At 43.5% G+C, this 144179-nt stretch overlaps 1 protein-coding gene, 1 long non-coding RNA gene, 1 other non-coding gene and 2 pseudogenes across 3 annotated transcripts; 2 read left to right on the top strand and 3 right to left on the bottom strand.

Annotated features, from left to right (window-relative positions):
* Nucleotides 1–36612: 36612 nt before the first annotated feature.
* On the bottom strand, nucleotides 36613–37135 carry LOC136479871 (acetylserotonin O-methyltransferase 3-like). Its single transcript, XM_066477598.1, has 2 exons — nucleotides 37097–37135; nucleotides 36613–36915 (listed from the first exon to the last, which is right to left on the bottom strand). The coding sequence occupies exons 1-2, from the start codon at nucleotides 37133–37135 to the stop codon at nucleotides 36613–36615; spliced, it is 342 nt and encodes a 113-aa protein (XP_066333695.1).
* A 579-nt stretch (nucleotides 37136–37714) lies between these two features.
* Nucleotides 37715–40063, top strand: LOC136481905 (uncharacterized). Its single transcript, XR_010764904.1, has 3 exons — nucleotides 37715–38124; nucleotides 38532–38597; nucleotides 39929–40063. It is a non-coding gene; the product is annotated as an uncharacterized lncRNA (long non-coding RNA).
* A 159-nt stretch (nucleotides 40064–40222) lies between these two features.
* Nucleotides 40223–43061, bottom strand: LOC136479870 (uncharacterized; annotated as a pseudogene).
* Nucleotides 43062–54144: 11083 nt separating this feature from the next.
* LOC136481904 (uncharacterized) lies at nucleotides 54145–125583 on the top strand (annotated as a pseudogene).
* Nucleotides 74355–74462, bottom strand: LOC136484637 (small nucleolar RNA R71). The gene has a single exon (XR_010766140.1). It is a non-coding gene; the product is annotated as a small nucleolar RNA R71 (small nucleolar RNA).
* Nucleotides 125584–144179: the final 18596 nt, after the last annotated feature.

Genomic DNA, 144179 nt, shown 5'->3' with positions numbered 1-144179 from the left:
CCATTGGACTTCTCGCTTTCCCTTCGGGATCCAAACCTTCTTGGTGATCTTCATGTTGAAAATGATCTCCTTTGGCACCCAAAAGCGTTTAACCCCATTGTTGGCTTGCTTGTTCACCTTGATGGCCACCACCTTGTCGTCATTTTTCTTCTTCTTCAAGAGATAAGGTGTGGAGACCTTCTTGTCCACCTTGTTGGTGTAGGTGTTGGAGAGATTGCTTGTTTGCCTTTTATTTTTCTCTTTCTTCTTTGCTCCTCCCCAATTCTTCACTTGGAACTCATATGACTTGTGGTCTTCCTTGTGGCACACATAACAAGCCACAGCTTGTCCCTCACTCCCTTGACAGTGTTATCTCGATGAGGTTGGGTTTTCTCTGTATTGCCTTGCACTTGAGTCAAGTCCTTGGTGAGGCGAGCCACTTCTTGCTTGAGTCCATCCCAAATTATAAGTCATTCCAACTTTCTCCTTATGAGCTACTACATCCCAAATTATAAGTCATTCCAATAGCTTTCTCAGAGAGTCAAAGCATATCAAGTTTGACCAAATTTATATAATAAAGTAATAACAATTAAGATACTAAATAAGTATTATTAGATTCTTCATTAATTATATTTTTATAGTATACCTATTTGATGTCATAAATCTTTATAATTTTCTCCGTAATTTTGGTCCAACTTGTGATTCTTTGACTCTCTAAGAAAGTTGGAATGACTTATTATTTTGAATGGAGGGAGTACTATTCAACACGTACATAGGGTGATTAGGTGATATTGATGGCACATGGTTTTCCCGTCAAATTTTTAAAGATGATGCTATTGGACATAGATATCTCTTTTTTTAATTTTCTTTTTGAGTCTATCAAGTATAGCCATCTGAACGTATGTAAGTGTATCTAGCCCTTTGGTGTATTTTGGTGAATTGAATGACAACACCATTAAAGGTCTAACAAGTTTGCTATGCATTGAATAGGGAATTGAGTTTATTGCATACACTTGTGGATTATGGAATGAGAAGAGTATATAGGTTCAACAAGAAGGCAAACATGATGATATTTCACATAATGTTCAAATCAAAGCCAAAATTATGTATTGATGTGTTGGAAGATCATGGAAAGAACATAGTTCAATAAAAAGACAACAATGCAAATGGAGTTGATGAAATGACTTCAATGTTGTGGGATATCATAGTATCATGAGAAAGCAAGCATATTTGGCAATGACAAGAGACATGAGTTGATGATTTTGGATTGGTCTCAATAATGGCTTGCTTTTCATGAGCAAGAAGAGTTTGCTAGTGAATTAGCTTTGATGAAGCTAGAAGTATGAAGATATATATTGAAATGAGTTTAGGAGTGTCAAGACAAAATGAAGAGGATATAAGGAATCGTGAATTGGCTTGACCATATTAATGTTGATTTATATATGTCTCTATGTGAATCAAACTAAAGCTTGATTGATCTCAACATTCATATCTAGAAGATATTCAAGCAAGGATCACAATATTGAAGAAATAGTTTTTCAATAGATGCTTAATATGATATGACTTGAGTATGGCTCGATAGGGTGAAGATATCAAGGAAATGGCTTCAAGGGACTAAGCGAAGGTGAAGGGCAAGCGATGGCTTGAGGACCGAAGTACCATGGCTATGGTGAAGAAGAGAGTACTTGCATTGAGTCAAGGAACTAATCGAGTTATGAGGAGTCATATTGTGTTGAGGATCAAATCATTAGTGGAAGTGACTTGAAGCCATGGATTGAACTTATATGTGTGGAAATGGGGTTCAAGTCACATACTCAAGGTGTGTTTGCTCAAAGAGAGGATACAAAGTTGATTGCAACGCCTTATGAAGTGATATTGAGAAGAAATGGTATATGAAGAAATTGAAGACTCAAGTGATTGAAATGTTTATATTCTCGTGATCTTGAGTAAGGTATGTCGTACTATCAAAGGGGATGCAATACGAACCATATATAGACAAGTCTCAAGTGCTCAAACTAATCGAACCCAAGTGCTAACATGAGAGAAACACATTAGAACAACACTTTCACTTATTGATCTTGGGGCTTGTTCTTCATTGGGATGGATAGCCCTCAAAACAAGGTTTTCAAAAAGTCCAAGATCACTAAAAATGGAGTTCGAAGTAAAAAGATATGGCGTTTTTTGTGAGGTGACCTGTGTTGTTTTCTAAGGACTACAAAAGTGCCATGAATTTTCATAGTAGTGCTACATCACGACAGTGCTGCGAGTAGGTCTGGTAGTGTCACACGTATATAGGTCATAACAGCTAGTTTTTGACTTCTAACGGCTAGTTTTTGTGGGGTGGGTATAAATACCCATCCCACGCCTCCTAGTGAGGCTGCTGGCTCTCATTTCACTCCCAACCCATTCCAAGCCATTTGTGAGCTCTCTCTAACCCCTCTTTTTGTGAGAGTGAGTAAAGTGTGTGATTAAGAGTTAGAGAGCAAAAGAGAGCAAGCAACACTTGAGCACTTGTTGGGCTTCGTCAAGCATTTGTTGTGCATTTATTACTCTTGGAGGTGAAGCCTCCTAGATGGCTAGGCATTGCCCGATGAGCTCCCGTGCTTGTGGTGAGTCACGAGAAAGTTTGTATTAACCAGAGATCTTAGTGGAAACCTCAAGCTCAACATCGTTGTTGAACTTGAGAAGAGGATACGGTTGGAAGAGACCCAAAGCCTTGTGGCTTCGTCAACAACGTGGACATAGGCAAGCCTTGGTGGCGAGCTAAACCATGGGATAAATCATTGTGTCACTCATGTTTTTGCTTTGGTATTGTTCTCTATTTGTTTGTATGATGATTCTAGGGTTTGGTCCCGATCTACTTGCCTGAGCTTCATCGACAACATCCAATGGGTGATCTAGGCTCTACTCTACCTCAGGAACCTCAATAATTCCACCGATCTATTTTCCCTTTGGTAGATTTTGAATTATAGTTCAAGCTTGTCTGCAGGTGCAGCAGTGCTGCATTTTAGTGAGGCAGTGCTGCACATTGGTGCGGCAGTGTGTTGCACTTGGAATTTAACTTCTGCTTGAGTTTATTTTAAACAGCCCTATTCACCCCCTCTAGGCTGCATCAAGGTCTTTTCAACGTACGACTCCATGACCAAAATGTATTAGGAGGAATAAATAAGATCATCTCCAACATTTTCTAATAATTCTCCAAAAATATAGAAGACAATTTTACATTAGGCATTCTATACAATTTCAAAATTCTCCTAACCACTTTTATATATTCTTTTTCTCTTGTACATTTGCATCAGGAACCCTTCCCTACTCTTTATTCTTTTCTCGCCCTTCCACCTTTAGATTGGCCGAAGGATATGGGTGCTTGCATCTCCGTGGAGGGGATATGCGGAAATATTCACGCATTTGGTGATTTTTCCAAGTGTCAAAAGATTGAGAGGTGGGATTGGGAACTTTTGGAGATGGGTTTTTCCATTCTTGCCAAAAATCCTAGATTGGGAGGCTTTATTGGGATCTCTTGGAGATGCTCTAACTACTACTTCCCAGTCCACATGAACTCCTGTGCATTTACCATAGATTTTTTCTCTAGCCTCCCACACGATAAAGTGTCACTACCGCCTATCTAAACTGGCTCTATCAACATCATCTAAGATTCTGCATAGCTGAAGGAAAGTAAGGGCCTGTTTGGGATAGCTTCACCATTAAAAAGTGAATCTAGATTTGGAATTCACCATGGAGTAGATCTATTAGTGGATCAGAGATCCATTGTGGATCAACCAAGGAACCACTTAGGTACACAGTAACTCCAAATCCATGCAAGGGCATTTTGGTTGAAATGGACAGATTTGCCCTTGAGATAGCCACCACGTGGCATAGTCTGTTTCGCTGTTTTCATGTCTTCTTCCTCCTCGGGCCTACTTGGGTGCGCGTGGGTGCTGTTCGGGAGGGGCGGCCAAGAGCGGCCAGGCTCATGGTGGCGTACATTCAGGCATGGTCTAGCTCATGACCACAGTGTAGCCATGCCTCATAGTGGCCCATGCGCGGCCGGGCTCATGTCTAGCGTGTAACACCCTAGAGTCCCAACGGCTCAGATCCACTCTACACGCTGAGTGAACCACACCTACCACAAGTCTATTTATGCTTTCGTCCTTGCTTCTTGTATGTGATGGACTCTAGAAGCCTTATATGTTGGTCAACCAATCTTTAATAACCAAGGTGGGACTAAACCCCCACAATATCTAATTAACAAGCACATGGGCCAAATTCTAAACTGGACCGGGTGTCACATACACACCCTCTTCACAGGGCCCAATATCCTCATTGTCCCAACACACCCACAAATTGAGCAAACGATGACCTAGAATGTTCCCTTTTAGCACACGCGACCGTGCGTCCAGTGTCGGCACATGGCCATGTTGTGCACCCCATAGGGCCTACACATGCAATGAGCCCATGTCTGTGCCCTTGACCTGCACGCAACCATGGCAATGAAGGTCGGCTTTGATACCATTTGTAACGCCCTAGAGTCCAAATGGCTCAGATACACTCTACACGCTGAGTGAACCACACCTACCACTAGCCCACTTACGGTTTCATCCTTGCTTCGCGTAAAAGGATTAACCCGAGGATGTTGTGATGGAATCCCTTAGTTGGAGGACCTGTTGTAGGTAATTTTCAATAGTTCTCCCCTTCTTGTGACTTATCATGTTTGTCTAAAACAAAACTAGAGGAACTCGATATGACAAAATTAGTTCTACCGCTGCCCTCTAGTTAATCATATTGTTGCACAGAAAAAAAGAAATTACAGAGATTTGAACAAATATAAATTCCATGAACCATGTACCCTCTTTTACAATTATATTCGCAAATAAAAAGTGGTATGTATGCCTAGACAATTGTGGCAATTCAGCACTGAAAGGATCAAGATGCCCAAGAGGGGGGGTGAATTGGGCTAATTCTAAATTCTCTTGCAATAATCAAATCCTATGGATAGCCCAATTAACCCCTTGTGCCTAGAAAAGTGTTTATATCAAACTAATGCACAACAACCTCTCAACCTATGTTCCAAACTTACTCTAGCAAACAATTCTATGGATGTAAAACAAGTATTGAATTGCTCAAAGTAAATACTCAAAGTAAGTGCTCAAAGTAAGTAGAGAGAGAAAGGAACGCGGCGATGTTTTGCCGAGGTATCGGAGAGTCGCCACTCCCCACTAGTCCTCGTTGGAGCACCCGCGCAAGGGTGTAGCTCCCCCTTGATCCGCGCAAGGATCAAGTGCTCTCTACGGGTTGATTCTTCGACACTCCGTCGTGGCGAATCACCCAAAACCGCTCACAACTTGAGTTGGGTCACCCACAAGCTCCGCCGGATGAACACCAAACTCCCAATCACCACCAAGCCGTCTAGGTGATGGCGATCACCAAGAGTAACAAGCACGAACTCTCACTTGACCACGTGAAGCCTAATGAGAAGATGGATGCACACTTTGCTACTCTTGATTTGCTAGTGAGGCTACTCTCTTGGATTCTCAAATCACAAACACCTCACTAGGATCTTGCTCTTCTTGGCACTCACAAACGTGTTTCTCAGCTGTTGGAATGAGCAAAGGATGCTCCACTCACGAGTGGAGCTTCTATTTATAAGCCAGCCTGAAAAACTAACCGTTATGAGCTTCTGCGGGATGACCGGACGCTCCGGTCGTGATGACCGGACGCTCCGGTCAGTTCAACTCGTGAACCAGCATTCAAGTGATGACCGGACGCTGTCAGGGTCCGGTCAGTACCAACCGGACGCGTCTGGTCGCTCTTGGATGCTTACTGTAAACGACCGGATGCTGGATACTCAGGGTCCGGTCACACTGACCGGACGCGTTCGGTCACACTTTTCCAAGTCTAGACCCTTACTGGAGTTGACCGGACGCTGGCCCTCAGCGTCCGGTCACATGACCTACCAGCGTCCGGTCACACCTGACTTGATCTTCTCAGTCAAATGAACTGACCGGACCCTGCGGCCAGCGTTCGGTCGCACCGGAGCCAGCGTCCGGTCAGTATTTGACCCTCCATTCACTTCCAACACCCGAACATATGTGAATGAAGTTTGCTCCAAAGGATCTTAGGCATTCATAGGAGCTACCTAGAGCTAGTTTTAACAAGTGTGCACCACACCTAACTCACTAGACTCAACTAGGTCAAGCTACCCGTTCATACCCCCCTTCATAGTACGGCCAAAGGAAAAACAAAGTCCTAAACTACTCTAAGTGTCTCTCCAACTCCAATCGACACTTAGAACTAGTCATCCTTAACCTTGTCGTCCATCCTTTGAAAACCGAAACGATTTCCATCGTAGGGGCATGACAACCTCGATTGCCCAATCGATCTCCATTACCATGACCTAACTTACTTGTCTCTGCAAAACACACGTTAGTCATAGTAATCTTTGTATTGACATTAATCACCGAAATCCAACTAGGGGCCTAGATGCTTTCAATCTCCCCCTTTTTGGTGATTGATGACAATACCACCTCGAGTATGTTATGGAGTGAGGTTTTTGACGGGCTCGGTTCATATAAGCTTTTGTCAATAAGAACAAAAGAGTTAGTCAAGCTTATATGACCCAAGCCAACACAATGTACTCAAAGGATATGAATTAAGCATGAGTACAAATAACAAAGGCTCATTTACTTTGAAGTAAAAACGTGGAAGCAAAAGCAAATGAGCATTCCACAAGTGATATGACATGTAGATAAAGCAAAGTAGAAATCACACATGTCAAATATCACAATCAAGTAGATAGCACTATCACATGTATATATAATAGTATGCATGAAAGAAAACAACCGAATGCATGAGAAATAGTGTATCACACAAATAAAACTCCAAATGTATATAATAAGCTAATACTAGATAACTAGCTCCCCCTAAAACTCGCTCCCCCTAAGTCTACATACTCAAACCCTCTCCCCCTTTGGCGTCAAACACCAAAACCTAAGGGTCGGTCGGCGGGGCTGCAGCGGACGAGTCGGGCGCTGAAGTACGTGGAGCAAGGTGGAACTGGGCGCCATCATCATCTGACCCTGAGCTCTGAACTGACTGACCCTCTGAAGCAGGAAGTGTCGCTGAAGCGGTCTGGGTCTGAGCTGGGGTTGGTGCTGCCTGTGAAGCTACAAGTATGTCTGTCGTAGGATCTGACGAGGCGATAGACGAGGGGAGCCTCTGAGTAGTCATGATAGCTGGAGCTGCTGTAGACGGACCGGCAGTATGCATGTGAGGCGGAGTAGGCATGCCGGTCAACTCGCTGAATGATGCTCCAAGACTCCTGGAGACTGACGACTCAGGCACGAATAGTGAGGAAGTCTGCTCTGGTGAGAAACCCGTGTGATAAGGAGTGAACTGCGGGGCTACACCAGGTGAAGCTAACCACTGGGACACCTGTACAGGAGGTGAAGTAAACTGAGCTGGAGGCTGTCCCTGACTCTGAAGCCCGATGGGCTGTACTGCTGGAGTCGTCGAAGTGGTAGGAGGCTGTGCAAGCTGGGGCGAAGTCTGTGGCAGTGGAATCCCAATGGCTGTCACTACATGCTGCATGAATCCCATGAGCTGCTGCTGCATAAGTAACTGCTGGTGCTGAAGGAGCTGCTGCTGCCGCTGAAACTCGTCCTGACGAGCCTGAAACTGAGCGAAGTTTGTAGCTGTCTCCTGTGCCTGTCGTGTCTGATCCTGCTGCATCCGCTCAAGAATAGCAATGAGAGCGAGGTCTGTCTGTGGAGCAGGTGGAGCAGAACTGGAGCTACCGGCCTCTGCATCGTGTCTACGTGGAGGCATCTGTTTGTACAGGGCGCCGGTGGAGTTTTGAACCTTTCTCGCCTTTGTTCCATCACCGAGTTGATCCACGTCAACTCCAACTTCATATCCTTTATAAATGTGCCAACACCACCAAGTGTACACCACCATGTGTATGTGTGTTAGTATTTTCACAATCATTTTCCAAAGGATTAGCCACTCAACTTGCCACTCCACTCAATCCTAGCAACGATGCAAAGTTAGATCACTCGAGTGGCACTAGATGACCGATATGCAAACAAGTTTGCCCCTCTTAATAGTACGGCCATCTATCCTAAACCCGGTCATAAACTTCTCTACACACCTATGACCGGTGAAATGAAATGCCCTAGGTTATACCTTTGCCTTGCGCATTCCATTCCATCTCCTCCAATGTCGATGCAACACATGCACCAACACAATCAACAATGATATGATCCACTTCATATCATCACATGATCATATTGGTTCATCGATCTTGACTTCACTTGCTTTTCACCATTGCCTTCGTCCATCAGCACCAAGTCTTGCTTAAGCTTCACCGCCACGCGGTCCATCGCTCCAAAGCCTTCAACTTGCCCTTCACGCTTGCAACCGGTCCATCAAGCCAAGTTATGTCTTGATCTTCTCCACCTTGATCACATGACTCAATGTCATGTCTCATGTGCAATGAGCTCCTTCATCATCACATGTGTGAGCTTTGTAACATCTCCACGCCATTTTCACCTTCATGGCATATGTTGCTCACACATATATAACTGTGGACTAATCACCTATGTATCTCACATAAACATAATTAGTCCACCTAGGTTGTCACTCAATTACCAAAACCACACAAGGACCTTTCAATGTTGCGTATGTTTTACAATGGTTTTCAAGTATTTTTAGGTGTTTTTGCAAGTGTTTCAGATGCATGTTTCAAGTATTTTATCTGCCTTCAGAATTATGTTGCAAGTGTTGCATCTGGTTGTTTCAAAAGTGATAGGACGTTGCATCTCTGTCCTCGCTTTTTGCTACCTTGCCTTGGTGTCTCCTCCTTCTCCCATCACTGGCTGGGCATCCGTCACCCCCTCCCCATCTTCTCAATGGTGCTGATGTTCGGGACGGTGCAGGCCCCACGTGGACGCGTGAAACGACGCGAGAAACAGACGGTAGGCGTAGGCATGCGGATGCCCGTCTGTCCGAATGCCCGAGTGCTAGCAAGCACGATTTGGATATCTTGAATTGGGATGAATTAAAATCATGGTTTTTAGGCAGTCTAATTGGAGACTATGGGCCTATTTAGAACACATGAATTTTACAACAACGATATAGAAAATTCACATGGATCGGTTCACTTTCACAGGAAAACGTAGGAATAGAAAAAAAATCGACCATTCCAAACATGCGTACATTTGTGTAACTTGTTTAATAAAACTATGAGACTACTTATATTTTAGAATAATCCATTATATATATGAATTACGGGACTAAATAGAAAACATGCAAAAAAATTATTGATGGTTTCTTACTGACCGCACATATTAACACAAAGAATACTATATTGCTGGACGTAGGGCTCAGAAGCCCGAGCTAGGATAGATCGCCGTGTCCCTCTAATGTTTTTGAGTGTCCAAGCCACCAGAGACCCACACATTAACTTCCAACGAACAACGCTCATTACTATGCTCACCGCAATTACGAACCCACGACAACCCCTATTGTACAAAAGGTTTCATGTGAAGACACAATGAGCTCTGAATTTTGTTAGGTTAGTTAAGCAATTTAATGTACTTTTGTAGTTTGATTTGTTTGCTTGCCTATTGTAATTCTATTGGATGATAGGACATGCTACAAGCCTACAACCTGCAACTCTTCAAACACTTTGTTTTTTCATGTGTCTATATCATCGATGGATAAAATAGTTAATGATTTGGAGTCAAATTTGATTCTTTAGAATACCATATTGCCATTCTAGTCCATGTTTTGCTCTCCTGAGACATCTTGTGTTATACTTGGTTCTTTCCGAGTAGGGTTGTAATTTTGAATTTTTTAAATTAACTGAACCGTGTTTACTGGAAGCACAAGTAAAATGTTGTCTCTCTCATCAGCATTTTATTTGTTTGTTGTTCTTTGTCTACATGTTCTTTTAGTTATCATGTTAACTATGTGTATGTTAAGTTATCATTTGAACTGCTATCCTGTATATTGTTTGCTGGTACCTACAACTTTTTTATATATGGGAACATTGAATCAAATGGCAGTTCACCATTGTGAAACTGGTAACCTAGATTGAAACGGACCAATATATATCTAAAGGAAGTAAAAGCTTACTTGATAGAAGTTCCCATGTATCAGTTTGTTTCTGTTAATTGATGGTAGACAATTATGTGCCAACAATCAGTTATATGTGACGAATGCAATGTCATTATCAATAATAAGTTATAATTAGTATTTGTGATATGAACTTTTTAAAGTGACGATATATAACTATTGTGCCCCTCTCTCACATAGTTTTTTTGGATTTTGTGTTATTTTTGTATGCTATCGTCCAAGTTTTACATTATTGATTTATGAGAAGGAAGATATCTTTGAGAGGATATTTTCACCGTCTTTTAAGTTCAACTCTTATATTTACACAATATCGGACCATATGGAGTCATTTTGTTTTTGGACTTTTATCCCATTGCCCATGGAGCCTTTATTCTTTTTTTTCGATATATATTTGCTAAAACTTACATAAACTCAGGGTTCCTAAAAGCTGAGTAAACTTGTAGCATTGATACAATAAGATGAACTCACCGATTAATCTATAAACTTTTGTAATTGTATAATGCAATTTTATTTTTCAGACTTTACTTTCACATTTCATCTCTGTTTTTATGTGTGTACTTCAGCCTTGTTTAAAGTTCTGGATCTTTTTATCTCAATTCTTCAACACAAAATCGGGGTGGGGTGTCATGCACTGTAGAACAGTTGGGTCTCAAGCTTTTTACCCTAAAGGAATTGTCATTAGCCACATCCGCTTTCAACAAAAGGACTCATGCCATAACATGGGAACTCCATTTACGAAGGAAAAGATAGAAATAGAAAGGTGAGCTATCTTTTTTTACTATACAATATTGCAGCTACATTAGCATTAATTGTTTCTACTCAGTATCTTATTGCTGTGTATACTGGAGCTTCTGATAAAATCGTATGACAAATTGCATATCCTAGAGAGGAAGGAGGCACTTCTGAGGTATATATCTGCCCCCTATAGGGTACACTTGCCCTAGCAAGACTTCTTGGAGCGTCATTCAAAGAGGGGCCAAACTTGTGGTTGGTTTTTTTAAAAACAAAGACTTGTAGCTTTAGTACGTTTCAGGTGGATGATGAAGATCACAAACCGCTAAAGAAATTACAAACTATGAGATGGGATCAACCCAAACATAGGATTGATCCGGGTCCCATAACAAACCATAGTAAGCTAACTCATGTGCACAGACACTGTAAGAACGTGGAACATAATTTACATCAAAAGAAATGAACTAAGTGTCTAGAAGAAATTTAGCTTCTCTAAATAGAGTATCTCGAGCGGAAAGATCATATTGAGAAGATGTAAGGGCCATTACCATGCATTGTGGTTGGTTTTTGACTTCAACTATGAAAACAATCTGAAGGACTGTTGGTGTAGCCAACAAAAATGAGAGAGCAAAGGAGAGAACAAGGGAGAGAGCCAAACAATGATTGGCCAAAGGTGCCTCTACCCCTTTTATAGGGAAGGTAGGAAGGAATGTTTTCATTATTCGCCTGGTGAGGTTTGTATTTACAAGAAAACCACTAGAGGCTACAAATGGGCCCCAATTATTATTACTGCTAGTGCCCGAACATCCAGACGGACGAGGCGTCTGGACGCCCGTGTCTACAGTCCGCTTCTCACGCCATTTCATGCACCCACGTGGGGCCCACGCCACTCGGAGGCACCGTCCGAGAGCTACCTCAAGCCGTCGATGACCACCGCGATAGGGGCGTGGTATGCCTACCGCCACTAACTGCCATGGAGGTGAGAAACACCGCCGAAAAACTGATCCACACCAACCAGATGGAGATCCGCTGCACTCGCCCGATCTACTTTTGAAACATCCAGATGCAACACTTGCAACATACAAAATTAAGAAGATAGATGAAACACTTGAAATATGCTTTTAAAACACTTACGAAACACCTGAAAAGCACTTGAAAACCATTGCAAGGATACGTAATATCGAAATGCAACACTTGCAACATATTTGCAAAACGTATACAACATCTAGGAAAACACATTTGCAACAATATGTCCAAAAACACAGGTGAAACATTGGGAGCAGACCTTTGCAACATATGGTACAACCATTGCAACATATGCAACATCCATCTAAAACACTTGCAACATACCTCTGAAACATCTAAAACACTTGAAACATGCGTTTTCAACACATCACAACATCTCCTTGTTGCTTGGGAGAATGGGGAATTTGTCGGCATGTGGAGTTCGCCAGAGGCAGCAGCCCAGCGACGCTTGTAGGCCATGGCTTGGTAGCTACGTAGCACGGCAGGGAGGCAATGGCCACACGCCACGCCTAGAAGGGCCGACAGCCAAGCGCCATGACTCATAGGCGGCTATGTGCCCCGCTTGGCAAGACTAGTGCGCCGAGACTGGGAGAGGGCAGCCACGCGCCGCGTGTGGTGGTGGAGCAGAGCGAGGCATGCGGGAGTGATTTTTTAGAAATGGATGAGCGGATAATAGAGAGGGTTGTTGGGTGACCGGCGTGTGCGGGAGTGAGCAGAGCGAAGCATCCGTATGGACGAATGTCTTAATTGTATCATTATCATATTGCAAGCCCCAAGTTACGTGGAATCAATTTGTAACATGGCTTAGGTGTGATTTTGGAGATCCAACGATGCAAAACCTCCTTACCTTATATATAAAGGGTCAATGAAAATTGAACACACTAGATTTATGTCTTTACGCTTACGAACCAAGTTCATTTGGCGTATGGTACTTTTATTTTAAGTATTTGTGTCCTATAATGATTTTGGTCTGATTCCTCGCTTGTGGGGATGAAGCCAGAGATGTTCTTGCATAGGAAAATTGAATACACCAAATTAAATCAAATCGATCTACTTTATTTTTACCTACTTTTTCTGTAATCTCTTCTAGACCCCATATTGTTATTGATCACTTATCTCCATGACCTTATATGGTGTGAGACCTGCTAGCTGACCTAGGACTTACTACCGACATCTACGTTCTGACATGTGATCCTTCGTGAATTGTAAACTAGTTATTCTTCATCACATTAGCATGATGTATGTCTTCTGCTTATTCACTTGTAAACCTAGTTGTTGACGGCAGTTAACAACTATTATAAACTATCAATATAACTTGTATAAGGGCATAAAATAATCACCAACAAAGGTTTAGGGTATAAACTAACAAATTCCATGAGTTTTGGTGAATTTGTGTTTTCAGCAGGGTTTATCCAGAAAACCATCAAGGTGGACCCAAACGTCAGAATTAATCACGCTTATCCACGACAAGAACAACTCCAAAAGGTTCTAGAGGACACCAGAGGGTGAACCACCAAAGCAGAGAGGAGGTGGCCACCAAGTGGGGCTGGTAGGTTAGCCGGCCCCTGGGCCCACCTATCAGCCTTTATTTTGCTACATTGGTTCTCCACCGCCTTAGGGTTTGCATCTACGCTATTCTTTCAAGTCAGTTTGATCTGAGGGCTTAGGATTGATGCTTCTCCCTATATATACTAGCCTCTGCCACCCTCCTAGCATCAATAACCCTGATCAAGTCATTCAAGAAGTCAGAAACCATGATCATCCTCAGAGCTCCACCATATTCTAGGGCATAGCTAGCTAGATTAGATCTAAAGGGAGGCAAGCTTCGCTTGGATTCTTAATCTTGTCAAGAGCGTGGCTTGGTATAGCTCCTTGTATCCTCCTTTGTATATTTCATTATTCATATGTTTGCTACAATTGATTTGATATTGTTCTTAATATTATTCAAGTTCCTAGTTATCATGTTCATCGTCTACTTTGATTATATACTTAGTATAGTTAGATTATCATCATGTTCAAGCATAAGTTCGTATAGCGCTCGCTCCAAAGTGCAAGGGGTGAGTGGTCGATATTGTGTAAACATGGTGCTTATACGTTATTTACCTGCGGATGCACCCTATATTCTAGGCCATGTGGTAGATCATGGGTGTGACACTCCTGTTGAGTCCTTTGTAGTCCACTCCCCGAATATAGGTCAAGTGGGATCTAGTTACGAAGGAAGTCATGCTTTGTTCTTGATCTTCCTTAGTAATATCCCTTATGTGTAGATATAAAGTTGATCTTAGCAATGACTACTATGTGTAATTGCACTAATCATAGTATGCTTTGACTTGTAATTAAGAATGACTTAGGAATTATTTCTCTAATATCTACTTAGCCATGGTAATGCCATAGAAAGGAGTACTCTGAGTGATCAATGCTCAGTTATCATTTATCATTACTTAGGTTTATCTCTCCATCATATGTATAAGTTATCAATATATTCTATATGCCCATCCTTCCCTGTGGTAAAAATATAAATAATGATACATGGAATACTCTCGGATGAAGTGCTATAATGGTATATTATCTGTGCGCTTGTAGATCCCTTTCATATATATATATATATATATATATATATATATATATATATATATATATATATATATATATATATATATATATATTCTTTCTAGTCACATAAAATACTAAAGTACTTCTTAGTGTCATTCTAGAAGTGGCACTAGGTAGTACCAACAAACAATTCTGGCATCATAGCTAGGGATGACAACTTAGCAAAAGTGATATTAAGAAATGTCAACAACATTAGGTGGCTACTTAAACAAGTGACAAGTTAATAAATACCAACACTAGTCATTCATCCCCATGTAATGGTGAGATCTATCCCTTGTAGGGATCAAACTGAGAAAACTGAGTTATCCGGTTTCAAAAACATCTTGTTTGGTAAATTTCACTGTAATGTTGTATGTGTAATGACCGTGACGCCTAAGAGGGGAGGGGGTGAATTAGGCAACTTAAAAATCTACTTCTAACTATGACCTCTAATTCCACCTAGTCAACTCCTATGCAAGAAAGTAATCTATCTAAATGTGCAACTAAGTTTTTGCTAGGTATGTTGCTATCTCTACCGCAAAAGAGTTATGCACCCTAGGTTCCAATCCTATCAAATAGCCAATCAAACTAAGCTAGGAAAGTAAGCACACAACCAAGGTACATAATATAAATGCGGAAGGTAAGAGAGCGATAGAGATGCAAACTCCCATCATCGACTCTGGTATTTTTACCGATGTATAGAGAAGCGCTCAAGCTTCCCCCTATTCCTCGTTGGAGCCCTCACAAAGAATCCCTCACAAGGGCCAAACTCCTAGTCAGGTAACTCCATGGATAGCCTCGGGCCTTTCCCGCAAGCAAGTGGGTCTCCGGTGTGTCTTTCGGCAAGCCTCTCCTAGACCACTCCCCATCGTCTTCACTATCAAGCTTTTGGCTGAAATATCGTGGGCCTTGTTTCCTTTGGTACACAATGGAGGCCACACCATAAGCACAATTGGTGTGGTACGTCTTGCAAGACTACAAGCTCTGCCAAGTACAAGCACAGTGCACATAAGCACCTTTGGTTTAGAGGTATGCAAACCTCACTTAGCAACTAGACCTAAGTCTAGAGCAAGTGCATATGTGCATGGTCTAACTAACCTAAGCACTTCATAAAGCACCTACAATAATCACGAAGTGATCTTTAAGCCCTATGCATGTGGAGAGCACAAATGTGGTGTAGCAACACCCTTCCTATCCTTTCCTTACTCCCTCACACCTTATTTGGCCAGTTGCAACTCATATTTATAGCCTCCATTGCAAATAGAGCCATTGGAGACCAATTTGCCGCTTTCTGTAGAGCATCAGACGCTACAGTGCTAGCATCGGACACATCCAACCGTTGGGAAATTAGCTGTTACACTTCTTTTCTGTGAGCATCAGGTGTTCCTATGGGCATCAGACGCTTAGCACCGGACTCGACGCTGCCACTATACACTTCAGGGCTTATTTTGTGAGCATCAGATGCTCCTATGGTCATCGGACGCTCAACATCGAACGTGCCCGCTGCTGCATTTTTAGCATGTTAGGCTTTCGTATTTTGGGCATAACTTTTAGCTCCGAGCTTCGATTTTGATGATCTTTGACTTTTTGGAAAGCTAACAAAAAGATCTACAGCTTTGAGCTGGTGTCATGTCAATTTGAGCAGATCCAAGATCATGAGAAAATTCCCATTCATCCATCTCTTTGTCTTGGCTTGAGCTGCTTCAACTTTGTTTGTGTCTTCGAGTCTGGGCTTCTACTTATTGTGTCTTGGACTTTGCTTGATCTTTGTAGGTCTTCAACACATCTTCTAAGGTATTGCTTGAGGTGTTGATCATTCAGATCATCACATCATCTATGTCCAAGTCCACTTTGCATCCTTTGAACTATATCCACAAATACCAGCAAACATTGTTAGTCTAACTTGGTTATGTTGATCATGAAACACCAAAATCTAAACTCAATGGGCCAAGATCCATTTTTCCTTACAATCTTCCCCTTTTTAGTGCCTGATGACAACACGACCAAAGTAAGCAAATAATAATAAATACAGAAATAAAAATCTATCTACTTGTTAGGATGCAATGCAAAGGGGCCAAGTTTATTTGATGCTAAAAGATAACACTTGTATGAATCTTTGTAAACTTATCTTACCCTTGCAAATGTCCCCAAGTGGCATTATGGACTTAAGCCTCCCCCTAACTCCATAATCCACTATCCTCATTTTCTCAGACCATTTCCAAAAAGAGTTCTCCCCTTTGATCTATGTATTGGGATTGCTTTTGGTTCTATAATTTCTCCCCCTTTGGAATCAAACACCGAAAAGGAAGACATTAGTAGCACAAGGGATGGTCAAATTTTGTGATCCTTTATATGTGGAGTGGAATTGATCACAAAACTTGACTCTCAAATTACATAGACTAAGCTCCCCTTAAATATATGCATACATATGGTGGATAGGAAAAGCATATGCATAATTGGTAAATTAGTGCACAAGGGAGTTTAATCTATATAATGCATGGAGAAAGCATATAGATACCAAAATAAAATCAGCATTATGATATCGGTTTAGGAATACCACATGCAGAAACCAATCGGATTATCGCCACTCGTAATGGGTAGTGGATTTTGAAAACATGATGCTTATCTCTTGGGACTCCATTTTCCTTGCAATGAGACTACTACACATATGATAAGCTTGAAAAGGGTGTTAGTCTCAAAGCATCCAATTTGCAGAATAACCTCCCCCTAAATTTGTGCATACAAGCATAGAATACTTATAAGATACATGCACATTGATTTTTAAAATCAAAATGTCACTTTGAAAGATGCCATTCAGGGAAAGTTATCTACAATTTGGACTTTGGCACATATTAGGTACACACTTGTAAAACGAGCTATGTGCCATGCTCCTAAACAATTAAAACCATGTAGGTATGCTCCAAGGGTAAGATTGATACCGAGCAACTCTACCATATGGTATACCTAGTGTATGCATGACAAAAGATTAAACGTGCAAATGCGAACCTAGGCATGAAAGGAAACTAGATGCTAATTGAAATTTCAAGAATTTAAATCTAGTTACCTAACATGGGAAGGGGAATTTGTGACCATAATATTCACTAACCCACTTGGTAATTACCTTGTCCATCATGATGCACCCATACTTTGCCAAGTCTCCAAATTCCCTGAAGTCCATTGGACTTCTCGCTTTCCCTTCGGGATCCAAACCTTCTTGGTGATCTTCATGTTGAAAATGATCTCCTTTGGCACCCAAAAGCGTTTAACCCCATTGTTGGCTTGCTTGTTCACCTTGATGGCCACCACCTTGTCGTCATTTTTCTTCTTCTTCAAGAGATAAGGTGTGGAGACCTTCTTGTCCACCTTGTTGGTGTAGGTGTTGGAGAGATTGCTTGTTTGCCTTTTATTTTTCTCTTTCTTCTTTGCTCCTCCCCAATTCTTCACTTGGAACTCATATGACTTGTGGTCTTCCTTGTGGCACACATAACAAGCCACAGCTTGTCCCTCACTCCCTTGACAGTGTTATCTCGATGAGGTTGGGTTTTCTCTGTATTGCCTTGCACTTGAGTCAAGTCCTTGGTGAGGCGAGCCACTTCTTGCTTGAGTCCATCCCAAATTATAAGTCATTCCAACTTTCTCCTTATGAGCTACTACATCCCAAATTATAAGTCATTCCAATAGCTTTCTCAGAGAGTCAAAGCATATCAAGTTTGACCAAATTTATATAATAAAGTAATAACAATTAAGATACTAAATAAGTATTATTAGATTCTTCATTAATTATATTTTTATAGTATACCTATTTGATGTCATAAATCTTTATAATTTTCTCCGTAATTTTGGTCCAACTTGTGATTCTTTGACTCTCTAAGAAAGTTGGAATGACTTATTATTTTGAATGGAGGGAGTACTATTCAACACGTACATAGGGTGATTAGGTGATATTGATGGCACATGGTTTTCCCGTCAAATTTTTAAAGATGATGCTATTGGACATAGATATCTCTTTTTTTAATTTTCTTTTTGAGTCTATCAAGTATAGCCATCTGAACGTATGTAAGTGTATCTAGCCCTTTGGTGTATTTTGGTGAATTGAATGACAACACCATTAAAGGTCTAACAAGTTTGCTATGCATTGAATAGGGAATTGAGTTTATTGCATACACTTGTGGATTATGGAATGAGAAGAGTATATAGGTTCAACAAGAAGGCAAACATGATGATATTTCACATAATGTTCAAATCAAAGCCAAAATTATGTATTGATGTGTTGGAAGATCATGGAAAGAACATAGTTCAATAAAAAGACAACAATGCAAATGGAGTTGATGAAATGACTTCAATGTTGTGGGATATCATAGTATCATGAGAAAGCAAGCATATTTGGCAATGACAAGAGACATGAGTTGATGATTTTGGATTGGTCTCAATAATGGCTTGCTTTTCATGAGCAAGAAGAGTTTGCTAGTGAATTAGCTTTGATGAAGCTAGAAGTATGAAGATATATATTGAAATGAGTTTAGGAGTGTCAAGACAAAATGAAGAGGATATAAGGAATCGTGAATTGGCTTGACCATATTAATGTTGATTTATATATGTCTCTATGTGAATCAAACTAAAGCTTGATTGATCTCAACATTCATATCTAGAAGATATTCAAGCAAGGATCACAATATTGAAGAAATAGTTTTTCAATAGATGCTTAATATGATATGACTTGAGTATGGCTCGATAGGGTGAAGATATCAAGGAAATGGCTTCAAGGGACTAAGCGAAGGTGAAGGGCAAGCGATGGCTTGAGGACCGAAGTACCATGGCTATGGTGAAGAAGAGAGTACTTGCATTGAGTCAAGGAACTAATCGAGTTATGAGGAGTCATATTGTGTTGAGGATCAAATCATTAGTGGAAGTGACTTGAAGCCATGGATTGAACTTATATGTGTGGAAATGGGGTTCAAGTCACATACTCAAGGTGTGTTTGCTCAAAGAGAGGATACAAAGTTGATTGCAACGCCTTATGAAGTGATATTGAGAAGAAATGGTATATGAAGAAATTGAAGACTCAAGTGATTGAAATGTTTATATTCTCGTGATCTTGAGTAAGGTATGTCGTACTATCAAAGGGGATGCAATACGAACCATATATAGACAAGTCTCAAGTGCTCAAACTAATCGAACCCAAGTGCTAACATGAGAGAAACACATTAGAACAACACTTTCACTTATTGATCTTGGGGCTTGTTCTTCATTGGGATGGATAGCCCTCAAAACAAGGTTTTCAAAAAGTCCAAGATCACTAAAAATGGAGTTCGAAGTAAAAAGATATGGCGTTTTTTGTGAGGTGACCTGTGTTGTTTTCTAAGGACTACAAAAGTGCCATGAATTTTCATAGTAGTGCTACATCACGACAGTGCTGCGAGTAGGTCTGGTAGTGTCACACGTATATAGGTCATAACAGCTAGTTTTTGACTTCTAACGGCTAGTTTTTGTGGGGTGGGTATAAATACCCATCCCACGCCTCCTAGTGAGGCTGCTGGCTCTCATTTCACTCCCAACCCATTCCAAGCCATTTGTGAGCTCTCTCTAACCCCTCTTTTTGTGAGAGTGAGTAAAGTGTGTGATTAAGAGTTAGAGAGCAAAAGAGAGCAAGCAACACTTGAGCACTTGTTGGGCTTCGTCAAGCATTTGTTGTGCATTTATTACTCTTGGAGGTGAAGCCTCCTAGATGGCTAGGCATTGCCCGATGAGCTCCCGTGCTTGTGGTGAGTCACGAGAAAGTTTGTATTAACCAGAGATCTTAGTGGAAACCTCAAGCTCAACATCGTTGTTGAACTTGAGAAGAGGATACGGTTGGAAGAGACCCAAAGCCTTGTGGCTTCGTCAACAACGTGGACATAGGCAAGCCTTGGTGGCGAGCTAAACCATGGGATAAATCATTGTGTCACTCATGTTTTTGCTTTGGTATTGTTCTCTATTTGTTTGTATGATGATTCTAGGGTTTGGTCCCGATCTACTTGCCTGAGCTTCATCGACAACATCCAATGGGTGATCTAGGCTCTACTCTACCTCAGGAACCTCAATAATTCCACCGATCTATTTTCCCTTTGGTAGATTTTGAATTATAGTTCAAGCTTGTCTGCAGGTGCAGCAGTGCTGCATTTTAGTGAGGCAGTGCTGCACATTGGTGCGGCAGTGTGTTGCACTTGGAATTTAACTTCTGCTTGAGTTTATTTTAAACAGCCCTATTCACCCCCTCTAGGCTGCATCAAGGTCTTTTCAACGTACGACTCCATGACCAAAATGTATTAGGAGGAATAAATAAGATCATCTCCAACATTTTCTAATAATTCTCCAAAAATATAGAAGACAATTTTACATTAGGCATTCTATACAATTTCAAAATTCTCCTAACCACTTTTATATATTCTTTTTCTCTTGTACATTTGCATCAGGAACCCTTCCCTACTCTTTATTCTTTTCTCGCCCTTCCACCTTTAGATTGGCCGAAGGATATGGGTGCTTGCATCTCCGTGGAGGGGATATGCGGAAATATTCACGCATTTGGTGATTTTTCCAAGTGTCAAAAGATTGAGAGGTGGGATTGGGAACTTTTGGAGATGGGTTTTTCCATTCTTGCCAAAAATCCTAGATTGGGAGGCTTTATTGGGATCTCTTGGAGATGCTCTAACTACTACTTCCCAGTCCACATGAACTCCTGTGCATTTACCATAGATTTTTTCTCTAGCCTCCCACACGATAAAGTGTCACTACCGCCTATCTAAACTGGCTCTATCAACATCATCTAAGATTCTGCATAGCTGAAGGAAAGTAAGGGCCTGTTTGGGATAGCTTCACCATTAAAAAGTGAATCTAGATTTGGAATTCACCATGGAGTAGATCTATTAGTGGATCAGAGATCCATTGTGGATCAACCAAGGAACCACTTAGGTACACAGTAACTCCAAATCCATGCAAGGGCATTTTGGTTGAAATGGACAGATTTGCCCTTGAGATAGCCACCACGTGGCATAGTCTGTTTCGCTGTTTTCATGTCTTCTTCCTCCTCGGGCCTACTTGGGTGCGCGTGGGTGCTGTTCGGGAGGGGCGGCCAAGAGCGGCCAGGCTCATGGTGGCGTACATTCAGGCATGGTCTAGCTCATGACCACAGTGTAGCCATGCCTCATAGTGGCCCATGCGCGGCCGGGCTCATGTCTAGCGTGTAACACCCTAGAGTCCCAACGGCTCAGATCCACTCTACACGCTGAGTGAACCACACCTACCACAAGTCTATTTATGCTTTCGTCCTTGCTTCTTGTATGTGATGGACTCTAGAAGCCTTATATGTTGGTCAACCAATCTTTAATAACCAAGGTGGGACTAAACCCCCACAATATCTAATTAACAAGCACATGGGCCAAATTCTAAACTGGACCGGGTGTCACATACACACCCTCTTCACAGGGCCCAATATCCTCATTGTCCCAACACACCCACAAATTGAGCAAACGATGACCTAGAATGTTCCCTTTTAGCACACGCGACCGTGCGTCCAGTGTCGGCACATGGCCATGTTGTGCACCCCATAGGGCCTACACATGCAATGAGCCCATGTCTGTGCCCTTGACCTGCACGCAACCATGGCAATGAAGGTCGGCTTTGATACCATTTGTAACGCCCTAGAGTCCAAATGGCTCAGATACACTCTACACGCTGAGTGAACCACACCTACCACTAGCCCACTTACGGTTTCATCCTTGCTTCGCGTAAAAGGATTAACCCGAGGATGTTGTGATGGAATCCCTTAGTTGGAGGACCTGTTGTAGGTAATTTTCAATAGTTCTCCCCTTCTTGTGACTTATCATGTTTGTCTAAAACAAAACTAGAGGAACTCGATATGACAAAATTAGTTCTACCGCTGCCCTCTAGTTAATCATATTGTTGCACAGAAAAAAAGAAATTACAGAGATTTGAACAAATATAAATTCCATGAACCATGTACCCTCTTTTACAATTATATTCGCAAATAAAAAGTGGTATGTATGCCTAGACAATTGTGGCAATTCAGCACTGAAAGGATCAAGATGCCCAAGAGGGGGGGTGAATTGGGCTAATTCTAAATTCTCTTGCAATAATCAAATCCTATGGATAGCCCAATTAACCCCTTGTGCCTAGAAAAGTGTTTATATCAAACTAATGCACAACAACCTCTCAACCTATGTTCCAAACTTACTCTAGCAAACAATTCTATGGATGTAAAACAAGTATTGAATTGCTCAAAGTAAATACTCAAAGTAAGTGCTCAAAGTAAGTAGAGAGAGAAAGGAACGCGGCGATGTTTTGCCGAGGTATCGGAGAGTCGCCACTCCCCACTAGTCCTCGTTGGAGCACCCGCGCAAGGGTGTAGCTCCCCCTTGATCCGCGCAAGGATCAAGTGCTCTCTACGGGTTGATTCTTCGACACTCCGTCGTGGCGAATCACCCAAAACCGCTCACAACTTGAGTTGGGTCACCCACAAGCTCCGCCGGATGAACACCAAACTCCCAATCACCACCAAGCCGTCTAGGTGATGGCGATCACCAAGAGTAACAAGCACGAACTCTCACTTGACCACGTGAAGCCTAATGAGAAGATGGATGCACACTTTGCTACTCTTGATTTGCTAGTGAGGCTACTCTCTTGGATTCTCAAATCACAAACACCTCACTAGGATCTTGCTCTTCTTGGCACTCACAAACGTGTTTCTCAGCTGTTGGAATGAGCAAAGGATGCTCCACTCACGAGTGGAGCTTCTATTTATAAGCCAGCCTGAAAAACTAACCGTTATGAGCTTCTGCGGGATGACCGGACGCTCCGGTCGTGATGACCGGACGCTCCGGTCAGTTCAACTCGTGAACCAGCATTCAAGTGATGACCGGACGCTGTCAGGGTCCGGTCAGTACCAACCGGACGCGTCTGGTCGCTCTTGGATGCTTACTGTAAACGACCGGATGCTGGATACTCAGGGTCCGGTCACACTGACCGGACGCGTTCGGTCACACTTTTCCAAGTCTAGACCCTTACTGGAGTTGACCGGACGCTGGCCCTCAGCGTCCGGTCACATGACCTACCAGCGTCCGGTCACACCTGACTTGATCTTCTCAGTCAAATGAACTGACCGGACCCTGCGGCCAGCGTTCGGTCGCACCGGAGCCAGCGTCCGGTCAGTATTTGACCCTCCATTCACTTCCAACACCCGAACATATGTGAATGAAGTTTGCTCCAAAGGATCTTAGGCATTCATAGGAGCTACCTAGAGCTAGTTTTAACAAGTGTGCACCACACCTAACTCACTAGACTCAACTAGGTCAAGCTACCCGTTCATACCCCCCTTCATAGTACGGCCAAAGGAAAAACAAAGTCCTAAACTACTCTAAGTGTCTCTCCAACTCCAATCGACACTTAGAACTAGTCATCCTTAACCTTGTCGTCCATCCTTTGAAAACCGAAACGATTTCCATCGTAGGGGCATGACAACCTCGATTGCCCAATCGATCTCCATTACCATGACCTAACTTACTTGTCTCTGCAAAACACACGTTAGTCATAGTAATCTTTGTATTGACATTAATCACCGAAATCCAACTAGGGGCCTAGATGCTTTCAATCTCCCCCTTTTTGGTGATTGATGACAATACCACCTCGAGTATGTTATGGAGTGAGGTTTTTGACGGGCTCGGTTCATATAAGCTTTTGTCAATAAGAACAAAAGAGTTAGTCAAGCTTATATGACCCAAGCCAACACAATGTACTCAAAGGATATGAATTAAGCATGAGTACAAATAACAAAGGCTCATTTACTTTGAAGTAAAAACGTGGAAGCAAAAGCAAATGAGCATTCCACAAGTGATATGACATGTAGATAAAGCAAAGTAGAAATCACACATGTCAAATATCACAATCAAGTAGATAGCACTATCACATGTATATATAATAGTATGCATGAAAGAAAACAACCGAATGCATGAGAAATAGTGTATCACACAAATAAAACTCCAAATGTATATAATAAGCTAATACTAGATAACTAGCTCCCCCTAAAACTCGCTCCCCCTAAGTCTACATACTCAAACCCTCTCCCCCTTTGGCGTCAAACACCAAAACCTAAGGGTCGGTCGGCGGGGCTGCAGCGGACGAGTCGGGCGCTGAAGTACGTGGAGCAAGGTGGAACTGGGCGCCATCATCATCTGACCCTGAGCTCTGAACTGACTGACCCTCTGAAGCAGGAAGTGTCGCTGAAGCGGTCTGGGTCTGAGCTGGGGTTGGTGCTGCCTGTGAAGCTACAAGTATGTCTGTCGTAGGATCTGACGAGGCGATAGACGAGGGGAGCCTCTGAGTAGTCATGATAGCTGGAGCTGCTGTAGACGGACCGGCAGTATGCATGTGAGGCGGAGTAGGCATGCCGGTCAACTCGCTGAATGATGCTCCAAGACTCCTGGAGACTGACGACTCAGGCACGAATAGTGAGGAAGTCTGCTCTGGTGAGAAACCCGTGTGATAAGGAGTGAACTGCGGGGCTACACCAGGTGAAGCTAACCACTGGGACACCTGTACAGGAGGTGAAGTAAACTGAGCTGGAGGCTGTCCCTGACTCTGAAGCCCGATGGGCTGTACTGCTGGAGTCGTCGAAGTGGTAGGAGGCTGTGCAAGCTGGGGCGAAGTCTGTGGCAGTGGAATCCCAATGGCTGTCACTACATGCTGCATGAATCCCATGAGCTGCTGCTGCATAAGTAACTGCTGGTGCTGAAGGAGCTGCTGCTGCCGCTGAAACTCGTCCTGACGAGCCTGAAACTGAGCGAAGTTTGTAGCTGTCTCCTGTGCCTGTCGTGTCTGATCCTGCTGCATCCGCTCAAGAATAGCAATGAGAGCGAGGTCTGTCTGTGGAGCAGGTGGAGCAGAACTGGAGCTACCGGCCTCTGCATCGTGTCTACGTGGAGGCATCTGAGGTATAGGCTGGTAGTCGTCGTCGGAGCTGTCACTGTACTCACTCACCTCCTGCTGTGCCTCTAGCTCCGCCTCCTCAGTGGCTGCAATCCCTCTGATGATCTCGTCCTGCTGAGCTATAGACTCTGGCACATCGGGGCGACGGCTAGGCTGACTGGGTGCCTGAGGAGTGGCGTGTCTGATCCTCTGTGACAGGTTATAAGCTGGGAACTCTGTAGTGGCACCTGTATACTCATCCATCATGCCAGGGGGCTTATCAATCACAACTCTGCGGATGAGGAACGTGATCCAGTGAGCATAGGGAAGCTGTCTGCGACCCTTGAATCCCTCAGCTATAGTATCCTCCATCTCTGAAAGAAGGAGGTCCCAGATGTCAAACACTGTCATCTACATGATGGCATTGAGAAGCCAGAGCTGTAAGCGAGTCAGGCCCTCCCTGTATCCCAACCTGGGAAGCAATGTCCTCCTGATGATGGCCTCTAGTATCCTCGCTGTAGGAGTCAAGTCACTGGGGTTCCTGCTCGACCCCTCACCAAACGGCTCCTTGAAACAATGGCGCACTAAGTCTGTAGGGGGCACCAACCCTCCATGAGGACGCCTGGGAGGCTCCTGATGTCCATAGCAAACCTCATGCATCCTTACAGGCTGCTCCTGTAGTCTCAGTATCTCTCTGGCCCTGCTACTCGTCACTCTATAGTCTTTGCCGTTGAAGGCAAAGTGAATGAATCTGTGATGAGGATCGATGTAGAGCGAGGCATAAAACTAACGAACCCAAGAAGGTACATATATCCCTGTCCGTCCAATCAGATCTGATAGTCCTGGCAAATATGACAAGTATTGCCGAATGCCCTCTCCGGCTACTGCCACTATGGACTCTATCGAACAGACCCTCTGTGATCTGAACACTGCCCCACTGTTTAGATATGCATTGTAGAAATCCTCCTGCAGTGGCGTGTAGAACCCCTCAGCTGCTCTCTCATCCCTCCTCGGAGGGAACCAAACTTCAAACTCAACAAACCGCAGCTGCTGAACCTGCCTGGCTGTAGCGGCCCTCAAGTCGAGGTGAACCACTGGAGGTGGACCCTGTGGTCTGGGCAGAGGGCGTGAACCCCTGCGCCGTGTAGCTGGCCTCGGTGGAACTACAGCACTGGTACGACTCGAGCGGCGTAGCTGAGGTGCCGGCTCGGTCTCCTGACTCTCCTGAGTCTCCTGGGCTAGCTGAGGCTCTGCTGGTGGAGGCTGCTACTATGCTGACAGACCCTCCTCAATGGCAACCCGTTGTCCTGCAAACGTGGCAGTCCTAGCTGGACTACCATGACGACGCTCAACCTCCTCAATCGCAGCTCTGACTGCGGGTGAAACTGGCTGATCTGCAATGACAATTCCGCTGCGGGTGCCACCTCTCTCGGCACGCTCTGCGGCCTCTGCAACAGCTGCTGCTCTGGCTGTCTCTGCGTCGGGGTACTTTCGCTTCTTGGATGTTACTTGCTTGGTTGATTTGCCCTTGGATCCGGCTGGCTGACGAGGCGGGGGCCTCCGATCATCTTCACCTGGGCCACCACCAACATTCTTGGTGCGAGCCATCTGAACTGACAAGATGGTGAACTGTTGCTGATGAAGATCAACTGTCAAACTGCTGCTTTCGAGGCTTGGCCTCGATCCTTACTCGCGAGCTTGGCTCCGAGTTTACTGCCAACTGCCAGACGAAACACAACGGAACCGACTCGCTGCACGATAGAATAGATGGAAATACAAATAAATACCATATGTCTAATAGATGCGAAAACCTAGCAGAGAAAGCAATGTAGATGCGAAATTGAATCGAATGGCTTTCTACCTGACGATCAGCGAACCGAGAATAGATAAGACGTCACGTGGGGGATCTCGGAACCGGTTAGGGATAGGTCAAACGCCCTGAATGCAATGGGGAATCAATGTAGTTAGAATTTGATCTAGGTCACAATTGGAGATCACGATTGAACCACAAGATTTGCCTTACCAAACAATGGGAGGATAGGGCAAGACGAGCAGCCTGGCAACGGTGGATCGATGAGCTTGGGCGCGAGAAGGCCGGCGAGGAGCTGAGCAGGCGGTGGCGCGAGGGATGAGCCGCGAGGTTTGGTGGCGCGCTAGGCCGGGGCGCGAGGCTCGGCTGCGGGCACGGGAGGCTGCGGCGGCGTGGCTGGACAGGGGTACGGAGGCGCGGGCGCGAGGTGAGGCGCGAGGAGGCGGCGGCGCAACAGTACAGCGACGACTTGGGCGCGGGTCACGGTGGCGATGCGGCGGCGGCTCGGGCTAGGGTTGATGAGAGACAGGGGTTGCAGTCAGTTAAGTAATCCCCCTACACGTGACAGAAAAGGAAACGGGAAAAGAGTCCTTAAGATGCGCGAGATCTACTGACCGGACGCTCCGGTGGTAGCGACCGGACGCTACCACCCAGCGTCCGGTCGATTCCAGAGAGGTCCGAATCCTCTGAAATCGCGACCGGACGCGTCCGGTGGTCCATGACCGGATGCAGGCAGGGTCCGGTCAGTACTGCTTGTCCTTCCTTCGATCGACCGGACGCAGACCCCTTCCTGACCGGACGCACAGACGCAGCATCCGGTCACTCCTTCATCAGTAGTTCACCTCCTGTGAACTGACCGGACGCTGGACAGCAGCGTCCGGTGCACCTTTTACAGCAATCCTTCAACATTCCTTCGCGCTACCTGTTCCCAATCAAGTCCCAACTTGAATAAGATCCAAATAAACACCAATTGGGACTGATGTGAGTGACCTCTCTCAAACCCTCATATTTTTCAAAATATTTTGCCTTAGGCTATAATTCTTTTTAAGAAAATAGGTAACAAGAGGGCAAATGGAACAAAACGACAAAACAACATTCATGCATATGTAATACTTGTAAGTAAATCTAGTTGCTTGTCAAGTTTGACCCAAGGTTAAGCTTCTTCACACGCTTTTCGGCGGTTATCTTAACCATGTTAGACAAGCCCTATATGCATTGCCACAAATTAAACATGTTGTATATTACAATGAATGCAAGGGACAACACAAGCTCAATTTTTAGTGAAGTTGCTAAAATCAAGTACATTGAGCTCGTTCCGCAATCTACAAAATGTAGCTTCATCTAACGGTTTAGTAAAGATATCCGCTAATTGATCTTCGGATCTTACACCCTCTAGTGATATATCATTTTTGGCTACATGATCTCTTAGAAAGTGATGGCGGATATCTATATGCTTGGTGCGAGAATGTTGAACCGGATTATTTGCAAGTTTTACCGCACTTTCATTGTCGCACAAAAGAGGTACTTTCTCTAGAACTACTCCATAGTCTAGTAAAGTTTGTTTCATGTATAATATTTGTGCACAACAAGCACCCACGGCAATGTATTCCGCTTCGGCGGTGGACAAAGCCACACTATTTTGTTTCTTGGAGGACCAAGACACAAGTGATCTACCAAGCAAATGGCACCCTCCGGATGTGCTCTTTCTATCAACTTTGCATCCGGCGTAGTCCGAATCGGAATAGCCAATTAATTCAAATAAAGCTCCTTTGGGATACCAAAGGCCAATGCTTGGTGTGTGCTTAAGATACCTAAGGATTCTTTTTACGGCAATTAAATGAGTTTCCTTAGGACTAGCTTGAAATCTAGCACACATACACACACTAAACATAATGTCGGGCCTAGATGCGGTTAAATATAACAAGCTACCAATCATGGAACGGTAGAGAGTTTGATCAACTGAGTTACCTCCCTCATCTAGGTCGAGATGTCCATTGGTAGGCATTGGGGTCTTGATTGGCTTACATTCATCCATCTTGAATCTCTTGAGAAGATCTTTTGTATATTTCTCTTGAGAGATGAAGATGCCTTCTTTCATTTGCTTGACTTGAAAACCAAGAAAGAATGTAATCTCACCAATCATTGACATCTCGAACTCCTTAGACATCAATTCACCAAATTCTTTGCATGAGTCTTCATTTGATGATCCAAAGATGATATCATCAACATACACTTAACAAATGAAGATATGCCCATCAAGCTTCTTGGTAAATAGTGTGGTGTCGACCTTCCCAATGGTGAAGCCCTTCTCAATAAGGAAGTCCCGAAGGCGCTCATACCAAGCTCTTGGGGCTTGCTTAAGCCCATATAGTGCCTTGGACAACCTATAAACATGATTAGGATATCTAGGGTCTTCAAACCCGGGAGGTTGATCAACATAGACTAGTTCATTAATAAAGCCATTTAAGAATGCACTTTTCACATCCATTTGATATAGTTTCATTTCATGATGTGATGCATATGCAAGAAGGATACGGATGACTTCTAGTCTTGCAACCGGTGCAAAGGTTTCTCCAAAATCTAAACCTTCAACTTGAGAGAACCCCTTTGCCACTAGTCTTGCCTTGTTCCTCACAACAACACCTTGATCATCTTGTTTGTTGCGGAACACCCACTTTGTTCCAATGACTCTTGCATCTTTTGGTCGCTCTTCAAGATTCCAAACTTCATTGCGAGTGAAGTTGTTCAACTCTTCATGCATGGCATTGATCCAATCCGGATCTTTTAGAGCATCTTCTACCTTGGTAGGCTCATAGCAAGAGACAAAAGAGTGATGAGCAATAAATGAAGTAAGCTTTTGAGATCGAGTCATCACCCCCTTTATTGGACTCCCTATGATGAGATCTTGTGGATGATCTTGTAGGAGAGGTGTATTTCTTCTATTGACCACTTGAGAAGGAGGTTGTGGAGCATCAACATCTTGTGCTTGTACCACCATTTGCTCATGGGAGATATGAGTATCTTCATTTTCTACTCTCCCAACTTTTTCACCATCTTGTGGTACATTTGATGAAGAAGGTTGGTTAATGACTTGTACATCATCTTCATCATCTTTTGGCTTGATGTCTCCCACCGGAATATTCTTCATAGCCTCCCTCAATGGTTCATCACCTATATCATCAAGATTCTCATGTGCTCCTTGGGAGCCGTTAGATTTATCAAATTCCACATCATATGTTTCTTCAACCAAGCCGGTGGCATGATTAAATACTCTATATGCTTTGGACTTCAATGAGTAACCAACAAGAAAACCTATATCACAACGCCTTTGAAACTTCCCTAGGTGTTGCCGCTTCTTGTAGATGTAGCACTTGCAACCAAACACCCTAAAGAAGGAGACGTCCGGCTTCTTCCCATTGAGCAACTCATATGGAGTCTTGACAAGGAACTTTTGAAGAAATAGGCGATTGGATGCATAACATGCGGTGTTGATTGCTTCCGCCCATAGAGCTTCGGGGGTGTTGTACTCATCTAGCATTGTCCTTGCAAGAGTTATCAAAGTCCAGTTCTTCCTCTCAACTACACCATTTTGTTGAGGAGTATAGGTTGCGGAGACTTCATGTTTGATTCCAACTTCATCACAATAAGCTTCTATATTTGTGTTGTCAAACTCTTTGCCATTATCACTTCTTATCTTCTTGAGCTTCACTTCAAATTCATTTTGAGCTCTCTTGGCAAACTTCTTGAAACAAGATGCAACTTCGGATTTGTCATGAAGGAAGAACACCCATGTATATCTTGAATAGTCATCCACAATCACAAGACAATAGAGATTTCCTCCCAAACTCTTGTATGTTGTTGGTCCAAATAAATCCATGTGTAGGAGTTCTAGCACTCTTGTGGTTGACATGAAAGCTTTGGTTGGATGAGTGTTTGCAACTTGCTTGCCGGCTTGACATGCACTACAAAGCTTGTCCTTCTCAAACTTCACATCCTTCAACCCTCTCACCAAATCATTCTTCATAAGCTTCTTGAGTGAACTCATCCCAACATGAGCAAGTCTTCTATGCCATAGCCACCCAAATGTTGTTTTGGTGAATAGGCAAGTCTTCAAGTTTGCATCTTCAGAGGTGAAGTCAACTAGATATAAGTTGTTGTATCTAAATCCATTGAATATCACTTGATTGTCATCTACCTTGGACACAACCACCTCCTTCTCGGTGAATAAGCATTGAAAGCCAAGATCACACAATTGCCCAACGGATAGCAAGTTGAAGCTCAATGAAGCAACATAGAGTACATTGGAGATGGAATGATCATTTGATATTGCCACTTTGTCCAATCCTTTAACCTTGCCCTTTGAATTATCTCCAAATGTTATTTTCTCTTGTCCATCTACCTCTTCATCTAGTGAGGTGAACATACGAGGGTCACCGGTCATATGTTGAGTGCAACCACTATCAATAACCCAATGACTTCCACCGGTCTTGTAGTTCACCTACACACAAGAGATTCAAGCTTTAGGGATCCAAGCTTGTTGAGGGCCCTTCACCTTCTCAACAAGTGACTTAGCCACCCAAATTTTCTTAGGCCTACTCTTGTTGGGGGGACCCAAGAACATGACTTTCATCTTTCCACTCGAATCTTTTCTAAGCATGTAGTGAGCATTGAAAGCAAAGGGTCTAGCATGCTTGGGCAAGGGTTGTGGCGGTGGAGTTTGACACTCATGAGCAAAGTGGCCTTCTTGTCCACATTCAAAACATCTCTTTGGCTTTGGCTTTGGCTTTGATTGTTGGTGTTGTGCTTGAGCCTTCTTCTTCTCTACACTTGCCATATATCCAATGCCACTTCTATCCATCTTCATGATGGTATTCATGAGTAGCTCACTTTGGAGATGCTTGCCTCTAGCAAACTTGCTCAATCCCACCTTGAGATGCTCTTTCTCCATCTTAAGCTTCTTGTTCTCTTCCTTGAGAAGATCATTGTTCTTCTCCTCCTTGAGTTTCTTCACTTCTTCTTTTAACTTCTCATTTTCAAGGATCACCTCTTTGTCATGATCAAGAGTTTCTAGCACAATGGTGTTGTGACTTTTCATTTCTTCAAGATCTTTCATGAGCTTCTCATTGTTACTCTTGAGCTTGACATACTCATCATAGTTATTGCACTCAACCACTTGCTTGCCCTTGCTACTAGATCCATGCTCAATGCTTTCATCAATTAAATCATCACATGAGGTAGCTATATCAATCTTAACAACATGGTTAGTAGCATCATGTGGCTCATTTGGTAAGAATTCTTGTGCAATAATAAGGGCATCATAATTGATCTTTAGAGTTGTATATTCATCTTTTAGCTTATGGTGACTAGTGACAAGCTCATTGTGCACCCACTCAAGTTTATCATTTTTATCTTTAAGCTCTTTCTTAGAAGATTTGAGCTCCTTGAGTTTGGATGATATAGAATCATTTGTTTCTTTGAGCTCATCATTAGCCTTTTCTAATGTATCACACTTAGCTAAAAGTGAATCATTTTTAGCATCAAGTTTTTCATTTGTAGCTCTACTCTTTCTAATGATCTTAGTATATTTTCTAAGTATTTTGACAAGATCATCATAAGTGGGTGAGTCATCATTATCGCTATCACTATCATCATCACTAGCATGTTCATCATCACTACTATCATCACTCTTAGTTACCTTGCGTTCACCTTTGGCCATAAGGCATAGGTGTGTAGAGGATGATGGCGATGGTGGCGGTGAAGATGCAAGATCAATAGCAATGGCGGCCACCTTTTCATCGTCACTATCATCATCGGATGATCCACTTGATGAATCAATGTCCGTGAGCCAATCACCGACAATGTAGGCCTTGCCACTCTTCTTCTTCTTGTAGAAGTCCCTCTTTTTGCCATCTCTCTTCTTGTATGGCTTGTTCTTTTTCTTTTCATCTTCATCACTTGAATCATCTTTCTTGCCCTTGTTCTTGAACTTGTCTTTCTTGGGCTTTGTGCATTGATGAGCTAAGTGACCAAGTTTGCCACAATTGTAGCAATCCATCTCGGAGATTGGCTTTCTTCTTGAGCTAGTGAAGAACTTCTTCTTCTTGCCATCAAACTTGATGCCACTCTTGTTTAGCCTTTTTAGCATCTTGGTGGTCTTCTTCACCATGAGGGCAAGGCTTTCTTCATCATCTTCATCACTTGAGCTCTCATACTCAAGTCTTGCTTTGCCCTTGTCTTGGCTAGTTTTGAATGCTAGGTCCTTCTCTTTCTTCTTTGTAGAGGATGAGCCATCTTGTGGTGTGATGTGCATGTACATCTCATGCGCATTGATCTTTCCCAAGATTTGTGTCGGTGTAGCGGTGGAAAGATCACCTTGATGTAGCACGGTCACAATGTGCCCATATTTATCAATGGGGAGGACACTCAAGATCTTTCTCACAACATCGGATGGTGACATTTGAGTAAGTCCAAGCCCATTGACTTCCTCTACAAGAACATTTAATCGAGAATACATCTCATTAGCACTTTCTTTGGGAAACATCTCAAAAGAATTTAGCTTTTTAATCACAAGATGATAGCGTTCCTCACGCTCACTCTTGGTTCCCTCATGGAGCGCACAAACGTCCGACCATAGAGCATGGGCGTCTTTGTGGTTCCTTACACGATTGAACACCTCTTTGCAAAGGCCTCTAAAAATGGTGTTGCGAGCCTTTGCATTCCATTTCTCATAATTCACTTCATCGCCTTGAAGTTGTGCGGCATTCCTAGGTGCGGGGAACCCTTGAGAGGCGGCTCTAAGAATTCCAACATCTAGAGCTTCTAAGTATGCCTCCATGCGGATTTTCCAATATGGAAAATCATCTCCCTCAAAGATAGGAGGAGGTCCATCCCCGTGAGACATCTTGCTCTAAGCGATTAAGCTTAAAAACGTGAGCACGAGGCTCTGATACCAATTGAAAGGATCAAGATGCCCAAGAGGGGGGGGTGAATTGGGCTAATTCTAAATTCTCTTGCAATAATCAAATCCTATGGATAGCCCAATTAACCCCTTGTGCCTAGAAAAGTGTTTATATCAAACTAATGCACAACAACCTCTCAACCTATGTTCCAAACTTACTCTAGCAAACAATTCTATGGATGTAAAACAAGTATTGAATTGCTCAAAGTAAATACTCAAAGTAAGTGCTCAAAGTAAGTAGAGAGAGAAAGGAACGCGGCGATGTTTTGCCGAGGTATCGGAGAGTCGCCACTCCCCACTAGTCCTCGTTGGAGCACCCGCGCAAGGGTGTAGCTCCCCCTTGATCCGCGCAAGGATCAAGTGCTCTCTACGGGTTGATTCTTCGACACTCCGTCGCGGCGAATCACCCAAAACCGCTCACAACTTGAGTTGGGTCACCCACAAGCTCCGTCGGATGAACACCAAACTCCCAATCACCACCAAGCCGTCTAGGTGATGGCGATCACCAAGAGTAACAAGCACGAACTCTCACTTGACCACGCGAAGCCTAATGAGAAGATGGATGCACACTTTGCTACTCTTGATTTGCTAGTGAGGCTACTCTCTTGGATTCTCAAATCACAAACACCTCACTAGGATCTTGCTCTTCTTGGCACTCACAAACGTGTTTCTCAGCTGTTGGAATGAGCAAAGGATGCTCCACTCACGAGTGGAGCTTCTATTTATAAGCCAGCCTGAAAAACTAACCGTTATGAGCTTCTGCGGGATGACCGGACGCTCCGGTCGTGATGACCGGATGCTCCGGTCAGTTCAACCCGCGAACCAGCATTCAAGTGATGACCGGACGCTGTCAGGGTCCGGTCAGTACCGACCGGACGCGTCCGGTCGCTCTTGGATGCTTACTGTAAACGACCGGACGCTGGATACTCAGGGTCCGGTCACACTGACCGGACGCGTCCGGTCACACTTTTCCAAGTCTAGACCCTTACTGGAGTTGACCGGACGCTGGCCCTCAGCGTCCGGTCACATGACCTACCAGCGTCCGGTCACACCTGACTTGATCTTCTCGGTCAAATGAACTGACCGGACCCTGCGGCCAGCGTCCGGTCGCACCGGAGCCAGCGTCCGGTCAGTATTTGACCCTCCATTCACTTCCAACACCCGAACATATGTGAATGAAGTTTGCTCCAAAGGATCTTAGGCATTCATAGGAGCTACCTAGAGCTAGTTTTAACAAGTGTGCACCACACCTAACTCACTAGACTCAACTAGGTCAAGCTACCCGTTCATACCCCCCTTCATAGTACGGCCAAAGGAAAAACAAAGTCCTAAACTACTCTAAGTGTCTCTCCAACTCCAATCGACACTTAGAACTAGTCATCCTTAACCTTGTCGTCCATCCTTTGAAAACCGAAACGATTTCCATCGTAGGGGCATGACAACCTCGATTGCCCAATCGATCTCCATTACCATGACCTAACTTACTTGTCTCTGCAAAACACACGTTAGTCATAGTAATCTTTGTATTGACATTAATCACCGAAATCCAACTAGGGGCCTAGATGCTTTCAAGCACATACAAATTTCTCCTCCAAATTACTTAGATCACATATAGTATCAAAATCAATATAACTCAAAGTAGTTAGAGAAGACAACAACTTTATTTGATCATTTTTAGTAGCAATGGGAAGAAATTTTTTATGTTTAGCACAAGTATTTGGCTCCAAAACAAAAGAATCAAGTTCCTTCACAAGTTCTGGCACATGAATAATCATAGCACTATCACACAATAATTCTTTGTCACAAGGAACAACATGAGAATCACTTTGTGACAAAGTTAAATCATCATTATTTTTCACTAAATGTTGCTCTAATTTAGGCCTTGTTTGTTTGTTTGTTATCAAAATCCAAGATTGAAGAGAGTTGAGGAGGATTTTGGCTCGCAGAGAATGTAACCCCTCTCAATTCCTTTGGTTTTGGGACTAAACGAACAGGCTCTTATTGGGATTTGCTACATATGGGCCAATAATACACGGATAGGATACGGTCTAGTCCAGAAGTTTGCATCTAGCGAGCCTGCACATGCCATTTATACACATTGCCAATGTGATGGGAATAAGCGTGCCCATATATATATGATGGTATAGAACACACAAGAGTTTAGTATATTTAAAATAAAAGTTGCCATATGCATAGTTCATTATTGTTAGGTCTTGCTCTGGATGGCCTACTAATCATGCCCCACAACTCTATGAAACACATTAAGGCTCTGTTCGCTTATCTTATAATTTGTCTTTTTCAGCTTGTTTTTTTCAGCCAGAACAATGTTTCTCTCTCACTATTATGTTGGTTCATGATAATTATTCAGAGCACACAACATGAAAATGGCCATGACAATGGCAGCCTGTTCACGGATGCATGTCATTCACGGATAAACCTCGATAACTGAGTGAATTCCAACCAATGAAACAAGTTTGTAGGCACGGAATCCAGCTTCCAGGATGATCTTTTCCCACCCACGCTCGTCCCGTTCGACCCCGTCAATGTGCATCATGTGGACATCGTACAAGACCTGTGTCTCCTTGTTGGATGCAGATGCAGGACCAGCTCCCATCACAGCGTCAATGATTATCACCTTTCCTCCAGCCCCTCCTCCTGCAGGGATAGCTTCCTTGCACTTTCGCAGCACCTTGACGCAGTTATCGTCGCCCCAGCAATGTAAAACCCACTGCAACATACATATATACAGATATACACTCAAATTCTTCTATTATTCACTGGTCACTATTGAATCAAATACTATATATGTACTACTGATGTAAGTATGAAATATGTACAAGTACTCAACAAGTATCTACAAATTAGCATCTTGAGGAAGTCCCATCGTACAAGAAATAAATAAAGAGTACCTTGAGTAAGACCGCATCCACTACAGGAAGCCAGAGCATTAGTGATAAAATAATGTGGCGAAATTTGTCTTTGCTACTAATGTCCATACTATTTGTGACAAAACTAGTTTTCATCACTATTATGTTGGTTATTAGTGACAAAATACTAATTCGCCATAGAAAACATCTTTAGTGGCAAACGGGGTGGTGAAACGTTGTTTGGCCACTATTTAACAAGATATTTGTGGCAAAAAATATTTACATCACTGATATGACATTTATTAGTGGCAAAATAAATTATCGTCACAGGACACACAATTAGTGAGAAAATATTGTGGCGAAATTTAAATTTGCCACTACTTACCATACTATATGTGAAAAAAACTAGTTTTCGCCACTCTTGTGTAGGTTATAAGTGACAAAATATTAATTCGCCACATAAAACATCTTTAGTGGCCTATTTAACAAGATATCTGTGGCAAATAAAATATTTACCTCACTAATATGCTATTTATTAGTGAAAAAATTATCACCACAGGACACACAATTAGTGAGAAAATACTATGGCAAATCATAGTTACGACTAAAGAAGACTCTTAGTTTAATCATAGTACGATTTGCTGCCTCTTATCCATTCGTATGAGTATTATCCATCCCCTTCGGCCCTTCCTTCCTCTGTGCCCGGCGACGAGTGGTTGACCGGCGATTCGACGTCTCGGCGAAGGCGGAGCACATCTAGGCGGAGAGGTGCACGAGTGGAGTAGTCGCGGCAGCCAGGCCCCCGCAGCCCGACCCTCCTCGCGCGGCCGCTCACCGGCGAGCCTGTGCCCCGGCGACTCCGCGTCCCCGCCCCAGCGCTCCCCGGCTCTGCTGCGGCCTGCAGCGCGCCGTCGCCGGCCACCCCGGCCCTGCTCGGCCTGCTCTGCTGCCGTGCTGCCCCCGCAGCCTGACTCAACCCCTCTCTGGAGCATACGAGCAGCCTGCAGTTTCAGCAGTGCAGGCGTGCAGAACAAGAGCAAGCCTGAAGGGGAGCTGCAGGTGACTTCAAGGTAGTAGGATGAACACAGGCTGGTCCTTCAATTATTTCTAATTATACTGTATTTTTGAACTTTTGTTACCTCAGTTTGATTAGGGATTCTATATGAAAAGAAGTTGTCATGTGTGCCTATCAATTTCTAGTTTTTTGAGATTAATGAATGAATCTATAGATGCCTTGGCTGAATCATGTCAGGCTAATTATTCATATAGAGTTACATGCATGCTTTGGTCTGTTACTATGCAAATATGAGATTGCTGGCATTATTCTGTGTACTGAAAATAGACCAAGAATCAGGACATATGGAACTCTGAGCTCGATTACAAATTAATAACTAGTCATCATCTATTTCTTCTTCCGATTCACTGTCTTCGTCTTCTAAATCCATGTACTCACCACCTTCGCTGTCATCACTTTCAGATTCTTGTTGCTCATCTTCATCTTCAACGTCACCCTCGTAATGGAGTATCGCCGCTTCAACTTGAGGTGTGTCCAATATACTTGTGTCATCATCTTCTATTGTATTTGGATTCGGCACAGTTATTACTTCATTTTCTTCGCAAGCTTCAGGACTGGATTTACTTGATTTAGTACTAGCATCTTCTTCGTCAGTGGGAGGAGTGTCAAAATAATCACGAGGTTTAGTCTTTACCATGACATACCATTTTGGATCTTGAGTATCATTCACATAATATGCTTGCTCTGCTTGTGTAGCCAAAACATATGACTCATCTGTTGACAGCCTGCCAGTAGTATTTATCATTATGAACCCATACTTATCTTCTTTAACTCCCCTTGTTGTATGTACATCCCACCATTCACATTTAAAAAGAACAACTTTATGAGTCCCATATAAAAGCTCCACAATATCTGTCAAGACACCAAAGTAATCTTTGTTTCTAGTTCCTTCATCGCCCTTGACATATACTCCACTGTTTTGTGCTCGAAATAAGGCGTCTCTGTCCCTTGTGTTAAATCTCCATCCATTGACCATATAACTTGAGAAATGTGTCACTCTAGTATCGGGTCCTCTTGCTAGATCAAATAGTTCATCGGAAACAGAAGGATCTCCTTTGGAATACATAGCTGATATCTACATGAAACACAGTAGTTAATTAAGCTACCCTAAAGAAATAATGTAATGAATACATCCTTATACTTACATGGTTCTTGAACCACTGAAAGAACTCTTTCTCATGCCGCTTGTCTACATAGTGTCCTTAAATATTCCTTGTGAATGCTATGACATAGGAGAATAGATATTACAAAATTGGAGGTCCATAGTTCAATGAACATCTTAGGAGTGGCTTACCCTGTATATGGAGAAGCCTCTTCACAGTACTTTAGAACGTACACTTGTGCTTTATTTAATTCATTCATCTCCATCTCACAATATCTATTCCCAATAAGCCGTCTTCCAATTTTAGCAAAAATCTAGAGCTGTGTGTTGCTATTGTTATCATCACTGTCATCATTACGGCTTGGCCTGTTGATTCTTGTCTCAATTCCATGCAAGTACATAGAACAAAGAGTCACACATTCCTGTAACACTACAGCCTCAGCAATTGCTCCCTCTAGACGAGCTTTGTTTTTTACAAATGACTTTAGTCTGCACAAGAATCTCTCGATGGGATACATCCATCGATATTGCACAGGACATTGCTTGTTGAGCTAAATGGATTGGTAGATGCATCATTACATCAAACATGGATGGAGGAAATATCTTTTCTAATTTGCAAAGAGTAATAGCAATCGAAGAATCAAGCCTTTTAAGGATCTCCACATCTAACACTTTTGAGCAAATTTCTCAAAAAAAGTTGCATAGCTCAATTATTGGAAGACAAATATCAGCTGGATGCATGCCGCGAATAGATAGTGGAAGGTATCTATGCAGAAACACATGGTAATCATGGCACTTCATCCCTAATATTTTAACATTTATTAAAAAGGGCGTACTCAGTGCAGAGAGCTCCCACTATATGCGGGGTCTGGGGAAGGGTGTCAGTGGCAAGCCTTACCCTCGCCTGTGCAATGCGAGGAGACCGCAACTCGAACCTAGGACCGTCCGATCACAGGCGGTAAGACTCTACCGCTTGAACCAGGCCCACCCTTCATATTTTAACATTTATTGCATCTACATAATTAGATACCTTTGCAGAATAACCATTTGGGACTTTGATTTTTGTCAAGAACTCACAAAATGCCTTCCTTTTAGGTCCAAAAAGTGTATAAGGTGCATTGTGAAATAAATATTTTCCATCATCTGTGGGAATCGCATGAAGTTCTGGTTGTATTCCCATGATTTCCATATCGAATCAAGAATTAATGTTATCCTTTGTCTTCCCCTCCTGTCCAAGCAAGGTACCCGCCAAACTTTCACCAACATTTTTTTTCAATGTGCATGATATCTAGGTTATGTCTTAGTGTCAATTACTCCAATAAGGGAGTTGAAAAAATATGCTCTTTTTCTTCCAAACACCATACACTGTGCTGGAGCATTTCCTTTTCTTGCCAGATTCCCCAAATATAACCTAAATGGCAGCATAATGATAGCAATGTTACACCTTTGAAATTACATCAAAATATCATAACTTGTATCATATTTATTTACAAAAGGAAAGCTGCATAGACTTAAATATTTTTTGTATGTGTACCTGAGTAAACTTTTCATATTGTGAAAGAACTTCAGCGCCTGATAATGGTTTCGGAGCACATCTCCTTTCCCTTTGGCCATTAAAAGAAGTAGTATTGTTCCTCCAACTATGTCTTGCTGGTAGGAATCTCCTGTGTCCCATGTAGCAACCTTTTCTTCCATTAGCTAGCCATTGGTAGCAAGTGTCAGTATGACAGGACGGACATGCATATTTTCCCTTTGTGGACATTCCTGATAAATTCCCTCAAGCAGAAAAATCATTAATTGTCTAGAGCAATGCAGCTTTTAGTGTGAATTTACGCTTTGTCGAAGCATCATAGGCCTCCACCCCACCCCACAACTCAATCATCTCATCAATTAATGGCTGTAGATATACATCAATGTCGTTGTTAGGTGCTTTAGGGCCAGGAATGAGCATTAAAGTTATATCATATAAGGATCTTTCATGCACATCCAAGGAGGTAGGTTATACATCACAATAACAACGGGCCATATGCTGTATGATGTGCTCATATGTCCAAACGGATTGAATCCGTCACTAGCAAGCCCAAGCCTAACACTGCCCGCATCTGATGCAAATGATGGGAAATTTTTGTCAAAATCCTTCCATTCCTTTGAATCTGCCGGGTGTCTCATATATCCATCATCAACTAGCTCCTCTTTGTGCCAACACATATTAGTTGCAGTTTTGGAACACATGTACATCCTTTTCAATCTTGGTATCAGTGGGAAATAGCGCAGCACCTTCTGTGTAACCTTTCAAACTCTTGGCCTTTGTGATTTGGATGCATTGTTCTAGTCATCACTTTTCCACCTAGAAAGCTTGCACACTGGACATGACTCAGCTTTAGCATAATCACCTCTGTACAGAATGCAATCATTTGGGCATGCGTCTATGCGCTTGTAATCCAATCCCAAATCTAACATGACTTTCTTAGCATCGTTGAATGACTTTGGAGCCTTATTCTTGGTAGGAAGTACCTTCCAAAACAGAGTAAATAGAGCATCCATTGCATTTCCACTCAAATCATATAGGTACTTGATGTTCATCATTTGCACAATGAATGATAGTGTAGAGAAGGTACTGTATTCTGGGTACAGCTCATGGTCTGGCTCTTCAAGAAGTCTATAAAATTTGCTAGCTTCTTTAGTAGGACCTGTAGATGTGGTCATGTCATCCTGCAAGCCAGGTGATGAACCATCAAATGATCCCAAGTTGGCATTCACAGCATTTCCAAAATCATTCACCATCTCATGCAGACCATATTCATCATGATCTTCCATATCGTCGTCACTGTCTTCTGAATCTGACACACTCTCTCCATGATGATCCCATACTCTGTACTATTTCCATATTCCATTCAGCATAAGATGCTCCATTATAGATATCTGATCAGCAAAGTAATTGTTTTTGCAGATTCTACAAGGACATCGGAGGAGCTTGTCTGCACTACAGCCAGAAAAAGCAAACTCAATATATTTTTTAGCTCCGTCGTTGTATCGGGGAAGCCTCCTATTGGATATGTCCATCCAACTTTTGTCCACAACCATCCTATCATCGAGGAATGAATTGTTTACAAAACTACAGTTTGTCAAGTTATTGAAAAACTTATAAAAATGACAGATAAATATAGGTTGTGTATACAGAACAAAAGACCTAGGAAATATTCAATGGGCTATTGGTATTTGGTATGCATAATAGGTACAGGCCTATGGGTGTTCTATGGATATGGCAATGACAATCAGGATGGAACAATCGAGCTACACAGAGGTCATGCATCTGGCTGCTTCAAGAACAAACACGTAGGGCTACACAGATTACTTGAAGTATAGAGAAGAAAAACCTTCACAGTTCAGAGTTCACTCTTTCTCTGCTCGGCTACTCTGCTCGGTGACGCAGGGCTCCAGCAGGCGCAGGCACCGCACGAAAGCCTAGGAGCGGCGACGGCGCTACGGTGGGCTGGGGCCGGCAGCCGAGGATCGAGCCTCGGCCTCGCGAGGGCGATGGCGGCAGCCGGTAGGCGTGGGCCGTGGGGGGTGAGTAGGCTGTGCCGCTGCGCCGGCGACGGTGAATGCGAGATGTGAGAGGTAGGTGGGAGCGACGCCGCGTGATGCGAGCGGGAAGAAGAGGCGCGAGCTGATTCGTGGGCTAACTGATCTGGGTCCAAAAACGTAGGAGATTTTTGCTCTATTTTCTTTTTCTTTCTATTTTTGTGGTGAACATTAATGCCGATGAATACGGCAGGCAGTCTTGGTTACTTGTTAAGGACCCGATTTTGTATTTTACAAAGATTTAACGCACCATAATTTGCTTTATTAGTGATTGAATATGAGTGAGTTATTTGCAAACAAAATAATTGCCAAAACAAAACTTATATGGTTCGAATGTTGATTCTTATCAGTAGAAAACTTTGATATTCTATATTATTTTTTTATAAATATTTAATCTATGATTTAAATAATCATTTGTTTATGATTTTTATATTTAATTATTAGTTTAACACTTTATTTGTTATATATTCATACTTTAATCCTGACTTGTTTAATGATATTGTTCTTACAAAACTACTACATATAAAAAGGTAGATACATGATAATAACATGGGTGGCAGATGCTTACATGCATACACGCACACTAATCCAAATTAATCACTACACTGGAATAAATTCAGAAAAATAGGAGCAACTATGTCGTGACTAACACGGCTAGCCAGGTTATACCACAAGAACCTAAACAGATGAGTCTCAATTCACATATACGGCGTGTTTGGTCGGGTCCTCAACTCCTATGCAAGCTCTAGTTAGCCATTTTTCACCCAGCTGGGCTCGTTAGCCAGGCCTGCTGAAGCCACCGGTTTATATACTCATACTTTAATCATGACTTCTTTAATGATATTGTTCTTACAAAACTACGTATAAAAAGGTAGATACATGATAATAACACAGGTGACAGATGCTTACATGCATACACGCACATTTGTCCAAATTAATCACCACACTAGAATAAATTCAGAAAATAGGAGTAACTACATCGTAACTAACACGGCTGACCAAGTTCCACCATAAGAACCTAAACAGATGAGTCTCAATTCACAAATATGGTGTGTTTGGTTGGGTCCCCAACTCCTATATATGCAGGCTCCAGTTAACAATTTTTGACCTGTTTGATCGTCCGGTTGGGCTCGTTAGACAGGCCTGCTGAAGCCCACCGACCACCTATTAGTCAAGCCAGCCGGGAACGAGGTGGGCGGCCATTTTTGAAGCAGGCCCGAGCTAGCCCTTTTATCCGCTCACCTCACCTCCCGCTATAAGGCAAAGCAACCAACCAAACGTAACATTTCTTATACTAACTAAGCTAGGTCATGCAACCAAATAGGTGCATCTTGTATTGTTGAAGTTGGGCCTGAGCTAACAAGGCTTAATTGGCTAACCAAACACACCCATATTGAATATCTTTGACTCACCCCCTCTATGTATAATTTCTAGCTCCCCCAAGGTTTCGAGGATACACTGGCTACAGTCCTTGGCTATGTTATAACGCTATGAGGAGCTCAAGGACCATTTAGTACACTCTTTCCAGCTTTTGCAGCCAAGGTCCATGGAGTTCTTTGCCTCACACCTATGTATTTTTATTTGGATGAAAATTAGTTATATGGCATTCAAAGAACCTTATTTTTTTGAAAATACCATCAAAGTGACCACCGCTGCCATCGTCGCCGCCACCACATCTCTTCACCACAAGAAGATGTGATACCTTGTCACACCCTTGGCCGCCGGCTAGTCACCATCGATGTGAGCACGAGAAGAAGTATGGAACGAGGACACCGGTAGGGCAAGCACTCTGCCTTGGCAACACAGTTTTACTATATCGAGAGTTGCCACCGGATGCGGCACAGAGTCGGGCACTTATGTGCCATTATAGACGCTGACCACCTGGGCCCACATGATAGAAGTTTAATTACATAGAAAACGTAAATGATAACTACGCCATCTCTTGACGCTAACATCTTCCAGCCGTCGGCCTTCTTCTTCACGGAGCGTCTTAAGGCGCGACACCTCCCCCCTTGAGTTGCAGCTTGTCCCGAAGCTAGAGCCGTCGGGAAGCGTTGCTTGAGTACATTGTAATCTTCCCAGGTCGTTGTCGAGGATGGAAGCCCAGTCCATGTGACCTTAACCTGAGGAACTGTTGTGTTACCTTTCTTGACTAAACGGCGATCCAAGATAGCCAGGGGTGCTGTTTCAGTGGCTTCCAAATCAGTGGTCACTGGCAGTGAGTCATACACTGGAGAGTAATCTGCAATAAAAGGTTTTAGTTGGGAAATGTGAAAACCATTGTGAATGAGAGTTCCCTCTGGTAATTCCAACCTGTAAGCAACATTGCCAATCCTTTCGAGCACTTTATAAGGGCCAAAATACTTCTTGGCGAGCTTGGAAAATGGTCTGTTGGCCACTGACGATTATGTATAAGGCTGGAGCATGAGCAGTATTGTGTCACTGACAACAAACTAAAAATCCTTCCTTTTCTAATCTACAAACATCTTCATCCTGTTTTGTGCCTGAGCCAAGTTGTGCTTCAGTGCTTGAAGGTGCAATTCTCTGTTCTCAATGATCTCTGCAACTGATGTAGATGTAGCAGATGGCACTGATGGAACGTCGCCCACATTGGGCTCATACCCATAGAGAGCTTTGAAAGGAGAAGAACCCAATGATTTGTGAAAGGAGGAATTGTACCAAAGTTCAGCCAAGGAGAGCCAAGATTTCCAAGTTTTTGGGGAATCCTACACAGCACATCTGAGATACATTTCAACACACTGGTTTACTCTCTTAGTTGGACCATAACTCTGTGGGTGATATGCAGTAGTCAGACGAAGATTGACTCTGTACAGCTTGAACAACTCCTTCCAAAATTTACTGAGGAAGTTGGTATCCCTATCAAAAACAATTGTACTAGGTAAACCATGAAGTTTAACCACATTGTCTAGGAAGAGCTATGCAATAGAATTGGCAGTGTATGGGTGTTTCATTGGGATAAAATGTGCAAATTTGGTGAGTCTGTCGACCACCACCAGTATGACACTGAACCCTTTAGATTTGGGTAAGCCTTCTATAAAATCCATGGAAAGGTCTTGCCAAACTCCCTTTGGAATAGGAAGAGGTTGCAGGAGACCCATTGGGTGAGTATTGTCATGTTTAGATTGCTGACAGCTTGTACATTGTTTCACAAATGATTCCACATCTTGTTTCATTCTCTTCCATGCAAAGTGTTTCTTCAACCTGAAGTATGTTGCAGCTACACCTGAATGGCCTCCTAAGGCACTAGAGTGGCATGCAACAATGATCTTTGTTTGTAAAGCTGAGTTTTGGCCAATTCATACCTTATCTTGGTGCCATATCAGTCCTTTGTTCAAGCTATAGCCTTGGGAATCTAGACTTGTAATTGCCAAACTTCTTAGGAGCTACTGAGCTTTAGAGTCTGTTGTGTATGAGTTCAGAACCTCCTAGATCTAGGCTAGCTGTACCGATGATACTGCTTGTAATGCCATCAAGTGACCAACCCTAGATAAAGCATCTACAACAACATTCTCTTTACCTTTTCTATATATGATCTTAAATTGTAGGCCCATCAACCGAGTCATTGCCTTCCTTTGCATCTCTGAATGGAGGTTTTGTTCATTGAGGTAAGCAAGGGATTTGTGGTCAGTGACTATCAGAAATTCTTGCCTTTTTAAATAGTGTCTCCACCTTTCCACAACCATGATGAGAGCTAAGAACTCTTTCTCATAAATTGATAGTATATTCTTATCTAGTGATTTGCTGAGGTAAGCCATAGGTTGACCTCTTTGCATAAGAACAACCCCAATATCATCCGATGCATCTGTTTCTATAGTGAAGGTATCTTTAAAATTTGGTAAAGCCAACATAGGTGTCTGTGTCATGGCCACCTTGATATTATCAAATTCTTCTTGTGCTGCTGGTGTCCAGGTAAACTACTTGAGTGTTAGCAAACTAGTGAGGGGTATATTCATGACACCATACCCTTTGACAAATCTTCTATAGTACCATGTGAGTCCTAGAAACGCTCTGAGCTCTGTGAAATTGGTGGGCACTGGCCAATGTAATATTGCAGAGATTTTGTTGGAGTCTATGGACACCCCTTGAGCAGATATGATATGCCCCAGGTATTCCAAGCTTGTTTGGGCAAAAGAGCATTTACTCTCTTTGAGGAAGAACTGATGCTTTCTTAGCTGATCTAGCACTTGCTTGAGGTGATCAATGTGATCCTCTATTGTTGCACTATATATGAGGATATCATCCAAAAAGACAAGAACAAATTTCCTGAGGAAGGGTTGTAAGATATGATTCATGATACATTGGAAAGTGGCATGAGCATTGGTAAGCCCAAAGGGCATGACTTTGAATTGATAGTGCCCTTGGTGTGTTTTGAATGTAGTCTTGTCTTCATCTGCTGGGTGCATTCTCACTTGGTGGTACCCTACCCTCATATCCAGCTTTGTGAAAAATTGTGCTCCAGCCAATTCATCAAGAATCTCCTCTATAATAGGCATATGAAACCTATTCTTGATAGTAATGTCATTCAGCTTCCTATAGTCCACACAAAACCTCTAGGAGCCATCTTTTTTCTTCACTAACAAGACTAGTGATGCAAATGGACTATGACTGTGTGCTATGAGTCCTGCCTGCAATAGCTCTTGGACCTGTCTTTCTATCTCAGTTATATGTTGTGGTGAGTAGTGGTATGGTTTGGAATTGATGGGTAGGGAACCATGTAGAAGGGGAACTGCATGGTCATAAGTTCTTTGTGGGGGTAAGGTTTTAGGATCAGAGAACACATCTTTGTAAGTTGCCAGGATGTGTTAGAACGGGGGTGGTGTTTTAGGGGACTCTTTGGGTGGAATGTATAGAGTGTCTATAACATAATCTACCTACAAATGCCCACACATCATTCCCTTTTGTGGAGTTACATACCTTAGTTGCTAAAATGGCTGACAGCTGCAAGGGAGGGTCTTGTTGCAAGCCCTGAAGCTTTATCTATTTCCCTCCTTTAGTGAACTTCAAGGTTTTATGTTCCTAGTCACATTGCATAGGACTATGTGCCTGTAGCTAGTCAAAACCCAAAATGGCATCATAATGCATGTCCATTACCACCATATCTGTTGACATAGTATGCCCCTGACAGTACCACTGAAGTTGAGAGACTGTCTGATCTATCACTAGCCACTCCCCATTTGCTAATTTGACTTTTCTAGCTTTGGTGGGCACAATAGTGTAACACCTTTGGTGTTATACTATACAATTTTTGCTAAAACATTGCATATGCATCATGTTTATATGATAGTGTATGAAATATAATGTGTAAATAAATTACTGTGACTTGAAACGTTTATCGGAAACGCGAAATGAATCTTATATTTCATGTCGTGTTTTATCGCTTAGAGTTTTAGACGAATTTTTAGTGAAAGAAAATGCTATAGAACACATAGACAAAACTTTAATAAAGTTTGTAGTACAAACTTCGTAGGTGGCGATGAAATACTCATGGTCGAGAGTGGCATTCGCTAGCTAGCTTATTTGGTAGCCTGGAAATCGAAGTTGACTCAAAACCGATTGAAACTTAGTCACTTTTTGTAAGTCTGAAAATGGGTCGACGAAGCTAAGTTCAACAATGTTTATAGGAAGATCGGGTTAAGTAGTGGCATGGTTTGAGGGTTTGTTTTAGTAGCTTGACACACCATCTTGAACGTAAAATAGTGGGTGTAGCAACTAGATCATCGAGTTGGAGTTTTGAGCAGCTTTTAAAAAGCATGCAGGGCACTTTTCCCGGCCGAGTGCAGCGTTTGGCCGTGGTCACCAGGTTCCATTCAGCTTGGCGCATGGCACTGGCCTACCCCTAGTGCACACACATATGCTATCGCGCTCATGCACGTGCTCGCACACCCGCACCGCTGTTGCCACGCACGCGCATGCCACATCGGCATCCTGGTTGCTCAGCCAGCACCGCTGTCGTCACGGGCCTGTTGCCTGGCTCAGACACTGGTGCCATTTCACCATGTCGCTGACCCCGTGCATCATGCCACTGCGCTGTTGCTGGCCATGGTTGCTTGTGCGAGGTCGCTTGCGCGCGCTCTGCCACGCCATCGCGTTCGCCTGCCGCCCTGCCAACTCGCGCTCGTCGGTGCGGTGCCATGAGAGCGTGGCCATGATTGGCCCTATCCACACATCATCTTGTCGTGCATGACCTTGCCCCATCTGTATTGCCAGCGCATTTGCCTCGATGCGACGCTTGCGCTGACCAGCGCCATGCCACTACGGCGCAGGATGGATCCGCCGTCGTCGGTTGCGATTTATGGCCGTGCGGCCCACCGTCCTAAGTGCGTTTGGATGATTCCCCATCGTCCTATAGTCGTACTTGTTTGTACACCAATTGACAGTCATGTCACACCACGACAACAATGAGCCAAGTCTCGCCTGTCCTCCCCTATCTTCGCTGTTGCCATGGCCGACGGACCCGCGTTTTCAAATTTGCCCTGGTGGAGCCACCTCAATCCAATTAGCTTGGTCCATGGCTCCGTTGCGTAGTCCACTAGCCACCCGACCCCATTGCGCTGTGAGCCTTGCCACGTCGTGCTCCAATTTGGAGTTTTCCTCTCGCTAGGTCGTTAAGACCGCCATGGCCCGCGTCGTCGGCAAAGTCTCTATTTTCAGTGTTGCTCAAGTTCAATTAGTTACACTACCAGCTTCACCTCCACCCACTCATTCCCTTGCGCACCTTTGCCTAATCGCTACCGCCTCCTAGCCATCCCTGATGCCGCCTTGCCACCGTTGTGCGCCACCGCACCGTCCGTGCGCATGCGGCCCGCTCGGCTCAGTCTGCCTCCAGTCAATCCGCCATGTCTGGTTGGTTCTAGGTGAGTCGTTGATGCCCATTCTAGAGCTCATTTACGTTGTCTGTGCATTAGCTCACGGGAACGTGGTTGCCGCCGCAGGGAGGAGTCCGCCATCATGGAGGGAGCTTAGGATAGCAACTCCATTCGCCACTTTGCCGCCCATTGCTTTGGGTTTACACCTAGGTGAGCATCGGCTCAAGTTTGGGGGTGGGGAGGTGCTAGTCTGGCTGGCGTAACCGCTCGCCGCCAGCGCCACGGGTGCGTGCGCGGGTGGCCGAGGGTGTTGCCATTGCGAAGATGGATTATTCCGAGGGCTTGTCTGCGAAGTAGCTGTCTATAGAAATAGTGTCGTGGGTCTCAGGGTGGTTTGTCGGTAGGTGAGGGGCGTTTTCGCAAAACGGTCATCACGCGTGGGCCGGCGTCGCTCGGCTGGGCCATGCCCCCACGTGGGCCATGTCGGTGGAGCGCGAGCATGCATGTGTCGCACGGACGTGGGCCGTGTCGCGAGCAGTGGGCCGTGTTTTGAAGTTTGGTTTTCTATTTTCCAGCGAATTAATAAATGCTTATTCAATTTAGTTTTGGGCTAAACTTTGATAAATTGTAGTAAATCTTGTAGATGTCCAAAAATAGTGAAACCAAGTTCATGAGAGTCACAAAAATGTCATCTATCTGTTAGTGTAGTTAGAGTACAATTAGCTGTGATAATGGTAGGTTCATAAATTCAAATTAGAGTGCTTAGTATTACATAGATTAATATTTGTAGGAAATTTTGTGGTAAATTGATGATAGCTTTAGCCATAAATTTTTTATAGTAAGACCATTAGATTATTATGTACTCACTATAATTTTTGTAGCCCTAGAATAAGTTGATAAATAGAGTAGCTAGTACCCCTCATTTTATCATATATAAAATAAATCGGTATTAGGAGTAGGAATGCGTTAGTTGCTAAGATAATATATGGCATGCTTCATACTTGTTAATGGTAACAATAGGTAACTTAGCACCTTAGTTGATAGGACTCACTTAGTAGCTTGATAGATGTATTTTATTTTAGGAGCTGCTGTGTCGTATTACTAAGTGTTGTATCATCATTTCATGCATGTAGATCACGAGTTGGTAGAGTTCGTGCCCATGGACGAACAAGATTACGAAGAGGTCATTGAGGAGTATGAGGAGGATATCCTCGTGCAGGAGGGAGCCTCGGAGTCTTTTGGTGCTGACTTTGCTGACCCGTCGCCTGCCCAAGGCAAGCCCCGGTGCATAACCCCTATTTTATGATCACTAAATATATATATGATGTGCATTTAAGTTACAGGCATTTTATGAAAACTACATGCATAAATATATCTACCCACGAGTCCTACTTGTATAGGTCGAGTAGTTGCTATGCTCAGGATATCGGTAGTGTGAGTAACCTGCCGTTACTCGCAAATAGGTGATAAATATGACCACTCATGATAAAATGATAGAAAGGAAAATGGTGACCGGGCAGGGATATGATTTGGGTACTAGTGGGTGTAAAGGGTTATGTCCTGCAGCCAATAGGGCATAGCTCGGTTACACTTTTTCCCTGTTTGTATCAATTAAGGATCGGTCATTGCATATGGCTCTAGGCAAGTCATAGACTTATTATCCCAATCACATACTTGGGTATGGGCGCAGGGAAGACTCGTTGCTCTCTTGTCATGGATCTGGCTCTTTCCAGACCGACTGATTAGAGGTGGGGATGGTGGAGGTCCTTGCATCGCACTGAGTCCGGGACTCAGGAGTGGGGGATTGGATTCCAAGTTTGGATGGGGACCTGGACACCTAGGATAGGAGGGTGATGGGTTAGTCTTGCTTGTGCCTAGGGTACAAGGGGGGCATGTGTTTTCGGGGAACCCAGCTAGGGGCATTGATTCATGAATCGCCGGCCGATCTGGTATGGCTTGTCTATGGTTTAGCACCGTAGTAAGAACTAAAAGATGAAAGATGATGAAATGGAACTGATTGCTTAACTCTTGCTTGAAAGTAGAATAGGTTCTTATATAGATGGGATAGATAATAACTTAATACAGTTGATAATAATAACATAAATAAGGACTCACTATTAGTATTGCTTTCTGCAAAAAGAAAACAAGCAAACCATAAAGTTTCTCATATTCCTTGGAGTCTTAAAATTATTCCCACTAGTCGAATAAGTCTTGCGAGTACATTATGTACTCAAGGTTTATTTACCCCCTATTGCAGGTGATGCTTGAGAAGTACCATTGTGTGGAGGATTCTTCTAGTGGGCTCAGATGGATCCTCATTCTTATCGTTAGATGCTTATTTTAAATTCTGCTGTTTATCCTTTCACACTCTGACATTTGGTATTGTAATAATGTAATTTTTAAGAAACTCTGATGTATGAAATGGACAAGTATTGTAACTCGTTCTCATTATTGGATCCTTGGGAAAAATGTGGATCTTTCAGGTTCTCCCTTGGGGTGTGCCCGACGGATACCGTCCGCTGTAGCTCGCTTTCGGGGTGTTTAGTGTCTAGCGGAAGACAAGCACCTTCGTAAGCGTGTTATTTTGAGTGGTTCTACCACAAGTGGGCAGCTGAGCCAAGTTCACAAAATGAGAGCTAATAAAATTGTGGGAACTACCACTGTCAATTAGAATGAGCATGACTTTATCCTTTACTCTTGTTTTCAACTTGATGCAATTGCTGTTGTCAGCACTGGATATTGCATTGAGAGATAACTGGCCAAATTCTTCTTGGAGAACATCTTCTGCTGCCATTGCATTCAGAACCTCATCTGACAACTCTCTATCTAGATCATTAATGATGAGAGCATTAGCTTGAGGCTTGTTCCTCTTAGTGCAGACCTCTACAGTAATCCACATTCCCTCTGGTAGCTGGTATAGCTCAAAGTAACTCTTGTAGTTATCTTTCCATATCTTGGGATCTGTACCATCAAATTTGGGGAATTGCATCTTTGGCATGGCCTAGCTAGGCAATGTGTCTTTTCTTTCCATTTTTGGTGGTGGTCTCCTAGTCTTGGAAGTTTTTGGTTTAACAGCTCCTTTATCCTTGGAAAAAACATTATGAAATAATTCTTTCTCATCAAACACTAAGGGGACTTCATCATCATCATATACAACTTCATTATCGAATTGTCTCATGGTCAGTTGTGCCACTACTGCCCCATTGGCTCTGACTTGCTGAGCTATCAGGTGTTGTTCAACAGAGTAGTTATCCATGGCTGCTCCTCTAATATCCATCTGGGCTTTCATCTCCTATTGAACCTCACTGATATCATTTACTCTGATGAACAACAGATCGAAGTGCTCCATGACTTGGTCCATGAACTGCTTCTCTTCGTCAGCACTCTTGGACATGGTGTCCAATAGACTGAGTCTACTTTGAGGGTTTAAGTGGAGCCATGATGACTGATGGATAGAATCCAAACCAGTAAGGTGAATCAAACAACTAGTTTAGGTTGCCCTACCCCAAATGTTGCTTGTCACCTGCTCCACTGCCTGGGAGTGAGGCGAAACCGAGGGATTTTGCATGAAAATAGAGTCTCGCAAACCAAGTTCACGGACACTCCCCCGCCAATGCCAACACACACAATTCAGCGAAACAACGATGGAATTTAACACAAGGACTAGTGCCTCACAACCCTCGTTCACCTAATTTTGCCATATGTAGAAGAAAGAGCAAAATTGAGGTTGCTCATTGCGGTTAACGCCGCCGAACTCACGATTGCCAAAGTAGTCCCCCAGTCATTTGTCGAGCCATAGTTGAAGTATGTGGGTGAAATCGGATGAAGGATTAGGGTTTGGTGGAGGTGATTTGGGACGATAGAATTGTGTAGATGGTGGATATCAAGGTATGATACGCCGAAGCCATCACTAACCTAGCTCAACCCAAAGGAGGGAACTCTAGGACCTCGCATCGAACACCTCAAGGATGTGGATGGAGATTGACCTGCCCACTGGAATTACGAGCTATAGATCAAAGTGATGAAATTGAGATGACACCTGAGAAGGAGCGGAAGGTTGCGATGATGGTTGTGGTGGTGCATCGGACCCCTGGATCCGCCGCTAAAGTCGTTGGAGTGCCGGGTAGCGGGCGATGAGGAAGAGCGTCACACTCATCACCCACACCGAGGATAGGTCATCTCCGATACCACTTGTTACACCCTTGGCCGTCGGCTAGTCACCGTCGACCTGAGCATGAGAAGAAGTACAGAATGAGGACGCCGGCAGGGCAAGCCCTCTGCCTTGGCGACACAATTTTACTGAATCGAGAGTTGTTGCTGGATGCAGCACAGAGTCGGGCACTTATGTGCCATTATGGATGCTGACCTCCTAGGTCCACATGACAAAAGTTCAATTACATAGAAAGTGTAAATGATAACTATGCCATCTCTTGACGCTAATGTCTTTCACCCGTTGGCCTTCTTCTTCACGGCGCGTCTTCAGGTGTGACATACCTCCAATTCCATATTGATATCCTGATTTTCGATCTATGAATATGTATCACATCCATGCCATATTTCGACACCAACCAACGACATCCATGCCTGCAGCCCAGTCCAACTTTATATTTCTCAAATTATCTTTTTGACATATTGTTTGCAACCATTGTATGTCTCAAATTATTTTTTCTTAATATTGTTTCTTTTGGTAAAACATCCATTAATTTGATGGCTATGTTTCTCCATGAATTCCATTGCTGTTTCGCAGGGAAAATGGCTCCACAAGTGCCTCCATGGGTGCCTCGACGAACAATTACTGAAATGGATACAAAATTTGATGAACTTGGCTCTGCTTTATCCAAAGATCGAAGGGACCAATTGACCTCTGGTATAGGTTTGTTTTATATATTCAGCACCACCAAATATTTCTCTTCGTAAAAAATCTGATGTATTGTAGCATGTTGCATCAAAGGAAATTAGGAAAGCTACAATTTTCTGCAGCCGCATGTTGGTCAGACAATGTTTCTATATTGCTTCTAGTGTATAAGAAAACTTACATGATCTTTTGTTAAGTTCATATGGTGTGTCTTCTAGTTATCAATAACTCGACATATTAGTACTAATAGCATTTCCATTAATAATCTCCACGAGAACATGCAAGTTCTTGACTTCTTGTTTAATTGAATGCACCACTATCTGTTCATAGATCTGAACTAGAGCTACTATGAAAAAACACATGGGGTTTGTGTTCTTGCCGATGTAAAAAAATATAGTTACTTGCAATTATTTTCACTAGCATTGGTTGTGTGCTGATGGTACAATAAAAGAAAGCCATTTCTATTGTGTTTAGTTATGTAAAATTTACAAAATGACTATTTTGTTTCTATAGGTGAAATAACAATAAGATTACATACACGTCGCTCTTGAATTGACAATGCATGATCAATTGGATTTAGATGTGGCCATGGATGAAAATAATCAAATAAATGCTGCAACATACAACACTGAAGGTATTTTGCTAATCTAAAACCTGCTTCTTTACACCATTGTTTATTTTGCTGATTTAGCTAGGCTCTGTTATGCTGATCTACATTTATTTCATTATAGGACATAATAACAAGTGCTACATTTAGCATGTCACAACCTGTTATACTAATCTAAAATTTGATTATTGACACTATACATTACATTTAATTACCATTGTTCTTTTCCCTAAATTAACTAGGCCCTGCTAAGAGTGGAAGAAAAGTTACAATTAACAATCAACTTCGCAAGAGGAGAGCAAAATGAAAGCATATTGATATAAAGTTCCCTAAAGAATTTGCAAAAGTGTTTGGAGAACATGCTAGTTTATTTAAAAGTGAGATAACAGTTCTTGTAAGAACTGTACCACTCCAAGTGAAGAAGTGGAGGGACATGGATAAGTTTCATCCTGGTACTACTACATCTATTTGGAGAAAACTAAAGGTTACCTACTTTTCATATGAAATGAATATATTTGGCATGTATAGGTTATCATTGCATTCAGTGTCTGCTTATTACAATATATCTTTGCTGTACAACAAAAGTTTCCAGAGCTTTCAGAAAGCAGATAAAGATTGTGCCATGAGACAAGTAGAGAGTCAATATAATAATTGGCGTTACTGTCTACTTCAAGCTTACCGAAACAACAATCCAAGGCCACAACATGTGTCACCAGAAGGTTGGCAATGTTTGGTAAGGAATTTGTGGACGGATGATGATTTTTAGGTACATACAACTTGTCGGGTTCATAAACCCGGGGTCCCTCATAGACCTGCTTCCCAGCTTCCAACTCACAACTCCTGGGCCAGCCCAAATACCTAGCTACTGGCCATAAGGGTGATTCAATCTCTGACCGGAAGGCCTGGCCAAGGAGGAACGACGCCCGCTTCCGACTCCAGCCCGCCTCTCTGACCGAAAGGCCTGGCCAAGGAGGAACGGTGCCCGCTTCTGACTCCAGCCCGCTTCTCCGACCGGAAGGCTTGGCCAAACGCCGCTTCCAACTCTGACCCGCGTCTCCGACCGGGGATGCACCAAACCTTTGCTTATAGCTTTTTTCCGACTGGCGCAGGCAGAGCCAACTAGGACCAACCGACCGGGGACGCCCGCTTGGTGGGGACCTAGGAAACAAGCAAAGCAAGTAAGGCAGGGCGCTCAAGTCAACTACAATACCAAGGACATACACTATACACCTGCAGCACAGTACCGACAGGGCATGTCATAAGGGTGCCCTGCCATCTTCCAGGCATGTTAGAGCCCCAGTAGTGTTGTGGGCGCTGGTGTTTGCCCTATAGTGTTGTGGGCTCCCTCAACTCCCATACCAGGCGAACATGGTAAAACTCCCCACATGCCTTTAGACACCAATAGTATGGTAGGCGTCGACATCTGCCATACCAGAAGAAGACGACGGAACCTCCCACATGCCTCTGACATTAACAATGTTATGGGCGCCTACAATCATCATTGTACTCGATGGCATGGGCAACAAGACTTACTAGCATACATAAACTCTCCCTCTCTCACTTGTAAGGCCATCCCCTTCATCTATAAAAGGGGACGCTCTCTCTCCCAATATAGAGGATCAATCTGATAGATGCATAGACAACAACTCCAACAAGAGCACACGCTCAAATACATAGCACATGTAAGAGCTCCTGTCTCTCTTGGCCCTTCGGCCCAGAGTCTGACAGGGCCTGTTGCAACCCCCATCTTTCTCCCTCTCATTTGTAACCCCACAGCAAACTTCGAGCACCTGGGCTCAGGAATAAAGTCACTGGCCAACTTAAACTGGACATAGGGCATGTTGCCTAAACTAGTATAAACCCTATGTCATTGAGTGCTAGGCCACATCCGATCACAACGTATGGCAAAACTACAAATATTTACATGTTGGTCACTTTCTGCACCGACAGTTGGCGCCGTCCTTGGCGAAGACACCGTACGTTCATGCTTTTTGGTCATCGGATGGCCAACCTTTCTGCCACCTTTGCCATGGCAGGCTCAAGCGATACGACTTGCTTCAGCTCACTAGAGTTTCCCACACTCCCACCTATTGGGATGTGGGATCCTCCCATCTTCGAGCCGTCCCAGGCCTTCCTCTTCAGAAGCCTAGACTTTGCCACCAATCGGGTCGCGCGTGCTGCACCTCCGCGAGAAGGCACTTGTTCTGGCGCCTCTCAGAGGAGGCGCGTCCTCCATCGGCTCTAGGACACCCGATGACTTCAATAGCGCCTATGCTTCGTTCCAAGCATACACTCTACTCAAAGCCCACTGTGAGTAATGTATGTACTGTTCTTTACTCGCTTTTTACTATTTTCCACCAATTTTCTAGTGGGACCCTGCCATTGCCCTTGCCGTGACCGCCAAGTGACCGATTCCCCTATGGCCTCGCATCCCCCATGGACGCGTATGCCCAGGGCTCCAAAGGATGCTAGCACCACCCCCTCTCACATCTGAATTCGTGGGGATGGCGAGCTACGCTCCTATCTCTTTTCACGAGCTCATGGATGACGATGTTGAGAGCGACGACTCCAGCATCGGCGATGTCACGGCACCTAGCCACCCTTTGTCCCACAAGTGCGCTATGGCAGATGCTCCAGGATAGCCATCGATGGTGGCAGAGTCTCTATAGACCCACACCCCTCTGAACCCTTGCACAGATGCCCTCGTGTGTGCCCAGGCGCATGGTGAGGAGCTACGACAAAGGCGGCAGAACTAGCCGCCACCTGCGCCAGTGCGCTCGGCACACCATGATGCGCCCTATGCCCGTAACTCAGTGAGCAATGCCCAAGGTCATGCCCACCAGGTCCAGTCCAACATCATGGATGGGGGCGATGATCCCACATAGTTCGCTTAGGCTGGCCAGAACATCGCCACCGTAGCGATGCTTCTGCGCGGCCTCCCCGAGCCGGACAACCCCTAGGAATAGGCGATCCACCAAAACCTCTAGACACTAGTGGAGACCACCGCCGTTCAATAGGCAGAAAGCTCCATGTCGCATCACCGACTCGCGGCCTCTCTCCCCACCTAGGGAGCAGGGATGCACTAGATGCATCGCTCCATCCGCTGGGCATGGAACATGAGGGCGTAGCTGTGCCATAGCCTGACCCGGCACTTGCTCCACACCAACCGCCTATGCGTGAACACCTCAGTCCAAACCAAGACGTTCACAACATCATCAGCAACTGGCATCGGGCCCAGCATGATGATGTCGTCCATCGGGTGGTGGTGAGAGCAGATGACACAGGCTCTGGCCGAACCATCGAGGCGACCGGTGAAATGCACCCTAAGCATGGTCACCAACCCAATGAGCGGAGTCCTAGCTCGGATGGCTCAGGACCATGGGCCTTTGGCCGACGCATCCAGAGAGTGCTGTTCCCATAGCGCTTCCGACCACCGACCAACATCACCAAATATACCGAGGAGACAAATCCCGGTATATGGCTCGAAGACTTCCGGCTCGCCTACCAAGCCGGGGGAGTGGATGATGATCACTTCATCATTCAGTACCTCCCCATCTACGTGGGGGAACATGTTCGAGCATGGCTCGAGTTCCTCCCGCACGACAGCATCAAAAACTGGGCGTACCTCAAGAGGATCTTCGTCAGGAACTTCCAGAGGACGTATGTCTGTCCTAGGAACTCCTAGGACCTCAAGGGCTACCAATAGGAGCCCAACGAGCCCCTATGGGATTACATCCGTAGGTTCTCGAAGAGGTGCAACTCCCTTCTTGATGTCATCGACGTAGACATCATCACTACATTCCTCTTCGGGACAACCTGCGAGTCCTTGATCCACAAGCTTGGCTGCCTAAAGGCTCGTACCACCCGCGACCTACTCAACATCGCCATGAACCATGCCTCCGGCGAGGAGGTGGTTAGAGCTATATTCAACAGAGGCCAGGACAAGGGCAAGGCCAAGCACGAGAACCAAGATGAGGGCCCCTCAATGTAGAGGGCCAAGAAGAACAAGAAGGATCGGCGCCGATCGGCCAACACCACGTTGGTCGTCGCAGCTGATCGCGTGGGCAAGCAACCCTAGCAGGGCCTATCTGACCACTTCAATAAGCTCATGGATAGTCCATGCACCAACCATGCTTACCCCATCTAGCACCTCTACAAGGACTGTGGGCTCCTCAAGCATTTCTTGGGATAGGCCAGCAGGCTGAAAGAAGGAAAAGGCAAGGAGGCATCAGCCAAGAAAGGAGGCATGGTGGGCAAGAATAGGGATGGTTTCCCTGACCGCGAGGAATGCATCATGATCTTTGGGTGACCTAATGCCGTCTACTCCAAGCGCCAGCATAAAGTGTGCTACCAAGAGGCGTGCGTCACCGAAATGGCCATCCCCTCCTTCCTTCGCTGGTTGGAATCTCCAATCACTTTTGATCAGAGGTACCATCCATCCCACATCGCTAGACCGGGATGCTACCTGCTCGTCGTCGACCCCATCATCCGCAAGAAGCGCCTCACCAAAGTGCTGATGGATGGAGGCAGCGGCCTCAACATCCTTTATGTCGTCACCCTCGATGCCATGCGCATCCCTTGGTTGGAGCTCCGACCGGTGTGCTCTCCCTTCCACGGTGTGATCCCAGGAGCACAGGCATACCCGCTCGTGCAGATCGACCTACCCATCATGTTTGGTGACCGAGCCAACTTTCGCTCGGAGTTGCTCACCTTTGAGGTGGTGGACTTCCCAGGGTCTTACCATGCCATCTTGGGGCTCCCATGCTATGCCAAGTTCATGGCGGTCCCCAACTACACCTACCTGAAGTTGAAGATGCTAGGACCGAATGGCATCATCATTGTGGGTAGCACCTTCTCGCATGCCTTCATGTTGCGACCGCGAGCATTTTGAGCCCACCACTATGGTCGTCAACTCATTCGAGCTCCCATAGCTTGGGGAGTCATTGACCCCAGCAGTCCTGGACTGCAACAAGCCAACCTCCTTGACGTCCTTCCGCCCACTTGAGGAAACTAAGGCAGAGAGGATTGACCCCACTAATCCAAACAAGACAGTGCAGATCGGGACCTAGCTCTTGGCCAAATAGGAATGCGAGCTCATCGACTTTCTATGCGCCAATCGCGATGTCTTTGCATGGAAACTATCTAACATGCTAGGCATACAGTGGGAGGTCACCGAGCATGCACTATGCCTTGTCCTAGGCTCGAAGCCTGCCAAGCAACACCTGCACCGCTTTGACGACGTGAGGCACAGGGCCATAGGCGAGGAGGTCGCCAAACTACTAGCAGTCAGATTCATTAGAGAGGTATTCCCCTCCATCTGACTTGCCAATCCTATTCTTGTTAAAAAGAAGACCGAGAAATAGAGAATGTGCATTGATTATACTAGCCTCAACAAAGCATGTCCAAAGGATCACTTTCCTTTGCCGCGCATAGACCAGATAGTTGACTCCACCTCAGGATGCGAGATCCTCTCCTTTCTGGATGCCAACTCAGGCTAGTACCAGATTGCGATGAAAGAGTTTGATCAACTTGCAACCTTGTTCATCACCCTATATGGTTCATACTGCTACGTAACCATGCCTTTTAGTCTAAAGAACGCTGGCACCACCTATCAAAGGTGCATTTTGTAATGCTTCACCGACCAAATGGACCCTCTCGATAAGCCTGATCAAACCGAGCGGCTGAAACCGACAGTCGCCATCTATGTTGATGACATAGTGGTCAAAACGGCTCAAGCTTATGACCTGATCGCAAACTTGGCCACAACATTTATGAACCTCCGAAGGTTCAAGATCAAATTGAATCCCAAAAAATGTGTTTTCGGGGTTCCAAAGGGGAAGCTGCTTGGATACATTGTGTCCGAATGTGGTATCGAGGCCAACCCCAAAAAAATTGTAGCCATTTCTAGCATGGGCCCTATACACAATGTCAAGGGCATACAAAGGCTCACCGATTGTCTGGCCACCCTGAGCCGATTCATCTCCCGGCTCGGCAAGCGAGGGATGCCTCTCTACAAGCTACTCAAAAGGACAAACACATTCATTTGGACTGAGGAAGCACAACAGGATTTGGAGAGCCTCAAAACATCCCTGATGTCGGCCCCAATCCTTATCGCTCTAGAATGGGGAGAATCCCTCCTCTACGTCAATGTGAGCAACCATGTGGTGAGCGCTGCCCTAGTCATCGAAAGGGAGGAATGGGACACCACCTTAAGGTCCAACGACCCGTATACTTTGTCGGGGAGGTACTTACTAACCCCAAGGTCCGGTACCCCCATGTGCAAAAACTCGTATACGTTGTGCTGATGGTGACCTAGAAGCTCCTACACTACTTCACCGACCATGAAGTCGCAGTCGTCACTTCATACCCACTCAGAGACATCATCCCCAACTGTGATGCCATGGGACTGATCTCTAAGTGGGCACTCGAACTCATGGGCCACGACATCAGGTATATCCCCTATACCACTATCAAGTCTCAGGCTCTCGTGGACTTTGTCGCCGAATGGACGGAGGTCCAACTACTGACCCCAGACGTCACCCACGAGTACTAAACGATGTACTTCGATGAGTCCATCATGGCGCTTGGCTCGAGGGCTAGAGTGGTTCTGATCTCCCCAGATGGGAGTAGGCTCTGCTACGCCATCTACCTCCACTTTTCAGCCTCAAACAACGTCGCAGAGTATGAGGCCCTCATCAACGGACTATGCATTGCCATCGAGCTTAGCGCTACGTGACTCTATGTTCATGGTGATTCAGAGCTGGTCATCGACTAGGTCATGAAGGAGTCCTCCTGCAAAAGCCCCCTCATGGTGGCATACTGCCAAGAGGTGCGCAAGCTTGAGGACAAATTCCAGGTGATCGACCTACACCACATCCTCTGAAAGGACAACGACGCTGTCGATTTCCTCGCAAAATTGGCTGCCAGGAAGGATCCATCTCCGAGCAGGGTCTTCATCAACGACCTCCACGAGCCATCCACCCACATCCTGGAAGGTCCGATCTAGACACACCCCGATGCGAACCCGATGCTTGGGGCTCTAACCCCAATGCCAAATTAGCGCTCAGGGGCTCCGACCCTAGTGCCTCCGTGACGACATCGCCCACTGATGTCGCTGTGCTGGGGCTCGATCAAGCCAACTTGTGAGCGCCGCTACTCGCGTACCTCCTCGAGGAGGTCCTCCCACCCAAAAGGACTGAAGCATGATGCATCGCTTGATGCACCGAGACATTCATCATGATCGAAAATGTACTCTACAAATGGAGTCCATCGGGAGTACTCATGAAGTGCGTCCCTACCGACCAAGGCAAGCAACTCCTCCTTGTGGTCCATGCCCGAATCTACCAACATCACGTGGCCCCAAAGTTGTTGGTCAGAAAAGCCTTTTGCCAAGGTTTTTACTGGCTCACCGTGCTACGAGATACAGAGGAGGTCATCCATATGTGTGAAGGATGCCAGTTCTACGCTTGACAAACACATTTGCCGGCATAGGAGCTTCAAACCATCCCCATCACCTGGCCATTCATGGTCTGGGGCCTCGACATGGTAGGACCCCTCAAAAAGGGCCTGGGCGGCTTCACTCACCTATTCATAGTGGTCGACAAGTTCACCAAGTGGATCAAGGCCAAGCCCATCATCAATATCCGCTTAGAAGAGGCGGTCAAATTCTTCCTCGACTTCATCTACTGGTTTAGCGTTCCAAATTGTATCATCACTGACCATGGAACTAACTTCACCGAGAAGAAGTTCCTAGACTTCAGTGATGGATATGACATCAAGATCAACTAGGCCTCGGTCAGACATCCACGTACTAACGGTCAGGTCGAGCGAGCCAATGGCATGGTCCTCCAAGGACTCAAGCCGCGCATCTTTGACTGACTAAACAAGTACACCGGGCAATGGGTTGCAGAGGTCCCTACAATCCTCTAGAGCCTAAGAATGACCCCAAACTGATCCACAGGGTTCACACCCTTCTTCCTGGCCTACGGAGCTGAAGTAGTGTTGCCCTCCAACATCGACCACAACGCCCCAAGAGTGAAGGCCTTTGACCATGATCGAGCCACGGAGGCTCAATAAGACATAGTCGTCCTACTCGAGGAGGCCCATGAGATGACCGTCATCCATGTCACTCTCTACCAGCAGACTCTCCGTAGGTACCACAAGAGGAAAATCAGAGGAAGGATCCTTGAGGTCGAAGACGTCGTGCTTTGAAGGACCCAATCGACCAAGGAGAAGCACAAACTCTCTCCACCATGGGAAGGACCCTATACGGTGACCAAAGTGATCTGACTGGGCGCCTATAGACTGAAGGACAACAACGGCGATGTTCTCACCAATACTTGGAACATCAAACAGTTATGTCATTTCTTCCCCTAAAATTTGGTCTTTACCGTTTTCTTTCATTCAATGTTCGCTCCTGCAAAGCACCCTAGCCCGAACACTTTTAGCCCAGGTCGCTCGGGGCTCCATGAGGGTACGATACAACCTCTTTTTGTTTACTATCATATGGTAAATACCTCTCTACCCGAATGAAAGGGTAGTACATTCCTTTAATTACCCTACGTAACTTTGCTTTAAATATTCTGACCGATCACACCCCGCCTTTACCTATAGTTACAAGCAGCTGAGCCTCGTGGGCCATGCCTAGGCTCTTATGGTTGCAGCTTACGGGATGAATAGGCAGGTGCAAAAAAGAAAGAATAAAGAACAAAATTATGCTAAGGTAAAAATAAGGAACGGATGGGACAAGCTTCCCCAAACAAAGTGATTCATCACAAAACAAAATGGATGTATTCATGAATATGAACTATTCACATAGGGGCTCCCCCATGAACTTAAACTATTACATCTGCTGGCTACTTCTACTATGGCTGCCCAGCGGCATCGGCTGATGACACGACTGATGAAGATAAAGGTTGTTCGCCCTCCGACAGGGCAACGCTCGGCTTAGATGGAGCTTCCGACCCAACCTCCACTCCATCCACAGGCTGGGTGACGTCTTCTTGATGCACGCCTTTAGCCATGCTCGCATGGCGAGCCTCCATCACCCACAACTTGGAGACTTGCAAGGGCCCTGCCTGGTTCCGCTCCCCTAACTTCGGCGAGCGCAATGGGCACCTCAAGGGTGTCGCACCCATAGATGCTCAGCAGAGGAGCATGGAGCTCCGGACTTTCCCATACAAAAGGAGTAGCTCCTAAATAGGGATGCTGCCTACCGAAGTATGGCCACCATAGCTAGAGGATGTCTCTAACACCTCATCAAACTTTATGAACTGGCCGACTAGAGCAGCAATAGTGCGAAACACCCCACTGTCGCGGTCTTGGGTGGCTTCCCCTTCGACAAAGCTTGCTCGATGAAGATCCATCGGAAAAAATCCACGAGCGGCTTGTCACACCCGATTTCATAAAACAAAATCGAATGCACATCACATGTATGCTAGGATCTGTTTATTCATACATGCGACGACAAAATGATACATTGCAATGTTTATTACAAAAGCGATTACATATATAAAAAATGACCAGAGGGTCTAAACATAAAATTACATCAGAGTTCCAGCAGAGTAGGGTCTCCATCCCTTTAGGCAGTTGACCAGGGGTACACTAGCCTAGCATCGACACCGTCTTTAGGAAACACCATCTTCTAGAAACTCCATCTTCTAGTCTGAACCGCTGGGTGGGGTAGCAAAGGGGACAAAGAGAAGGGTGAGCACATCAAAATGTACTCCGCAAGTGTAGGAAAGTATGACATGCGAGACAACACAAGGAAAGGCTAACAAGGTTTAACACAAGCCCTTAAGCAACACACCTATTACCTTAAACCTTAAGCACCTATTTAACTAGGTGAGATCTTCCTTCACCTCAGAGAACCACTGCAACCAACACTCGAATCCCATCCGAGCACCACACCTGGATCCCATCTAAGCAAACCAACACTTGGATTCCATCCAAGCCTCCCAACTGAACCAGAGCCATCTAATCAAGAAGAAGTCCAGACCACTTTTGACAGTGAGCACGGTTGATATATCAGTTTTACACTCTACAGAGGTTGCACACTTTCACCACGAGTCATGTTTCCCCATCACGCTTCACACAACGTAGGTGCTCAGCGGGGTCACACTACAAGGCCTTTACAAAGTCCCTCCAAGTCTATTTTAGACCTTCACTAAGGTTTCTAACCGCTAATAGTGGGTACCAACACCACTATAGAAGCCCCCTCTTGTGCCACACAAGCCAACCCGATGTAGCATAACTCGGAGGAAACTAATTACTTGGCCAGGGCCAGAGCCATATAGCCCTCGAGGTTGCACTATTAAGCCAGGTTACTTGTCCATGAATTGGTCCTTATAATCCAAGCAGGAATGAGCACAATCCATTCCACGAATTCCAACAATCCACCAGAAAACATTTACCCAAAATCTGGCACACACCACCACCAAAACCAACCATCCTGTTGGATTCCTATTCACCATGTTGCTATAAACATTACCAACCTAAGTTACATAAATCATTAATCAATATTAAATGATAACCTTTCCAACCCAAGACTACAAGCTAAGCAAGACAACTACCCAACCAACCCAGGTTACAAGGATGATAACATCAGGTTCTAGTAAACCCTAACATAGGATTCAAATTATGACTCAACATGCAACTAATGGTCTAACTACACTAACTCAAAGTAAAACAAATGTAGGAGCAAGATGGTCAAGGACACTTGCCTTAGGCTTAGAAACGCATAATAATTCGAACTCCAGGTCTTCGGGATCCACCAATAATTTCTCTTCTATAGTGCCAAACTTCGGGCGCATAAACATACAAACAAACATATACAAATAAACAAAAGCAGTACACCAAACATGATAAACAACTTATGAAAAGGATACTCACATGTAGGTCTTGTTTCTACGATCACGTGAGCGCAAAAACCACTGAAAATAGAGATCGGACCAAAAAGATATGGACTCCGGAAGATTATCACGAGGATGGGCATTTCAAGTATTTCACTTGATAAGCGCTAAAATAAATAAAATAATTAGTACTGGCAGGATTAAACAATGATGGGAATACATATTGGAAAGATGAAACTGAAAGAATTGAATTTGGATTAGATATGAGCGAATAATAGATGAAAAGGACGGAAATTAAATAAACTAGGGACCTATCTACGATTTCAGAAAATAAATAATCGCGAAGGGGTCCTTCTTCTTCCTCACTGAGTTGGATCAGCATGGCAGGGGAAAGGCAGGGCCGAGGGGGGACGGGGCGGCTAGCCAGGGAGGAGCCATGGGGGAAGCTGGGCGGTCGACTAGGGCTCTGCTGGCTGGCCAGCGGCGCAGCGACGAGCTGCGGGTGCGGTAGGCCAAGCGACATAGGGTCGCTGGTGGCGTGTAGCAAGCACGACTATAGGGGCAGGGAGGGTGCTCACCCAGCCAGGGAGAGCCGGCTAGCTGGGGGCGGGGTGCGGGCCTAGGGGGCCTAGACGGCTGGAAACCGAGGGAGAGAAGCGCCCATGACCAGTGACGCCCGGGAATAGAGAGAAAAGGAGCCGGCCATGGACGATCTCGCCGAAGAAGGAAGATGAGATATGAAATGGGTCAAACGGTAATGGATTCGCGCAATAGGATATACCACGATGTAGAGAACGATGAGATCTACCTTTGGGTGGTCTCGGAATTCGTAGGGGACGCCGAAGATGGCCGGAAAAGCTCACCAAACCTCGTCAGAAAAGTTAGCTGTCGCAACTTCGACGATAGATGTAGGGCAAACGGATTGGCGGCTCGCAAAACCGATTGTACTTTTGGAATGAGGGCGTCGAGGAGAACACCGGCATGTATTTATAGGTAGGGTTTGGGTCGGTGGAAAAATTAGGGTTTTTGGGATTATTTTAATTTCGTGAATTAAAATAATTCAAGAAAATCCTGAATTGCTATTTAAGACACGAAAAATAGCTAGAAGCTCCAAAAAATCCCTGAGAAAATCCTGGAGATAGATTGAAGGACGAGGAACTCAACTAAAGTTGTTTGAGCTCATGGAAAGATTGTTGCAAAGATCAAGGAAAATATTAAGCCCAAGGAAAAAGGAATTTAATTCTAGAAAAGGTTAGAAAATTCTTGGAGAGAAAGAAACGTCGCTCTATCATATTTCAAAACCAGTTGCACTCATAAAGGCCAAATGCAACCGGCATGAATGCAATGCCCTTCACATTATTTTATAAAAGTTATTTAAAATCAACATTTTTCACTTTAGAAATTGCAAAAACCCTAATTAAATCTTGGAAACTTAAAAAAATGATAAAAGCATTAATTTTATTCAGTGAAAACTATTCACAACCCAAAATGGAATTTTTGGGGTGTGACAGGCTCCATCCCGAGGAAGGCCTCACAGATGGTGATGAAGCCGGTGACGTATAGCACCCTAGTTGGATTGAGGTGCTGCAGCTCCAGACCCCACTCATTAAGGAGCCTGCGCAGGATCTAGTGCTCCATTTCCTTCGGTGGAAGCATCCCCTTCTTAGCGAAGGCAGTCAACACCACTTTGGATGGCCTCTAGCTCGACTTTGCACTCCGGATTCATGAACGTATCTATGAGTTCTCCCCCTCACTTACCCTCCCTCTCACTAAGGAACTGCCGCAGCACACAAGCACTCTTGGCGAGAAGGAAGATGGAGGAAAGGCAGCAGTTGGAGAAAGGCGAAGGATTGTGGCGAAAAGCCCTCTCCCTTCCCCTATTTAAAGAGGAGGCACAACAGTTGAGGAAAGGTGAAGGATTGGGGCTAAAAAACCTCTCTCTTCCCCCATTCAATGCGAATGGGATACGATGGGACATGCCTTGACCGATGGGACACACCCTGCCCGACAAGACGGTGCCTGGTCAGACAGGACGTGGCCTGGGTATGGCCCACCACTACCGTACACCGGACATGAGAAACAAGGCGCAACTACGTGCAGGCGGCCCTCCGCCTTCCTAGGCAAGACTTGGAAGGGCCCAACAATGGGATCTCCACCCAGGAGAGACCAATGGGCTTCTTGAGTCGATCAGATGGCCCAGGTGAACACCGAGAGATAGGTAAGGAGCAGAGGGATGCCTCATATGGGTCAAGCCAACTCCATCATGAACGATGAGCACGGATCCCGATCAGACATATCTGATAGGAGCTCCTCAAACCCCGTCACTCGAGTCATCAGGGTAACATTACCAAACCCAACTATTTTTTATATGATCATTCATTCATCTATTGTAATTCATACATTCATACACACATTCACACATTCATCCATGCACGCATTCATTCATCTCGTACTTTCAAAGCATCGCATATGTAGTTAAATGCAACACAACGCTGCATGTTGCATCACGAAGCGGCAGTTGCCTCATTCAACATGAGCAACAACCGACCGAGTTTCGAATGCCAGCCCACAAAGGGTTCGAGGCCGCCCTACGTCAAACAAAGCTAGGGGAGAAAACACAGATGAGCCCCAAGCGGCCCTTGCCTAGTATGCCTCGAAGTAGATAGGGTCATCTCAACCTTCTTGTTCGATCCTAACCTCGTGCCATGCCCATAAAATCTCCATCGAGGGGAGGCTAGCGGGCCACTTGGGTCAGTCTCTGGAATGACCTAGGCATCTACTGGGACATAGGTTAAGGAGTAGTGGAATGCCACATGAGGGCTATGCCAACCCCATCATGAACGACAGACTTGGATTTCACTCGAGCCATCGAGGCAAGCAACGTTAGCTCAGCCCCTCTAATTGCGGAAACTATGGATGGGGTAATAGACAAAACTCAACCAACCCCTTTCGAGCCCAATGAGGCTCAGGGGCTTAGGATGCCCAACACCTCAGCACGACCTTGGCTACGCCTAGACCATGACTCTATCTTGCCTGCCTCAGCTATGCCCAATGCTTGGATCCATGAGTTCATCTCACTCGATCCCTCGCCTGCCTTGGCTATGCCTGACACCTAGATCCATGACTCCATCTCACCCGATCCCTCACCTGCCTCGGCTACACCCGATGCCTGGGTCCATAAGTCTGTCTCGCCTGATCCCTCGGCTATGCCCTGCGCTTGGATCCATGAGTCCGTCTCGCCTAATCCCTCGCTTGCCTTGGCTATGCCTGATGCCTAGGTCCATGAGTCCATCTCGCCTGATCCCTTGGCTATGCCTGACACCTAGATTTGTGAGTCTGTCTCGCCCGATCCCTCACCTACCTCAGCTACACCCAATGCCTAGATCCATGACTCCATCTCACTCGATCCCTCGCCTGACTCAGCTGTGCTCGATGCCTAGGTCCTCAAGTCCATCTCGCTTGATCCCTCGGCTGTGTCCGACACCTGGATCCATGAGTCCATCTCGCCCGATCCCTCACCTGCCTCGGCTGCGCCCGACGCCTGGGTCCATGAGTCCATCTCGCTCGATCCCTTGGCTATGCCCGACACATGGATCCATGAGTCTATCTCGCCTGATCCCTTGCCTGCCTCGGCTATGCTCGATGCTTGGATCCATGACTCCATCTCACCCGATCCCTTGCTAGCCTCAGCTATGCCCGATGCCTAGGCCCATGAGTCTGTCTCGCCCCATCCCTTGGCTACGCCCGACACTTGGATCCGTGAGTCCACCTCACCAGATCCCTCGCCTGCCTCGGCTACGCCTGATGCCTAGTTCTATGAGTCCATCTCGCTTGATCCCTCGGCTACGCCCAATGTCTAGGTCCGTGAGTCCGTCTTGCCCGATCCCTCGGCTACGCCTGACACCTGGATCTATGAGTCTGTCTTGCCCGATCCCTTGCCTGCCTCGGCTGTGCCTGACACCTACATCCATGAGTCCATCTTGCTCGATCCCTCGCCTGCCTAGGCTATGCCCGATGCCTAGGTCCATGAGTCCGTCTCGCCCAATCCCTTGGCTACGCCCGATGCCTAGATCCACGAGTCTGTCTCGCCAGATCGCTCGCCTGCCTCGGCTATGCTCGATGCCTAAATCCACAACTCCATCTCACCTGATCCCATGCCTGCCTTGGCTATGCCCAATGCCTAGGTCCATGAGTCCATCTCACCCAATCCCTTAGCTGTGCCCGACGCCTAGATCCGTGAGTCCATCTCGCCCGATCCCTCACCTGCCTCGGCTGCGCCCGACGCCTGGGTCCATGAGTCCATCTCGCTCGATCCCTTGGCTATGCCCAATACCTGGATCCATGAGTCTATCTTGCCTGATCCCTCGCCTGCCTCGGCTATGCTCGATGCTTGGATCCATGACTCCATCTCACCCGATCCCTCGCCTACCTCGGCTATGCCCGATGCCTGAGCCCATGAGTCCGTCTCGCCCCATCCCTTGGCTACGCTCGACACTTGGATCCATGAGTCCGCCTCACTAGATCCCTCGCCTGCCTCGGCTACACCCGATGCCTAGTTCTATGAGTCCATCTCGCTCGATCCCTCGGCTACGCCCAATGTCTAGGTCCGTGAGTCCATCTCGCCCGATCCCTCGGCTACGCCCGACACCTAGATCTATGAGTCTATCTTGCCTACCTTGGCTGCGCCTGACACCTAGATCCATGAGTTCGTCTTGCTCGATCCCTCACCTGCCTCGGCTATGCCCAATGCCTAGGTCCACGAGTTCATCTCACCCAATCCCTTGGCTGCGCCCGATGCCTGGATCCACGAGTCTATCTCGCCAGATCGCTCACCTGCCTCGGCTACACCCGACACCTAAATCCGTGACTCCGTCTCACCTGATCCCATGCCTGCCTTGGCTATGCCCAATGCTTGGGTCCGTGAGTCCATCTCACCTGATCCCTCGGCTATGCCCGATGCCTAGATCCGTGAGTCCATCTTGCCTGATCCCTCTCCTGCCTCGGCTACGCCTGATGCCTAGGTCCGCGAGTCCATCTCGCCTGATCCCTTGGCTATGCCTGACACCCTGGTTGATGAACTCCATCTTGCCCAGTCCCTCAGCCATGACCAAAACGCCTGGGATCATGCTCCTAGAAATGATGGGTCAGAAACTAGAAAAGAGGCTATGCCCACCAAGGTGCACACACTCACGCCTGTTGACAAAACCCCCCAGGCGATTCTACCCGAATCACCCAGGCATTGTGGGTGCCCTCAACTCCCATACCAGGTGAACACGGTAGAACCCCCCACATGCCTCTAGCCACCAACAGTATGGTAGGCGCCAACATCTGCCATACCAGAAGAAGGCGACGGAACCTCCAACATGCCTCTGACATTAATAGTGTTATGATCCCCTACAATCATCATTGTACCCGATGGCGTGGGCAACAAGACTTAATAGCATATGTAAACTCTCCCTCTCTCACTTGTAAGACCATCCCCTTCATCTATAAAAGGGGATGCGCTCTCTCCCAATATAGAGGATCAATGTGACAGATACACAGACGATAACTCCAATAAGAGCACACGCTCAAATACTGACCGCACATAGGAGCTCCCGTCTCTCGGCCCTTTGGCCCAGAGTCTGACCGAGCCTCTTGCACCCCTCATATTTCTCCCTCTCATTTGTAACCCCACAGCAAACTTTGAGCACCTAGGCTCAGGAATAAAGTCACCGACCGACTCAAACTAGACATAGGGCACATTGCCTGAACCAGTATAAACCCTATGTCATTGAGTGCTAGGCCACATCCGATCACAATGTACGGCAAAACTACAAATATTTACGTGTTGGTCACTTTCTGCACCGACACAACTCATATCCTAAATTATAGTGTTACATAATTGTTAATGATACATTTTTGCAATTTGTAAAATAGAAAAGGAGCAACCAAAACTCTATCAATAGAGGAAAGCAAGAGATGGGGTTCAAAGTAGGAACTAGATCAATTGCTCAAATCGCTTACGATCTGGTGAGAAAAAAAGCTATTGAGATTTTTTTTCTACTACACATCGTTCTGAATTAGTGAATATATGTTTTTTTATTTTAATGCAGCGAGACCAAAAAACTAGTGAATAGCCTACTGCTATGCAAGTTTGGAGGGCTACATATCAAAAGGCTGATGGGACAAGGCCTATTCCAACGGTTGAAGAAATAATGGTATGAACATATTACTTCCCTTTCTGATGGCATATTTGGTTTCACATTTGTCAATCTGTATCCTACCTTTTGAACTAGGATTAGGTGGAAGTGGTGTGTTTTTTGTAGGATAAAGTATGGTAGTAGAATTATGTATGACTCTCTCATGGTTATGATTTATGCAACGTAGTTTCTGATGTATTGTTGTTGATGGTAGTTACCATCCATCATAAACCATCAATAAAACATGTATAAGGGCATAACTATGATCACCAACAATTTCCATGAGTTTTGGTGAATCTGTATTTTCTACAGGAGTTATTCAGAAAACCATCAAGGAGGACCAAAACGTCAAATAAAATTGTGCTTATCCATAGCGAAAACTACTCTAGAAGGTTCTAGAGGACACCATAAGCCACACCACCGAAGTAGACCTGCAGAGGATGATAGGTGGGGCTGGTCGGCCCTCTGGTCCCACCTATTAGCCCCCCGTTGTTATGTCGGTTCTCCACTGCCTTAAGGATTGCATCTACGCCGTTTATTCAAGTCAGTTTGATCCGAGGGCTTAGGATTGATGCTCCAGCCTATATAACCAGCCCCTGCCCCCCTCTAGAGCATGCTGCCATAAGTCAAGACCAGACCAGGAATTAGGGTTTCTAGAGAGAAGAGAATAGAGCTCCAATTCTTCAAGTTTCTAGTATAGGCTAGCTAGCAAGGTTCAAGTAGAGTGTGGGCTATTGCTTAGGATTCTGGATCTACCATCTAGAGACTGGTATAGCCATTGTATCTCTTTATTTATGACTTTGTGCTACTTAAATATTATGTTGTATTTATTATGTTCCAAGTTTTCTCTAGTTATATACTTGATATAGTTGTGATTGATAATGAGTTATGCATATGTTCGTAAAGTGCTTAGCCCAAGACGCGCGTGGGTTAAGTGGTCGACATTATGTAAGCATGGTGCTTAGATATTATTTACCTGTGGATGCATTTTGCACTCTAGGTCATGTGGTAGATCGTGGATGTGACACTCCTGTTGAGTCCTTTGTAGTCCACTCCCCGTTTGTAGAGCAAGTTGAACATGGTTGCGAAGGGAGACAAGCTCTGTTCTCGATCTTCCTTAGTAATGCTCCTTATGCATAGATCCAAAGTTAATTATGCTATAGATGAGAGTGTATATACTTGGGTGTACAAAAGACTTAGTAAATAAAAAATGACTTAGGAATCTTTTGCTCTTACCGAATCTCCTGCCTAGCCATACTATATTTTATGAGCCTCTATTTCTATCTCTAGAATTGTTATCAATGCTTCATACTTATCATTTATTTATCATTTAACTTACCCCTACCATAGCATGAGAGTAGTTTTATCATAAGTATATATATTTGTCAATATCTCTTTGCCAACAGTCTCATAGCTCCTCCCTGTGGATAAAATATAAATAATAATACTCCGTATACTCCTAGGTGAAATGCTATAATGGTATATTATCTGTGCGCTTGCGGATACTTTACTTTAACATATATAATTTTCTCTGAGTTTACAAGTGTCATTAATAATTACTAACCACACATTTATGGCATTATACTAGGGATGACAACTTAGTAAAGAGTGATACTAAGAAATGTCAATAAGCATTTCTGGCACCGTTGCTAGGGAGGGGCACATGGCCATACAGAATTGATCAAATAAATACTTATTGATAAAACCATAACAACCTTGCTTTAGTAGGTTTACCCTTGTTTGTCACTATTCATATTCTATACAGGGTATTGCAGAATTGGTTGTGATTCACCGACAACTTCCAATCAGAATCAACCTAATCAACAGGAAGCTCAACACCAGTTTTTGAGCTATGGCTGACAAAACTCTATGTGAGTTCTCTGCTTCGAGCACCGAGAACATTCACATTGGACCAACGCTCAAAACCAACAACCTTGAGTTCGAGCTCAATAGAAGCCTCATCAACATGGCGCAAGCTACCCCATTCAGTGGAAAGGCGCATGAAGATGCTAGTGCTCATCTTTAGAATTTCGTAGAAATTAGTAGCACAGTCATCATCAAGGATGTTGCTCAAGACACCATACTACTTCGCTTGTTCCCATTCTCACTATTGGGAAGAGCGAAGCGATGGTTCTACACCAACAAAGACAACATCAATACATGGGCAAAGTGTTCAAAGGCCTTCCTAGAAAAGTTTTTTCCAGTGGGCAAGACCAATGCCTTAAAAGGAAAGATTTCCAACTTTCAATAGTAGAAGGGAGAGACCATTCTAGAAGCATGGGAACATTTCAAAGAATATATTTTAGATTGTCCTCAGCATGGAATGGAAGATTGGTTGCTCATTCAAAGTTTCTACCATGGATTAGCTTAGAAATCTCATGAACAACTCAATGCCACTACTGGAGGATCATTTATGTCACTTACCCTTGCAAAAGCTAAAACTCTTATGGAGAAGATAGCCTCTAACCAAGGATGTTCATCATACAACATCCAATCATGCAATAAGAGAGAAGAAGTACCAGAAGAGGTGTGTGCACTGTCAACCAAAATGGATGTACTATTGAATTGGCTCGAACAACGAGCCAATTACAAGAGAGATCGTCAGGCCATTCAAGATGTTTTCAATGCTCAAAACACATGTGGAGAATATTTGGGGGTTGAATTCACTAACTATCAAGAGGATGTAAACATCATTGGCAACAATTTAGGTTCACAACAATAGAGACAAGGATGAAATCAACAACAACGGTCAACTTACCAAGGTAAGTACCCAGGTAACAATTATAATTCTTTTAATTCCAAGCAACCATCCTTAAGCGACTTAATCTTAGAACAAGCTAGGATTAATGATAATATTTCTATAAAGCTTGCTTTTAATGATAAGGTCCTAGAAAATATAAATACTAAAATGGAGAGTTTTTCTTCTACCATAAAAGACTAACTTAGCTATAATAAAAAGATAGAATCCCAAATGGCCTAGTTGACCGCTACTCTGCCTTTTGCTACTAACCTTGAAAAGGTCAACGCTATAACCACAAGAGGTGTCAAGTCTACTCATGATCCGCTTTATTTGACAAGGACAGGTAAAACACAAGTGGTAATGCAGGAAGAGGAGAAGAGAAATGATGAAGTTAAAGAAGTTGTATCTCAAGAGCGAGAATTACAACAAGATTTTTATGACACTATGTTCCTACCGTTTCCACGTAGAAATTGAAAAGCCAAAATGGATGAGCAATTTGGTAAGTTTGTAGAGGTAATTCAAAAATTATATATCAATATTCCTCTACTAGATGCCATACAGGTTCCCACCTATGCGAAGTACCTCAGAGACATCCTCAACAACAAAAGACCACTACCCACCATAGAAGTAATCAAGTTGATAGAGGAGTGTAGTGCGATCATCCTAAATACATCACCTGTCAAGAAGAAGGATCCAAGGTGTCCCACTATCGATTGTTCGATCATAAGCTAGAACTTTGAGAATGCATTATGCGATCTAGGAGCAAGCGTTAGTGTCATGCCCAAGAAGATCTTTGATAAGCTCAACTACTCAACACTTACACCAACATCGATGTGTTTATAACTAGCCGACCAATCGGTCCGCGACCCTACAAGAATCGCTGAGAATACCCCGGTAAAAATATGAAACTTCTTTGTTCCTATTGATTTTGTAGTACTTGATATGCAGGAGGACATGAAGACACCTCTCATACTTGGGAGACACCTCTCATACTTGGGAGACCCTTCCTGAGTACTACAAATGTGCACATTGATGTCGGAGCCGGAGAAATCAAATTCTATATCAATGGCAAGGAAGAGCGATTCGCCTTCAAGCCAAGACCAGAACAATGCTCCAATTTGGAATGGTGTGACAAGAAAGTACCAGGGTCTCCATCTCCGGGACCTACTGACGCACCTGAAGAATAAACCCAAATGGAGAAGTCTGGTTCGGTGGACTTAAAATACCAAACCCTCATCGGAAGGTAACTCCGTAGTTATCTATAATTATTTTTTGCATAATATTTTTCTTTGGCATATTTACTTTTTAACACCTGCATTAGAAAAATAAAATAAAAATACTCATCATGGCATTATAAAAATTCAAGACCCATGTGAATAATTTGTACGGAGCGTAAAAACCCATGAGAAATATTTACCATGGAGGCGTAAAAATTTAAAAATACCATCATTCATCTTCTTATATTTCATAGTATCATAAAATATATTTTTTGCATTTATATGTGTGTGTATATGGTAGAAATACGGGAGACACATGGGACCCACTTAACCACTACCCATCACCTCGATCTCCACTCAACCTCCATTAACACCTCCATATCTCCAACGTTTCCACTCTCCTTCACCCTGCACTATCCAGGATCCACTTCCACCGAAAGGAGCACTCAACTCTCTTAACCACGAAGCAAAGAAATATCTGGAGGAGGATGAGGCCATTTGGCCACCATGCCAGTCTGCTGCTCTCCCATCTATAAATAGCCACCCTCCTGACTGCTTCACTCATCAATCTCCATTGCAAAACTAGCCTCAAGTTCAAAATTTGATTTCTCAATTTCGTAGTTGAAAATTCTCTTGGTAGAAGTAGATTTGGAGTAAGAGAAAGTTGAAAGTGCTGCTAAAATTTTGAGTAAGAGAGAGAGAGAGAGGTGCTGCTAAAATTTGAGCAAGAAAGAGAGGGTTTAAGGGTGGTAGTGTTGTCCAAATTAAGAGAGGAAATTAAAAAGAATTAGGGTGGAAGTCATGCCAAAATATTGATTAGAAAAATTCTTTAGGCAATCTTGGATGACTAACCCTCTAGACGACTGACTTTTGGATGGCTAACCGCTAACATTTTTATTTTCCTTATCCTATTCCATGAGTTGTGTTACCTTTTGTCTATTTTGCAGGAAAATGAGCAAGATCATCGGAAAGCTCAAGCGTGCGGTGTCGTTCCGCTCAATATGAAGTTCGTCGTCCCTGGCAAGCACCAACATGGAGGTTGATCCTCCATCTCCTGCTACCGGAGCATCGTCCCATTCAGCCCCCGCGAAGAGAAACATTCTCTTGGAAGAGAAGCAACTCAAGCTCTGGGATGGTATGAAGAAGGACATCTAAAAGAAGCTAAAGACCCAAAGGTTTGTCCTTACCCCCGCCTATGATCCAGCCCTACTGCAAGCCACCAGTATGAACACTGAATTTGAACTCATTTTTAAGGCTGTAGGATGGGAGGATGTTTGGGAAATTAATGAGCTAGGGTCTAAGCTTTTGACTGCTGAATTTTTATGCACCTTGAAATCCACTTATTCAGAAGTATCATTTAGACTTTTTGAAAAAGATTTTTCTATCCCATGGAAACAATTTAGTGAACTTCTAGGATTTCATGCACAATGTGTGATTGATGTGGACACTGCTATACAAGACTTTGATAGAATGAAATTTTGGAGGGAAATATCTACAGAACTTACTTGTTACCGTCCCCGTACCAATGAAATTCATCACCCTACTTTGTGATTCATGCATAAATGGCTAGGTTTTTCTCTTTTTCCTAGGAATGACTTTCACACCGTTAGGAATGATGAACTTAAACTACTCTATGCTATGGTCAAAAGAAGAAAGGTTTCACCATCCAGTTTATGATGAAATAATGGAAAGAAATTCTTGATCTTAAGGGTGATGTTGGGTGTACTTATTTGGTCACCCACATAGCTAAAAATTTGGGTCCATTAGAAAATGCTTCTGTTGCTTACATCAATGACATTCCCCGTTGCCTTATCAATTATGAATATGTTAACCAAGCTCACATGTTAAAAAGGGTAAAAATGAGAAACTTGTCATGATGTATATGGACTATACAAACAAAATTCTGTTACCAGACCAAACCCTTGGTTTGTATGTGATGCAGTCTTTTGTCTTTGATTTGAAGAAAAACGAAGCAGCGCCTCGCTAAAGCGCCTTTGCGAGACTCACACGCAACCCGCTGCCTTGATACCATGGTAACGATTCCATTCCCAAAGGACCTACCTTCACCAGCTATGTGGACTAGAACCAGCCAGGATCTTCCCTCATGTACCAGCCCAAGCTTGCTAGGTGGGAATTTTCCCATATTCACTAGCTCGAGCATGCTGGTTAGGAGCAGCCCGCTCCTTAGCACACTGAGAGCTCCTGGCATTAGGGCTCAAGTGCGCAATGGTAGGATGGCAACTTTGACTACTACCAGCAACAACCATATGAGAAGGTCTCCAGTGGCCATCAGGAAAGACATATGTCCTTCTCTGCCTATGGCTACTATGACCAGCCTATGGGCTATCATGAGCAGCTGATCGAGCGCCCCTACCTCGACAATAGGCTCACCACCATCGTAGAGAACTAGCATAACATCGAGAACCAACTTCACCAACACACTCAGTGGCAAGCGGAGGCCAAAAAACACCTCACCGCCATCCAGCAACACCAGGAGCAGGAAAACGAGCATTGGCGATACTTGTTCCAGGGTCTCCACATCGACCCGCCTTTATGAGAGACCATAGCAATACCTAGCTTGTGGGAGGGGCCCCCATCCACCAAAGGTAAGTTTTCTCTTCCTAGCATTTTATTATTTTCTTTAGTTTATTTTTCAAGTTTTCTATAAAAAATGCATAATAAAAAAAATACTTATATATATTTTATTGTAGTGTGAGCAAAAAAACTTGAAGATGATCTCACATGATGGAAATGATGAATAGTTGCTCTATTATAATTCCTTTCAAGTACCTAGTTTTGAGCCTTGAATTCTCCCAAGTTTTAGATGAAATTGATATGACATGAGAATTTGCTCTGAACTTGAAACTCATGGGTAACATATGCTTGATCTAAATCTAGGTAATTGACGGATATGATATGACAAGGTCTGAGCTACTATTTATCTTGTTCCAAGTGACACTTGAATATTGATAATTTATCTTTTAAAAAAACATAAAAATGTAACATGATGAGATCCTATATGACAAAGCTTGAATTCCTACTAGAGCCAAATATGATATCTAGACTAGGAAAACTTCCACTCATTCATGATGCTTGCATTGCATTGTGTTTGGTCAAGCTTTGTTGATACCTTATGAGAGTTTTTTCATGCTTTTAAAATCAAGATCATGTACACACCACCTACATATGCACTACTCCTACACTTGGGGTAGGTGTAAAAATATGCATTCCATCTAGATCCACCCAAAAATGTTTTACTCCTACACTGGGAGAAAATGCCAAAATAGATTTTCCATCAAATAAATGCTCCAAGTTCTTGTTGTTATCTCTCAAAAGTTTTGTTACAGAAAAGAGGCATGGGGCTATGCAAAAGTTATTCATAAAAAAAGAGAAAAGAAGAATTGAGAAAAAATAGACAAGTGTCCGAGATATTAAAACAATGGGTACATAGATGCCCGCCTGAAAAAATGAATCAATGATGAATAAGATAGGCCCTACTCTCTAGCAAATGTTTTCAAGTTCCAAATGAGAGATATGTTTTCAAGGAGCATAGTAGAATTAGGCTAGCCACCATATTTATATCCACCATATTCCACACACATGCACATCTTGATTTAATTGTATGACACAACTCTCTTTGGATCCATTGTTTGACTTTACAATATATGTATCACAAGTATGCTCTAGCTTTCTCCCTGTGATAAAACTGCCCAATTTATACAATATGAAGTATGACTGTCCCCATTTAACACATTGACGTGCACATACTTTCACTTATATAAACCCGGTAGTCAACCGAATGTCATGAAGGACCTCGGTAAATCCACATCACAACCAAGACCGTAATAGATTAAGCAAATACACATCACATACATGGAGTTGCAGTGGAAATAGTATTACAAATGAGTTCACAATAATAGTACAAGTTTGGGTTTCAAAACCAATTAGTGAAGACAACCTAGCTTTCAAATGATCACAATAATATAAGTTTCAAATACATTGCTAGCATAAGTGACATCCTCTAACAAAAGCATATAGATGATAACACTATATAGAGTCGCCGAGCCCACCGGCGGTTAGCCACCATCTTCAGCAGGCTGAGAACTTCACCTACAACATGGTGGGATAAACCCTGAGTACTCAAATGTACTTAGCTAGACTTACCCGACGTGAGAGAAATAATAAGACTCTCAAGGATATGCAAGGCTTATTTCGTGGAGCTGGTTGGATAGCATAACTTTGCAAAAGAGCATTACTATCATGAGTCCTTATTTTTAGTCATTTAGTCAAGTTTTAGCATCAAGTTTAGTGAAGCTTATTAGGACTAACTTTGCACCTATTCTAGAGCAATCACTTGATTAATAAGCATCACAATAGTAACCATATCCGGTTTATCATATAATCATCAAAACCATCATATTCCATCCAGTGTTACTATGATGAGGGGGCTCAGTCAAGTTTCTCACTATCTAGGAGAGACAGCGATTCGAATCGATTACAGCTAGCTGGGTAGTATTCCTAACACAAACCCAGGCATACCTACGCCAAGGTAGCCTTAGGTCACCTTTGATATAACTCAGGTGCACATGTTGCGAGTTCGATCAGCGTCGCACACTTAGGGACTAACCAGCTACCAGGACGTTCAGGCCCGGCTTGCCCTTGGACTCACATTCGGCTGCCCGGACATCCTTACTACCTCCAATGTGCGCACTTTGACAGAACGAGGCCTGGCCCGAGTTGAGCTACTCGGCTTTGCGGTCGAAATGAGTTATTCGACCAGCTAAGTGAGAGGCTATGTTCAAAATGACATGAGGGCCCACAACAATGCGGTCCTTAGCCGACACAAACGGGATAAAATCCTACACGCAAGACCTCCATGCCATGCTGCCTCTCAATCACCAGATGGTTATTTTCCACGATAGCAAATATAGCCAACCGTGACCAGGTATCCACCTATATTGCAGGTGATAGGAAATCACCCACTTCTACTGGTCTAAGCATGGCTAAGCATAGAACGTCTAACTCATACTAGTAAGGGTTCAGGTATTATCTATAGTGGACAAGGTAGGAATTATGCACCAACGGTTTCATTCAACTCCTATCACCTAATGTATCATACAAAAGTTATAATCATGTGCATTTATAAAAAGAGAGGGTAGGAGACTTAAAATGCTCTAGGGCTTGCCTAGAATCCAACACAAGGTCAGTGTTTGTTAGATGACACTTGCTTGGGTGAGCATTTCTAGTTCAGGTATGAATTCTCAAGGTCCTTCCTTCTTCTAGATCCATCCACCAACATACCATCTTCGGAACTTATCCACCAACATCACATCCTTCGGTTCCCCACATGGTTCATCTAGCGTACCTAAATTAGATGCAAGTGCATGAATACGAAGAATGGTAACATGGGATGTATCATGTAAAAGTATTCAAAACAAGCTCCATGTTACACCACATGACATGAGCACCTAGAGAGCAAGTTATTTACATCAAGTATAACATAGAGATGGAAAGCACATCAAGCATGGCATGCTAGTCAACTCAAGTTCAGTCACATCAAGTATTTATAAATCAAGAACTAACTAACACGTTTAGCCAAAACAAGAGCAAGCTAAGGCAATCAACTTAGCACATGCCCAGAATCTGGACAGCAACACATAAGGCACTTGTTTCAACCATAACTGGAGTTATAAGCATCAAACAAAGGTGATTATAAACTTTTTGGAAAGCATAGGAAATTGTCTACAACTTTGATATTTATGCCTAGAGTTGATTCAAAAGTTAACAAGGTTGAAAAGCACTAACAAGCAGATCTACACAAACTAGGATAGAAAACTAACATGAACTTTAGAAATGAATAACTGGAGTTCTAATCATCCAACAAACATGATCCTTAACTTTATGGAAATCTTATTAAGTTATCTATAACTTTCTTATTATCATCTGAAGATGATTTCACAGCCAACAAGGCCAAACAACACAATGAAGGCATCTCTGTATAGATTTGGATAAATTCTGACATTAAACTTGTGACAGCCATATCTAGAGATTTAGGCCACCAAAAGGTGTGATGTTTAACAATTTGGAAAGCCTATAAAAATTAATTGAAATCTCCTATTATCACCAAGGCATAATTCCATGCTTAAATAAGTCAAACAATACAATCATCCAGATCTATTTAGAGGACATGCAAAAGCTGACAGCAAAATTGTAAAATCTATAACTCCTAAACCAGCAGACCTAAAATCATGAAATTTTAGGACAAGCAATATAAGGAAATTATATACAACTTTTGTATTCAATATATCTACATAAAATATCATTTGCATCATGAAAATATCACCACCACAGAACTGTACATGCAGCCATAACAACAGAGATACAACTATATGCATTTACCATTTATGTTGTTAACAATTAACATTTTGTTGCTATGTATGCAGCTCCATGAAACACCTAACCATAACCAAGCAATTACATTACCTAGCATCAATTATTATAAGTATTACTTGGCATAAACACAAGTATCTGCTAACAAACTTTCATTAGCTTTTCCATATATAAAAACCTATATATTAATTATAGGTGAAATTGTAAACATCTCATTTTGATCTCAAATTTTTATGAGAGATATATGATAACAAAACATGACTAATGTACAAATTTCACATGCTCAGGTTTTATAATTTAATTACTATGAAAAAGACAAATCTTAATTATCAATAAACATGTAAAAACAAGATAAATATGAAATTCAATAGTTTTTGCAAATGTCTGGCCATATTATATGTTATTATGGTAGTACCACATCATATAAAGGTAGTGGAACAACATTTTCCATTTTTACACCTTCTTAAAAATTATAACTTATTTAAAACCATTTATCAGGCACTAATCAAGTTAAATCAATAACTCAGTCACACATGCACCAATAAACCTAAAAGTGTTACCACAACATACATATGAGATCAATGGCCTACCATAAAAATTTCATAGCAATTGGAGCAACACAACATTAGATAAGAATTTATTCCTACAAAACCCAAATTTTCATAGAGGGATTTTTACAGCAAAAACTTTCCACTAAATCATGTCATACTTTGACTCTGCTACGTAGATCTACTCACAAGGATTCCAAAACATATTGATTTGCTATTTGATGATTTTTTATGAATTACTATGAATTTTCAAATTTAGCCGATTATATGATATAAGGAAAAAGAAAAGGCACAACACTTTTGCACTGGGGTCCCTACAGATTTCCTTAATTTATCCATAGAACAACCTATACTATTCATGTGAGTCACATGTTCTTCACTTAACCCCTAGAAAACCTTCTATTTCCGCGCGCGGTCCCTCTTCTTCTTCAAATCAAGCCGAGCAGAGGTGGATGTCGAGGCCGGCCGACCGGAGGCCTACCGACGGCGATGAAAGGGCGGCGTAGCAGCCCTAGGCCCACACACATCCATGGGTGGAAGCGACTTCGCTGGAGGTGGCTCATAGAGGCTGGGTTATGCATACCGGCGGCGCTGCTCATGGTTGCTCTGTCGGTGGAGCCAGCTGGTGGTAGACAGGACTGGGAAAGGGGGAGTCGTGGTGCGGTAGGGTTTAGGAAGGGTCAAGGAGGGTTCGATGGTGATGGTAGGCTACGCGATGAGCGGCAGTGAAGGAATGAGTGGTGGACATGGAGCTTCCACAGTGGCCATGGTGGACCTCGGCATTCGCGCTCTAGCAGAGTCGAGGGAGAGCAAAGAGTGAGCCAGAGGGAGTGGAGAGAGGCGAGCGCGAATGGGATAGCCGGCAGAGGGACATCGGGCATGTGGAGGGGCAAGAGGCATGCATCGGCCATGGGGGGGCATAGCCAGCGCATGGAGGATACATGGACATTTCCCTAACCATGTGGCGAGCAACGAAGTGTCCAACTTTGGGATCAAATTCTGCATCTTCCGTGCATATTTGGTCCTGGATGCTTGAATCAAAGTTGTTTCTCTTTGAGTCCTCTCCAACTTTCCTTAATGGTAACTGGCCATTAGGGCATTAGGTTAGTATCTAATTAAGCCCCAAAGTGATAGTGTTAGTGTGTTGATAGCGATTAAGTAAACCCAAGATTGAAGACCTAAACGGAGTCAAACTTAGTCCAACTTTTTATATTCTCTTCTCCAACCCATATAGTACAACTTTTATTTTGGGATCAAGTCCAGTTGCTTACCGAAAACTCGAGAACACGCAATGCCAATCATCATCGCCACTGAAATCTTGGACTTGGAATATTTTAGAGAAAGAAAACAGCAACATATTCTAACTTGAGACCCATGTTTGACTTATTTCCAATCTGATTTGGCTCTTGCTCCAAAAACAAAGTTTGTAGAACACAACTTAGACCTCAACTTTGCTTTAAATATCAAGGTCTAACTCTTGCTTTGCAAGATATAAATTCCCAAAGTAGTGTATATGAAACTAAAATTCGGAGTTCAGATAATCAATCAAAGTCCACGAATATCATGAATGAGTAGTTTTGGGAATTGATTTTGAAGGTCCAAGCGAGCTCCAAATCTAGTGAGACTTGTTCTGTTGTTTCATCCACAAAGTGTAGTTCAACTTGTATTAAGGAATCCGGTTGAGTTGTGATATGAATTTGAACGGGAAATTGCTAGGAACATGTCAACTTAATTCTGCTGTTTAGGGTCTTAGAAAAATTATGGTGAAACCAAAATAGCACTGCATTCAAAATTGAGGCCACTGTTTGAGCCACTTATAAGTTGAATCAGGTCTTAGTCAAAAAATAAAGTGTGTAGCACTCCACTTAAACTTCAACATTTATTTAAGGTCAAACTTCATATCTAGTCCCAAAATCAAGGTTTCATCTTGGTCAAAATAGCATCATGATAAAGCTTAAATTATCCTTTTTGATCCATTGAAGCATTTTCTAGACATTTGCTCAACATAGACCCTTCATAACTTTTGTTCATGAGTTTAATTAGAGTTGTTTGAGCAAGGGTGCAAGGTTGGACCGATGTCCCATGTTTCCATTCACTTGATGGAGCAATTCAAGAAAGGACATAACTTGTCATTTCATGTGACTTCTTGATTCCAAATTTCATAAAACTTTTCCAAAGTTCATTATGGATGTATGTGGATGTAATGTACATGAAATAAGCATGTTTAACATTCCTCATGCATAATCTTAACAAGGGTTCACATGTAAGCAAAGTGTATTGTCTAAGTTTAAGTTGGGGCTCATTTTCATAGGTTTGACCTCAACACTACCATCACCACTTTCAAGATTATGAACTAGAGATCATGATCATTGCTTGACAAATCCTACTTAAGTGCAATTTTGCTGCTTAACTCGTGACTAACACCTAGGGTGTTACACTCCTTACCTATGTGGCATTTGCATTTCATGAGCACAAGCATCATCCAAGCATTCATGAGCATGAGCATATGAAGTTTCATTTCATTTACCTTCTCTTTATCATATGTGATGTTGCTCATATACTTAATTATGCTTGTGATCATATGTGACCAATGCATGAGATGGTTGTGAGATCACCAAAATAACTTAGACACATCTAGAATGATATTTGGAATAATGTTTATATTCATGACTTGAGCCAATTTTGCTTCTAAGTGTTGGTTTATTTTGAAATGCCTTTTACATGATGCTAGTTTGACCAAAGTTGAACAATAACTTAGAATGTTTTCATGGCTATGTGACCTATATAAAAGTTGTAGTTCACATCATGGGTAACAAACTTTATTTAAGGGTCATGAGCTAATTCAGTGTCTAACATGGTCAAATAGAGCTCACAAGTTTCCAGTAGCACACTTTGGAGCAATGTAGTTTGAAAACCAGTTCAAATTAGACCATGATCATTAAAGCAAAGTCATAGTACTCACATAGCTCTACAATTTCTATTAAAGAAGTTTTTACTAAATCACCATAGATTAGGAGATTTAGGAGCTCAAAGTAGCGCTATCAGACCGACTGAATCGACACTTAGCCGATTTGAATCAGCCGGTGTTGTGGCTGACTACGCCAGGCCACGTCTGCCACATGGTGGTCGTCTACCAGCGATCACCCCACTAGTCAGGCCAGAGTAGGCAAAAGTAGAAGCCACATCGCGCTCGCTCTCTCACTCATGCTCATTCTCTCTACCTCGCCTCGCTTTCGCTCTCGCCGCGCCCGAGCGAAACCGCAGCGTCGCCATCATCGCCGCCGAGCTCCACCAAGCTTGCACGCCACCACCGCCATGCCATTGTTTGATTCCTCACACCCATAGCTCTGCTACACCCAGCTCCACCCAGCTGACTCACCCTTACCACCAACCGAGCTCAAGTGAGGTCATAGTTCACGTCGCCGTCGCCATGGACATCACCGGAGCACCGCCGAGTTCACGCTCGCCGTGGCCGTTCTCCACCAAGCCATCTCACTGATGCTTTTCTCTCATTAGGGTTAGCCTAGGGTCACATCTAACTCATGTCACTAGCCGTCGAGCCAACGCTAGGTCATCGGCGATGGAACATGGCTACTCGCCACCACAATGCCATCCACGCGGCCAAGCTTCACTACCGCTCCACCGTCACCCTCACCTAACCCTAGGTCTTCAATAGGTAGCCCTAAAGCCACAACAGTGCTCACCTTGGCTTGCTGTCTCCGAAGACGACGAGCCCACCAAAGCTTAGTGCTACCGCCCACCATGGCCACCGTCAAGCTAGCTCCGGTGAGCCTCTGAGCCAACCAAGGGCACCTATAGATGCGAAATGGGTTGGGGAACATGTCAGGGGTGACACTACCGTCGGCGAGCTTTTTGCCGGTCAATCGCTGCCTTTGCCTTGGTCTCACTAGCGCATGGGGCCAGGTTGACCTACAGGCCCCCGCTGTCAGCCAACGTGGGTGTAGTAGACCGGGTGTACATAGCATTTAGGGTTTAGTTGGTTTTTGAATTAATTTCACTTATTTGAATACAAACTTCAAAAATTCATATATGGAGCTAGGAGTATCCAAATGGTGTGAACCAAATTTTATTAGATTCATCTTGAAGTGTACTATTTGATAAAAATATGAAATCTAGTGCTTAGGGTATTTTTCTCGAAGAATTAAATTGAGCAAGATAAGTGCTTTTAAAGTAGTTTATATCTTGTAAACATAACTTGAGCTAGGAAAGTGATACAATTGTGATTCCAATTTTGTTGGTCTTAAGTTGACATGCTCTAGCTAGGAAAAATTTAAAACCTATAGTAAACATACTTGTAATATGGTCTTCCTATTTAATCTTAATTAATTGCTAGATTCTAGTGAAATTAATTGGAGTAAAAATACATAACATATAATCATACAATTTTTTACACAATATTCTCATGCTAGGTGGAAAGTAAGAAAAATATTAAATCTGTTGCTTGACACTTTTCACTATGCTAAACTATTTTTGCTCAAATAAGTATATGTAACTTGTCATTTTTTTAGAGGTAGCTATACTTGTCCTAGTGGCATGAAATTTGTACAGTAGGCTATTAGGTTCATGTGTAGCCTACTATAATTTTCTCGGAATTTATTAAGCAATGGAAATATTTACTCTGTAAATCACCATATTATCTAAGGAAATATTAATAAATGGATATAAATAAATTAGTTAGGCTTAACCATGATGTTTTTTGTGGTGTGTGTGATGCATATAATCTGTTGATACTATTAGTGAGGCTTAAAAGTATTTGTTTATAGGCAACTAGTTCATTATTGCTTTATAATTCAACTAGATGACTGCATGTGTAGTTTCTGTTATGGTGATGATTGCATGATGATAATTATCTTTTCTGTAAAGATGGTTAATAACAAAGTTATAGATAACTTACTTATCTACCTTGTGTTAAATTTTCATAGTCTTAGGCCTTATGATTTAAGAATTATAGCTGTTAGAACTCTGCTATCAGAAATACTTGTCCTCTAGATAGATCTGAAAGATTGAATTGTTTGACCTAGATCACTGCTGAATCACATTAAGATGATTAAAATAAAGTTGTAGGAAATTTCATAAGATTTCTAGAATATCCATAACCATATTATTTTAATGTGTATAACTCCAATTATGGTCAAAAGAAGTGGCTGTTGTCTTGTAGTCCAGGAAATGGTTTACGTAAGTGTTTGTTTAAGTTACTAGAGAAGAGATATGCACCTACTCAGTAAAAGAAAATGTAACTTGTTATCACTTTGATGCAATGCTACTGATAACACTTATGAGGATGCATTCATCACATCATATCATGTTATACATGTCATTATATATGCATCCATGATATCTTATTTCCTACTCATACATATAGGATCATCTGAGGGGGTAACTCTATTAGAATTTGATGAAGAGCTGGAGGAACAATAGGAGGCACCTTAGGCCATAGGTCCAGAAGGAGAGGAGCAAACTCTTGAAGACTTACCCGGGTGCCCAAACCACAGGCCAGCTTCTTTTATCAAAGGCAAGCTCTAGAGCATTCTAAGTCTCCCATGTTTTTCAAAATATCACTTGAGTCCTTTTATGTTTGATGCATTAGGTGATAAGAGTTGATTGGAAACATTTGATGTATAGAACTACCTTGTCTAGATATATATACCTTTAACCCTGTGTAGGTCCAAGATTGAATATATGCTTAGCCATGCTTAGACCAGTAGAAGTCGGGTGATTTCCTGTCACATGTGAGATATAGGTGGATACCGAAGCATGGTTGGCTATATTTGGTATCATGGAAAAGAACCATGGGGTAATGTAATTGGAGGCCGGATGGAGTCTATGCATAGGTTGACTCATGTAATTTCGTCTATGCCGATCAAGGATCGTACCATTGTTGAAACTTTTGTCGAGATTGAATGCATGCCTCTCACTTAGCTGGCCGAATAACTCATTCCTACCATGAAGCTGAGTAGGTCAACTCAGGCTGAGCCCCATTCTGTAAGAGTGCGTACTTTGGATGGTAGTAAGGATGTGCGGGGAGCTAGACATGTGCCCAAGGGCGGGGTAGTCCTGATCATCCTGGCAGCTGGTCGGCCCTGATTGTGCGGCGCTGATCGAACCCACAAAATGTTGACCTGAGTTGTACTAAAGGTGACCTAAGACTACCTTGGCACAGGTATATCTGGATTTGTGTTAGGAATAATTCCCAGCTGGTTGAAATCGATTCGAATCACTGTCTCTCCCGGACAGTGAGAAACTTGGCTAGCTCCAACATCATAGTAACTGAATTATGGAATGATGGTTATGAAGAACATGGAATTACTACACCGGCTATGGTTATTATTGTTATGCTACTAAATGATATATCACATGTTTGGCATAGGTTAGTTGCTAATCTAGAGATGAATAGCTATAATTAACTTGATGACCAAATTATAACTATATACTTGAATTGGTAAGCTTTTTATGCAAAATATTGTCAAACTAGCTCCACTTATAAAGCCTTGCATGATCCTTGGTGTCACTTTATTTTTGGTTTATGACGGGTAAGTCTAGCTGAGTACCTTCTTGTACTCAGGGTTTATTTCCCATTGTTGCAGATAGTACGATGTATCAAGGCTACTATAAGAACTGCTTCTGTCCCACTTTAGATGAGTAGGGCCCTAGGCAAGGCATCTCTCATTAATCCCTCTATTATGCTTTTGTGCTTGTGATCCTAAGCTAACACAGTATTTTGAACAATGATGTGAGATGTTGGTTTCGAACTTTATTTGCTTCTGCTACTACTTTATTTGAACATGGTTTGTAATAGCTTTTAATCATACTTTGATGTATGGAACTGTATTTGTGAACTTAATGTAATATATGACATGTATGTTTAATTATGTACGATCTTGGTTGTATGTTGGTTGAATTGAGACCCTTCGTGGTACTCGATGGACTACCGGGTTTATATGGGCTCGAGTATGACAGTGCGACCACTTGCGGGCTGCTATTGTACTTGTGCTCTTATAAATTGGATGATTCTACTATAGCTGGTATCAGAGCAAGATTCAACATTAATTGCCACATATATATTTAAAACAAAGGTTTTTGTTTCCAAAACCAGTTTTTAGCAACTGATATATATATATATAGGTGTTTAAACCTAAACCTAAAGTTTGAATCTAAAGTGTGCCAGTGATCACTTTCCTCATGCCCAGTTAAGGATTTTAGGTGGCTAATTAAGTACTAACTTAGGGGTTTTTATTTTCGTCGTCCATACGGCGTGCTATTGTATGGATGCCATTCACTTGAGTGGTAATATATGGATCAAATGCCTCTACGCCCAAGGTAAGATGCCACCCATCATCATAGTGGCATGACCACAGGATGTGAGCGTGCGGTCTAATGGTGAGAGTTAGCTTTGATACTAAAGTATATACATGTCTCATACATATACAGAGGTATTTAATTATGGGTTAGCTTTGATATGACTGTATATGCATATTTATATGTATATATGGGACGCATTTACTTTTGGGTAGCTTTGATACAGAAGTATATATATGGGTATATATATGGAAGTATTTAGCTCGCAACCTAGAGCCCAGATTTTTATTTCTGCATATATACTTATGGGGTTGGGCTAAAATGAAATTCTTGTGCAGGTACACTAACAGTGAAATGTGTAGCCTGACTAGCTATGTTATATATGAGAGAACGCATGTATGCCACCATGTATGTCGTTAGAAGTTTAATTTTTATAAGTTTGTGAGGACGTATGAAACGTACATGCATCATGATCAATCATTCATTACACACTTGCATTATTCCTCCCCTTATAAGTTTCTATTCGGTTAAGTAACTCTTTTCTATTATAACATTATTCTCATGAGAGTTGCATCATTTTGTTGGAACAGATGGCAACATCAACTGGGAGTGAGACTTTCCTGGAAATGTTTGGTACCCCTGCCCTACTTTGAAGGGTCCTACATTATGCGGGATATACTGAACCGCCTCGCTATTCCTAGAGTGAGGTGTACTAGGAGGGACAACCAGGGTACGAGGTGCAGCTAACCATACCAGCTCGTACCCAAGCACCCCTATGGCAGGAATGGAAGACAGAATCTAAAGGAAAAACTCCTTGGGAAGGTACCCAGGTAGTTGCTTTTTGAGGTGTTGAGCCAGATATGTCAGCAACACAAGGGTGAGCTTATCGATAGATCCGCTGATACTTTTCCTCGGGTGGATCCATCCACAATAGTTTGGGCATAGCGCAACCGCAATACATTGATCTGAGACTAGGATGAGCAAGTAGATAGTTCTAGTCCCGCTATGAGTGCAATGTTTGCTATGATGAAGATGTTCTATACTCATCAGGATACCCAGGACTTCTGGCAAGAGTCCTATACCACTTGTATGGATAGGCTCATGAGAGCCGAAGCTGCACATCGTAAGCTGAGGAAGCATGTTCACAAGCATAAAAAGGCAGCAAGGGAGGCTCGTTGGGACACTAATCAAGCTTATGTAGCATTGGGAAATCTCCACACTCAGATGGAACAGGTCGATCAGTAGAGAGCTGCTACCCAAGTAGCAAGAGCTGATGATCAGGCAATGCTAATAGGACTATGGGAGTAGCTGGAGACTGCTTGTGCCTAGGCGCTCATAGCTACGTGCCAGTGGATCCAAACAAACAACCATGCGACCCTGGTAGAAGCAGCATGAAACAATGCTGAAGCCTTAGCCACGTAGTAGGATAGAGTTGAAAGGGACTTGCGCCAGCAGCTTGCACATACCCAGAACATGGTGGTTGATCTTCAACATGAGGTGCATTATCTTAACAACCAACTGCACCCGCTCCTTGATGAGGAAGAAGATCCTGAGATGTTTGTTGAAGATGACGGTTGGGAGGAAGAAGTGGATCTAGAGGATGAGGATGATGCTATCTCTGACCTCGACAGCAAGCTCACTGAAGAGTAAAGTCATTTAGTGACTAGTTTGAAGCGCTAGTTGTATCCTTGCTATTTATGTAACAGACTTATAGTTTGAACTTCAGTACTCATGACATAACTTCGGTGTAACATTGGTAATTTGCATGTTAATCCGTGATGGGTTGAACTTTGATGAAATTCCAATTCTGTTTTACTGGTGTGTAAGGAAAATGGACCTTAGGCCCATTTACTTTGGATTTTGGAGTTTGATGACCAACACAACCAAATTGGACTAATGAATTTCCAAGTGATTATTTTATAGTTCAATAGGGTGCAAGACATGACTTGGATGAGGGCGACGTGATGATCCGATGATCAACACCTTAAACAAGACCTTAGAAGCATAAGAGAAGATCCAAGATATCAAGCAAAGTCCAAGCACGAAGATAGGAACCAAGCCAGACACAAGATCACAAAGAAATGAGCTCACAGAGGTGACTGGACGCTGGTAGCACAGTGACCGGTCGCTCCGATCAAGAGGCTCGGCAGCAGCAGCGACCGGACGCTAAACAACAAAATTGAGTGAACGTAGGACAACAGCGTCCGATCGAGTATAGAGAGGTTCCAGAGCGGCAAAATTGCGACCGGACGCGTCTGGCGGCATGTGACCGGATGCTGGCAGCGTCTAATCAGTTGATCGTGGCTCTAATGGTGGAGACGACTGGACGCGTCCGATTAGGATGACCTCAGCGTTTGGTCAATAACAGAAAAGCAGGATTTCATCCCCAACGGCTACTTTCTCGGTCCGGCTTATAAATACACCCCCAACCAGCCAAATGATAAGTGTGGAGTAGAGGAAACATACCAAGAGTGTTGATACATCATTTTAGTGATCTCCATATGGATAGTGCTTAGTGTTTCATCAGGTGATTAGCATAGGTGCTTTGCGAAGTGCTTAGGTTGATTAGACCACCGATTATGCGCTTGCTCTAGGTTTAGGCCTAGTGTTTAGTGAGGTCTGCATACCTCTTACCACTCGGTGCTTGCGCACACCATTGTTGTACAATGGAGGGGCTTGTAGTCTTGCGAGATCACACCAACCGCATTTGTGGTGTGGCCGCCACCGTGTACCATAGGGAACAAGGCCCGTGGCGTTTCAGCTGAAAGCTTAATAGTGATAATAGCAGGGAGCATCTGGGAGAGGCTTGCCGGAAGGCACATCGAAGACCCACTTGTGCATGGAGAAGGCCTAAGGCTATCCATAGAGTTACCCAATCGGGAGCTCGGCCCTTGCGAGGGGCTCCAACGAGGACTAGGAGGAAGCATGTGCGCTTCTCAATACCTCGGTAAAAATACTGGAGTCATCGATGGGAGTTTGCATATCTCTACCTTGCTCTTTAGCTTCCGCATTTACATTGATTACATTACTCCTTTTGCGGTAGAGATAGCAATACACTAGCATAACCGTAGTTGCACATTTAGATAGTTTATCTTTTGTATAGGTTTTGCTAGGGTTAGAAAAAGAGGCCATAGTCAAGAGTTAGAATTTTATGTTGCCTAATTCACCCCCCTCTTAGGCGTCATGGACCCTTACATGGTGAAATATGACATGCATGTTAACGCATTGCGAGTACGATAAGTGATCAAATTGGTTATGTTATGTTGCGAGAATGAATTATTATGCCTCTGTTTTATTGTATGAATTTAAGATTCTCTCCAGTAATTTTAGTTTGGCATGATTACATAATTCATCTGCAATCTCCTGACATCAACCAATAATCACTTATGGTTGCAATTTTGCAGATGACTCACACTCATGCTGGGGCAGGCACCAGCCATGGTGGCAATGATGGTGACTTACCACCACCACCGTCACCTTCTGCGAATGAGTTCTTCACGCAATTTCTAGGTAATCAGAGAGAAATGGAGGATACACTGCGCCTCATTGCATAGAACACTGCTCTCGCCCACTAGCAATATCAAGGGCTAAAACCAAATTAGCATAGTTCATTCAAGGACTTCCAGGACACCAAGCCTCCTATCTTCAAAAAGGCTGAAGAACCGATCCAAGTGAATGAGTGGCTTAACACGATAGAGCAAAAGTTCTATTTGTTGAGGGTTACTGAGCATCTGAAGGCCAAATATGCGTCCCATCAACTACAGGGACCGACAGGGATATGGTGGACCCATTTCCTGTCTTCTCTACCTACAAATGCATATGTCACCTAGAAATAGATCAAGTTAGCCTTTAGGGGACATCACATTCCCCTAGGGCTAATGCGCATGAAAGTCACCGAGTTCATGAGACTTACTCAAGGGACCAAAACCCTTCCCGAGTATATTCATGCCTTCAACAATCTATCTAGATATGCCCCAGAGTTTGTCATCATAGAGCAAAAGAAAATAGAGAGCTTCAAGAGAGGCCTTGGCACCAAACTGATGAAAACTATGGCCAACTCGAGATGTGCTACATATAATGAGTTTGTTAGTGATGCCCTAACCTAAGAGAACTAGAATAATTTACATGCAGTAGCAAAGGGTCATAAGAGAGCTATTGAGGCAGGTGCCTTAGGGTCATCTTAGTCTAGAGCTCTAGTGGCAGCCTAGCCTCAGTTTCATCCACCAACGCCTAAGTATAGGCCTCCTTAGCCAAAAGTTGTGGCAGAACCATCTGAAATGACACACCCTCGGAGGCGCTCGTCTTCCACCAGACATTAAGCACCCTAAAAGCAAGCTACATCGGGTGGATTCCATCGAGCACACCCCAAGGGAGAACTCGAATAATCCACATTTTCCCTCCATGATCCAATAATGAGAACGAGTTTACAGTACTTAGTCCATTTCATACAACCAGGGTTCTTAGAAATATATTATTATAGTACCAAGTTCAGAGCGTGGAATTTAAACAGCGGAATTACAATAAACGTCTATCGATAATATACAATGATCTGTCTATGCCCATAAGAAGAATCCTTCACACAATAGCTACTCCTCAAGCTGCACCTACAACAAGGGTAAATAAACCCTGAGTACACAATGTACTTGCAAGACTTACCCGATTAGGGGGAATAATTTCCTGACTCCAAAGGATATGATATGCTTTATGGTTTGTTGGGTTTCCTTTTTGCGGAAAGCAATACTAGTAGTGAATCATTATGTATGTTTCTTACTAACAGTCATGATTAGTTCATTGTCTAACCATTCTAGGTAAGCACCTATTCTACTTTCAAGCAAGAGTTAAGCAAACAGATCCATTTCACTATCTTTCATCTTCTAGTTCTTACTACGGTGCTAGATTGTAGACAAGTCATACCAGATTACCCAGCGATCCATGAATCAACATGCCTAGCTAGGTACCCTGAAACACATGCCCTGCTTGTACCCCAGAGCAGGACCAACCCATCACTCTCCTGTCAAGGGGTCTAGGTCCCCGTCCAAACATGGACTCCATACTCCCACACCCGAGTCTCGGACTTAGTGTGGTGCTTAGACCTCCACCATCCCCACCTCCAATTAGTTGGTCCGAAAAGAGCCAGAACCCATGACAAGAGAGCAACGAGCCTTCCCTACTCCCATAAACAAATATGTGCTCATGATAATAAGTCTGTGACCTGACTAGAATCCAATGCAATGACTGGTCCTTAATCGACACGGATAGGGAAAATAGTGTAACCAAGCTATGCCCCATTGGCCATGGGACACAACCTCTTACACCAATACCCATACCATATCCCTGTCCGGTCTCCATTTTTCCTTCCACCTTTTTATCATAAGAGTGATAATAATAATCACCTATTGTGAGTAATGGTAGGTTACTCATGCTACCGAAAATCCTAAGCATAGCAGCTACTCGACCTATGCTAGTAGGACTCATAGGTGGTTATATATGCATGTAGTTTCCATAAAATGTCTGTAACGTAAATGCACATCACATATATATATCCAGTGATTATTCAAAATAAGGATTATGCACCGGGGCTTGCCTTGGGGCAGGCTTGGTGTCAGCAAAGTCAGTAGCTGGTGGCTCTAGGGCTCCCTCCTAGACAAGGATCTCCTCCTCATACTCCTCGATTATCTCCTCATACTCTAGCTCACCCATGGTCATGAACTCTACCAACTCATTACCTACATGCAAGAAATGATGATGCAACACTCAGTAATACGGCAACAACAACTCTTAAAATAAGAATACATCTACCAAGCTACTAAGCTAACTCTAATGACTAAGACGCTAAGTTACCTATTATTCCCACTCAACAGGTATGAAACCTTTCAAGCCTTATCTTAGCAACTAAAGGCATCCTTATTTTTATTACCGATTTAATATATATACTAAAACAAGGAGTACTAGCTACCATATTTCTCAACCTATTCTAAGGCTACAAAAATTATAGTGAGCACATAATAATTTAATGAACCTACTATAAAAATTTCATGGCCAAAGATATTACCAAATTGCCACAAAAATTCCTACAATTATTAATCTAAATAAAATTAAACACTTTCAAATGATTTAATACACCTTAGCATCAACATATACATGTACAAACTAACCATAGTATCAAATAGACAACATTTTTAGGGACTTAACAGAATTTATTTCACAATTTTTGGATATTTATATGAACTGATATCAATTTCCAAAGTTCAACTTAGAATGTAAAATATAAAACTATTTCTATTTTCTAGAAAAATGAAAAACGAATTCAACCCGCGCGACCCACACACGCGTGAAGACAGCCCATGGTGGGGAAGCCCGCGTGCGCTGGTACTTTTGCGAAAATGCCCCCACTCTATCTGCTATTCACGCGACTACTATGCGACCTATTCCTATAGTCGGCACTTAAGCAAAACAGCCCTCGCAACAACTCATCTCTATAATGGCTAGGTCCTCGGTCGTCCATGCATGTGTCAGCGTAGCGGCGATGACACAAGGCAGTGCGCCAGCCACCTGAGACCCGCACCGACCCCACCAACAAGCTGAAACCACCTACGACCCTAACGCTAACCCAATTGTGGTGATACAGAGCCACAGGGTGAACTGGAGTGAGCTGCCACCGCGCACGACCGCCCACGATGGTGGCGTAGCCATCCCGATGAGCTACATCACTAATAGGCCAGTAGAGGTGGTGGCTAAGCACTCATGACATACTGCGAGTCTACCTCGAAGTGATGGTTATGGCAGAGGACAATTGGGGGAAGCCGGCCACGTGTGGCCGAGCTTGGTGGCAGCGCACTGCGGCGACACGGTCGTGTTAGTGATGAAGGCAAGCCAATAGCAACTAGGCTGAGGTGCTGGGGCAAAGGAAGGAGCTAGGTGATAGTAGGGGTACAATGAATTGGACAGTGAGCGAATGGCAAGCGAGCTGTCCGCGCCCACGACCAAGCGTGGCCTTAACAGTTCACCGGGGCAGAAACACCAAATTGGCGCCTGGCCAGCCATCATTAAGATTGTGAGTGGCTCAGGCGGTGAGAGGACAAGAGAGTGCAAGTGCAGGCATGTGGAATTAATGAGAGGCGCCACACGCGTCTAGGTATTGTCACGGCATAGGGGTGATGGTAGGGGAAAAGACAGGGGAACGCGGGCGGCGACATCGGCACGGCTGTGCGCCCAGGCAGGGCGCGAGCAGCGGGACCAGGAGTCCCATGTGCCAGCACAAGACGACGAGCATGCGCACCTGACTGACGTGGCCCGCGTGTCCGCAGTGCCATAAATGGCAAAGCGACGGTGGCGCGCACGGCCACGTGCAGACGGCACCCAACTAGGCCTGGGAGAGGCAACGCGATGCAGCACGCGTACAAGAGCGACATGATGGCAGTGGTAGCATCATGACACGAGGCGGTAGAGGTGGACATGATGGCAGCGCAGTAGCAAAGCAGTAGCAAAGCAGCAGTGCCACAGCGGGATGGGACGCCAACGCATCAGGGAGGCACGGCGACCAGGGCACCTGGCCCGCGTGGCAGCAGCACCATGTGGCCAGGCCGACCTGCCCACGGTGGCTGACCGGTGCGGCAGGGTGCTCGTGCGTGGGGCACCCGAGGCAATGACGCCACGTCCTAAAGACACGGTGACTGCGCCCACGCGAGGAAACAGGCAGAGAACGTGTTGTGCATGGTTTTTAAAGCGTTCGAAAAATCTAAACCGTTAATCCAATCCCCAAACCACCTTTGCTCTGCCTTAGAGGATATAATAAGTTACCAAAACAAACTATAATACCACACCACTCCTTAACACAATTTGTCAGTAAAAATTACCAAACATAGTTTGGTCAATCTATTTTCAGACTTAAGAAATTGACCAAGTCTTGTGTTGGATTTGCTTCAAATTCGATTTCCAAGCTATTAGAAATGTTAGCTAGTGATATCATTTTTCAACCGTAGGTATTTCATCATCATCTACAAAGTGTGTACTTCAAACTTTATTCAAGTATCACATACATGTTCGATAGCATTGTTGCTTAATAAAAATTGGTTTTAAACCCTAAGTGATATAACATGACTATGGAATTAACTTTCGTTTTGCACTCCGTTGATCGTTTTCAGTTACGGAAATTGATCTACACTCTTTATTACACGCATTAACACATAAACATAATGCTCATGACATGTTTTAGCAAATGATTTACAGTGTAACACCAAAGGTGTTACAAATCTACCCTCCATAAACAAAATCTCGTCCTGAGATTTCATGTATCTAGTGTGGGAAAAGAGATAAGAAATACATTTCAATTTAAACAATTACCTCGGTTAACTAGAAAGAAGGTGGGGACAATGCTTCAAGATATAGCCTTCTTGCTCCCATGTTGCTTCGTCCTCCGAGTGATTTTTCCACTTAACTTTGTACAACTTCACCACACTATTTCTAGTCACTCTTTCTTTTTCGTCCAAGATCTTGACAGAATGCTCAATATACAACAAGTTAGGCTGGAGGGGAAGTCCTTCAATTTCCATAGCTTCATTAGGGACCTACAAACATTTCTTTAACTAGAAAACATGGAAGACATAGTGTACTACTGACAAAATGTCTGGAAGTTGGAGACGATAGGCAGCAGAACCACACTGGGCCAAAACCTTGTAAGGTCCAACATAGCGAGGGGCTAGCTTCCCACGAACACCGAATCGATGTACACCTCTCATGGGAGATCCTTGAGATACACATGATCACCAACTTCAAATTGCAAGGGCCTTCTTCGCTTGTCTGCATAAGTTTTCTGATGACTTTGAGCTGCCTTCAAATGGCTCAAAATAATACTGACTTGTTCTCGAGCTTCTTTGATAAAATTAGGCCCAAAATTTCCATGGTCACCTACTTCAACCCAGTTAAGTGGTGTTCTACATTTCCATCCATAGAAAGCTTCAAAGGGTGCCATACAAATGCTTTCCTAATAGCTATTGTTGTAAGAAAACTCAGCTAAGTTCAAGCATTCATCCCACTTTTTAGGAAAAGAAATGACACAAGCTCTCAACATATCCTCAAGTACCTGATTTAACCTTTCTGCCTAACCATCAGTTTGCGGATGATAAGCTAAACTTCTGAGGAGACTAGTACCATGACATTCCTAGAGTTGCTCCCCAAAATGAGAGATAAAGACTAGCCCTCTATCAGAGATGATGGTAAGAGGAACTCCATGCAGGGTCACAATCCGGTCAAAATACAACTTGGCATACTTCTTGGCTGAATATCTGGTATCCACCAGGAGAAAATGAGTGGATTTGGTAAGGCGATCCAGAATGACCCAAATAGAGTTATAGCCCTTGAACGTGCGGGGTAAACCCATAATAAAATCCATGGAAATATCTTCCCATTTCCAAACAGGGATAAGCAAGGGCTGCAAAAATCCTGGTGTACGCATATGATCTGCCTTAACTCTACCACAAGTATCACACTCCGCGACATACTTGGTGATATCCTGCTTCATATTGGACCACCAATACAAGTGGCACAAATCATGGTACATCTTGTTACTTCCTGGATGGATGGACAACTTGGAATGATGAGCTTCATCCAAAATCTTTCTTCTAAGCTCCTCACTTGATGGAACAACCAATTTGTTCTTGAACCTCACTACACCTTGATCATCAATACCAAAATGAGGACCGCGCCCTTTGGCAATTAACTTCTTGATATGCGGGATTTCTGAAACATCATGCCTTTGCTCTATAATAATTTGATCAAGTAAATCTAAGACTAGAGCAATATGGGCTAGCACCTCAGCATGGTTGAGAGACAAGGTTGCTTCTTGACTTGATACGACTTTCGGCTCAGAGCATCGGCTACCACGTTAGCCTTTCCAGGATGGTAATGAACCTCCAAATTATAATCCTTGATTAGCTCCAACCATCTCCGTTACCTCATGTTTAGCTCAGACTGAGTGAAAATATATTTGAGGCTCCTGTGATCCATAAAAATGTATACTTTATTTCCCAGCAAATAATGCCTCCAAATTTTTAGAGCGTGCACCACAGCAGCTAGCTCTAAATCATGGGTGGGACAATTCACCTCGTGCTTTTTTAACTAGCATGAACCATAAGCTATCACCCACCCATCCTGCATAAGCATGCATCCCAGTCCAATCCTTGAGGCATCACAATACACATCAAATGGCCTACCAATATTTGGTTAGGCAAGAATAGGAGCAGTGGTAAGAAATTTCTTCAGAGCTTGGAAAGTTTCTTCACAAGCCGGACTCCATACAAACTTGACATCTTTCTAGAGCAACTTGGTCATCGGCTGAGCTATTTTGGAGAAGTCAGGAATGAAGCGCCGATAATAACCAGCAAGACCCAGGAACTAACGGATCTAATGCACTGACTTTAGAGACTTCCAATTTAACACATCATGCACCTTGCCTGGGTCCAAAGATATACCTTCAGGTGTCAGAACATGTCCTAAAAACTGCACTCGATCTAACCAAAACTCGCACTTGCTGAATTTGGCATACAACTTGTGTTCCCTTAATTGAGTTAGCACTATCCGAAGATGTTTGGCATGCTCTTCCTTGTTCTTGGAATATATCAAAATATCATCAATGAACACACTACAAACTTATTCAACTCCGGCATAAAGACTGAATTCATAAGATACATGAAGAATGCAGGAGCATTGGTGAGACCAAAAGACATGACTAGGTATTCATATAACCCATACCTAGTAGAGAAAGTTGTCTTTGGTATATCTTGTGGCCAGATCTTAATTTGATGATACCCAGAACGAAGATCAATCTTTGAAAATACTTTGGCACCAGCCAACTCATCGAACAAAGTATCAATACGAGGTAAAGGATACTTGTTCTTAATGGTTACCGCATTGAGAGGGTGGTAATCCACACACATCCGAAGAGTGTCATCCTTCTTCTTCACAAAAATGGTTGGACAACCCCATGGTGAAGAACTAGGATGGATAAATCCCTTCTCTAATAATTCCTCTAACTGCTTCTTCATTTCTGCTAATTCTTTAGGAGCCATGCGATAGGGACGCTAAGAAATAGGAGCAGTGCTAGGTTCTGACTCAATGGAAAACTCCACATTTCTATCTGGGGCAACCCAGGTAGATCTTTAGGAAAGACATCTGGAAACTCATAGACCAAGGGAATAGAGGCAAGATCAGGAGAAGCTTCAACATGAGCAACAACTGGTAAGGCTGGATCTGATGGCATAAGAAGAGACATCCTATCCTCGAAAGAAGGAAGTTGTAACTCAACCACTCTCTGCTTAAGATCCAAGACTACCCCATATACTTGTAACCAGTTCAGGCCTAGAATTGCATCTATGCCCTGCCCGGGCAGCACCATGAACTGGAGGCAGTAAGTGTGAGTGGCTAGCACTAATCCAACTATGTCTATCCGAGTATTAATGCACAACTACACAACTAGAGTATTGATTCTATATGCAATAGGTATAGCCATAAGAGATATATTGTGCCTTTGTGCAAACCCCATGCTCATGAATGAATGTGATGCACTAGAATCAAACAATACATTTGTTGGGTGGGAATCGATGGTAAACATACCAACCATCACCGGTTCATTCTGCAAGATTTCCTCAGCTTCAGTGAAGTTGACTTGCCTAGAGCGGCTTACGGGCACCTTCTTCTTGATGACCATCTGCTTGATTAGACGAGAGTTGGGTGAGGGCAGAGCAGACTATGCAGGCTAGTTCTACGGACACTCTCAAGCATAGTGACCTTCCTTGCCACACTTGAAACAAGCACTAGGCTTGTTCCCCTACCCTTGAGAGGTGGAACCTACTATCCTTAGGGCTGTTGTTGTTGCACCTACTGAGTAGGTGCACAGTACTAAATGGGAGGTGCCTGGTAGGTCTGCTGAGGCTAGCAGAATGACTGCCCACCTAAAGACTGATAAGGCACCCGCCTGATAACCTATACCTTCTGAGCCTGGAGGTGACTGGAAGACCCAATAATCACCTGCTTGTGCTTCCACTCAGCCTGAGAGTCACACTGAAGTCCCTCCATGGCAATAGCAGCATTCATCATAGCACTAAAAGTTTGGTAGTTCCCTATGTATAGCTCCTTCTACAGACTGCGAGAGAGGCTGTGATAGAAAGGGTCCCTCTTCTTCTCCTCAGTATCAATGTGAGTCCCAGCATACCATGACAGATGGTTGAACTTGTTTACATAGTCCATCATAGACATGCTCCTTTGCCTCAGGTCTAGAAACTCCATCAACTTCCTATTTAGAACACCAGCTGGAATGTAATACTCTCTAAAAGCAGTAGTAAACTCCTGCCAAGTCACACAGTGATCCACTGGCTGCATGGCATTGAACGTGTCACACCATGCACTGGCAGAACCCAATAGCTACAGCACTACAAAGCACACCTTCTGCTCCTCAGTTATAGTGAGTAGCAAAAACTTCTGCTCTAGAATACGAAGCTAATGCTCTGTATCTAGAGGCTCAGCAGTCGATGTGAACATGGGTGGGTGCATCTTCAAGAAATCTTGGTAAGAACAGGGTCCCTCAAGACTGTAGGCATCACCCATGTTCCCGCCATTGCCTCCACGGGCGAAGCCACCGATATCCTATGCTAATAGCTCCATGGCATAGGCTGACTCATGACGAGCTATCAACATCTCTGCCATCATCTTCGCATGAGTCATCGGAGGCGGCAGTGGCAGAGGAGGAGGAGATAGAAGCGGGGCTTCATGGCTCTCCCCATTGTTGTTGCCAATGCCCACACCGCGACCGTTATCACCCGGGTCTGCCCCAGTGCTGTTACTCCCGCGACCAGACCTCAGGTTCATCTATAAACAGATAGGAACCAACCATTAGGGACAACCCTCCAGATCAAGAACAAGAGATTAAGAGAAATGATAAGACTTTTATTAAAGTATTCTTTTAGGTTATTCTATCAATTCACTAATCTAAATTATGCATGTAGGGGGAAGTTTAGTTTAGAAAAGATTCTATTTCATGATGCATGCATCAGCCTACTCATGAACTCAAGCCAGAATATAGCGGCATTCGCAAAATTTTTGGCACATCGCACACTCACTTTCCGCTTTGCTAAACGATCCTTACGCAGCATAAGTTAGTGTACCTACAAAAAACTAATTAGATAAAACTAGTGCCGCAATCCTAGATAGACCATATTGCTAGGGCTTATACTTATTTAAATAATTTCATCGCATCCAACTTTTCGTAAAACTTTTGTTGGTCAAATTTTAGGTTTTAAAAGGAGTTATGAAACTCATAGACTCATTATTGGCTCCGATACCACCTATGGCAGACCCGCCCAAAATGACACACCCTCAGAGGCGCTCGTCTTCCACCAGACACTAAGTACCCTGAAATCAAGCTACATCGGGTAGATTCTGTTGAGCACACCCTAAGAGAGAACTCAAATAATCCATATTTTTCCTCTAGGATCTAATAATGAAAATGAGTTTACAGTACTTAGTCCATTTCATACAACCAGGGTTCTTAGAAATACATTATTACAGTACCAAGTTCAGAGTGCAGAATTTAAACAACGGAATTACAATAAACGTCTGTCAATAATATACAAGGAACCATCTGTGCCCACCAGAAGAATCCTTCACACAACAACTACTCCTCAAGCTACACCTGCAACAAGGGTAAATAAACCTTGAGTACACAATGTACTCGCAAGACTTACCCAACTAGTGGGAATAATTTCCAGACTCCAAAGGATATGATAAGCTTTATGGTTTCCTGGGTTTCCTTTTTGCGGAAAGCAATACTAGTAGTGAATCCTTATGTATGTTTCTTATTAGTAGTCATGATTAGTTCATTATTTAACCATTTTAGGTAAGCACATGTTCTACTTTCAAGCAAGAGTTAAGCAAACAGCTCCATTTCACCATCTTTCATCTTTCAGTTCTTACTATGGTGCTAGATTGTAGACAAGTCGTATCAGATTATTTGACGATTCATGAATCAATGTGCCCAGCTGGGTACCCCGAAACACACACCCTGCTTGTACTCGAGGCACAAGCAGGACCAACCCATCACTCTCCTATCAAAGGGTCTAGGTCCCCATCCAAACTTGGATTCCAAGCCCCCACACCTAAGTCCTAGACTCAGTGTGGTGCTTAGACCTCCACCATCCCCGCCTCCATTAGTCGGTCCAGACAGAGTCGGAACCCATGACAAGAGAGCAATGAGCCTTCCCTGCTCCCATGAACAAGTATGTGCTCAGGATAATAAGTCTGTGACCTGACTAGAATCCAATGCAACGGTCGGTCCTTAATCGACATGGATAGGGAAAATAGTGTATCCAAGCTATGCCTCGTTCGCTGTGGGACACAACCTCTTACACCCACCAATACCCATACCATATCCCTATCCAATCTCCATTTTTCCTTTCACCTTTTTATTATAAGAGTGATAATAATAATCACCTATTGTGAGTAACGACATGTTACTCACGCTACCAAAAATCCAAAGCATATCAGCTACTCGACCTATGCTAGTAGGACTCATAGGTGGTTATATATGCATGCAGTTTCCATAAAATGCCTGTAACCTAAATGCACATCACATATATATATATATATATATATATATATATATATATATATATATATATATATATATATATATCTAGTGATTATTCAAAATAAGGGTTATGCACCGGGGCTTGCCTTGGGCAGGCATGGTGTCAGCAAAGTCAGTAGCTGGTGGCTCCAGAGCTCCCTCCTAGACGAGGATCTCCTCCTCATACTCCTCAATTATCTCCTCATACTCTGGCTCACCCATGGTCACGAACTCCACCAATTCCTTATCTAAATGCTTGAAATGATGATGCAATACTAAGTAATACGGCAACAACAACTCTTAAAATAAGAATACATCTACCAAGCTACTAAGCTAACTCTAATGACTAAGACGCTAATTTACCTATTATTCCCACTCGATAGGTATGAAACCTTTCAAGCCTTATCTTATCAACTAAAGGCATCCTTAATTTTATTACCGATTTAATATATATACAAAAACAAGGAGTACTAGCTACCATATTTCTCAACCTATTCTAAGGCTACAAAAATTACAGTGAACACATAATAATCTAATGAACCTACTATAAAAATTTCATGGCCAAAGATATTACCAAATTGCCACAAAAATTCTTACAATTATTAATCTAAATAACATTAAACACATTCAAATGATTTAATAGACCTTAGCATCAACATAGACATGTACAAACTAATCACACTATCAGAGAGACAACATTTTTAGGAACTCAATAGAATTTATTTCACAATTTTTGGATACTTATATGAATTGATGTCAATTTCCAAAGTTCAACTTAGAATGTAAAATATAAAACTATTTCTATTTTCTAGAAAAATGAAAAATGAATTCAACCCGCGCGGCCCACTAACGAGCGGCGTGGCCCACACACGCGCGAAGACGGCCCACGGTGGGGAAGCCCGCGCGCGCTGGTACTTATGCGAAAATGCCCCCACTCTATCTGCTATTCACACGACTACTATGCGGCCTATTCCTATAGTCGGCACTTAAGCAAAACAGCCCACACAACAACTCTTCTTTACAATGGCTAGGTCCTCGGCCATCCCTGCATGCGTTGGTGCGGCGGCGATGGCACAAGGCGGTGCGTCGCCCACCTAAGACCCACGCTGACCCCACCAATGAGCCGAAACCACCTACGACCCTAACGCTAACCCAATCACGACCATATGGAGCCATAGGGTGAATCGGAGTGAGCTACAACCACGCACGACCGCCCACAATGGTGACGTAGCCACCACGTCGAGCTACAGCACTAACAGGCTGGTAGAGGTGGTGGCTAAGCACTAATGATGTACTATGAGTCTGCCCGAAGCACCTACGACCCTAACGCTAACCCAATCACGGTGATACGGAGCCACGGGGTGAACCTGAGCAAGCTGCCATCGCGCACGACCGCCCACGATGGTGGCGCAGCCACCCCGATGATTAGGGCTGGTAGAAGTGGTGCCTAAGCATTAATGACGTACTGCAAGTCTGCCCAAAGTGATGGTTAGGGCAGAGGGCAACTGAGGGAAGCCAGCCACATGAGGTCGAGCTTGGTGGCGGTGCACCACGGTGACACGGTCGCGTCAACGATGAAGGCGAGCCAATAGTGACTGGGCTGAGGTGCGTGGGGTGAAGGAGGGAGCTAGGTGAAAGTAGTGGTACAGCAAATTGGACAGTGGGCAAATGGCAAGTGAGCTATCCGCGCCCATGGCCAAGCGTGGCCTTAATGGCTCGCCGGGGCAGAAACGCCAAATTGGTGCCTGGTCGGCCCTCATTAAGACTGTGGGTGGCTCAGGCGGTGATAGGACAAGAGAGCATAGGTGCAAGCATGCGGAGTTAATGAGAGGCATGTCAGCATGAAATTTCATCCCATACCGAGGCACACGAGCAAGCCAGAAGGGTCCGCTTGATCGAGCTGGAGATCCGCCTAGCTTCAATGCAGGGATTATCGATCCTGCGCACTCCTCCCGAGACGTGCTAGTCAATTTGACCCTACAATCGATCCTGCGCACTCCTCCCGAATGTGCAGCTCTAAGAGCCAATATGGAAGGAGATCGACTAAATAGCCGATTCTAGCATACTCATAAGAATAAATCAGTTAAAGCTCATAGAGTTATGGAAGAAAAATCGGTTATCATTCAGGATGAATATCGTTATTTAGACAAATATTAGTCATTGGCAATAGGATGTCAACACTAATCAGTTTATGCTAAGCCAATGACTGCAAGTAATCGAATCCCTTTTTTATATGAAAATTTAGCCCATCATCATTTAACCATTTAATAGAGATAAATCTATGAACATATTAGATCTCATCTATCGCTATGACCAGTGGGGCATGAGGCAGAATCATGTAGGCCATAGAAACAGCAATAAATTCGATGACCCTAACTTATTACTAATATCAGTGGGGCATGAGGCAGAATTATGCAGGTCATAATACAATAATAAGATCATGGGGCTAACACATCTTTCAAACTATCTTTACTTCAACAGCCTCGTGACTTGAACTGCATATGTGAAAACACTCGATATCGGCTAAAACAGCCGATTCAGGCATAGCGCACAATTAATGTCATGTCCTATCAGGAATAGATCTATCAAATAACGATCTCCACTCTACGGTGCTAACAGTGGGGTGTGAGGCAGAATCACACAGGCCATGATAACGAGCCATGGAACGGTCTTCGTTAGCCAATAGATCTATTCAAGACCAGACATGCCTAAACCACACATTATGTACTATCAAGATTGACATAAAACAACCGATAAAACATAACTCATCATTTAAGGTGCAGATTAGATCAGTTTAGATTAATAAACGATGGGTTAAATAGGATATAAGACCGATCTAAATCAATCTCAATCGGGCAAAGTGATGCTGTTGTAATTAAATAATTAATGAAAGCAATAAGCAATATCGATAACTTAATGAATCTATCTGAAGGATGCCACCCTTAGATAGAGCTGATAACTTGACCTTAATCTAGTTCGAGCAATGGAGGTCGACCGGATCGATGCAGCCTTGAACTAAACAAGAGTCAATAACTAGCTTATACCAAAGTCACAGTGGAGGTCGACCGGATCGTTGTAGCAGTACGGATAGAAGTATAAGTCATGATGGTACTTACAGACAAGCCAGAGGTCGGCTGGACCGATGCAGCCCTACTTGCTGAAGAACTCGCTGAGATCTACTCTACTTCTACTCCTAAGGGGTGGCCGAAGCCAAAAAAAATAAGTAACTTGTATTTGATTGATTGTGTGTCCCTTACAATAGCCAAGGGGTACATATTTATATCCTAGACTAACGAACCCCTGATAAGCTTCCACGTAACTTGCCTAACAATAATATCTAAATAAAAGGAAATATTAAAATACATAGACTCTAATTTCTCTTAAGTAGAGTCCTTGCTGACGAAGCTTTCTCCGATCCGTCCATGAAAAAGACCAATCCAAATACGTGATCAACCTAGACTCCTTCTGGTGCGGCAACTTGCTTTCATTATTCTAATCATCTGCGTTTATACATGTTGGCCCCATCTTCCTAGTATGAAGCTTTACGTCATGTATCCATCCAAAGATATATTTAATTTCTTTGTGTAGCCCGGCCAAACAATATTAAAGTATTTCCTTCCTCAAGTATTGAAACCGAACTTTCTCCCCTTCCTATTCGCTTCTTGCTTCCTATATCTATATATCAACTGGAGCAAATAGGAATAAACGTGGCCAATATGTTAACTAGTTGTACGTCCATGAGCACTTTTGATAGCTGAACATGCAAGTCTGGTGTTATGTGTGCATGCATATCTTCTTTGCTTTAATCTTGCTAGCATCCACATCCAACTCCACATGCATGTATGTGACTCTTTTCTTTATTTACTTTCCTCTGATAGCTCGTATAGTACTTGGGCTCTCATCCTTTCCTATTTGCCTTGCCGGTTGCCCAATAATGCATCACGTATACATGTATGTAACAGATACGATAGTATAGGCATATCAGAACTCTGATAGGCATAGGTGACGCCAACTGTCTGTTCTTTTGCTGCGGACAAGTATCAACAATTCCACCATATATATTCTATCGGCCTTCAAATCACGGTCATTATCAGAGATTTTCTTCTTTTTTATGTCATCAGACACTCCCTTTTGTTTTCAGAGTAAGCTTACCAAATTCTGGTATAAACAAGGCACCACACGAGTCCATGTATTATGGCGGCACAGCGGCGGCAGTAGGGGAAAAGACAGGGGAACATGGACGGCGGCTGTGTGCCCAGGCGGGATGTGAGTGACAGAATCGGGAGTCCCACGCGTCGATGCAAGACGATGGGCATGCACGCCCGACCGGCGTGGCCCGTGCGGCCGCAGTGATATAAATGGCAAAGCGACGGTGGCACACATGGCCACTTGCGAATGGCACCCAACTGGGCCAATGAGAGGCAACGTGATGCAGCACATGTACAGGAGCAACACGACAGCAGCAGAAGCATCGGGATGCGAGGCAGCAGAGGCGGACGCGACGGCAGCGTAGTAGCAGAGCAGCAACGCGATAGCTGGATGGGATGCCCACGCGTCAGGGAGGCACGGTGGTGAGGGCACCGGGCCCGCGTGGCAGCAGCACCGTGCGGCTAGGCCGACCCACCCACGGTGGCCGACCGAGCGCGGTAGGGTGCTCGTGCGTGGGGCACCCGAGGCGACGACGCCGCGTCCTAGAGACACAGTGATCGCGCCCTCACGAGGAAACAGACAGAGAACATGTTGTGCATGGTTTTTAAAGCGTTCAAAAAATCTAAACCGTTGATCCAATCGCCAAACCACCTTTGCTATGCCTTAGAAGATAGAATAAGTTACCAAAACAAACTATAATACCACACCACTCCTTAACCCAATTTCTCAGCAAAAATTACCAAACATAGCTTTGTCAATCTATTTTCCGACTTAAGAATTTGACCAAGTCTTGTGTGGGATTTGCTTCAAATTCGATTCCCAAGCTATTAGAAATGTTAGCTAGTGATATCATTTTTCGACCGCAGGTATTTCATCATCATCTACAAAGTTTATACTTCAAACTTTATTCAAGTATCATATACATGTTCTATAGCATTGTTTCTTAATAAAAATTAGTTGTAAACCCTAAGTGATATAACATGACTATGGAATTAACTTTCATTTCACACTTCCGTTGATCGTTTTGAGTTACGGAAATTGATCTACACTCTTTATTACATGCATTAACACATAAACATGATGCTCATGACATGTTTTAGCAAATGATTTGTAGTGTAACACCGAGGGTGTTACAAAATCTTAAGCTAATTGCCCTCAGAAGACATTTCACAGGGCATTCACCATTGCCATACCCAAGGGAAATGGAGGGCAAGGAAGCTCAGCAGGACCAAGGAACAACCACTCGTGCTTCAACTGCAATTAGTTCGGCCATTGGTCCAAGGAGTGCCCCCATCCCAAGAAGGGTGGAAATCAAAACCAGGGTAATCAAAAATAGGCCAATCCTAAGGTACTTCCTAGATACGTGCATTATACAGCCATGGAAGAAATTCCCACAGGAGAAGTTTTCACCGCCAGTATGTTTTTTGTTAATAAACATCCCACCATTGTTTTATTTGATTTTGGAGCATCTCATTCATTTATGACTCAAACATTTGCATCTAAGCATCATCAAAAGATAATTGAGGTAGACAAGGGTGGATATAGTTTAAGTTTAGCTAGGGCCACTATTTCTACTAATCAATTAGTGAGAGATGTGCTCATCTCTATATAAGAGAGGGAGTACACTATGAACCTGGGGTAATGCTTTTCTAGTACCACTTCCCTAGAGTTTTGATCTTCAAAACTTGTCTTGTGCTATCCAAGCCTCTACTCTCTGTGATATTCCAATGGTTTGTGAATTTCCTGATGGATTTCCAGATGAGTTGTTGGGTTTACCACCGGATAGGAATGTGGAATTTAAGATTGAGTTAGTGCCAGGTACGACACCTATCTCAAGAAGACCCTATAGGATGCCACCAAATGAGTTAGCTGAACTTAAAATTCAGCTACAAGAACTATTGGACAAAGGTCTCATTCGACCCAGTTCGTCTCCATGGGGTTCTCCAGCTTTATTTGTGAAGAAGGACAAATCCTTGTAGATGTGTGTGGACTATAGGCCGCTTAATGCAATAACCATTAAGAACAAGTATCCTTTGCCTCGTATTGATATTTTGTTCGATCAACTGGCAAAAGCAAAGGTATTCTCCAAGATTGACTTGAGGTCAGGCTATCACCAGATCAAGATCAGGACAGAGGATGTACATAAAATAGCTTTATCCACTAGGTACGGCTTTTATGAGTATTTGGTCATGTCTTTTGGACTAACAAATGCTCCTGCCTACTTCATGTACTTGATGAATTCGGTATTCATGCCTGAGCTCGATAAGTTTGTGGTCATGTTTATCGATGATATCTTGATCTACTCTGAGAATGAAGCAAATCATGTAGAGCATCTGAGAGTTGTCTTGTCTAGATTGAGAGCATAAATTATATGCCAAATTTAGCAAGTGTGAATTCTAGTTGAGGAAAGTACCTTTCTTGGGTCATATCTTATCTGAAGATGGAATCTCTATAGACCCGACTAAAGTACAAGAGGTCATGGATTGGAAGGCCCTGACTTTTGTTCATGAAGTTCAGAGTTTTCTAGGGCTAGTAGGCTACTATCATCATTTCATTCCTGACTTTTTCAAAATAGCTAAGCCCATGACTAATGAAGGAGATCGTGACGCCTAAGAGGGGGATGAATTAGGCAACTTAAAAATCTAACTCTAAACTATGGCCTCTTTTTCTAACCCTAGCAAAACCTATGCAATAGATAACCTATCTAAATGTGCAACTATAGTTTTGCTAGTGTGTTGCTATCTCTACCACAAAAGGAGTAATACAAATAATGTAAATGTGGAAGCTAAAGAGCAAGGTAGAGATATGCAAACTCCCATCGATGACTCTGGTATTTTTACTGAGGTATCGAGAAGCACGCAAGCTTCTCCCTAGACCTCGTTGGAGCCCCTCTCAAGGAATCCCTTGCAAGGGCCAAGCTCCCAGTCGAGTAACTCTGTGGATAGCCTCGGGCCTTCCCCACGCGCAAGTGGGTCTCTGACGTGCCTTCCGGTAAGCCTCTCCCGGATGCTCCCCGCCGTCTTCACTATCAAGCTTCCAGCCGAAATGCCGCGGGCCATGTTCCCTCCGGTACACGGTAGTGGCCACATTAAAAGGTCCTAATATGGCTAGAGGGGGTGAATAGCCTATTTAAAATCTATAAATCAACTAGAGCAATTTGATTAGTACAACAAATAGCGAAATGCAAACTTGCTCTAGCTCTACAAGGATTGCAAGCCACCTATCCAATAATTCTAGTTGTTATGATCACTAGGCACACAATCCACTAGGTCACTACTCACTAAGAGCTCTCCCAATTTCTACACTAAAGAGCTCCACTAGATGAACTTAATCCAAAAAGCAAGCTCTCAATTCTAGCTACACTAAAGAGCTTGATATAGCTAGTTTGTGGGAATGTAAATGAGTAAGTGAGGTGATTATACCACTGCGAAGAGGAGTGAACCAATCGCAAATGAATACTTTATCAATCACCGGGAGAATATCAAAGGACAAGAGACAACCAATTTTCTCCCGAGGTTCACGTGCTTGCCAACACGCTATGTCCCTGTTGTGTCGACCAACACTTGGTGGTTCGGCGGCTAAGAGGTGTTGCACAAACCTCGTTCACACAATTGGACACCGCAAGAACCTACCCATAAGTGAGGTAACTCAATGACATGAGCAATCCGCTAGAGTTACCTTTTGGCACTCTGCCGAGGAAGGTACAAATCCCCTCACAATCACAGGAGATGGCCACAAACAATCACCAACCCATGCCAATCCTCCTCCGCTGCTCCAAACCGTCTAGGTGGTGGCAACCACCAAGAGCAATAAGCGAATCCTATAGCAAAAACATGACCACCAAGTGCCTCTAGATGCAATCACTCAAGCAATGCACTTGGATTCTCTCCTAATCTCACAAAGATGATGAATCAATGATGGAGATGAGTGGGAGGGCTTTGGCTAAGCTCACAAGGATGCTATGTCAATGCAAATGGCCAAGAGTATGAGCTTGAGCTAGCTATGGGGCTTAAATAGAAGCCCCCATGAAATGGAGCCGTTGTACCCCTTCACTGGGCACAACACGGGGTGACTAGACGCTCCGGTCAAATCTACCGGACGCTGGACCTCAGCATCCGATCACGCGATGCATGCCATGTGTCCCCTCTCTTCAAATGTTGATCGCCTGATCTCAATAGTCAGTGATGACTGGACGCAGCAGCTCAAAGTGACCGAACGTTGAACCCCAGCGTCCGGTCATCTCCAGTAAGCATTCAGAGATGGCTTTTCACAACCGGACTCGTCCAGTCATGCTCGACCGAACACACCCAGCGTCCGGTCACATGGCAACTCCCCTATGTGCTTCCACGTTAGCAGGACCGGACATAACCTTCTAGCGTCTGGTCACTAAGTGACCCAACGTCCGGTCAGAGACCAACGCCCACAATTGGTGTACCAATGAACTTAGTCTTCACACCATTGGCACCCTTAACAAGCATATAACAAGAATCAAATTTAATTGAGGATACATTAGGTAGCTTGTTCTTGTTAATCTTGCAATATTGCTCTACATGCCCAACTTGCTTGCATCTATTGCAAAACCGACCATTGCCCGTCACAAAGCTAACTTTGGGAGTGACAAAGGCCGCCTTGCCTTTCTTGGGGGTATAGCCTAATCCTTCTTTGTTGAGAGAAAACCTTTGGCCACCCAAGCACTTTAGCAAGCAGGCATCTCCACCATAGGCATTGCCTAAGGCACGAGTGAGCTCATTCACCTCCTTCTTGAGAGTCTCATTTTCCACTATTAGTGAGGTATCACAAGTGAGACCATCACTCAAAGATGAAGTGAAAGTAGTAGTGCTATAAGAAGTGTTAGTGGGAGCAACTACAAAGGGCTTATAAAAAGTTTCATCAATAAGATCACATGTTAGTCCCACATCACAAGACACGATCACTTGCTCCTTCTTGGCCTCCTCCTTCTTGACTTGCTCGATGAGAGAGGAGTGAGCTTTTTCAAGCTTAGAGTGAGCTTTGCCAAGCTTCTCGTGGGCTTCCATTAGCCTCTCATGAGTGGCATTGAGCTCATCAAGAGATTGCTCAAGAAATTTAACTTTCTTTTTCAATTCTTTGCACTCCTTTCTCTTCATCTCAAAGCAAGTGTGCACTTGCTCACACATGTCCATAAGCTCCTCCTTGGAGTACTCCTCATCATCATCATCATCACTCCTACAAGCATCACTTTCACATTGATCATCATCACTCATATCATATTTTACCTTGGTTGGCTTTGCCATGAGGCATGTTGATGAAGTGTCGAAGATGGAGGGCTTGTTGTTGATGGCGATGCTTGCTAGTGCTTTCTTGATAGATTTCTTGCCATCATCACTAGAGTCATCACTATCCAAAGAGCCATCACTATCCCAAGTGACCACATAGCCTCCACCCTTCTTCTTCTTTTGGAAGGTCATCTTTTTCTCCTTATTCTCCTTCTTTTCTTTCTTGTCCTTGTGCTTCTTCTTCTCATCCTCATCATTGTTACTATTGTAGGGACAATCTGCTACAACATGATCGGGGCTCTTGCAACTGTAGCATAATCTCACATATTCTTTGCTTTTGGTGTGATCTCTTCTCTTTCTTGCACCATACCCCTTCTTCTTCATGAATTTGCCCATTTTGCGCACAAATAGAGCCATGGCCTCATCATCAATGTCACTAGGATCCTCATCATCACTTGATACTTTCTTGGACTTGCCCTTGTTCTTGGATGATGAGCTAGCCATGAATGCTACACTCTTCTTCTTCTTCCTTCTTGTCATCCTTGTCAACCCCTTCCCTTTCCACACGGTATGTCTCTTGTATCATGACATCACCTAGTACTTGGTTAGGGGTAATCTCCTTCAATTCTCCTCTTATGATAAGCAATCTCAACATCTCAAATCTTGGAGGTAGGCACATCAAGAACCGATGAGATACATCATCATCCTTGATCTTCTGTCCCAAAGCCTTCAAGTCATTTACAATCACTTGCAACCGATGGAACATTTCCAGAATGCTCTCATCATCCTTCATCTTGAAGCTTGTCAACTTATCCTTGAGGATGTATAACTTGGCACTTTTCACCACTGGTGTGCCCTCATATATTTCCTCCAATCTCCTCCACACCTCATTAGTTCTTTCACAATCCTTGATTTTCTCAAACACCTTGGAATCAATGGCATTATATATGGTGTTGAGAGCCATTGTATTGCATTGCTTGTTGGTCTTGTCTTGGTTGGTGGGATTATCAGGATCAATGATAGCATAGTCATTCTCGGTCACCTCCCATACTTGATCATTGATTGAACCAAGATACATCCTCATCTTTCTCTTCCAATAATCATAGCATTTGCCATCAAAGAACGGTGGTTTGCCCTCCACATGGTTGAACATAATTTGAGCCATAATTTAACACCGAGGTTGTTAAGCCTTTAATAAAATGGTGACCACGGCTCTGATACCACTTGAAAGGTCCTAATATGGCTAGAGAGGGGTGAATAGCTTATTTAAAATCTATAAATCAACTAGAGCAATTTGATTAGTACAACAAATAGCGAAATGCAAACTTGCTCTAGCTCTACAAGGGTTGCAAGCCACCTATCCAATAATTCTAGTTGTTATGATCACTAGGTACACAATCCACTAGGTCACTACTCACTAAGAGCTCTCCCAATTTCTACACTAAAGAGCTCCACTAGATGAACTTAATCCACAAAGCAAGCTCTCAATTCTAGCTACACTAAAGAGCTTGATATAGCTAGTTTGTGGGAATGTAAATGAGTAAGTGAGGTGATTATACCACTGCGAAGAGGAGTGAACCAATCGCAAATGAATACTTTATCAATCACCGGGAGAATATCAAAGGACAAGAGACAACCAATTTTCTCCCGAGGTTCACGTGCTTGCCAACACGCTATGTCCCCGTTGTGTCGACCAACACTTGGTGGTTCGACGGCTAAGAGGTGTTGCACAAACCTCGTTCACACAATTGGACACCGCAAGAACCTACCCACAAGTGAGGTAACTCAATGACATGAGCAATCCGCTAGAGTTACCTTTTGGCGCTCTGCCGAGGAAGGTACAAATCCCCTCACAATCACAGGAGATGGCCACAAACAATCACCAACTCATGCCAATCCTCCTCCGCTGCTCCAAACCGTCTAGGTGGTGGCAACCACCAAGAGCAATAAGCGAATCCTGCAGCAAAAACACGACCACCAAGTGCCTCTAGATGCAATCACTCAAGCAATGCACTTGGATTCTCTCCTAATCTCACAAAGATGATGAATCAATGATGGAGATGAGTGGGAGGGCTTTGGCTAAGCTCACAAGGATGCTATGTCAATGCAAATGGCCAAGAGTATGAGCTTGAGCTAGCTATGGGGCTTAAATAGAAGCCCCTATGAAATAGAGCCGTTGTACCCCTTCACTAGGCACAACACGGGGTGACCAGACGCTCCGGTCAAATCTACCGGACGCTGGACCTCAGCGTCCGGTCACGCGATGCATGCCATGTGTCCCCTCTCTTCAAATGTTGATCGCCTAATCTCAATAGTCAAGTGATGACTAGACGCAGCAGCTCAAAGTGACCGAACGATGAACCCCAGCGTCCGGTCATCTCCAGTAAGCATTCAGAGACGACTTTTCACAACCGGACTCGTCCAGTCATGCTCGACCGAACACACCCAGCTTTCGGTCACATGGCAACTCCCCTATGTGCTTCCACGTCAGTAGGACCGGACATAACCTTCTAGCGTCTGGTCACTAAGTGACCCAACGTCTGGTCAGAGACCAACGCCAGTGTCTTCATGCTTCAACTGATCGAACACGCTGGTCCTACTGAGACTAGCGTCTGATCACTTATAGTGACCTCCGTCTTTTCTGTCTAGGGCGCCATTAGCACCATCGAACTGTCCGCACTCTATGGGCAGACACTCTACCAGTGAAGTTCCTAACCCTTGCTCCAATGTGCCAACCACCAAGTGTATCACCTTGTGCACATATATTAGCATATTTTCACAAACATTTTTAAGGGTGTTAGCACTCCACTAGATCCTAAATGCATATGCAATGAGTTAGAGCATCTAGTGGCACTTTGATAACCGCATTTTGATATGAGTTTCACCCCTCTTAATAGTATGTCTATCGATCCTAAATGTGATCACACTCGCTAAGTGTCTCGATCACTTAAAACAAAATGGCTCCTACTATTTATACCTTTGCCTTGAGCCTTTGTTTTTCTCTTTCTTCTTTTCCAAGTTCAAGCATTTGATCATCCCCATGCCATCACCATCATCATGATCTTCATCATTGCTTCATTACTTGGAGTAGTGCAACCTATCTCATAATCACTTTGATATACTAGGTTAGCACTTAGGGTTTCATCAATTAACCAAAACCAAACTAGAGCTTTCACTCACCACAAACGCGGTTGGTGTGATCTCACAAGACTACAAGCCCCTCTGATGTACAACAATGATGCTCACTAGCACCAAGTGATAAGAGGTATCCAAACCTCACTAAACACTAGGCCAAAACCTAGAGCAAGCGCATAAGTGGTGGTCTAATCAACCTAAGCACTTCGCAAAGCACCTACGCTAATCACCTAATAAAACACTAAGCACTATGCAAGTGGAGATCACTAAAATGGTTATCAACACCCTTGGTATGTTTCCTCAGCTCCCCTCTTACCAAATGGCTGGTTGGGGGTTGTATTTATAAGCCCCACTGAGAAAGTAGCCGTTGAGGGTGAAATCCCGCTTTTCTGCTACTGACCGAACGCTGGAGTCGTCCTGATCAGACGCGTCTGGTCGTTCTGACCGTTGGAGCCATGGAAAACAGATCAGACGCTGCCAGCGTTCGGTCACTTGCCACCGAGCGCGTCCGGTCACAAGTTCACCGCTCTAGAACCTCTCTGTACTCAATCGGACGCTATTGTCCAATGTCCGGTCGGTTTGCCGCCAACGTCTGTTTCAGCATCCGGTCGCTTTAGCTATTGCTGAGCCTCTGATCGAAGTGTCCGGTTGCTTTTCATCAGCATCCAGTCTAGTGTCTGGTCACTGCTGCTATTGCCGAGCCTCCTGATTGGAGCGTCCGGTCGCTTTCCTCCAGCGTCCGGTCGCTTCTGTGAGCTCGTTTCTTCGTGATCTTGCGTGCGGCTTGGTTCCTATCTTCGTGCTTGGACTTTGCTTGATATCTTCGATCTTCTCTTTTGCTCCTAAGGTCTTGCTTAAGGTGTTGATCATTGGATCATCATGTCACCTTTGTCCAAGTCACATCTTGCATCCTATTGAACTACAAAACAATCACTTACAAATTCATTAGTCCAATTTGGTTGTGTTGGTCATCAAACACCAAAATCTAAAGTAAATGGGCCAAGGGTCTATTTTCCATACAACCAGACTACTCTAGAAGGATGAAAAGTTCAATTAGACTCTGGAGTGTGAAGCTACTTTTCACACCTTACGGACCTTATTAACTACAGCTCCTATTTTAGCACAACCCAACATTGAGAAGCCTTTTGATGTGTTCTATGATGCATCGGGTATTTGGGGTGTGTGCTCATGCAAGATGAAAGAGTTATTGCCTACGCTTCTCGACAATTGGGAAAGCATGAAGTCAACTATCCCACCCATGATTTGGAGCTTGAAGCAGTTGTTCACGCCTTGAAGATATGGAGACATTACTTATTGGGAAATGTATGTCACATATACACATATCATAAGAGTCTCAAATATATCTTCACTCAACTTGAGTTGAACATGAGGCAACGTAGGTGGTTAGAGTTGATTAAGGACTACAATTTGGAAGTGCACTACCATCGAGGAAAAACCAATGTTGTAGCAGATGTACTAAGTCAGAAATCTCATTGTAACACCTTAGAAGCCTTGTTGGAAGATGGATTTAATTTGTTACATCCTGTTGTGCTACATAATATCACTGTTAGTTGCTCACTTGAGAGCAAAATCATCAAGCTACAGAAGACAGATGTAGGTGTGTTCCACATCAAGTGAAAGATGAAAGAATAGGAAACCAAACATTTTAGGTTGGATCAAAAGAGGTGTGCTATGGTTTGAGGATTGACTTGTGGTACCAAAAGACTAAGAACTTAGAAATCAAATTTTAGATAAAGCTCATTCATCCAAGTTGTCTATCCATCCGGGCAGTAGCAAGATGTACCAAGACTTGAAGACCTGTTTTTGGTGGACCAAGATGAAGAAAGAGATCGCCGCCTATGTCGCTAGGTGTGATAATTGCAGTAGAGTCAAGGCCGTTCATTTGAAATCCGCTGGATTACTGCAACCTTTATCAATTCTAGGCTAGAAATGGGAGGAAATAAGTATGGACTTTATTACAGGCTCCCGCTAACACAACAAGGTCATGATTCTATATGGGTCATTGTAGATCGCCTCACCAAGTCAGCACATTTTGTACCGGTTAACACAACGTATCAGACTAGGAGGTACGCTGAGCTGTCCATTTCTTAGGTCACGCTCTCTGTGGCCGTGCTCCACCAAGCCATCTCGCTCATCCTTTTCTCTTGTTAGGGTAAGCCTAGGGTCATGTCTAGCTCACGTCGTTGGCCATCGAGCCAACACTGGCACACCAGCGCTGGAACACGGCTGCTCACCGTTGTGCTCTCGCCACCGGCATGCCATGCACATGGCCAAGCTTCACCACCGCTCCATCGTCACCCTCACCTAACCCTAGGTCTTCATTAGGTATCCTTGAAGCCATAGTAGTGCTCGCCTTGGCTTGTCGTCACCGAAGACAATGAGCCCATCGAAGCGCAGCGCCGCCGCCCGTCGGCAAGCTTTTCGCCGGTCAACCGTCACCTCTGCCTTGGTCTCACTGGCATGTGGGGCCGGGTTGACCTACGAACCCCCGCTGTCAGCCACCGCGGGTGTAGTAGACTGGGTGTACATAGCATTTAGGGTTTAGTTGGCTTTTGAATTAATTTCATAGATTTGAATACAAACTTCAAAAATTCATACCTAGGGCTAGGAGTATCCAAATGGGGTCAACCAAATTTTGTTAGATTCATCTTGAAGTGTAATATTCGATAAAAATATAAAATATACTGCTTAGGGTATTTTTCTAGAAGAATTAAATTGAGCAAGATAAGTGCTTTTAAAGTAGTTTATATCTTGTAAAATGCATAACTTGAGCTAGGAAAGTGATAAAATTGTGATTCCAGTTTTGCTAGTCTTAAGTTGACATCATCTAGCTAGTAAAAATATTAAACCTATAGTAAACATACTTGTAATATGGTCTTCCTATTTAATCTTAATTAATTGCTAGATTCTAGTGAAATTAATTAGGGTAAAAATATATAACATATGATCATACAAATTTTTACACAGTATTCTCGTGCTAGGAGGAAAGTAAGAAAAATATTAAATCTATTGCTTGACACTTTTCACTATGCTAAACTATTTTTGATAAAATAAGCATATGTAACTTGTCATTTTTGTAGAGGTATCTATACTTATCCAAATGGCATGAAATTTGTATAGTGCACTATTATGGTCATGTGTAGCCTACTGTAATTTTTTTGGAATTTATTGATTAATGGAAATATTTACTCTGTAAATCACCTTATTATCTAAGGAAATATTAATAAATGAATATAAATAAATTAGTCAGGCTTAACCATGATGTTTTATGTGGTGTCGGTGATGCATATAATCTGTTGATACTGTTAGTGAGACTTAGAAGTATTTGTTTATAGTCAACTAGTTCATTATTGCTTTATAATTCAACTGGATGACTACATGTGTAGTTTTTGTTGTGGTGATGATTGCATGATGATAATGATCTTTTCTGTAAAGATGGTTATTAACAAAGTTGTATATAACTTACTTATCTACCATGTGTAGGCCATATGGTTTAAGAATTATAGCTGTTAGAATTCTGCTATTAGAAATACTTGTCCTCTAGATAGATCTAAAAGATTGAATTGTTTGATCGAGATAACTGTTGAATCACATTAAGATGATTAAAATAAAGTTGTAGGAAATTTCATAAGATTTCCAGAATGTCCACAACCATATTATTTTGATGTGTATAACTCTAGTTATGGTCAAAACAATTGGGTGTTGTCTTGAAGTCCAAGAAATGGTTTACAAAGTGTTTGTTTAAGTTACTAGAGAAGAGATATGCACCTACTCAGTAAAAGAAAATGTAACTTGTTATCACCTTGATGCAATGCTACTGAGAACACTTATGAGGATGCATTCATCACATTATATCATGTTATACATGTCATTATATATGCATCCATGATATCTTATTTTCTGCTCATGCATATAGGATCATCCGAGGGGATAACTCTTGGAATTCGACGAAGAGCCGAAGGAACAATAGGAGGCACCTCAGGCCATAGCTCTAGAAGGAGAGGAGCAAACTCTTGAAGACTTACCTAAGTGCCCATTCCATAGGCCAACTTCTTTTATCAAAGACAAGCCCCGGAGTATTCTAAGTCTCCCATATTTTACAAAATATCACTTGAGTCCTTTTATGTTTGATGCATTAGGTTATAAGAGTTGATTGGAAACACTTGATGCATAGAACCACCTTGTCCAGATATATATACCTTTAATTCTGTGTAGGTCTAGGATCGAATATATGCTTAGCCATGCTTTGACCGGTAGAAGTCGGGTGATTTCCTATCACCTGCGAGATATAGGTGGATACCGAAGTACGGTTGGCTATATTTGCTATTGTGGAAAAGAACTATGGGGTAATGTAACTAGAGGCCAGATGGAGACTATGCATAGGTTGACTCATGTAATTCCATCTGTGCCGATCAACGATCGTACCGTTGTTGGAACTTTTGTCGAGATTGAACACATGCCTCTCACTTAGCTGGCCAAAAAACCCATTCCGACCGCGAAGCTGAGTAGCTCAACTCAGGTCGGGCCTCGTTCTGTAAGAGTGCGCACTCTGGATGGTAGTAAGGATGTGCAGGGAGCCAGACGTGAGCCCAAAGGCAGGGTAGTCCTGATCGTCCTAGCAGCTGGTCGTCCCTGATTGTGCGACGCTGATTGAAACCATGAAATGTGGACCTGAGTTGTACCAAAGGTTACCTAAGACTGCCTTGGCATAGGTATATCTAGGTTTGTGTTAGGAATAAGTTCCCAGCTGGTTGAAATCGAGACAGTGAGGAACTTGGCTAGCTCCAACATCGTATTAACTAAATTATGGAATGATGGTTATGAAGAACATGAAATTACTACACCGGCTATGGTTATTATTGTTATGCTACTAAATGATATATCACAGGTTAGTTGCTAATCTAGAGATGAATAACTATAATTAACTTGATGACCGAATTATAACTATATACTTGAATTAGTAAGCTTTTATGCAAAATGTTGTCAAGCTAGCTCCACTTATAAAGCCTTGCATGATCCTTGGTGTCACTTTATTTTTAGTTTATGATGGGTAAGTCTAGCTCAATACCTTCTTGTACTTAGGGTTTATTTCCCATTGTTGCAAATAGTATGATGTATCATGGCTACTGCAAGAACTGCTTCTGTTCCGCTACTACTTTATTTGAACATGGTTTGTAATAGCTTTTAATCGTACTCTGATGTATGGAACTGTATTTGTGAACTTTATGTAACGTGTGACATGTATGTTGAATCTTGTACAATCTTGGTTGTATGTTGGTTGAATCGATACCCTTTGTGGTACTCGACGGACTACCGGGTTTATATGGGCTTGAGTATGACAGTGTGACCACTTGCGGGCTGCTATTGTAGTTGTGCTCTTATAAATTGGAGGGTTCTGCTACACTATGAACTCCACATAAAGCCATAGTGGTAGGAAGAAAAAAGGTAACAACAAGTTATGCCTTGGTGAGGATCCACAAATACCATATATATGAGAGACTTAAGAGTGTCATACAATGGAATCTCTAAGTTTTATTTTTTGAAAACTTGCAAAAACTATGAAATAATGGTTGAACAAAGAACTTGAGACATAGTGCTTGACTTGATCATTCTATCTTTTAATTACTCAAGACCCAAGTGAAAGCTCAAAAGCCCCATGGTTGAAGGTAATATAGGTAAGTTTAAAAGTCAGATCAGTGGATTTTAATCCAGAGGAGAATTCTTAGTTGAACGCATGTGTACTTTTGAGGAGTACAAACATTGATGCAACTCCTAATCCATTACTAAGTTTGGCATTGTTCAGGGACGAGCAAAGGTTAGGCTTAGGGGACTTTGTTGATGGTAGTTACCATTCATCATAAACCATCAATAAAATATGTATAAGGGCATAAATATGATCACCAACATATACTTAGGGGTTTAAACTAACAATTTCCATGAGTTTTGGTGAATCTATATTTTCTGTAGGAGTTATTCAGAAAACCATCAAGGAGGACCAAAACATCAAATAAAATTGTGCTTATCCATAGCGAAAACTACTCCAGAAGGTTCTAGAGGACACCAGAAGTCACGCCACTGAAACAGACCTACAGAGGATGATAGGTGGGGCTAGGCTGGCCGGCCTCCTGGTCCCACCTATCAGCCCCCCGTTGTTATATCGGTTTTCCACCACCTTAAGGATTGTATCTATGCCATTTATTTAAGTCGGTTTGATCCGATGGCTCAAGATTGTCGCTCCGATCTATATAACTAGCCCCTGCCCCCCTCCAGAGCACACTGCCATAAGTCAAGACCAGACCAGAAATTAGAGTTTCTAGATAGAAGAGAATAGAGCTCTAATTATTCAAGTTTCTAGTATAGGCTAGCTAGCAAGGTTCAAGTAGAGTATGGGCTATTGCTCAGGATTTTGGATATGCTGTTTGGAGACTGGTATAGCCATTGTATCTCTTTATTTATGACTTTGTGCTACTTCAATATTATGTTGTGATTTATTATATTCCAAGTTTACTCTAGTTATATACTTCATATAGTTATGATTGATAATGAGTTTATACATGTGTTCGCAAAGCACTTAGCCCAAGACGCGTGTGGGTAAAGTGGTCGATATTATGTAAGCATGGTGCTTAGATATTGTTGACCTGCGGATGCATTCTGCACTCTAGATCATGTGGTAGATCGTGGATGTGACACTCCCGTTGAGTCCTTTGTAGTCCACTCCTCGTTTGTAAAGCAAGTAGAACACGGTTGCGAAGGAAAACCAGCTCTGTTCTTGATCTTCCTTAGTAATGTTCCTTATGCATAGATCCAAAATTAATTATGCTATAGATGAGAGTGTATATACTTGTGTGTACAAAAGACTTAGTAAATAAGGAATAACTTAGAAATCTTTTGCTCTTACCGAATCTCCTGCCTAGCCATACTATATTTTATGAGTCTCTATTTCTATCTCTGGAATTATTATCAATGCTTCATACTTATCATTTATTTATCATTTGACTTACCCCTGCCATAGCATGAGAGTGGTTTTATCATAAGTATATATATTTGTCAATATCCCTTTGCCAATAATTCCATACCTCCTCCCTGTGGATAAAATATAAATAATAATACTCGGTATACTCCCAGAGGAAATGTTACAATGGTATATTATGTATGCGCTTGCGGATACTTTACTTTAACATATATAATTTTCTTTGAGTTTACATGTGTCATTAATAATTATCAACCACGCATTTCTGGCATTCATGCTAAGACCGACAACTTAGTAAAGAGTGATGCTAAGAAATGTTAACAAATGTTCATTTAATGAGTTGACAAATCTGGGCACTATGACATGTTTGCAATATCTCAAATCATGAACAATATCGTTTTATTAAGTTGTTTGTAAATTTTATATAATATTTAATTTGTCTGCAATTTTCAATTATTAGATAATAAGTCCGCAGATTTTTTTTTAACAGCAGCAACTCTTTTGAACATTTGGATGTCACGCTATCCTATAGCTAATTTGTGTTCATACTTATGATTCGTTAAATGAACGCTTTTGCATGCTGTGTAGTATATGTGTTCTTAATTAGTTTGTTTTTCATACTTTGCAGACCAAACTACATGAAGCTGCTGGGATACATCAAGAAAAGATGTATTCTACGCCCGTGACTATAGTAGAGCACTTCGCACTAGTTCTTGGTCGAAAGCCAAACCATTCACTTGGTGTTGGCATTCGTGCGGTAAACCAAGTGGCTGAGGAAAGAATCAGATTGCAGACGCAAATTTAGGCTTCTAAACAGCCTGAAGCTGCAGCTTGAGCATGTGCAGATGCTGCTGAGCAACGTGCTGAGGCTGCTGAGCAACGAGCACAAGCTTTGGAAGGCCAAGTTTCCATGGTGGTCGAAACAAATGCACAACTGCAAGAAGAATAGCAATCCCAATGTGATGAGCTGAGTTCTTTGCATCAAGCACAGAGTGGAGAAGTTGCTCGCCTAGTGAGAGAACAACTTGATCATCAAATGACTGAATTATTTGCACGCATTGGTGCCTCGCAGCCTCCAACATCTTAGTGTTTAAACCCATTTAGTTGAATAATTATTGTGAGACTTTAAAGTAGTGTCAAGAGAGTTATTTTTAGGTTTAAGTGTTCTTAGTTTTATGTACTGCTTAAATGTCAAATTTGAATTATTGAAATAAATATTATTGGTGCAGATTTGAGATAATCATATTGCTATAATGTACATTTGTTGAGCTATTTTTGTTACTATAACAAAGATAATAATGATAACTTGGTCGCCACACCATCTAATGTGTTTCACACAATTAAAACTTATCTTGCAACAAAACTTGTCCCGACAATATTTTTCTACAAATGCTATGCTTTTTTGTGATGAAACTATTGATACATTTTGTCCTGTCAGTTCTCACAAAAAGATTTTTTTTTTTTGTGACAAAGGTTTGCCACCATACTTTACATGTGAGGATGAGTTTGCATCACAAATGAAAAGTATTTGTGTTAACAAGTTACCACTTTTTCCCATACATATTATGGCAAACAATTATAATTTAATAGTGAGAACAAGCATCGACATGACAAACTCAAGTAATGGCGAAACTTCGGTCACTAATACGTAGTCTCAAGTTACCACAAAATTTGTCACTTTTATAATGGTAATTGTGACAATTATATTGCCATAAATGTTGTATAGTTGTGGCAACTATTATCACCACTAAAACATTATGAGTGGCATAATTTTTTGCCACTAATACATATGTTTTTGTGACAACGAATGGGCCACACATGGCTACGTTACTAGTGACAGTATAATTTGTCACTAATGAGTATGGTCATTTATGGGGAACAAAAATTCATCACTAGAGTATCTGTGAGGCGAGTATTCGTGGCGACTAGTGGCGATTTAAAAATTCGCCACAAAGGCTGATTTGTGGTGAAAAAAATAAGCTCTTATGATGAAAATTTTCGCCACAAAAACCCTTTGCCCTTGTGGTGGCATCAGCTTTTGGAATGAAGACGAACATGTCACCGGCGATGAACTCCACCGCCGTGCCACCATCAGCTCACGCCTGGCTGACAACGCGAGGGAGGTCAAGGACGCTGCACTTGACATGCGGGAAAGCCGCCGCGATGGCCACCAACACGGCGCCATGCCCACCACCCACGTCGACCAAAGAGCTCAGCCCGCCGAAGATGTCGCAGCCAGCCGCCTCCCTGAGAATGATCTCCATGGTGATCTAGCTGGCCGCGACCATGGCGCTGTTGTACAGGGCATTGTGGTCAGCGTTCTTCCTCGTCATCTCGTACACACTGCAGCCGTGCGCCATCTTGAAGAAAGTCGTCGAGCTGGCGCCGGCGCCGCCCGCCTGCTCGCCGCCTTCAACCATGCGTGCATGTCGAAGAAGGTGGGGACGGTGAGAGGGTTTACCAGGAAGCGAATCAGGGGCGCCATGCTTCCAAGCTTGTTGCTGTCGACGAGGAGGCGGGACATCGGTGTCAGCTGGTATGCTACGGCCTCGCCGCCGTTGCCGGGGGCATTTGCAGTGGCCCCGGCGGCGGCGCTGGAAGCAGCGAAGACACCGGAGACGGTGAGCAGGTTCATGAGCCTGTGCACGTGGGGCTTCCTGGACGCAGAGACCCCGGTGCCGGCGATGATCTCTGACAGCGTTGCACAGCCGCCGTGGAGGTGGATGGCGTTGGGGATTCCTAGGTCTACTGCGCACTTGAGCGCCAAGGACTTCACAAAGCCGAGGCTGTGGTGGAAGAGCTCCAGCTGAGCGCGCGCGGCTCAGATACTCGGAGCTCATTGCATCCATGTTGCCAAGCGATGCAGGAGGGTCAAATGGTTATCGGTACTGCTGGTCTATATATAGAAGTACTCCCAACGGTCAAGTTGCCAGTGTGTTCAACTTTATGGAATCTGTTGCACGCTAATTATTTACGGCCTTTCAAGTTTTTAGCACCAGATTTACACATGATTTTTTTTGGGAAAACACTTTGCACATGAATTTAGGCCGCATAGGAATAGAAAAATTGGAATTGACTGATGACCTTGACTCCTCGCTTTCTCTCTACATGCATGCGTCCAGCAGCAAGCTGTCACGTACATTGAGAAGAAGCAACTCCGCTAACGGAAGCGTTCATGCCAATCCTATAGCTAGGCTAAGAGCTTCCTTTGATATATCACTTCTAGCATTCATCCATCGTATACTGCTCAGAGTACAATAAACGCAGGGATTGGCATTTGGAGGAAAAGGACACAAAATATGGCATGAGTTTGACCGAACTCCTTCTAAGGTCCATTTTTTTTTTGAAATTTTGACCATAATTTATTTTAATATTTTGTTTATTTAAAGATATTCACGCGTGCATAGTTTACTCTTAAACATATAGATTTTGTAAAAATATATCACCACTACAAAGAGGAGACAAACAAAACAATAACAAAAAAATAGCAAAACATTAAATCCCATAAAGCACTAGTACAACCAAGCTTTAAGAGGCGAGTGAATTAGGTTTTTAGAGACGGCCATAGTGACCGTCTCTATCATTGGGTTACTCTTAATGCAACAACAATAGAGGCATGCAAACCGCCCATCTCTGTAAATGAAGGAAAAAACAATAAAAACGATAGTGCAGCACAACCGCCAGCCAGGCCCGCTTGTTCGGGCTTCAAGCCCACCATTCATGCATCTGGGCCATTGCCTCTGGTGCATCCGATGTTGAGGTCATCGCTCGCCTCCTTCTCCATCTTCGACTGTGCACATCCATCGCCTTGGGGTACCATATCAGAGCAGATCGGTAGGCAATCAACTAGAATGGCCACACATAGAATGACTAGGGCAGAGGAGTCACGTGGTGAAGCGACCCACACCACACGGAGCCGAGGCCTGCTCGATGTGCTACCATTCCGAATACGATCGGTGCGAGGGCAGGGGACACTGCACAAAGGCTAGCTCGCCACGCCACCATTGTATCCTAGCCAAGAGAGGGCCCTGGCACCATCCGCTAGATCTACTTGACGCAGACGGAGTCTGTCGCCCTGCCATCACTTCCGTCATGTAGCCAGAGGAAGGGGCGACCACTAGGGAGGAATATTGGTGATGGCAGGGCGACATAATTTAATTTATGAACAATTTAATTTAACAGCGGAATATAAACATGTGATCAGAATTACAGCAGAAATAAATATCTATTCATGACATGATAAAGCATTAGTATATAGACTATGACAACAAATTATAAAACTTCCCTTTATAAAAACATTTAGTGAGAGTTATAAATAAAAACTACGATCACAGCGTGAAGGAATCCTCGCTGAGCCCATCAGAAGTTATCCACACACAAGAGTCAGCTCTAGCATCCACCTGTCACCTACAATAGGAGGAAATAAAACCCTGAGTACTCAATTGTACTCAGCAAGACTTACCCGACAGGAGGAAAGAAAAGACTCCAATGATATGCAAGGCTATCTAGCTGGTGGGTTTATTGCATTTGTAGGAAGCATTACTAAGTGTGTGTCATTATATTCAATTTTTATTTGCAGTCGCATTGGTTCATTTACTAACCATTCTATGTAAGCACCCATGCTACTTTCAAGCAGGTCGTAAGTAATCAGATTTCCTTTTTCCATCTTTCATCTTTCAGTTCTTACTACGGTGCTAGACCATAGACAAGCCGTACTGGATCACCCGGTGATTCGCGAATCAATGCCCCCAGCTGGGTACCCCGAAAACACACGTCTCGCTTGTACCCTAGGCACAAGCAGCACCAACCCACTACCCTCCTGTCATGGGGTCCAGGTCCCGTCCAAACTGGGACTTCAAGCCCCCGCCCCTGAGTCTCAGACTCAATGCGGTGCAAGGACCTCCAATACCCAAAAACAACTCTAGTAGTCAGTCCAGAAAGAGCCAGAATCCATGACAAGAGAGTAACAAGTCTTCCCTGTTCCCATACCCAAGTATGTGCTCAGGATAATAAGTCTGTGACTTACCTAGAGTCCAATGCAACGGTCGGTCCTTAACCAACACAGACAGGGAAAGTAGTGTAACCAAGCTATGTCCCATTGGTCGCAGGACAAAACCTCTTACACCCACCAATACCCAAACCATATCCCTGCCCGGTCACTATTTTTCCTTTCCACCATTTATATTTTCCAAGTGATAATAATACAGTGATATATTTCCTATCTCTCGCGAGTGACAGGCAATCACTCGACTTCTATCGGAGTCCTATAGCATAGCAATCTACATGATCCTATCATACCAGGCAGGGCGCGCGGTCAGCGAACGCGGGTGGCCCAGACACGGGTGGCAACAGGCCGGCCCAGCGCAGTAGGCGGCGGCCCAACGTGGGGCGAATGGCCCAGGCGCGGGGCACCGAGCAGGCCGCGGCCGTGGAGGCGCAGGGCGAGCGGCCCAACAAGCCGGCCCATGCGGCGTAGCCCAGGTAGGGCGCGCACTTATGCAGAAATGACCTCACACTTTTTCTATTTAACCTAAGATCTAGAGCACTATTTAAATGAGTCACGTATTTTACACCTAGAACCCTTAATAAAACTTCTACTTCGATTCTTACCCTTCTCCCTCCTTCGGTGAAATAGAGGAGCAGAGGAACGAGCGTAGGAGCCTCACCGACGGTTGGGTCCGGTAGGGGAGGGTGCCATGGCGATGACAGGACGGCCGGCCCCCAGCGCGGGTCCCTTCGTGACCCCAAGGCGGTGCTAGGCATTGGGACCACGCACCGCAGCGGTCGTAGAGCAGAGCAGAGGAGCGCCGGTGCAAAGCCGATTCTAGCAGGGAGGCCACCGGCGGCGTCGACCACGGACGATAGTGGGATCGGCGGTCGAGGCATGGGGTGGAGCGGCGTGGGTCCATGTAGCTCGGGCGTGCTCACGGTACGCCATGGCGGTGGCGGGGGCACCGGCGTGTGGGGCACGTGGAACGAGCATGGAAGGGGAGGCGGTTCAGTGCGACTGAGGGCTAGCGTGCTCATGCGCACACGAGAAGGACCGGGCGACGGCGGGCGTCGTTGGGCTGCAGGCTTGTGGCGGCAATGAGAGCGTGGCCACGCCGGGGTGCAGGGCGTGCGTGGGACAACGTGGCTTGGCATGCTCGCGAGGGAGAGGCCAATGACTCGGTAGTGGCGCCACCATGGTGGGGACGTGGGTGGGGCAGCGCTATGGCTGCAGCTCCAGCGCGGACCGCAGGGTACGCGTGCGTGCTCATGAGGGAGGTAGGGCGACGGCGGGTGTGGCCCAGGCGGGTGCCACAGGGCAATGGCATGGCATGCGCCGACTCACTAAGGCCAGTTGCAGGAGGTGAGCATGGGAGAGCAGGAGCTGGGGCAGCAGTCCAACGTGGCCGTGGAGCTTGCGCGCTCGCGCACATACGTGAAAACCGGGCAACGGTGGCGCTGACGGCGTATGCGACAAGGAGGAGCTGCGTTGCTTGCTCTGGTGATAATGGCTCTGAGCTACTCATCAGGTAGAGGGAAAAAGAGGAGCAGAGACACTCAAAGGCAGATAGAGGCATTTATGGTGCAGCAGAGCTGATGCGACGAAGCGGGCAGCGACCACGAGCACGTGGCCCGGTTGGCGAACAGAAAAAGACTTGGTGATGCATTGAATCGAAGCCACAATGTCCGAGCGGGGTACGTCGACTAGCGATAGAGCAGGGCAGGGAGACATCCTGTCCTTGCTATGGATCAGTTTGCTCGCTAGTCAATAACTAAACCACGATAGACAGCTGAACACATGGGCATCCGTGGCTCTACTGGCTGCTGCAGGGCATGTAAAACGAGCGGCTACAAACGTGCAACAGCATTTGTTTCAAAGCCCAAGTTGCGCTTTCATCTACTCGACTTGTACTTCATTTTTTTATTAAAACCCCAAACACACATTCTATATTATTGTTGCATTATAAAAATCACTTTTCAAATTGACTATTATTTATCGACACAAACTACGAACGGGTTTTCCATTTTTATTCCTTTTCAAACTAATTTTGAAACTAACAAACATCACAGCACTACTCGAAACAAACATACTAACACACTCACGACGTTCTTACCTTGCTGATGGCATAATTTTTCTACCCACATTATATATCATTTTAGCTCTCAAATATTCATTTTCCGAGCCGACTATATATATTTTCAAACACGGCTAAAACACTAAAGTTTGTTTTAAATCGACATCCGAGAAACTCGTTTTTGGAAATTTTCTTAGGCCTAAATCTCGATGCTAAACAAGCTCGTAACACCAAGGGTGTTATAGTGCATGCTTACGTATTGCTGGCATATCAGACAAGACCTTAAGATGGAAGTTATTTTCATTCTCTTTGATGGGAAGAGCTAAACATTGGTATAGTCAAACCGTAGGAAGTATGCAAGGAGATGGGAAAACGTTATACTCAAAATTTTGTTTACGTTTCTTTCCCATCTCTAAAGTAGTTTGCCTTCAAAAAGAGGTTCTAAATTTTAGACAACTAGAAGAAGAATCTCTTGACACATCAAGGGAACGTATTAATAATCTCATCATCACTGGCCCGGACCTTGCTATTTTAGACCTAATGCTCCTTAAACATATTTATATGGGTCTTAGCAAGGATTCTGCGCAAACCCTTGATCAAACCTCTAGAGGAGCTTTCCTTCATTTGTTTATTAGTGAAGCAAGATCTATCATTGATAGAATTAGTGGAAAGACTCCCTACACCATTTATCATGCAATATTTAATTACATCCATCCAAACTTGATTTTTCTACAAAATTCAAGCTAGGGGGTAGACTTCCCTAAAAATACATCTCTTGCCATGTTGCTAAATTATTTTGGTTGTCTCTACCTTTAAGACATGCTCAATTTGCTAAATAACAATCATGTTCTTTCATCTCCATTTGAGTAAATCTCTATAGTGCTTTCATGTTACCTTTATCTGCCATAGTAAGTTTTGGTTTGGAAGTATTGACATACTTCCAAAGGTTTTTTAAATTAAGCGAGGTGCTTAGGTTAAAATGCCTTCCTTAATCAAATTAGACATGGAGTCCAGTTTGGTTATTGAACTAAAAATTGCTTTAGCAGATACGAGATATTTTGTTGGACTAACCTCTGTAGGAAATTCTCAATTCAATTTGGGTAAGTCATGAAATGAATTCAAATTGGAGATGAAGTAAGGCACATGTCAAACTCCAATAACATGGTGCAAAGAAGACACAACTCATTCATCATGGATGAATGAACTGCATAAAATAATGAGTGAGGTGGAAGGTCCAACAAAGTGGCGAGATCGAAGAGTAGAAAGATGGCATGATAAAAGGATGAGAAAGGAAGGGTGCAATCTAGGCGACAAGAAACTCATAATTGTGAGGCCAGCCGAAAAAGGAAAAATTCAAGCAAAAGGAAAGAACCATTATGAGTCATCTACTCTTTGTCACATGGTGTCATCACGCCCAAGGACAAAGGTAACATCCTAAGGTAAATGGTCATTATTTAAATAGTTTTCCTTGATTATAGTAGGCACATAAATAAGAAACAAACATGTTCGAGTTACAACTTATTTGATCCAACCTGATTAACTCAACACATTTAGTTCTTTAAGCTTGTTCCTAGCACCACTTTCTTGATCTCATAGTCTTAACCAAATGAGTTAAAAAGTGCACATCCTATCTCTGGAAGATGATAATCATAATGATGTAAAGTTTGATACATTATGTAAAGATAGACAATCCTTCCATAAGTTAAGCAACTCAATCTTTTCTGCCAAATGAACTTAAATGCTACATTCATGCTCAATCTTTTGGTATTATCACCCATGATATAATTGAACAAAACACACAACATCAACTTCATCTTGTTCAATGTGCCTAAGGTTACAAAGGAATGAATAAAATTTTGGTTTTGTTGGTGTTTTCCCACCAACAGAGCACATGCACTTGATCTCTACCTTGTCTTTATGAGCAAGACACACTTCAAGCAAAGTGTGCGAGAGTCATTGATTCCCCAATTTCTACAAGTGAAGGTTCTAAACCTGCTAAACCAAAATCAAAACTCAAAACCAAGACGGGTTTGGCGGAAAAAGGTGACATCACCAATAGAGGCACCACCACAAGAATCCTCATCTTCAGGTACTTGATCAATGAACTTCACAAGGAGAAGTCCAGTTCAAAGGACTTAAAAGACCAAACCCGCACCGAAAGAGCTAGCTCGGGGGAGAAGCACTCCCGTGTATCCAGGTAAGTATGCTTTCCCTTGGTTCTAGTTTTAGTTTCTTTTAAATAGTTAAGAAAATGGTGAATGAAAAACAAAATAAAAATTTATCTATATAATAAATATATGTAGTTATAGTAATAATGTGTGATCTAGTAAAATTGAAAACAAAATAAAAAGGTGTGTCTAGTTTGCTTTAATTTGTTTTTAAGAGCTGAATAAAATAAAGAGGACTCAGAATAATCTCTTAAAAGGAAATGATGAATAGTTGCAATGTTGTAATTTTTTTTGAGTACCTAGTTTTCAGCCTCGAATTCTCCCGAGTTTTAGAAACGATTGATTTGATATAAAGATTTACTCTGAACTTGAAACTCGTGGGTAGCGAATGCTTGATCTAAGTCTAGGTAATTGATGAATATGATATGAGAAGGTCTGAGCTGCTATTTATCATGTTCTAAGTGATACTAAAGTTCTGGAGATTTATCTTTTGAAAAACACAAAAATGCTACATGATGAGTTCCTGTATGACAAAACTTGAATTCCCACCAGAGCCATACATGTTATTTAGGCTAGGAAAACTTCCACATATATGTTGCTTGCTTTTGCATTGAGTTTTGTCAAGCTTTGTTGACATTTATGAGAGGTTTATCATGCTCTTAAAATCAAGATCACATACACACCACCACATATACATGTTGCTCCTACACTGGGAGTACACAGAACATGCCTTCCATCTAGATCCACAAAAAAAATGTTTTACTCCTACACAAAGAGTGAACATAAAACATGCTTGATAGGTTTTTCATCCACCAAATAAATGCTCTAAGTTCTTGTTGCTATCTCTCAAAGTTTTGTTGCAGTAAAGAGACATGGGGCTATGCAAAAGTTATTCATAAAAAAGTAGAAGAAAAAAAGAGTTAAAAAATGGATAAGTGTCCACGATATTTGAAACAATGGGTACTCAGATGCCCGCCTAAAAGAGATGAATAAGATAGTCCCTATTCTCTAGCAAATGTTTCCAAGTTTCAAAAGAGAGATAAGTTTTCAAGGAGCAAAGTAGAATTAGGTTAGCCACCATATATATCCACCATATATCCACACACATGCACATCTTTATTTGATTGTATGACTCAACTCTCTTTGGATCCATTGTTTGACTTTACAATATATGGATTGCAAGTATGCTCTAGCTTTCTCCATACCTATGAACTCCACATAAGCCCTAGAAGTAGGAAGAGAAAAGGCATAACATCTTTATTGCCTTGGTGAGGATCCGCAAATACCACATATATTGAGACACTTGAGAGTGTCATACAATGGAATTTCTGAGTTTTATTTTGAAAACTTATAAAAACTCTGGAACAACGGTGGAACAAAGAACTTGAGACATAGTGCTTGACTTGATCGTTCTATTTTTCAATTGCTCAAGACCCAAGTGAAGGCTGAGAAGCCCCATGGTTGAAGGTAATATGGGTAAGTTTGAAAGTTAGATCAGTTTATTCTAATCCAGAGAAGAATTTTTGACTGAACACATGTGTACTTTTGAGGCATGAAAATATTGTAGCACCTCTTGATCCATTGCTTAATCTAGCTTTGCTCAGGGACTGGCAAAGGTTAAGCTTAGGGGAGCTAGTTGATGGTCACTAACATCAATTATAAACCATCAATATAACTTGTATTTATACTTAATTCCATCACTAAACATAGGTATAGGGATTTAAACTAATAATTCTATGAGTTTTGGTGAATCTATGTTTTCAGTAGAGTTTATCTAGAAACCCATCAAGGAGGACCTATTCGTAAAAGTAAATCACATTTATCTGCTTTGAATGTCGGTTCTCCACCGCCATTGAGATCCAATCTACGCTGTTGTTTAAGTTGGTTTGATCCAAGGGCTCAGGTTGGACGCTCTGGCCTATATATACCAGCCCCTGCCACCCTCTCTGGAGCCATCCTAAAACCCTAATTCATATTCTCCTCGTTAGGATCAGACCCAGCTATCAAGAGAAGATTACTCCTCTATAGGATTTAGTCTTATAATTAGAAATAGTGAGATACAGAGTGAGAGAAGAGTTTGGAGGAGATGTCGGCCTGTTGGTGCTCTCTACGGCCTATACCTTGGTCGAATCATGTTCTACTTGAGCTTGCTTCTGAGATTTCTCTGGTAATCAACTTCAGATTCAAGTAAGTATTTTGTTTATATTGTTCATCAGGATCAGGACTCTCTTTTGAGTGTTTTATTCTCTTCCTAGGGGGAGGAGAGTATTAATCGTGAGTGTAAGCGTGGTGCTTAGACTTAGGTTAATCATGGATGCACCCTGCATTCTAGATCAGTGGTAGATCACGGTTGTGACATTAGTACTATATAGCCTCGTACTATATAGCATCGTTGATCCTTTGTAATCCACCTCCCATCTATAGGCCAAGTAGGACCTAGTTACGAAGGAAAGCATCCTCTACTGGTGTCTTTCCCTAGTAATGTCCCTAGTTGAATAGTAGAAGGCATAGCTTACCCAAGTTAGAATTAGAGAACCTCAGTTATCCTCTCTATGCTCCTATTTATCCTTAGCCTTATTGCTACTCCTAGTTAAGTTAAACCTTAACTGAGTTGTTACCCCTTGTTAAGTTAGACCGTAGTTAGTCTCACACGTTTCCCTGTGGATACAATACTTAGAATACTTCTAGGTGAAAGCTATAGCGGTAGCCGTGTGCTTGCGGATTTATCTGTGTGCATTAAATATACCAACAAACGTGCACAAGGCGGCTGACATCATGGGGCCACCTGAGCAGGTCGGCCGACCTACACAAGGGGTCGGCCGACCCCTCTCATGTCAGGTGGTGCAAACACAAGGTTGATATGTGCCCTTGTGGTTCGGTTTTGTGATGGGTGATTGTCAATGTGATTTATGTCTTGGGTTGAGGTTGTGAACCAACCATGGCGTGAGTTGGGTTGTGCAACATGTCTCTTGGCTTGTGGTGCATAGGTGTGGAGCTTGGAGGCGGTTGTTGATGGCAAGGTGAAGGTCAAGTAGGGACATGACGTGCCAATGGACCAGGAGCGGTGAAGGACGGTTATGAGGCTTGGACTGAGGGACCAAGAGGCTGGGTGACTAGCCGCGGTGGCTGATACTTAGGGACATCGACAAGCGCAAGTGTACATGGAGCAGTGACCGTGTTGACCGAGTCAAGATGGTAGACGTGCAAGTCGAGTGTAGGCTCCAGAAGACTTGGCGGCCAGGCAGTCAAAGACGAGGTGACACGTGTGAGTTGTGTGGGACACGTATGGAGTATGCTACTCGTGGGTGGTTTGGTGGTTTGGGCCTAAAAACCATCAGGTGGACAGTTTCTAGGTTTGGATCTCAAAACCCAGGCAGAGGTTTCGAGGAGGAATGGTGGTGGCATGTGGCGGCATCAAGGAGTTCACGTCGAGGTGAAGCTATCTCATGAAAGGCGCGTGGCCGTCAGATTAGAAAATCTCGATTTGGACTATAGTGCCCTTAGGCTAGGTGGTTCACTCTAAAATATCTAGGGGCAAATGGAGAATGTGTAATAGGCCCATAAATAAGAGATGGCTGCCCCCAAACCTTCTTACCTCTCTAGCATTTTATTCTCTAGATCTCTCTCTAGTCTCTCTCTCTCTTTGCTTCAAAGGTCCATGGATGCTCTAGTCATTTCATCTGTGTAAAACCGAATCTTGTAATGCTTTTGCTTGCGGGAATGGAGGCCCTAACCTCCTCATGTCCTCCGAGATTCAAGGTTTGAGTTTGTAAGAAAAATGGACCCTAGGCCCATTTACTTCGGATTTTGGTGTTTGATGACCAACACAACCAAGTTGGACTAATTAATTTGCAAGTGATTGTTATGTAGTTCAATAGGGTGCAAGACGTAACTTGGATGAAGGCGACGTGATGATTCTATGATCAACACCATAGGCAAGATCCTAGGAGCACAAGAGAAGACCCAAAATATCAAGCAAAGTCCAAGCATGAAGATAGGAACCAAGCCGTACGCAAGATCGCAAAGATACGAACTCACAGAGGTGACCGAACGCTGGAAGGTGATTGACCGGACGCTCTGATCAGTGACTCGACTATAGCAGGTGTCAGCAGCAGTAGCCAGACGCTAGTGGCAAATCGACCGGACACAGAACTGCAGCGTCCGATCGAGTATAGAAAGGTTCTAGAGCAGCGAAATTGCAACTGGACGCGTCCGGTGGCATGTGACCAGACGCTAGAAGCGTTCGATCAGTTGATCATGGCTCTAACAGTTGGGACAACCGGACACGTCTGGTCAGGATGTGATCAGCGTCTGGTCAGTAGCAGAAAAGCGGGATTTCGTCCCCAACGGCTAATTCTCAGTAGGGCTTATAAATAGACCCCCCCCAACTGGCCATTTGAGCATAGTGGAGCTGAGGAAACATATCTAGGGTGTTGATACACCATTTTTGTGATCTCAACTTGCATAGTGCTTAGTGATTCATTAGGTGATTAGCGTAGGTGCTTTGCGAAGTGCTTAGCTTGATTAGACCACCACTTATGCGCTTGCTCTAGGTTTAGGCCTAGTGTTTAGTGATGTTTGCATATCTCTTACCACTCGGTGCTTGCGCGTACCATTGTTGTACATCGGAGGGGCTTGTAGTCTTGCGACATCACACCAACCACGTTTGTGGTGTGGCCGCCACCGTGTACCAGAGGGAACAAGACCCGCGGCGTTTCGGCCGGAAGCATGATAGTGAAGACAGCGGGGAGCATCCGGGAGAGGCTTGTTGGAAGGCACATTGGAGACCCACTTGCGCATGGGGAAGGCCTGAGGCTATCCATAGAGTTACCTGACCAGGAGCTTGGACCTTGCGAGGGATTCCTTACGAGGGGCTCCAACGAGGACTAGGGGGAAGCTTGCGCGCTTCTTGATACCTTGGTAAAAATATCAGAGTCGTCGATGGGAGTTTGTATATCTCTACCTTGCTCTTTAGCTTCCGCATTTACATTGTTGTATTACTCCGTTTGCTGTAGAGATAGCAACACACTAGCAAAACCGTAATTGCACATTTAGATAGTTTATCTCTTGCATAGGTTTTGCTAAGGATAGAAAAAGGCCATAGTATAGAAGTTGAATTTAAGTTGCCTAATTCACCCCCCCCCCTCCTCTTAAGCGTCTCAGTCCTCTTCAATTGGTATCAGAGCTGGTTGGCTCAATTTGGACCTTTGGCTTAACCGCCGTTGAGCCGATGTCATTTAGAGTGGTTGGGATGGATACCTCTAGGCCTCCACACTTTGACAGCACTAACTTCCCCTATTATAAAGCTAGAATGGATTGCTACCTTGAGGCGGTTGATTTGGGAGTTTGGACAGTCACTCATGACGGGATGAAACCCATTAAGAATCCCAATAAACCCACAAAGAGTGAAGAAAAGGAAATTCATTTCAATGCTAGAGCTAAAAATTGCTTGTTTGAATCATTTAGTATGGATGTGTTTAACCAAGTGTTCACTTTAAATATGGTACATGAAATTTGGTTAAAACTTCAAGAGCTCCATGACGGCACATCAAATGTCCATGAGCAAAAATATTGTCTAGCTAAACAAAATTATAATTCCTTTACAATGAATGATGATGAGCTTGTTCTTGATATGTATTCTTGTTTGAATCTAATTATCAATGAGCTCTTGAAGTATGCGGACATCGTGAGGAAGATCATCTCCGTGCTACCACAAAAGAAATATGCAAGCATCATCACCATCCTTCACAATATGGAGGACTTGAACACCATGACCCCGGGCATAGTCATTGGCAAGATAGTGGCATTTGAAATGTCACATAAGATGGGTCAAGAAGAAGCCTCTTCATCAAGCAAAGGCAAAGCTCTCGCATGTAGCGAGAAAAAGAAGATGAAGGGCAAGCAAGTTGAGACAAGCTCAAGCTCAAGCTCCTCAAGTGAAGATGAAGAAGAAGATGAGGCTGGTGATGATGATGAAGAAGAAGAAGAATCAAGTGATGATGATCAATCTTCCTCCTCCACCTCTGACCTTGATGAAGAATCAATCAAACTTATCAACAAGGTGGAGAAGGTGATCCAAAAGCTCAATGTCAAGGGTGTGCCCATCCAAATCCAAGATCTCATTTTCACCAATTAAAGAAATGGGCAAAGAAAGAGAGGATGCTATGGATGCGGCGAGTTGGGGCACTTTGTGGAAGTTTGTCCAAACAAGCCCACACCCAAGACAAAGAAGACATGTAAGAACCAAGCCCTCACATCAATAAAGTCATGGGACGATTCTTCAAGTGAAGAAGAACACCATCACAAGAGGCAAGGGCACAAGAACTCATCATCAAGCTCTTCGCGTATGTGCCTTATGGCATGAGGTAACGAAAGCTCATCCTCTAGTGAGAGTGATAGTGATGATGAAATACCTTCTTATGATGAAATTGTGCAACAAAATCTTAATTATGCTAAAGTTTGCACTAGTCAACAAAAGAAGCTCAAAAAATTAAAAGTAAAGCTAGATAGTTCACAAAAAGCATACAAAACTTTGCTTGAACAATATGAGAACTTTGCTAATCTCAATATTGAACTATCTACTAAAATTGAGCAACTTAAGGCTAGTGCAACAACAAATGCATGCACAATCAATGATGAGCAACTTGTAAAGAAAAATGAAAAATTAAAAGAAAAGTTAGCTAGCTCACAAGATGCTTATAAAAGTTTGCTTGCTAAAATGGAAACCATGTGCAAACATTGTGATGAGCTAACTAATAAAGTTGCTAATCTTGAAGCCGTTAGTACAACCCTCACCAAGGCATCTAAAAAGAAAAGTTCTATCTTTAACATGTCTAAAAAGGATGCCGCTACTTCTTGTAATGATTTATGTTTAGACTCACCTTTATGCAACAAAGTTTGTGTTGAGCAGTTGTTGTAGATACATGCACACAAGAGGTTGCAAAGGAGAATGAGCAACTCAAGCAAGAAGTAGCTCGCCTCACCAAGGACTTGACTCAAATAAAAGGCAAGGTGAAGCAATCCCAACTTCATCAAGATAACACCATTAAGGGAGTGAAGAAGCTTAATGAAGGACAAACCGTAGTTTGCTACATGTGCCACAAGGAAAGTCACAAGTCCTATGAGTGCAAGGTGAAGAATGGGGGAGGAGCAAAGAAGAAAGAGAAGAAGCAAACAAGCAAGCTCTCCAACACCTACACCAACAAGGTGGACAAGAAGGCCTCCACGCCATACTTGTTAAAGAAGAAGAAGAAAAATGACAAAGTGGTGACCATCAAGGTGAACAAGCAAGCCAACAATGGGGTCAAACGCTTTTGGGTGCCAAAGGAAATCATTTCCAACATGAAAAGCACCAAGAAGGTTTGGATCCCGAAAAGGAAGTGAGAAGTCCAATGGACTTTGGGGAATTTGGAGACTTGGCAAATTATGGATGCATTTCATGGGGTGCATCATGATGGACAAAATCATTGCCAAGTGGGTTTGTGAATACTATGGACCCAAATTCCCCTTCCCATATTTGGTAACTAGATGTTATTACTTTCAATTTGCATTTCCTACAAGTGGTATTTCTTACAAATTAGAATCTTGAAGCATCTAGTTACATTTCATGCCTATGTGTTGCATTTGCATGCTTATATCTTTTGTCATGCATACACTATGTATATCTTATGGTAGACTTGCTTGGTTTCATTCTTAACCCTTGGAGCAAACCTACATGGTTTAAAATTGTTTAGGAGCACGGCACATAGCTTGTCTTTTGATTGTTCATCTAATATGTGCCAAAGTCTAAATTGTAGATAATTTCTCCCGAATATCATCTTCGAAAATGATTCTCACATTCATGAGATGTCATCTTTCAAGTGGTATTATTGATTCTAAAATCAATGTGCATGACTTCTACAAGTATCCCACACTTGAGTGCACAAATTTAGGGGGAGGTTACTCTACAAGTTGGATGCTTTGAGACTAACACCTTTTCAAGCTTATCATGTGTGTAGTAGTCTCATTGCAAGGAAAATGGAGTCCCCGGAGTTAAGCATCATACTCCAAATATCCACCACCTATTGCAAGTGGTAGAAATCAAATTGGTTTCCACATGTGGTATTTCTAAACTGATATCATCATGTTGATTTCATTTTTTATATTTATATGCTTTCTCCATGCATTTTATAGATTAAATTCCCTTGAGCAATAAATTATCAATTATGCATATGCTTTGCCTTCTACCATATGTATGCATATATTTAGGGGGAGCTTAATCTATATAATATGAGAGTCAAATTTTATGACCTATTCCACTCTACATACAAAGGATCACAAAGTTTGACCCTCCCTTGTGCTACAAATGTCTTCCTTTTTAGTGTTTGATTCCAAAGAGGGAGAATTTGAAGGACCAAAAGCAAGCACTAATTTGTAGGACCAAAAGCTAGATCATAATAATTTACAAGTGGTAATGGTCTACAAGTGGTGTCTACAAGTGGTAATGGTCCGAGAAAGGGAGGATAGTGGATTATGGATTTGCCTATGTAATGGGGAGAATTCGTGGCTTAAATCCATAATACCACATGGGGATTTTTGCAAGGGCAAGATAAGTGTTCAAGTGGTATCTTCTAGTCTTACAAGTAGTATCTTTTAGCATCATATAACCTTGCCCCTTGCATTGCATCCTAGCAAGTAGATAATTTTTAATTTAATTTTTATTATTTGCTTGTTTTGGTCTTGTTGTCATCAATCACCAAAAAGGGAGAGATTGTAAGGAAAATGGACCCTAGGCCCATTTACTTTGGATTTTGGTGTTTGATGACCAACACAACCAAGTTGGACTAATTAATTTGCAAGTGATTGTTATGTAGTTCAATAGGGTGCAAGACGTAACTTGGACGAAGGCGACGTGATGATCCGATGATCAACACCATAGGCAAGACCCTAGGAGCACAAGAGAAGACCCAAAATATCAAGCAAAGTCCAAGCACGAAGATAGGAACCAAGCCGTACGCAAGATCGCAAAGATAAGAGCTCATAGAGGTGAACGGACACTAGAAGGCGATTGACCGGACACTCCGATCAGTGACTCGACTACAGCAGGCGTCAGCAGCGGTGACCGGTCGCTGGCGGCAAATCAATCGGACGCAGAACTACAGCGTCCGATCGAGTACAGAAAGGTTCCAGAGCGGCAAAATTGTGACCAGACGCGTCCGGTGGCATGTGACCAGACGCTGGAAGCGTCCGATCAGTTGATCGCGGCTCTAACGGTCGGGACGACCGGACGTGCCCGGTCAGGACGTGATCAACGTCAGGTTAGTAGCAGAAAAGCAGGATTTTATCCCCAATGGCTACTTTCTCAATGGGGCTTATAAATAGACCCCCCCAACCGGCCATTTGAGCATAGTGGAGCTGAGGAAACATATCTAGGGTGTTGATACACTATTTTAGTGATCTCCACTTACATAGTGCTTAGTGATTCATTAGGTGATTAGCGTAGGTGCTTTACGAAGTGCTTAGGTTGATTAGACCACTGCTTATGCGCTTGCTCTAGGTTTAGGCCTAGTGTTTAGTGAGGTTTGCTTACCTCTTACCACTCGGTGCCTGTGCGCACCATTGTTGTACATCGGAGGGGCTTGTAGTCTTGCGAGATCACACCAATCGCGTTTGTGGTGTGGCCGCCACCGTGTACCGGAGGGAACAAGGTCCGCGGCGTTTCGGCCGGAAGCTTAATAGTGAAGACGGCGGGGAGCATCCGGGAGAGGCTTGTCGAAAGGCACGTCGGAGACCCACTTGCGCATGGGGAAGGCCCGAGGCTATCCACGGAGTTACCCGACTGGGAGCTTGGCCCTTACGAGGGATTCCTTGCGAGGGGCTCCAACGAGGACTAGGGGGAAGCTTGCGCGCTTCTCGATACCTCGGTAAAAATACCGGAGTCGTCGATGGGAGTTTGCATATCTCTACCTTGCTCTTTAGCTTCCGCATTTACATTGTTGTATTATTCCGTTTGCGGTAGAGATAGCAACACACTAGCAAAATCGTAGTTGCACATTTAGATAATTTGTCTCTTGCATAGGTTTTGCTAAAGATAGAAAAAGACCATAGTTTAGAAGTTGAATTTAAGTTGCCTAATTCAAACCCCCCCCCCCCTTCTTAGGCGTCTCGGTCCCCTTCAGAGTTGTTTTTGTGATCCATGTTCTTGTGTTCTTCATTCTTGTTTTTTTTTCTTTCCCCTTCTCTCACGTTCTTGCCTGGACCTTGAGTTTTGGTGGGTTTTGAGTCAAACCGATTGTTGGAAGATGAACTAGGACATGAGTTGATCCCTTCCACCGAAGGAATTTGTCTAAATCCTCACGAGTTCATAGATTGGGGCGATTCAATTTTTGAGGAGAAAAAACAGACGTTTTTCGCTTGATTTGATTTTCCCGTTGATTGGATAAACTTTGAGCAATGATATCTTAGAGGTAGCT

Source organism: Miscanthus floridulus, chromosome 9, assembly GCF_019320115.1.
Source record: "Miscanthus floridulus cultivar M001 chromosome 9, ASM1932011v1, whole genome shotgun sequence".
Lineage (NCBI taxonomy): Eukaryota > Viridiplantae > Streptophyta > Magnoliopsida > Poales > Poaceae > Miscanthus > Miscanthus floridulus.
Note: the sequence above shows the minus strand (reverse complement) of the source record. Positions and strands in the feature narration are given on the sequence as shown.

Coding starts and splice junctions, on each gene's coding strand:
- LOC136479871 (XM_066477598.1), bottom strand. CDS start 37,135: ATGCTCTGGCTTCCTGTAGTGGATGCGGTCTTACTCAAG. Junction 36,916..37,096: donor TGGATGCGGTCTTACTCAAG/GTACTCTTTATT, acceptor TGTATGTTGCAG/TGGGTTTTACATTGCTGGGG.